Here is a 143,514-nt window from a genome sequence, read left to right on the forward strand (position 1 = left end):
GCCCAACATAGTCATTAAGCCTGGTACGGGCATTTAGAATCACCATTCAGTTCCCATCTTGTTCTCCTTTCTTGGTCATTAAGAGGCAGCATAGATGGATAGGGCTTTGGCATCTAACTAGGCTCGAGTTTGAATCCCAGTTCTGCCAACTTGTTAGCTTTGTGACCTTCAGCAAATTACTTAACTTTTCAGAGCCTGGTTCCCCATTTTCCTTCCTGTAAGCTGGATCTAATTGGCCCTGTCACACAGAAGACTATGGTGAAATGAGATAATATATGAAAAGCCCTTGATGCCACCCTGAACACAGGGTGGACCAGCTGCTTTTTGAGAAGAGCCTTCAGACAGATGCTGTGCACGCATTGCTTCTACCTTCATTCTTTCTATAAGACTGTGCGTTCATCAAGGGCAGAGACATTAACCTTTGTCCATAATGTTGGGCACACAATTGGGCTCAGCAAAGGTTCAGTGAATTTCAAGCCAACAGGTGGGCGGTACAGACTGAAGACAGCTGTCCCTGGGCCCTTTCATGATAAACACTGCTGGAGCAGAACAGCTGGGGCCCAGGGGGTAAGAAGAGGTAGTCATTCCTCAGTCTAGTGCTTCTCCCATTGGCTTTGGAGGGCACAGGGGAGTCATCTCAGCATGACCTGAGAGCACTGTGACCCAGTTGGCCCAGTGAGGATGGGCAACTCCCCACCAACACCTTACTTCTACCTGGAACAGGGCCAGCTCAACTACAGCTGTACTGCTGACCCACTGTGGGACCCTGGGCAAGTCCCTGCCTTGTCTGGCCTCATTTGGCCCTGATGACCCCTAATGGCCCTTCCGGCACTTAAGTCCAGTGACCTCATTCTCCTGGGCCTTTACAAGAGGTTGGTGGAGAGCATTAGGGAACACAGTTTCCACTGCCCTAAGCCCCCTGTGATGCAGTCCCTTCTCTTTCAGATGCATTTCATCTTCTCAGATGAGGTAGTGCTTCTCTTTGATTTCTGGAGTGTCCACAGTCCTGCAGGTAAGAATTGGGAAGCCTTGTACCTCCAGGCAGTGGGAACCTGGGTTCTCGTTATTGTTATTCTCGGTGGACATTTTAGCAATCCTGCCTCCTCTTGCATAGACATTGAGCGGGAACTTTGCACTTATAATTCCATTTGGAACCAGTGCCCTTCAGATTGCAAAGGGCTCTGTTATCTCACTGATGCTCACAAAGGCCCAGAGAAAGGCTAGGAGGTGCAGCTTTCCCCTCTATTACAGGGGAGGGGACTGAAGCCCAGAGAGGGGAAAAGTCTCGTCCAGGGTCACACAGAGTAAGTAAGCATCAGAGCCAGAACTAGATCAAAGCCTCTTGTTACCTCTTAGCACCTCCCTTATACAGAGTTCACTGTCCAACATCAGATCAGAAGCCCAGAGCAGCTGCTGCAGCCGTTGACCTCAGATGAGAAGAGTATTCCTTTAACTTGAAAAGGCAGAGTCGGGCACTAATTCATGATGGAGTTATATTTCCACTTAAGTACTTGCATTTAAAAAATAGACTGGTGAGATGAGAGCTTTCACTCCCATGATCCAGTTATCTCTTGTTAGGAGCCCACATCTCCCATTTGCCCATTCTCTCCAATCCTTCTAGCTCTTTCTACTTTCTCCTCCTATATACCTTTAGACCCGATTCATATTTGTGTTCTTCCACGTGTCGCCATTTTTACTTTCTGGTTTTATAATCTCTGCTGGCAACCTATGGATGGAAATTGCATTGATCACAATATTCAATACACATCAGCCACCTACCAGGATCTCTAAAACCTGGGAATGGACTATGAAAGGCATTGTAACATTAGTAGAAGGAACACAGGCATTAGAAATGGAGTAGGATATGTTATTTCCTAGCTGAGTAGCTTTATTCAGTTACTTAGTGCATTGAAGTCTGTTATTACATCTGTTAATAGAAATAATACATGTTTCTCAAAAGTTATTTTGAAATAGTACATGTGATTTTGTTAATTATAGCTTGCTAGGCAGATTGTAAAATACAAGTGACTACAAGAGATTGTAAAGTACAAGGACTACAAGAGGATTGTTCTTACATCAGTGATGATAGTGGCAAAGGCAAAGATTATGAATTATCCAGTTCTACACAGCCGAGGTCCATTTAAAACAATTTTAAAGACTGCAGTGTTTTGGAAGTGTCAATTCTTAGTTCTTAATTTATTCATTCAAAAAAATAAAATAAATAAAAATAGACTGGAAGCAGCCCAAATGTCCATCATTGCAGGTACTGATCAAATAAACTATGGCCCTCCCTACAATGTGTTACCACTCCAGTAATCTACTGTGGGGTAGACCTAGTGGCTTAAAACAACAGCAGTCATTTTATTCTTTCTCAAGGTTCTGAGTTGACTGGGCTCAGCTAAGCAGGCCTCACTCAAAGTCTCTCATGCAGGTATAATCAGACAGTGGCTGGAACTGGAGTCATCTTGAAAACTTACTCTCATGTCTACTGATTGGTGCTGGTTGTAAGCTGGGACTCTCAGCAGGTGTTGTTAGCTGAGGTCCTTGTGGCAGGGCGGCTAGGTTCCAAGAGTGAAGGAGTGTCCCAAGAGAAAAAGGTAGGGGGGAAAAAAAGAAAGAGAACAAGGTTAAAAAAAACAAAAAAACCCCACAAAAACTCATGCCTAGTTTTTAAGACCTAGCCTTGGAAATCAGAGAACATCACTTCCACCTTTACTGCTTGAGGCAGTCACAGAGGTCTTCTCAGGCTAAAGGGGAGGGAACGTGGACCACAGCACTTGATGGCGGGAGTGTTGACATTGTAAGATGAACATGTGGGGTGAGATACAGTGAGGTAGCCATCTTTGGAGAATCTAATCTATCACAGGTGTTACGAAGCCAGAGAATAAGGGAGATCTGTGTGAAATAAGGGGAACTCATGCACGATGTACAGTTGGATGACAATGTCAGGTGCTGAAGAGTATGCACAGATAGGGTGCTGTCATTTAGACAGAGGTTTATATATACATTGAGTATCCCTGGAAAGCTATATACACAGAGGCTGCTTTAGACAGGGGCATTGGAGTTTTGGGAGACTAGGCTGGGAAGAATACTTACTTTTCACTGTATACCCTTTTGTACTGTTTGAATTTGTACCATGTGCATGCAATTACCTGTAATTTTATATTTCAAAAACCTGCATCTTTTGCAGATGATTTCCTCCTGGAGGCCCCCCAGAATACTATAGCTGGACCACTTAGTATCCCTCCACTTGTAAAAGAGAAGTAGCAATTAGCAGTTAATTTTACACAGCAGTTCTAGTAAGCACTTAATGTTTTCTGTAAAATAGCTGGTTTCTTCCCACTATTACAAAAGTAGTACACAGTAGAAACTTAGGGAAATTCGGTGAACAGAAGATAAAAAACTGTATCCTAATTTGCTGAGATAATTATGACTCCTTCATCGTATCTCCTTCCTTCCAGACTTTTCTGTATATGCACACGTAAACAGGAACTTGCTATACATGCTTCTTCCTTAACAAGAAGTCAGCACAGAGACTTGGGCTGCCTGCTGGGGCGCAGCTGGAGCAGTGGGGGCACAGATGGCTTCTCCCTCCACCAAGCCCCTCACCATGCTCCCGCCGATCCGCGCCCCCCCGCCCACCGGCACCGGCTTTGCCGGGCAGCTTCCCTTCGTGATCTCAAAGCCACACTCCAGTAGGCCACCCCCATCAAGAAAGGGCTGGAAGGGGAAAGCGACAGGAAGTTCTGAGCCCAGCAAGGGTGGGGAAGAAGATGAGAGAGGGAGGGAGAAGGAAGGGATTCACAGTGGCTGGGGGAGGTACCCTTTTGCCTCCTGTGCCAGTTCCCCGGGGAAGCTGCCAGAAGAGGAGCAGTGCTTGCCTGGCTGGGCCTCTGTAACCCAGCCTCCTTTGACAGGCGTGGCCCTTTCGGTGTTGGTCGTCTTGCTCCTGGCTGTGTTGTATGAAGGCATCAAGGTTGGCAAAGCCAGGCTGCTCCACCAGGCCCTGACAAGCCTGTCCATCTCCACCAGCCAGCAGCTCATTGAAGACACAGACCAGAATTCTTCAAGCTCAGACTCCCCACAAGTCAGCAGAACCCGCCTCAGGTAACAGGCTCGGGACGGCGGGGGTTGGGAGGGGGGAAGGCAGAGTCCTCACATTCACCCTGAGAGCTATCCTGGGCCCACAGGACACTTAGCCCCACTTCCCAGAAAGGAAATTGAGGCCCAGGGAAGGACCAGGACTTGCTGAAGTGCTTACGGTTAGTAAGTAGTGATGTGAGCTAGAGCCCAGGTCTCCTAATGCCCAGGCTGGAGCTCTCTGAACAGCCACGTGGGAGGCTCCAATCTTCAGGACTCTGGTGCAGGCCTCAGTCTAGCAACAGGGGTGTCCACCCAGCCCTCCCCCAAATCTCAGCAGGCTTCCGTAGGTCACTAAGGCTTCCAAACCCAAGATGGGACCTGTGGCTGTCCCCACACAAATAAGAATTGCTGTCAGCAACGTATCCAGCTTGGTGGTGGAGGTGGGGGTGGCCTCTCTCTCCTTTCTTCCCTTCCTGTTCTGATAGGACAGCCACTTAGGATCCCCCTTCTGCTCTCTGCAGCTCCAGCTGTGCTTAACGGGCCTGTTTCTTACATGAGTGCCTCAAATAGTCATAACCCTGCTGCAAGGGACGTATTTTCTTACCTGTTTTACTGATGAGGAAATTTAAGTTCATATAGGTTAAGACATTTGTGCTAAGCCACAGTTAGTAAGTGGCAGAGCTAGGAATTAATCTGTCAACAAAGTCCATGCTCTTTCCATTGTAATACTGCGTCTCACAGTAGATTCAGGAAAAAAAAAAATCTGCCTTACTGATGATTTTGTATTATCCCTTGTCAGATGTGACAGATTACATATCTCATTTTTCCTTTTTGCCCTGGATACCAGGAAGCTCAGAGCTAAATGTGGTGGAGAAGTGATTATCCTAAACTCCTTAAACAGGTCCCTCTTCCCCTCTCAATCACTGTTTTCTGATATGTCTCTTTAAAAAGAAATCTCTCCTGGGTTGAGCATACAAATTATAAATAAGCTAGTCCTGTAACTCAGTTGCTCTTTCTACTCCCTGACACCAACTCCTAGCTTCCAGCTCATTACCAACATTAACTTGGCTCTCCTTTTTATCCAGGTGGTTCTTGTGTCACTTCGGCCAGTCTCTACTTCATGTTGCTCAGGTGGTCATCGGCTACTTCATGATGCTGGCTGTTATGTCCTACAACACCTGGATTTTCTTCGGCGTGGTCCTGGGCTCAGGTGTGGGCTACTACCTAGCCTATCCACTTCTCAGCATGACTTAGCTGGTGACAGCTGTGCAGGCTCTGGGGGCTGGAGAGAGCTGGGGCCCCTCCTTTCAGACATTGAACTTCCAGCCCCACGTCTCCTTTTTCTTCTGTTGGCTGTTCTCACGGCATCCCCAGCTCCTGGAAACTTTCACCTGAAGCCAGCACTTGCTCCCTGGAGTTGAGGCCACTGTAGCTCCTCAGCCAGGCTGCAGAGGGCCCAAGCATAGTGTTTCTGTGCCTTAAGAAGGGTGCTGTGACCAGAGGGTGGACAGAGAGACCAGAACCCGGGGGGCAGATTTCATGATGATGGCAGCATCTGCAGGACCTGTTTCCCTTTCTTGGGGCGGGGGGAGTGACAGCAGACTAAAGGCAGAAAAGCAGGACTGTCAGCAAGGCTTTGACCTATCCTCCAAATAGAGTGAGCTCCTCCCATCAGACAGCACTGCCTGCAGGAAGATGATACTTTAATGGCTTTAGGTGTCAGGGAGCTCTTCATGGCCTTAATTCTCCCCTCTTATCCTGATCCTCCTTCTATGCAAAACCAAGAACTGCACTGAATAATATTCAGTACAAATGTTCTTTATTTATTACTTCCTGCTCACCCATAATGATCTGGTAGGGAAACATGACTCATCCATTTAAAATACTGAGTAAGCCACAGGGGGTACTGACTGAAGATGCAATAAGCAGTCAAACCAAAGCATTGCACTAGTAGATTTAGGTGGGGCTCTTCAGATATGTGAACCTTTTCACTTTCAAGAAAAGGAAAGAACAGACCCAGGGAGAGAAAATAACTGCTGTATACTGTAATGTCTACATTCAAGTACCTCGTGGGCTAGATGAAAGATGGTCTGAAGCTTTGAGAATTTAAAAAGAAATATATTTTAATAAATATATATTTTTAAATAGTCTGTGACTGTTTTTCTGTTTCTCCTCATTCACACAGCAAGCTCATGTAACCCTGATAACAACTGCAGGAGCTGAAGGGGGCCAGTGGGCTGGCAGTGCTGGCTGGCAGTAGGGCTGTCCAAAGACTGAGTCTGTCTGTCTGCTAAGAGGACAACTCTGTGCTCAGCGAAACCCAGCCCTGAAACACCATTCCCTCAGGCAGACACCCCCAATGCCAGCCTAGTCAACAAACCATTCTTTTGTGCATGTAACAGACATTGATGGTGAACCTGCTATGAGAAAAATGTCACATGGACTATAAACGCCTGTGTCAGCACAATTATTAGCACCTTCTCTCCCTGAGGGCAGAAGCGAAAATATATCAAAACCACTTTTAAAAATTTACAGTAAGAAATAGCTGTAACGAAGTATAGCATGTGACGCCTTCAGTATATCATCAGTGCATTCTCCCCACATAAGCAGAGTTAGAAAGCTGCTCAGCGTCACAAGTATAAGATTTCTTGTCTTGCTGATGGAGGCTCCAGCATCCACTTATGTGTCCTGACCAGCTAAGGCTCCACCCCTGCCCTCGGGCACTGCTGAGATAAGACTCTCCATAGGTGAGTGACCAGCAACCTCTTCAGTTCGAGTCTTTTTTTTTTTTTTAAATAAAATTATTTATTTTTGGCTGCGTTGGGTCTTTGTTGCTGTGTGCTGGCTTTCTCTAGTTGCGGCGGCTTCTCGTTGCAGAGCACAGGATCTAGGCATGCGGGCTTCAGTAGTTGCACGCGCACTTAGTTGCTCCGCGACGTGGGATCTTCCTGGACCAGGGCTCAAACCCACGTTCCCTGCGTTGGCAGGCAGAGTCTTAACAACTGCGCCACCAGGGAAGTCCCTGATAGTCTCTTTAAATGTGGTAATGCATCTGAGGCTTTCACAGCATGAAGGGCTTTTTGAAAAAAAATCTATGCTCTAGAGAAATGGACTATATGGCCAAGTTAAGCAGGCACAGTCAACGTTCTTCAGAGCCAAATCACAAAAGGTGGTATTTTCTCTACTTGGTTTTTTTTTAATTTAACAAACACCTATATAGTGCGTATTATGTGCCAGGCAGTGTTCTAAGCACTTTACAATATTAACTCATTTAATCCCCACAATAAGGTAGAAACTATTTCTGTCCTTGTCTCACAGATGAGGAAGCTTAGGCACACAGAAGTTAAATAAAGTCACCCAGCTAATAAGTGGCAGAGCTAGGATGCAGAGCCAGGCAGCCTGGCCTGGAGTCTGTTCATCAGCTCAGATGAGGGTTGAGGCTGAGCGTGTATTTCTGACAAACATCACTGCCCTCCTCCCTCAACCCAAGATGAATGCTGCTGGGGTGGCCAAGAGCCCTGGCTCCGGAATCCAATGACCAGGATTTGAATTCTTGTTCTGCTGCTTACGAGCTATGTAACTTTGGACAGGTTACTTTACCTCTCTAAGCCTCAGTCTCTCCTCTATAAAACAAGGACAACAGTGTCTCCTGCAAGGGTTGCTGGGGGTGAGACAGTCTGGGTAAAGTACTCCACAACAATGCCTATTTGTTGAACAACAAAGTTCAGTAAATGGTAGTTTTTACTGCCTCCCAGGCCCACAAATGGGAGACACACTCAAAGCTGTCATCAAAAAGGATGATGTCAGGTCAGATGGAGTGGAATTCAGGTTCCTATCTTATAAACATTTTAAATCAGGGAACATTTTTATTAAAATTATTCTACTTTTTGGGCTTCCCTGGTGGCGCAGTGGTTGAGAGTCCGCCTGCCGATGCAGGGGACACGGGTTCGTGCCCCGGTCCGGGAAGATCCCACGTGCCGCGGAGCGGCTGGGCCTGTGAACCATGACCGCTGAGCCTGCGCGTCCGGAGCCTGTGCTCCGCAACGGGAGAGGCCATAGCGGTGAGAGGCCCGCGTACTGCAAAAAAAAAAACAAAAACAAAAACAAACAAAAATTATTCTACTTTTTGAAGACTGGCTGCATGGTTTTTAGAAAATCCTGGAATAAGTAAAATGACCACAGATATTTTCTCAGTATTCCCTACATTAGTCCTGGGCCTAAACTCAGAGGGAATGGAAGGTGCTCTTAAAGTGAAGACTCAATCTCTCAGGTGCCATCATGGATGACAAGAGAACACAGGGACCTTCTCTGCATGGCTTCCTAGGGTATAGGACTACACCTGCAGGAGCCAGTGGATGACAGGACTGGTCCTCAGACAACCCTGCTGCCCTGAGCCTTAAAGTAGCTGGGATGAGCTGGGATAGCAGAGTGGTGACCTTCTTTGAAAGCCTAAGAGTTCCAGGGTTAAGTACAAAAGGGAACATGTCACAATGCTTTCATGCATGTTAACCAACCCAGATCTGTTACAGCTCCTACCCTTAGATTCCCAGAGAGCACAGACTGCCCTCAGAACCAAATTCGATTTCACCCTGAGTCAAGTTTCATTGCAAACATTTATTTTAGTTTTGTTAATTTCAAATATTCATTGACCTCTTATATCAGCTTTAAGGCAGACAAAAGATATATGTCCCAGGACTGCAGGCAAGGCTGTTAACTGAACCGGGTTTAGATGGTATACTCCACCCTCGGTTCTACCAGGGAGACCTAACCCCAGGTGACAGTCTTGTTGCTGGGACACAGTTGAGTACTGAGAGGCAGATCAGTCTGAGAGTTCAGAGAATAAAAAGCTTGGGAGCGGGCAGGACTCTTGTAGGGACTGGCTGAAGGGGAGCCCCCCAGCCCTTCTTCCATGGGGGACTCTGAGACAGGACCGTGGCGGGCTGCTGACCACCCCAGCGTTCTGAAGACAGGTTCACACTGGGCTTCACCTGGCCAGGCGGGGGCTCAGAAATTGGCTAACTCAGATACCTGAACTACTGTCCTGTGGATGCTCACCTTCACCTCACCCTGTGGCTCGCCTAGACCCGGGGCTGGATGTGCAAAATCATGCTTAGGGAAAGGTTGGTAGAGAAACCTTTGCACCAGTTTCCTGGGTCTTCATCCCAGCCAGTCAATGTCCTCGTCATCGTCATCATCTCCAAAAAGGGGTGTTGGGGGCGGGCGTCCCTTCATGCTCTGACAAAACAGGAAAGAGCAGTCAGTCCTCAATCGTCCCTGCACCACCAGATGGACTTCCCGCCTGGGCAAGGTGAAGTGATCAGCATCTGTTCCCGGCTCCAGGTTGGAAAGGAGGTTGCTGGTTAGGGTTTTACTGAAAGGACTAACCCTGAGGCCAGCAAACCCTAGGCTTCCAGAAAAGCTGAGACAAGCAGTCAGAGAAGGGAGGCAATCTTTCAACACGGAGACAAGAAGACCAACTTTGTTTGGCTAATTTTGTCATTTATTTGAGAAACGTGTACTGATTGGACAGGTTTCCTCTCATGTGGTAACTTACACATTTCGTGTCAGAAAGGAAGGGTCGAAGGGCAAAGTGGGAGTAGGATGAAGGAACAGAGAAGCAGAGCAGCCCTCAGGGAAGAGGATGCAGGAGGATGAAGGGAAGCAGGGAAGAATACAATCACATTTGAAAAAATGACGCTGTGGCCTGAGGCGGTCTGTCTGGCTCTGGACGTGGCCCCACCATCTGAGAGAGAGTCGAGTTCAGAGGCTTGGCCACATGACCAAGTGGAGAATCCCGAGATGAAGAAACCCCAGGAACCCAGGGCCACAGCCTCCCAGCCCTAGTCTCCCTCCCTCCCTCACACCCCCCAATCAGGTAGGAGGATAAGGGGGATTAACAGGCCTCCGAGGAAACTCTCCTCTCTTCTCATGACTTGAGCCCCTGGCCTTCTTCTTCCGGATTGGCAGGGAACAGGTCCCATAGGGCAGCGGGGATTGATGCTGGAGAAGGCACACTGAGTGTCCTCTACTAAGGTACCTTCTGCTCTGGTGGCCTTCCCTTTGGATGGTCCCGTGAAGACTGATCACGGGCCAGAGTAGTTCCCGAGAAGTGAGGCTACGCTATCAGGGCTTAACCCGTTTTCTGCCCAGGGATGTTGTGACAAAACAAGGCAGCTGACTGGAAAGCAGGCTGATGAAGCAGAAAATGCTTACAAACAGGTGGTCTTAGTAGGAGCCTGGGGTTGTAGTCCTAGCTCTGCCATTAACTCACTCTTGGCTTCAGGTAAATCATCCCGAGCCTCAGTCTGCTGATGAAGGAGGATGCCAGACAAGAAGATCATCAAAGTCCTTTCCAGTTGTAAAATAGAATCCCTTAGCAGAGCTGAGGAAACCTGAGGCTTTAGCACTCTAGTACAGGACGAAGCAGCCCGACTTTCTTTACTTAAAGTAGAAACCACTGCTGCGTGAATGGAGACTGTGGACCTTTGTCAAGAATAAAGTGGTATCTGACCGTCCCCACCATGCTTACAGAGCTGCCCCCTCCCAACCCCAAGCCTGCTCCCACAGGGCCCTGAGCACAGAGCCCAGGGAGAGGGCCACCAACAGACTCCATTCCTCTTCTCACAGCCAGCAGGGAAGGGCCCCCAGGGAGCAGTGTGAGGACTTGGCAGCACCTGGGACTTCCTTACCACCTCGTCTTCATCCTCCTCCTCAGCCTGTGCGTTGGGCCTGGGAACTTTCAGAGTTGTCCCTTTAAACAGTTCATCCTCTTCATCCTCAGAGAGACTGAAAGAAAAATCAGGAAAATCAAGTCATAGGAAAATGTTTCTGCTCCAGGCCACAATGCCCACAGGCTCTGGGTTAAGAATCCAACAGAACCCTGGGGTAATCACCCAGGAATTCCTCCCTCTCCACACTGGCCTCCCAGCACTCTTGACTCCCTCCATAACCTACAGAGCGATTTTTTAAAAAATAATTTTTAAAATAGATTTATTTATTTATATTTATTATTTATTTTTGGCTGCAGTAGGTTTTCGCTGCTGCATGCAGGCTTCTCATTGGTGTGGCTTCTCTTGCTGCAGAGCACAGGCTTTAGGCGTGTGGGCTTCAGTAGTTGTGGCATGCGGGCTCAGTGGTTGTGGCTCTCGGGCTTAGTTGCTCCGTGGCATGTGGGATCTTCCTGGACCAGGGCTCGAAACTGTCCCCTGCACTGGCAGGTGGATTCTTAACCACTGCACCACCAGGGAAGTCTCCAGAGCGATCTTTTAAAGCCGGTAAGTCAGACCATGGCACCCTTCTGCTTAAATCCCTTTAATAGCTTTTCACTGCACTTAAAGTCCAAACTTCTAACAGTGACAACAAAATCTCACATGACTTGGCTCCTATTGAGTTTTCCAACCTCAGCATAACACCACTCTCCTCCCACTCACTGTGCCTTCTTCCTTGATTGTGTCATGTCCCTCCTACCGCAGGGCCTCGCACGTGCTGTTCTTGCTTTCTGCAAATGCTTCTTCCCACTCTTGGCAGGAAAGGCTTCTATCCATCCTTCAGGTCTCAGCTTAAATGTTACCTTCTCAGAATCCTTCCCTAATCACTCTACCTAAAGTAGAATAATTCCTTCTAATCACTCTATCTGAAGTAGAATAAGCCCCTCTTATCACTCTGTCTAATGCAGAATAACTCTCCCTTTATTCTCTATTAGACACCCTGTTTTTTTTTACGAAGCATTTGTCACGCATTTATAACATACAGTTGACCCTTGAAGAATACAGGTTTGAACTGCACAGGCCCACTTATATGTAGACTTTTTTCAATGAATATGTACTAAAGTACACGACCCACAGTTGGCTGAATCTGGGGATGAGACAACTGTAAAGTTACACACAGAGGGTCAGCACCCTAATGCCTGCGCTGTTCGAGCTGAACTGTGTAAGAGTCTGTCTGTCTTTCCACCAGACTGTAAGCTCCCCAGCTCAGGAACTCTGCCTTGCCTCTCACACTACCACAGTGCCTGCCACGGAGCCTGTTACGAATACATGCATGAATGAATGAATGAATGAATGAATGAATGAATGAGTAAGCGAATCGGCCAGCCAGGCTCTGAGGATGAGTCACCAGCCCTGGAAAAACCAGAGACAACCTCCACACGCAGCCGCCTTGTTCCTGAAACTCTGCCCAGGGGACACACCTGGGATGCTGAGAACGGTGTTCGGATCCAGGCACTGCTCCTAAGGCCGCAGACGCTGCCTCTGTGCCGTGCGGCTCCTGGGAGGCAGCAGCGGAGCTAGTGCCATCCTCGTCTTTCTGGAGCTCTGGAGCCTGAGGCTCTCCTCCTGGACTTTCAGGCCCCACAGCCAGTGGGTCCACCTTCTCGGGGTCTGAAGTCAGGGGCAGTCTCGTGGAGCTTTCTTGCTCCCCGACACAGGCATCTCCCAACGGGCTGGCTGCCAGCGCCTCCTCACCTGCAGAGTCCACAGTCACAGGGCCTGGAGGCGCAGGGGGAATTGAAGTTGGGGGCCCCAGAGCTCTTCGGGAGGGGAGGCAAGCCGGTTCGTTTATCTCTGAGCGCGCCTCTACTTCCGAGGGCTCCCCTTGCCTTCTCTGTGCATTATCCTGGGGAGTGGGGAGGGCCTGAGGAGGCGGCGGGGCAGCTTCCTGGACCACCTGCTCTGACGGCACCATGGGGGGCTCCCGCCTCTCCCTGTTCAAGGGTGCCTGAGACTGTCCGGAAGCACTCTGAGGTCGCTCCTCTTCTTCTTCCTCTTCCTCTTCTTCATTGCTGCTCTCTCCCTTCTCTCGCTCGTGTTGGTTTAACAGCCGAAGAGTCACCATCTGTTCAAAAGCCAAGAAAGAGGAGAGGATCACTGACTGGAAACAGAGGCACTCCTAGGTACTCCTAGCTCTCCTATTAACACAACTGGTCATGTAGTTCAAGTGACTTTGTTTTTCAGTTAGTTTTTTTTCAGTTCAAATGACTTTGTTTCCTCCTCTCAAAGGAGGCTGTCCGTATCTGTGCAGGTAAGTCATTCCAGGCATCCTAGTTACTGATGAACAGCCTTGAATCATTTTTTTACGCAGGATCCCTTAGACGGTTCTTGGGCAACAAGATACCCATCCCAACGAAACAATCGAGAGCCAGCCGTACCTTGATAGTGTTCATGATGGTCCCCAGAATGCTCCTGCCATTGTAAGACTCCTCCAGCTCAAACTCTTCCCGCAAGGACTGAAACACCTGGTTCATGATCTTCTTGACCTGAGTGACGACATGAGGAGAGAAAAACAGTATCAAAATGTACACTGCCAAAATCAAGCGACTAAGGGATGCATGTAACTTCCAGAGAGAGGTTTGGAAGGCTAAAATGAAGCCCTCTTAGAACTCTACGGTGGGACACAGCTGGTCAATGACTGAGACACCTGAGGCTGTCACTGTGGAGGGGACGATGTTAAATAATGAGCAGCACTTGAGAGGAGGGCTATGAAGGATGGGTAAGCTGTGGCCTGTGTGCCCAAGACTGCTCAAAGACCACTCAATGATGCTTTCCTCCCACCGTGGCCACCACTAGAGCTGTCATGGGCTACGAGGATTAGTGGCTAGAAGATGCTGGGCACACTTCTCACTCCTCTCCTGTGATTTAGAAACATTTCCCTTATCTGTCAAAACCTCAGGATAAGGCCCGTTGGGGGTTGCCACCAAAGAGACAGATTCCAATGGGTTAACTGTGACTTAAGTCAGGTGAGTGGGAGATCAATAAAGTTAGGAAAAAAGCTAACAACACAACAAAATAACAAAAGTTCTTTCTGAACGCCTGATGTGTACATTCAATCCCCTGACATGACACGGCTCACTTCTCCGAAATCAGCAGCTCACCTTGTCTGAGGGGTCAGCAGCAGCAGCAGCAGCTTCAACCCCAGACATCTGGGACTTGCTCTCCAGGTCCTTGATGTGCTGTGCATTTTGCTCTGTCAGGGCTGTGACTTGGGCCTGGAGGGCTAAACACTGCAAAACAGACTGTGGCTGTGGCCTTGGAACCTGGACTTCCAGGTGAAGGTCAGGAAACCCAGGAGAAGAAGAACCATCCTAAGCTTCAAGCGTCAATCTCACTTCGTTCGGTCTGCTGACATCCACACCCTCCGCCCCCACCCAGGCCTGCTGACTCAGGGCACTCCATTTCCTCATCACTCAATCTCAACTCTCACAACTTCATCTCCTCTTTACCAACAAGGTCACTTGCCTTGTTCCTCATCAGGTCAAGAATAAAATAAAAAGGCGGGGCGGGGGTGGGGCAGGGTTTGATAACCCTACTCACACAGACATATGAACAGTGGACGTTAGAAGCAACCTATTCACCTACAAGATTGCCTTCCTCTTTTCAACTGAGTACTTTAAGAAACTGACCTCCAGATATGAGGACTTTGGCGCTAAGCCATCCCTCTCTCTCTCTCTCTCATTTTTATGCCAGATGATCCCACCACACCTGTGCTCCAGCCCACCTCAGGGCCTCTGCCCAGAGCCTCTGCCGCCTCCCCCAGCCTTCCCCACCTCACCGAAGCTCCTTGTCCTTCTTGGCCGTGCTCCCCTAGGCACTTCCTCTTCTGGGTCTCACAGCATTTAATGCTTATCTCTGTTCCTCGGTCTCCCTTCCTTGACTGTGAGATTCTTGAAGAGAGTTCCTTTCCCTAACACAGTGTCTGGAACCCAACTGGCACTCAATAAATATTTGCTTAATAAATGAAGGATCAGATTATAATGGAAAACATGGTCCAGATCATGAATGCTGCTTTTTCTAGGTCACTGACCTGTCATCCCAAATGAGTATGTGAAAGATTACTGATAAACTGGAGAGCTGAGAAAGTATATTCTGTTTTCAAGCTATTAACATCTTCCAGGTACAAAAGGATCTGTAAGACTTGAACAACCTGTTTGCCTCAAATTAACCAGGCTGTGTAAGTCCAGGGAAAACACCCACCTTCTCCTCCAGACGGAGCAGCTTCTGCTGCCCGGCATCTCTCTGTGCACACGCCTCCTGGTACTGCTGCAGGTGTTCATTCTTGGCAGAGGCCAACAGCTGTTCACACTTGGCTTCCCACTGGGTCTGCAGCTCAGTCTGTACTAGAGACAGCTGCCAAGAGAAAGTAATACCTGTATGCTGGGGGGGTCTAGTCACATCTAAGGAAGCCCATCTTCAACAAGGAAAAAAGAGTAAGCTAAGAGCCCAGATTTAGCAAGGAAACAACTGTTTGGAAGACCTTGGCTGCTAGGACTCTAAAAGGTACTCCAACCAGGTAAAGGTGTGACTGTCTAGACAGGTCCCAGGAAGGCAGGGCCCTAGTATGATCATACTTTTCAGGATCCAGGCCCTTAAACTTTATGGGTTCAGAAGAAACTTATTTTTGTCCAAATTCCCATAGGTGATCAAACTGAGGGCACCAAATCACTCTAATTAAAGAACATACAAACATGAATTTAGGAACTTACAAAAAGAAAGCCTGCTGTCAAATGGACTAGAGATCCAGCTGTGTACTGCCACTATCCCTGGTTTCCCTGCCTAATTACCTAAATAAGTCCCTTCTTTTCAAGGACGATAGTGTGCCTGAAGGATGGTGTCTGGTGGGTGAGGACTTTGGCCTTATGTTTGGAATGTTTTTATAAAGAATTTCTTCCTTCATGTTTTACTTATAGTAAAATTCTCACTAAGCTTTAAAAAAGGAAGAAGATTCTCCATTCGATTCCTGGCTCTTCTTCCACCTTTGTCCAAAGTTAGCCCATCAACTATGAGAAATCTCATCCTAAAGGATAAAGAAGAAACTAGAAACTTTTCTGAGTCCTTCATGCCTTCCTTTTATTTCCAAAGTGCTTCAGCTTCCCATTACCTGCTCTGCAGCTGCTTGGTCCGTGGACACCCGAGCCTTTTTCAAGAGCTGTCGAAGTTTGTCCAATTCCTCCTGGTGTGATTTACGAATTTCATCTATCTCCTCCTCAGCCTGACAGCGCTCTTGAGCTGACTTCTTTTTCCTTTCTGAGAGGTTCTTAGGAACAAGAGAACCATCATCAGCTCTAGTTGTCTGATAGAGGATAAATGGAGATGGTGATGGTTGGTGGTGGTAGTTATTAACATCACTGGGTCCTTACTTCGTTTCTGGAAACAATTCATTTTTTCAATTTAATTTCCCCTATTTATTTAACATTCTTGGCTACTGGCAGAAAAAAATTGTGACAAGAAGAAGGAAAACAAGAAGAGCTTTATCTACCATTCTATGAAGAGATGGGGAATATCTTAACAGTGGTGAGGGTAGAGGGAAGTAGATACTTTCACAATCTACTGGTAGGAAAATCAGAATCCTGTGAAAGGACATTCAAAATACGCACACACACCCAGAATTTACACAAATTATAATTTAAGGAAGCAGTAGATCATGTTCACAAAGATGATGTGCTACGAGGACGGTCACTGCAGTAGTGACTGATCTAGAACAGTGAAAAACTGAAACAGTCCCCAAGATCAGAAAGAACTGGTTTTTAAAAAACCTGAGAAAATCATAGAAGCAACTGAAAATACAGACCAACATTTATCCCCTAAAAAGGCACTAGGCCAAAAGGACTTTACTAGAGTTTTATTAAAACCTCAGAAAGAGGTTGCTGTTTTCATATTTAAACTGTTTCAGAGCACAGAAAAAGACAGAACTGTTCCCAATCCATTCAGTGGGGCTAGTACTACCCTGATATTAAATTTATAAAACATCAAAAGATACTATTAAAGTTAAAAAACAGTAAACTAGAAAAATATTTGTAACATCTATGACTGACAAAGGATTAGCACCTTTAATAGTGTTTCTAAATCAAACTAATATTACAATAGATAAAATAGCAAAGGACATTAAGAAGAATTCACAGAAGAAATATAAATAGGCATTAAATATATAAAAGCTTTAATACTAACAAAAACATATATTAAGACAAGATAGTATATTTCACCTATCAGACTATAAAGATTAGAAAAATTGATACGTGCAGAGTTGGAAAAACTATGGAGAAATGGGCTTGTTCACACAGTGCTGGAAATGTAAGCTAACAAACTCTTCAAGCATAATCTGGCAATATTTATTTCAAAAATTTAGATGTTAAGCACTCTTCTGTGATGCAGCAGTTCTTTTTTCTTTAACATCTTTATTGGAGTATAACTGCTTTACAATGGTGTGTTAGTTTCTGCTGTATAACAAAGTGAATCAGCTATACATATACATATGTTCCCATATCTCTTCCCTCTTGCGTCTCCCTCCTAATGCAGCAATTCTAATTCGAGTGATCCATTTTATGGAAATGCTGAAACGAATTTGCAAAAATAGTTATATAGTACAAAGATGTCCACAACAGCAGTGCTTGAAATAGTGAAAAAAGAGAAACACAAATATCCATCAACAGGTGAATAGTTAAATAAACTATGGTACAGCCTCACAGTAGACTATTATGTAGTAGTTATAAAGAATGAAAATCAAAGACCTAAATGTAAGACCGGACACTATAAAACTCTTAGAGGGGCTTCCCTGGTGGCGCAGTGGTTGAGAGTCCACCTGCCAATGCAGGGGACACGGGTTCGTGCCCCGGTCCGGGAAGATCCCACATGCCGCGGAACGGCTGGGCCCGTGAGCCATGGCCGCTGAGCCTGCGTATCTGGAGCCTGTGCTCCGCAACGGGAGAGGCCACAACAGTGAGAGGCCCGCGTACTGCAAAAACAAAACAAAACAAAACAAACAAACCAAAAAAACAACTCTTAGAGGTAAACATAAGAACACTCTTTGACATAAATCACAGATCTTTTTTGACCCAACTCCTAGAGTAACGGAAATTAAAATAAAAATAAACAAATGGGACCTGATTAAACTTAAAAAAGCTTTCGCACAGCAAAGAGAACCATAAACAAGATGAAAAGACAACACTCAGAATGGGAGAAAATATTTGCAAACGAAGCAATTGACAAGGGATTAATCTCCAAAATATACAAACAGCTCATGCAGCTCAATATCAAAAAAACAAACAAGCCAATCCAAAAATGGGCAGAAGACCTAAACAGACATTTCTCCAAAGAAGACATACAGATGGCCAAGAGGCACATGAAAAGATACTTAACATCACTAATAATTAGAGAAATGCAGATCAAAACTACAATGAGGTATCATCTCACACTGGTCATAATGGCCATCATCAAAAAATCTACAAACAGTAAATGTTGGAGAGGGTGTTCAGAAAAGGAACCTTCTTGCACTGTTGGTGGGAATGTAAATTGATATAGCCACTATGGAAAACAGTATGGAGGTTCTTTAGAAAACTAAAAATAGAACTACCATACGACCCAGCAATCTCACTACTGGGCATATACCCTGAGAAAATGATAACTCAAAAAAGACACATGCACCCCAATGTTCACAGCAGCACTATTTACAATTGCCAGGAGGTGGAAGCAACCTAAACGTCCATTGACAGATGAATGGATAAAGAAGATGTGGTACATATATACAATGGAATATTACTCAGCCATAAAAAGGAATGAAATTGGGTCATTTGCAGATACGTGGATGGACCTAGAGAATGTCATACAGAGTGATGTAAGTCAGAAAGAGAAAAACAAATACCGTATATTAACGCATATATGTGGAATCTAGAAAAATGGTACAGATGAACCTATTTTCAGGGAGGAATAGAGATGCAGATGTAGAGAATGGCCGTGTGGACACAGGGGGGAGGGGGGGCGGGAGATTGGGACTGACATATATACACTACCATGTGTAAAGTGGATAGCTAGTGGGAACCTGCTGTATAGCACAGGGAGCTCAGCTTGGTGCTCTGTGGTGAACTAGATGGGTGGGATGGGGGTGGGTAGTGGGAGGTCCAGGAGGGAGGGCGTATATGTACACATACAGCTGATTCACTTCCTGTACAGCAGAAACTAACACACCACTGTAAAGCAACTATACCCCAATTTAAATAAATAAATAAATAAAAATAATCAACACTGCAAAAAAAAAAAAAAAGAATGAGGAAGTTCTCATTAGTATAATGGCCACAATACAATTTTTTTTTTTTTAAGTATTAAATATGATCCCAGGGGCTTCCCTGGTGGTACAGTGGTTAAGAATCCGCCTGCCAGTGCAGGGGACAGAGGTCCAAGCTCTGGGAAGATCCCACATGCCACGGAGCAACTAAGTCCATGCACCACAACTACTGAGCCTGTGCTCTACAGCCCGTGTGCCACAACCACTGAGCCCACATGTCTAGAGCCCGTGCTCCGCAGCAAGAGAAGCCACCGCAATGAGAAGCCCGCGCACCACAATGAGGAGTAGCCCCCACTCGCCATAACTAAAGAAAGCCCACGCACAGCAACAAAGACCCAACGCAGCCAAAAATAAAAAATTAATTAATAAAAATAAATACGATCTCATTATTGTTAAAAATGTTATCAGCATACATATATGTATGTACATTTATTTTATACATACATGTATATACGTATGTGTATGTATATATTATATACACAGAAAACAATCTGGAAGAATAATCATACATCTTTTATAGTTGTTGCCTCTAGTGTATGAGAGGGGGAAAAGATAAATTTTATTTTTTATTTTATACTTTTCTGTATTATTTGTATTTGTTACAATGAGCACATGCAACTGTAATTTTTAAAAGGAAAATAAAAATGTTTATTAAACAGCTAACCCTGGCCACTTGGGCCCAACAGAGAAACTTCAGATGTAGAACTTACCTTTTCCAGAGACTCCTTCTCAGCTCGAAGGTCAGTCAGCTCCTCCTCCAGGGACGTCACCCTGAGTTCCAGTTGTCTCCGGCTTTGCTTTTCACTCTTGAATTTGGACTGTGCTTGCTCAGAGGTTTCTTGGAGCTCTGGGATATGACAGCACAGAGACTTGGCTGCAGAACCAGAGCTGCAGTGGGCTGTATGGCATCCCAGCACCACCTTCAAAGCTGCATTCCATCATCTCCCAACCCTACCACACGAGCCTCTTCCACTCACTTCTTCCAGCATCACCTCACTGACCAACAGCAGGTTTATCAAGCCATAAACTGACTCCCCCATCCATCCATACTTATCTCTGCACCTACATGTCACCTTCGACACATACAAAATGGAAGAGAAATGTTCCAAGCGGTCAGAGACCACCTTCGGAATATTACCACTCCCACAATTCCATTTCAGTCATCATCTCAACACACTGGACCCAACACATTGAGATCTTTGTTTAGTAGCGGTCCAGGCCCTTTCTCACTGCCTGGGTAAGATATTCTCAACTCTCTTGGTAGCTGGGACATTCTACCAAGAGTCTGCTTTCAAAACATTCCTTCTCAAATAAAGCTATTTGGAATATTTCTTAAAAATGTAATAAATCAAACAACAAGGTCCTACTGTATAATACGGAGAACTACGTTCAATATCCTATGATGAACCATAATGGAAAAGAATATTTAAAAAAAAGAACGTATATATATGTATAACTGAATCACTTTGCTGTACAGCAGTAATTAACACAACATTGTAATCAACTATACATCAATAAAAAATAAAAATAAAAAAAATAAAAATGTAATGCATCAAAATTAATTTTGTTGGAAGACTTTTGAGATCCTTATGGTGCCCTTAAGGTAACTGTCACAGAGCACCACGAAAACAGAAAAGAGGCTATCTGTACGACATTCAAATCTAAGATTTTCCCTCAAGTGCACCCAAGTGATGCTCTAAAAAGGAAGGGATTTATCTTCAAGGTATCACTTCACCAACTGACAGCAGTGTTTTTTAGCTTTCTTTTTGGGCAAGTTAATTTTGCTTTTTCCTAACTCTGCTGCTATTCCAGCCACACCCCACCCACTGGTCCCATCTGTGCCTTCCACATGTCTTTCTTTATACAAAGTGGTGGATGAATCAACACGCCAGTCTTCACAAATCTGCTTTTCAAGTCACCATGTCTTGAGCAGCACCATTGTGCCAGGCACTAAACTAATACTAAGGGAAGGACTTTACAAAGATGAGCAAGACACCATCCTTGTCCTTCAGAGGCTTGCATTCTAGAAGGGAAAACACATATAAGTAGTGCTGATCAAAGGCTATCTCTGATAATGGGCATAATAATGCACTCGGAGATGAAGGATTTTAAAGGAGATCAAATATTCTAGAAGAAAAAAAGGGAAAGTTTCTGAAAGAGGCAGTTTTTGGAGAGAACTGGAGTCAAAGCTTGGCGATGGTGGGCACACCAAGTCCAGAGAACAGCATGGATAAAAAGCAAGGCAAGAAATACAGGATGTGTTGAAGCAGCAGGCTGGCTAGTATGTCCAGAGCTACGTTGAATTGGGCAACATACAGGAAATAAGCCAAGGTGGAGGGGCCTTGAGTGCCAGGCTGAAGGACTGCAATCCATGCTCTAGGAAAGCGGCAACTGCAGCAGGAAGCACCTGCTTCTTAAGCTTCTACTGAGTCACAAGTTAAAGGAACCCTTCAGTTAGATTAGTTAGTCACAAGTTAGTTTAACCTCAAGGCCTATGAGGCCAATCCTAAGTACAAGGATACTCAACACTCGCCCAAACAAAGCAGAACTGTGGCCACTGATCCACTCTAAATGGAGAGTCAGTTCTTTTGTTGTCCTTTTTATGCCAAACAATCATGTAATAGGTTTATATTGGTTCACCTTAACCTTTGGCTCTGTCCTTCACAAACTTCATTAGCATTATGCCAAATGGACTGGGAGGAAGGAAACAGTGTAATTCTTTAAGTTTACATTGCCAAAATCCCAGCCCCCTCCAGCAAGGGCATACCTGAGAGCTCTGCCTGCAGTTTGGCGACTTGGCCCCTGAGGAGGTCCGTCTCCTTCATGCTTTCTGTCAGCTGTACCTGCAGCTCCGTTTCTTTCTTTTGGTGGGCGGTCATTTTCAGGTGTAGATGAGAGACCTGTGCAGTGGCTGCTGCTAGCTCTTCTGTCACCTTGGCCTGAACAGTAACAAAGTACGATGTCACTTTAAGGATGGTGATGGCCCAACCTCACATACTCTGTGCTGGCTGAACTGGTAGGAAGATAGCTAAGGCCACCTTCAACCTGAGTTAAGCCCAAGCCCTCGAATGTGCAAGGTCTCTGACTCAGGAATGCCCTTGCAAAACTTTGTCCTTAGGAAATACTATGCAAGAATACAAAAATTTTGCTACAAGGATGACTGATACAGCATTGTTTATAGTTGCCAAACAATGGAAACACAAAATAATTTTTAAAATGAGCTTAAGCAAATTGATATATCTATCCTGTATGCAACTATTAAGAATAGTGTTATGAAAAAATACTCAGTGGCTTGGTACACAGTCACCACCTATTGTTAAATCTCACCAATCTGATACATGAGAAATGGTATTCCTGCCATTTTCTAAGTTTCCTATAATGAACAAGCATTTTTTTTTTAACAAGAAAAGGGTACTTTAAATTTTAAATTGAATGCCTTTGATGGCAATCCACTTCTCAGGCTACAACTCCTCTCCAGCACTACTGTACTAATATTGGGTTGGCCAAAGGGTTCACCTGGAAACGAACTCTTTGGCCAACCCACAGTAGTACTATAAAGATCGGTCACGTGAGAGTAACTGCTTTGGGGGTTCTTTGAAGAACAGTGGTAATAAAAGAAGGGAACACTCCAACTTCTTTGACTGCTCAATGCATTTTATTTTATTTTTTTTCAATGCATTTTAAATGGTGCTCTGTACTGGCCAAACAGGAGCTAAGTATTCTCAAGCAACATCCGATGAAGTCAAAATGACTACCCTGGAAAAGTGTCTACAGATATTGTTTATGAAGGGCGATGATGAAAATGATAATTAAAAGGATGGTCAATGAAAAGGAATGGTAAACAAATGACAAATACTACATTCATTTCACCTGAATTGATGTGCTCCTGTAAAAAATAGGAGAAATCAGATGACAGGAAAGGCAGTGAGTGACTGCTCCGCTGGTTTTGATTTTTGGGCAGCAGTGTATTTACGGGGTTGGACCATCTCTCCTATACTATTACACTGCTACTACCATTACTCCTCCTATACCACTATACTTTACATGCATTCTTACTGCTGTCTACTTTCTTATTATCACTTGTCCCTTCTTAGGGTATTCACTGCGCCTACCTCAGTTTTAAACATTTATTCCAAAGCCTTAATCGGTTTTCTAGCTTACATTTAAGATCTGATATTTTGGCTCTCTTAAAGGTGGGGGGAATAAAACAAATTGTATACAAAATAAAAAGAAATAAGCTATGAATGAGTATCTGAGTGTACACTGTCAAAGTCTCTCTCCTTGACCACACTTCAAGTTAGGCTCCTCTAAGCCCATGACCTTGTTCTCCCCTCCTGTCTTTGGCCGGACCAGCCCAGTTTTAGCAAGAATCCCTGCTAAGTCAGTTTAGAGTGAATCTCTACCCTTGGTATCTGATCAAAGTTCTCCATCCCAACCTTTGCTGTCTAAGTCCTTGGTCTGTCGTTAGCAAGAATCCCCCTACCCAGGATGTCTCCTCTTAGTAATTTTCCATCCACTGACCGCCCCCTCACTCTGCTCCTTGGCTGTAAATTCCCCACTTGCCCTCTTGCCCTTAACTGTATTTGGAGTTGAGCTCAACATTTCTTCCCTATCGCAATAGTCTTTTCATTTTATTTATTTTTTTGGCCACACCGTGTGGCTTGCGGGATCTCAGTTCCCCAACCAGGGATTGAACCCGGGCCACAGCAGTGAAAGTCCAGAATCCTAACCACTAAGCCACCAGGGAACTCCCATCTATTGCAATAGTCTTGAATAAAATCTTCCTTACCGTTTTAATAAGTGTCAGAATAAATTTTTTAGTAACATGCGACCTTTAGAGTGAGCTCTAAGATACTTATTTTTGCTGTTCAGCAGCCTTAGGTTTTCATCTGTTAAACTCAGAGGACAATGACAGTTTGGACTTCCGGGCAGAAGAGGAAGTTTCACCTGCCGCAAGTACAATCAAAGTTTTACTCACTGTCCTGCCTCAACTGGCCTAACAGAAACTGAACTAACACAACGCTCAGAGGGCTTTGCGTCTATCGTGGCTCCAGAGTTCACTGATATCAGAGGGAAGACCACTTGCATAGGGCCTTGCAGCAGGTAAGACCACTGGAGGCGATGAATTGCAGAGGAGAGGCAGTGGGGTGGATGGTCACTCTCACCAAAGAACAAGCAGAGTGGAAAATCACTTAAAAGCTCTTATCTCAAGTTATAAAGTGCATTCCACTCAATTTTCATGTTTTCAAAAAAATTCAAATACAAAATATAAAACACTTCTTAAATCTGAGAAAATAGCAGATGAAAGGGTTGCGATGTCCCAGCTGATGAGGGGGAGCCTAAACAAGAAGGAACTCATTTCAGAAAAACAGTGTCACTGGAGCAAAGACAGGAGGAGTGGGGCTTCCAAAGCAGTCATCTCAACCCAAGACCCACAACAGTCTTCCTTCCTTATAGCTACTTCAAAAACAGGTCAAAATACCTGTTCTGAACTGACTGAAGTCAAACAGCAAAACTTTAAAATGCTTTGGCAGACACAGATGAAGGAGCAAACTAAACAGTCTCAAACTTCACAATAAATGTTTGTTATGTGGTATAACAGAAATCGTCTGTTGATTTTTTCAGCAGAATAGGATTAGTTTCTAATAAACTGTATAATCCTCACCTTAACCAGATTACTAACATCAGTGATTGTTTTTGAGTCAACTTATTGTAACGCATTTATACAACAGAAATCTGGATGTTGGATATATTAAAAATCTGTTGGAAGATTTCTAGTTCTCTTCTCAATGATGGCAAGAATTCTGCTAGAAAGCGAACTGGTAAGGACATACAGAGGACACTCCTTGGCTCTACACATCCTGACTTGGGCTTTTCTCTCCCCAGTTACTTTACCTTCTCTTGCTCAGCATGCAAAACTCTTGCCTGTGTGTTTTCTGTGGCAGTTTGAAGTGAGTTGTTCCTCTTCTCCATCATCAGGTTACTCTGCTCAACATACCTGTGAAATAAACAGGGAAAAAGAAAACATTTATCAAGCACTCAATGCATAGCAGGTATAACCCAATGTATCAATACATTCGGTCATCAGAGCATTGCTCTATACCTTCATCAGGAACAATCTGAAAGCATTTTATTTTCCGAAGATCTGCAGTAATCAAATTTGGAGGCAGGAACCTGGACCGGGGTGAATTTGAATTTGCACAATGAAGAGGAGAGGAATTTGAACATGTGTGGTGAGGGGAAATAAGAGAGGAAAGAGACAGGAGTATGAAGGCTACAAGGAGGGAAGAAAAGAAAGCCACTCCCCTTCCCCCTTCCATGTGGGAGACAAGAGACACTGGAGAAGAGAAATATGGGAGGATATTTTAAAGTGAAATGCTGCTGTAACATGTTCCCCTGACCCCTCCCCACAAAAAAAATTTTCAGAAGGATCTAGAAAAATTATACAATGCTTGGGTTTTATGTGGAAATCAGTGAAGTTCTGGTTGATAAAATAAAAGTCAGCCTACACAGAAGAGAAAAGAGGACATCAGGAGTTTTCTAGGCATTAACACTGCTCTTACAGATGAGGAAACTAGAGCCAGTGGGAATAAATAAAACGCCCAAAGCCACACAACAAATGAGGGGCAGAGCCAGGATTCAAACGCAGGTGTGCATTACATCACAGCCTCCCGAGCCCTTTCTCCTGAAATCCGTTCAGTCAACAAGCAGTAATTTACATGACAGGCAGGAAACAGAAAAGAGCAGAAATACACATAAACTTCTGTAAACAAACATGCTTATTTAACTTGGGCATTTACAAACTAAACCCTTTTTTGTCCATCCTAGCCAGTGCCCCGTACCTGTCATTACCTCTGATTTCGTTCAATTAGTTCACTAATCTTGTCATTCTGTTCTTCTATCCGACTGCTCTTTTCAAGGATCTCTTGCTTCAATCTTTCATTTTCCTAATTCGAAATATATGACGTTTAACTTAAGTTGTTAAGAGAGAAGCACCAGATAAAAGGGAATCAACTTGAACTGACAGATGATACTATTACATATCTGAGAGAAAAATCTAGAACTTATGTCCACATAAATATAATACTTAAAACAATGTATCAAATTCTACCTGATGGATACAAATCACTACATCCAATAGACTCAATGTATAAATGGCTATAAAATGAAGCGGGAACTTTGGAATATGGTCAAAAAAGAAATGTTTCCTTCTGATAATAGAGTGATAAGTCACTTGAATTAAGTCATAATGGATTTTCCAGAATTTCCCAACTCCGTGTGGCATTTATCACGTGCTCTTATTCCTGGAGTAGAGGTTTCAAACAGTAGTACATGTCCAGAGAGAGCAGCAGCAAGATCTCCAGGTTGAGTGCTCTGTTCTTTTTTTTTTTAATGATATACTTTTTTTTATTAGTTACCTATTTTATACATATTAGAGTGCTCTGTTCTTGATCACTCTCACCTGAATAATTCGCTGGATGTTGCTCATAATCATGCTTGTTTCCATTGTCACCGACATGCTAGGAATGAGCAGGGAATTGCTAGTGGTACGTTTCTGTAACTCTTCAACCTACAAAAGGAGTGTCAGAAAGACTTTTCATGACATTTTTAAAAGGAGAAATACAATTTACCCAAGGTCTGACTACTTTTTTGAGGGGGTTAATAAGTTTCTGAGACAATCTCCAATGTAAGCAGGAGTTTTCTTCTGCTAACTGGATCCCCAAATAAAATGACCCTTCTAGGGAAATAACTACTAACTACTATGAATACAGGAAACCAGGAAGAGTTTACCTATAGCCCTGGTTGCTCCCTGTTTGTATCCCCTCTTTATACCCCCACTTTCAACACAGCCCCTTAGTCATGAGATGACTCAGTCACCTTAGTCATGAGATGATCCATTTTATCAGCCACTTTGCTGACTGCCATTCGAATTTCAGTGTTATGTTGCCGGGCTTCAGTCATGAGAAATGAAGCCATGTCACCTGATCCTGAACGGAAATTAGCCAAAAAGAAACTTATGAAACTGTAGCAGAGGATACTGTATGAAGAAAAGCCAACAGCTCTATCAGCAGAGGAAAGAAAGAAATGAACATTTCCAAATACTGGAAAATGCTGTAGGTGATTTACACTGTCAGGAGAAGACGGAGAGGGGTTAAAGGCAAAATGGCTCCAAAGCTAACAATAACCAGCTATCCTCCTGCAAAATGCATCAAGTGATACAGTCTGGTTCAAGGGCACAAGTAGTACACTAGCAACTCAGATTGCTTCTCCATTCACCCAACTGCATGCCAGGTATTGGACCAGGTACCAAGGATACAGCAAGGAATGAAACACGGTTCCTGCCCTTGGCAAGGTCAGTCTGGTGAGGAGACTCACGTGTAAACAGATCATTATAACAGAGTGTTGTAAGTGCAAAGAATGAACCATGTACGAGGTTACAAGGTACAAAAGAAGCACAGAGAAAAGCAAGATTAACTCTTTGGTGACACACGTATACAGTTATGTCTCTGGAAGGAGGGGAGAGAGGGATGGTAACAGGAAGCCTTCACAGAGGAGATGACAGATTCAGTGGTTTCCCAGATGGAGAAGGGCAGGGCTTCCAGACAAAGGATGCACCCAGGAAACCCTTACCACTCCAGGACCATAAATTTCATTGTGGGATATACTTGCTTCTTCCTACCACTGTCCTAATACCCAAAGTGATTACTGTACAAAAGACAAGCTGCAGAACAAGAAGGCAGGATACCATCCCAGCTGTGTGCATTTTATTTTGCTTTGTTTTTACACTAGGCAACCACACTTGTACATGTATACAAGATCTCTGAAAAGGGACCGTTTCCTAAGGTCAGGGGGGTTTAATGATGGAAAAAAGTAACTGCTCTTCACACCTTTTTGTGTTGTTTGACCTTTTTATAAAAGTATATTCTTCTCACAACTTTAAAATTTTAACAAAACAGCTTTCAGAGATACTGAACAGCCACCATGTTTTCTCCCAATTTCCTCGAATGTTTTTACTCTTTTACTATTAGCTATGAATTCTACAGAGCAACTCTGAGAGAGGAATTAAAAAGGGCTGGCAGGAGAAAATGCAAGAAACAAAACACAGAAAGCGGCCATGAGGGTTTTTGTGGGGATGATGTAAATGTTCTAAAGCTGGCTTATGGTAATAGCTGCTCAACTCTGTAAACATCCTAAGAAAACCCATTGAATTGTACACTTAAAGCGAGTGAATTGCACAGTATGGAAGTCATACCTCAACTAACTTGTTTAAAAAAAAAGAAAAGAAAAACAGGGCAGAGATCTACTGGAGTCAAAATGAAAAAGGGAGGGGAGGGAGGAAAGCACAGCAAGAACAGAAGAGGAGAAACTCCTACCTTGAAAATGAGGAGACTGAGAGAGCGGTGCGGGGTACAAGGGCCGAACGGGCTGCAGCTGGGAAGCAACAGCTGGTGCCTGAGGATAAGCATAGGCTTGCATACCTGTATAGGGCTGAGAAAATGCCAAGTTACAGACGGCTTATAAAACAGTCATATCTCTCTTTTCTGCTTAATTTGTCTTGGATGGAATAAAGTAGATAAACTGGAAGTAGACTCAAACTTATTGAAGCTGGAGATGTATGAGACCAGAGTTTGGTACTGGGTAATAATTGCAGCAGGAGAGTCACGTATGTAATCCAGTGATGCCTGGTCACTAAAGTCATACCTAGAGAGTGAGGGAAGCATGTCTCAGGTCACTCCCCAGTCCTCCTGTGATGATTTAATTAAGTAGGAATTCATCCCCCGGCCATTGGGCCTATTGATGGTCTAAAAAAAATTTAAAACTAAGCAAGTAACGCTTGGTTTCATTAAGGTAAAAGAAGAGGTGTTCACTGCGATTCCAAACTAAAGCCATCAGTTTCCAAAGGATGCCTCTCCCCTTCTAGATTGTGATGCTTATCTGTATGACCAAGAGCTCTCATTCTCCTCTGAGCCTCAGCCACCTCAACTATAAAATGAAAATAATAATACCATTTCTTAGGATTGTTGTGTGGATTAAATGAAGCAATATATAGGTAAAGTTCCTAACAGCTCATAAGTGCCTGGAAGACAATAAATGCTCAATAAATAGCAGCTATCATTTTAGTGATGATGGTTATTCTTCCTTGAATTAAGGAAATCCAGCTCATTTCCAGGGATTGGTATAACCACCCATCCATTACTAAAAAAGAATCTTAGTCTATAGGATATAACTCTCTATTAGGTCCATTAGGAGAGGGCCAGGTAGGACTTTTCTCAATTCTGATACACCCCTTCCTCATAATGGGGCATAGCTTGGCCACCATCACTCTGATCCCTCCATCAAGAATCACCAAGGAAGTGAGGGTCTGCTACCATGGGGAGTTAAGTCTTAACCATCAAATGTGTCAGGGCAAAAGAAAGAGTCCACTGTCCGGGCAAACAGTCAGCAGAGGCAGACAGGCTGTTGCCACTGCCTTCTGTGAAAACAGAAAAAAACCTACTTTTAAGAGCTCACTTTTGGAGGTTAACTAGACAAAGAGTTCAGCTGTATTTTCATACAGCCTCCATCCATTGACCCTCCACCACAACCGTTCTGCTGAGTGGAGTGCAGAATCTTGGCCTATCAGCTGTTTGACAGAAGAGAACACAGAAGACTTGAATCTATAGCCCTCAATTAGACATGTGTGAAAAGGAAAACAAACAAACATTGCTTGGGCTTTTACTATGTGCCAGGCCTTGTGCCAGGTGCTTTGCTTGTTCTTGCACGAAATCTTTACAACCACCTATAAGGTAGGTAATCCCTTGCTTGTTTAGACATGAGAAAGTAGGAGTTGAGGAAGGAGAAAAATCATAAACTCTGTGAGGAACTGGTACAGTACAAATCGTGCAAGAAGAAGAAAAGAGACTGCCTAGAACTATAATCAATTATAGCTTATAACTGATATGGTTTAAAAATGTTGTTACCTGAAAGGACTGGGCGTTTCCAGATACAGCTGAGTGGGAATCATGAGATGCAACTTGCATCAAGGCAGCAGACGGTGTTTGGAGCCCAGAAACAGATGGCTGAGGTGCTAAGATAAAGCAAGAAGGTTTCACTGTTATCCATCCCTTGCTTCTTGGTACAAGTCTGGATTATCACCTTTCAAATCACCACCCTTCAGACTTGACCACTTCTCTCACCTAGTCTCCTAAAATCAGCTCTACTGGAGTCTCAACAATGGGCTAGTGGAAGGAAATTGGGCATGCTCAGGTGCACGTTGACTCAGACCTTCGACACCATCAGCTGACAGAAAGTGCAGAGTTACACACAGGGAGATGGCTCATTAGCTGAGTGCCGATTTCCAAAACTGACAATGCAACACAGCAGAAGACACAGCAAGCAGACCAAATACATCTCCAGGTCTGAAAATGCGCTACCCAGGGACAAACTGACAAGTTTTATACTCTAGTTCAGTTCTCAATACTAAAACAATGCAGCCTAACATTTTAAGGAACAATGATGATAACTTTGGTACCGACCCAATTCAAGGCCACAGAGCCTCAGAGAGGTTCCTTACCTTGTGAGGTCATCTGTGGTAGCACTGGATGGGCTGGCTGAAGAGAGGGCTGGATGGACGGAGTCACAATAGGCTGCCCAGCTCCTCGAAGAGCATTCACGTCCTGCAACAGCATGAGCATTTTGGTTACTGTGTCTATGGGTCCTTAATTGAAGACTGAGGGTGACTGTCCACCCTAAAGCTGCTTACAACTAGTGCTTTTAGGCAAAGAAGAGGAAGGAAAGGCAAGCAGAAAGGCAAGAGTTGAAGGTGTGGGCTATGGGAAGAAAGCACTCTATTATATACTGGAGTAGGATCCCTTCTCCCTGTAAATTATATCAAATAATCATAGTTAATTTCCAGTATAAGTTGTTGATGTTATTTTGTCTGAAGCAGCTAGAGTGACTGCTCCCCATAATGTATCATTTTGCAAACCAGCAGCTAGCTACCTTCAGACCGACCTAGTCTGTTTCCACAGAATTAGGGCCTCTTACAAGGAAACCCAGGGAATAATGCAGCCTTTCTCTTCTGCCAAATAATATACACAGACCTCAAGGTACTCACAGAAAATCAGAAAAAGCAGGATTCACTGTGCCTCACTACGATGCTGTTTTTGACAATATCGTTTTAGAGTGTTTCCCCCTCATTCTTTCTCTTCATAAAAGCAAAGCAATGTTGGTCCCTACTATAATTCTAAACATAGTTAACATACAAACATCTTCCTGATTCATTCAAGGAAAAGAAAAACTTGAGGCACAATATACAGTGACTGTGATCTGCTATGCTACAGTTCAAGGGCTGAAATCTCTTTGACATTCTTTTACTTCAGAACTTCCTCTTGTTTCCCAATATTCTCAAAAATGTATTATGCATTTCTGGAAAAGCATCCCAGTTTTACATCATTACATAAATCAACCTAAATGTCTAACAACAGAGTAAAAGGAATCATGATAAATCAATGTAACAGAGCACTGGGTTATCTTTAAAGGTGATAAAGCTTTGTTTTATTTATTTACTTTTTTTATATTACTGATATTAACATAAATGTTCATGACATAACATTAAGTTAAAAAATCAGATTATGGAACAACATATAAAGAATGTCCTTTTTGTTAAATGTTTCTTCTTTTTAATTTACATTACTCTACAATGAATAATTAGCACCTAAACATTTTAATAAGAATATTATCTTATACAAATTTCATTTCCAGAAACCAGATAAAAATCAATCCTATAACAGGTCCCAGAAATCCTATCTTCCTTTAAAATGTTAAATCTACACAGAGCTTTTCCGTGAAGAAATAAAACAAAATTGTGGGGAAAAAAAGCCTATTTTAAAAATTGTTTTCCTCAAAAGCATCACACTTGCTTTGTTTTAAATCAATATCAAAGAATCCTAAATTTAATCACTGTTAAGTGTTTTAATTCAGTTGAGAAAGAATTATTTTATTCAATAAGGAACTAACCAATGGGAAAAGAACTTAGTTGGAATTAAGTTACTTCTCACCATTCACCAAATTCCAGATGGATTAAATATGAAATAATAGATCTAAACATATAATAATAAATATTTTTAAAAGACATGTGATGTTTATAGTATCTGAGTATCTGAAAGTGGGAAGGCTTTCTAAGCATAACGTCAAAAGCAAAAAACATAGGGAAAAATTGATAGAGCTGATTGCAACAAAATTTTTGAACTTCAAAAAAATCATGCCGGGCTTCCCTGGTGGTACAGTGGTTGAGAGTCCGCCTGCCGATGCAGGGGACACAGATTCGTGCCCTGGTCTGGGAAGATCCCACATGCCGCGGAGCGGCTAGGCCCGTGAGCCATGGCCACTGAGCCTGCGCATCCGGAGCCTGTGCTCCGCAACAGGAGAGGCCACAACAGTGAGAGGCCCGCGTACCGCAAAAAAAAAAAAAAAAAAAAAAAAAATCATGCCACAGGGGACTTCCCTGGTTGTCCAGTGGTTAAGAACCCGCCTTCCAATACAGGGGACATGGGTTTGATCCCTGGTCGGGGAACTAAGATCCCACATGCCACGGGGCAACTGAGCCCATGCGCCCCAACTGCTGAGCCTATGCACTTTGGAACCCGCACCACAACTAGAGAGAAGACTGTGTGCTGCAATGAGAGATCCTGCACGCCGCAACTAAGACCCAATGCAGTCAAAAAAAAATTAATTAAAAAAAAACCATGCCACATAGAAAGCCAAAAGATACAACAGTGGTTTTTTTAGCTGCACCTCATGGCTTGTGGGATCTTAGTTCCCCAACCAGGGATTGAACCCGTGCCCTTGGCAGCGACAGTGCTGAGTTCTAACCACTGGACTGCCAGGGAATTCCTACAACAGTGTGATCTTCATATTAAATTACATCAGTGGAAAAATCAACATTTCCCAAGAGAATCTAAACATTCAATCAACAAATATGAATTCATTCTTTTATGGGTCAGGCATCATGCTGCCTAAAGGCTGATGTTTGCTGACAACAGAGATTTTAGTAGAAAGCTAAATTAACTACTTAAAACTGCCCAGTTCTTGTGGCAGATATACAGAATTGCTTCCATTTCTCAGGGGAAGTGATAATTATAGCAGAAACACATGTACCAATACCAACCTGTATCATTCTGAATATAAGCTCTCTAAATAATGATTCTGGGTTAGAGGCAGAAAAAGCAATAATTTCAGTTAAAAGAACAGAAGACAGCAACATCTGCACTATTCATTCTAAGACAGCCAGTGGGACATACTTCAATTTCTGAATCGTTGGAATCCAGCTGTGGTGGAAGAATGGGCAGCATGGGCTGGCCCATTTTAGCCATCCGAGAGATCAACTTGGCCTTGACTGTATCCGGATTCTAAAAAGAGAGGAAAGTCACAAAAATCACTATAATCAAGGTTCACTACCTTCAGTCAACTCTACGTCTTTTGGCTCTTATATTAAATCTTTCAACAAGTCCCCCCTGCCTTATCTATTTGAAACTATCTTCTAGAAAATGAGAATTAAAGATTTCTTGCCTAGACGCATACATGGGTCACAATTAATAACGGTAGGAAAAATAATTCCCTATACGTTGGAATGGACAAAGTGATTTCATCTGTATTCCTTCACTGCAATCAAGTCTCCCTACCAGGCATAAGTATTCTCATTTTACAGATAAAAAAACTAAAGTATAGATTAAGGGAGGGAGGCATTTTAGATAATAGTAACCTCTCAAAGGCCCAAGAGCAACCCAGCAGATAAATATTCAGAAGAGATTTAGGGCAAAAAGAAAACAGGAGCTCTGTGTTCTAAATTCAGGTTCATTTAACACTGACTTGGCACTGATGACATACTAGTCCCTGAGCTAGACGCCTCTGTATGCATTAACTGGTTTAAAGTGCAGCCTTCAGAGCAGAATGTATACTCCTAAGGGTAAACGAGATGATCTAATGAGTGTAAAAAGAAATGACCATGACCTCTATTTTAAAATTATTTTTAAGCTACAGTAAACATCAGACATTAAACTTGTTTACAGGGATGGAGAGTACTTTATGTATATAATTTGTAAACAAACATATACTGAGAGGGTGTATCATTTTTTCTTAACTAATGGAGACACATAATCAAAAAAAGTTGGGTCTATCAAAAGAGGACTAGTTATATAAACCAATATTCACACAATGGAATCTTGTGATCTAAAGATTAAAAAAAATGAGGATGCTTTCTATATACAAACATGGAAAGATACTGTTATTATAAAAAGCAAGGCAGATAACATATTTAATATGCTATTTTTTGTGAAGGGGGAAAATAAAATATACATTCCTATTTGCTTGCATCTGCATAAAGAAACATTGAATACATAAGAAACTAATAAAAGCAGTTACCCAAGGTTGGGGATGAGATAAAATAAGGTACATGGGGGCAGGGGTAGGAATGAGTCTTCTCAATGTATATCTTGTTATACTGTTTTGCTAACTGTGCCATATGAATGTAATTACCTATTCAAAACAAAAAATAAAAAATGTAAAAAGAACCAAAAGATGGTTAATTTTATATTATGTGAACTTTGCCTCAATTAAAAAACCAAAACTGTAAAATAAGAAAGAAAAAAAAGGTTGGAGAGCACTAGTCTATGAAAAGTTACTGAAGCTTAGAAATAGGTGACAAAAGTAGCTGTGTCTCGAGACTACAAAAGAACTAATACCGAACAATCGTTGTGGCTATTCAAAGATCTGAGATTATAAACTGTTTTTCAATTTTCTTGATTCTCTGGCTTAACCTTCTGGGTTTAGATCACTTTTTACACATATCAGATCAATTATTTGCTTAATTAATTTCTGCTTTGGACTGAATATAAGCAAATAAACTAGTGTTGGAGAGAAATTAATCATCAATTTCACTTCATACAATTATCCTGTTTCCCAATGTGGCAGGTGAAAGCCACAGAGCTTTAGAAGTTGAAGCACTTCAGCTATCATCTCATCCACATGTAGCAAACTCAGATGCCTTCACGGACCAGGCAGAGCAGCAGCAAACACAGTGTACATCTTCTAAAGGTCTTCAAATCCAAATTTTACTACAACAGTATGCTAGTCTTCTCATGTTACAGTTGGGGAAACACAGAGGCCCAGAAACCTGATAGAAGTCAACTAATTGGTGAATTAGTGTAGAATTCCTCTGAGAGAATGAAAGTATGAAGATATGTAGCATTAGCAGTAATTACGATAACAGAGCTAATGTTAATTGAGCTCTTACAATATGCCAGACACAATACTAAAAACTCCATAGGCATCATTTCATTTAAGCCTCATAAAAATCTCAAGATTACTGAAGACAAGCTCTATGTAGGCTTTGAGCTTAGTGCTTTATAAACATATCACGGGAACACTTAGAGGGGCTGTGAGAATTATTTCCATTTTTTTTGTTTTTTACTTATTTTTTAATAGATCTTTATTAGAGTATAATTGCTTCACAATACTGTGTTACTTTCTGTTGTACACCAAAGTGAATCAGCCATATGCATACATATGTCCCCATATCCCCTCCCTAGAGCCTCCCTCCTATCCTCCCTATCCCACCCCTCTAGGTCAGGGCAAAGCACCGAGCTGATCTCGCCGTGCTATGCTTCTGCTTCTCGCTAGCTAATTATTTTACATCTGGTACTGTATATATGTCGATGCTACTCTCACTTTGCCCCAGCTTTCCCATCCCACCCCGTGTCCTCAAGTCCATTCTCTATGTCTACATCTTTATTCCTGCCCTGCAACTAGGTTCATCAGTACCATTTTTTTTTTTTTTTTAAGATTCTATGTACATGCATTAGCATACGGTATCTGTTTTTCTCTTTCTGACTTACTTCACTCTGCACAACAGACTCTAGGTCCATCCACCTCACTACAAATAATTCAGTGTCCTTTCTTTTATGGCTGAGTAATATTCCATTGTATACATGTGCCACATCTTCTTTATCCATTCATCTGTCGATGGACACTTAGGTTGCTTCCATGTCCTGGCTATTGTAAATAGAGCTGCAATGAACACTGTGGTACATGACTATTTTTGAATTATGGTTTTCTCAGGGTATATGCCCAGTAGTGGGATTGCTCCGTCATATGGTAGTTCTATCTTTAGTTTTCTGAGGAACCTCCATAGTGTTATCCATAGCGGTTGTGTCAATTTAGATTCCCACCAACAGTGCAGGAGGGTTCCCTTTTCACCACACCCTTTCCAGCATTTATTGCTTCTAGATTTTTTGATAATGGCCATTCTGACCTGCGTGATGTGATACCTCACTGTAGTTTTGATTTGCATTTCTCTAATAATTAGTGATGTTGAGCATCTTTTAATGTGCCTCTTGGCCATCTGTATGTATTCCTTGGTAAAATGACTATTTAGGTCTTCCGTCCATTTTTTAATTGTATTGTATATGGTGTTATGTAGTGTTCTAATTTCATTCTTTTGCATGTAGCTGTCCAGTTTTCCCAGCACCACTTACTGAAGAGGCTGTCTTTTCTCCATTGTATGTTCTTGCCTCCTTTGTTGTAAATTAGGTGACCATATGTGCGTGGGTTTATCTCTGGGCATTCTATCCTGTACCACAGATCTATATTTCTGTTTTTGTGCCAGTACCATACTGTCTTGATTACTGTAGTTTTGTGGTATAGTTTGAAGTTAGGGAACCTGATTCCTCCAACTCCATTTTTCTTTCTCAAGATTGCTTTGGCTATTCGGGGTCTTTTGTGTTTCCATACGAATTGTAAAATTTTTTGTTCTAATTCTGTGAAGAATGCCATTGGTAGTTTGACAGGGATTGCACTGAATCTATATATTGCTTTGGGTAGTATAGTCATTTTCACAATATTGATTCTTCCAATCCAAGAACGTGGTATATTTCTCCATCTGTTTATGTCATCTTTGATTTCTTTCATCAGTGTTTTATAGTTTTCTGAGTACAAGTCTTTTGCCTCCTTAGGCAGGTTTATTCCTAGGTATTTTATTCTTTTTGTTGCAATGGTAAATGGGAGTGTTTCCTTAATTTCTCTTTCTGATTTTTTGTTGTTGGTGTATAAGAATGCCAGAGATTTCTGTGCATTAATTCTGTATCCTGCAACCTTACCAAATTCATTGATTAGCTCTAGTAGTTTTCTGGTGGCATCTTTAGGATTTTCTATGTATAGTATCATGTCATCTGCAAACAGTGACAGTCTTACTTCTTCTTTTCCAGTTTGTATTCCTTTTATTTCTTTATCTTCTCTGATTGCCGTGGCTAGGACTTCCAAATCTATGTTGAATAAGAGCGGCGAGAGTGGACATATGAAGAAGCTGAAGACCAGAGAAGTCAGATAATTTCCTCTAAGCCACATGCTTATAAGAATAAAGATTTGAATCCAAGTCTGTCGATGCAGAAGCCCAAGCTAATTTATACTGACTCTCAAGTAAGGGAAAATGAATAAAGTAAGCACTGATTTCTAGCCTAAATCAACATTTTTTTTCTCTAACCTACTATACCCTAGGCACATGAAACCCTTCTAGCTAACTGGGGATGAGGAGATAGACTTATATACTCACTGTATTTACTGTAAGCTGTTCACTGAGGGAGTTAGATTTGGAACGAAGAACTGACTCCCTGAAAGCAAATAAGACATATCCTGAGATAAAAACAAAATCCATAATCACGAGTCTAGATTATACTGTATAAACAAATTGTTTTTTAAAATGTTTGCCAATTTAATCTCTGTAAAACAGAGTTTTAACTCTTCTTTAGTTTGTATAATTTCTGAAAGCTAGTGAAGATGGACAATTTTCCATTCAAATGCTTATTATTTACATTTCTTTCCTTGGATATATATTTTGTGTTTATACCTTCTGCCCAATTTTCTTCCAGAGTTTGGCAGGTATTCTTTTATATCTAAGTTAGTGCTTTTATAGAGTATGAATATTAATCCTTTGTCAGAAAATCTGATGCAATTACTTTCCCCATTTCCCTCATCCCATTTTTTCCCAATTATTTAAAATTATTTTTGTTTTCAACTATATCCCTATTTCTGAACCCCTCTAAGAATCATTTACATGGACAATAAAAGAGCTTTATATACAACTCCAGTATCTTACCCTGATTTGAAAGGAACAGATGTGGACGGTGACACAACAGGATCAGCAGAGAGGCTGTCAGCACCAGGTATGGGTGAAGGGGCTGCAGAATCCCGGGAACTAACACTGTGCCCATCAGAGCCGGAATCTCTAGCAAATTTGACCTAGGGAAAGATCAACCACAGATGGAACAGGCTAATAGACCACAAAAAAAGGCACGCTTCCCCCTCCATTCTCCTTTCATTTTACTTATTCTTCATTATACAAGTCATTACCTAGTCACTGTAGGCAAATCAGAAAATGTAGATAAGCCAAAAGAGAAAGAAAAGGTAACAATCACCTGCAATTCAACCACTAAGCAATAACGTTGTTAGAATTTTGGATGTAATATTTTGCACTTATATTATCTGTGTGTGTGTGCGTATGTGTGTGTGTAAGTGTGTGTTTTACAACAATGGGGCCATACCATTTTGTACCCTGCTTTGCTCACTCACTGATATATTAACATATTTCCATGTTAACTAAATTATTATTTAGTTAACTAAATTATTAATCGACAACATCCTTTTTAACTACTGAAGAGTAGGTCTAAGGGTCATGCCCCTAACTGCTATCATCTACAGGAAAAAGTCTCCAAAGGATTTTGGGAACACAAGTCATAAATATCTATGTTATCATAAAATATATTTCACCAATTCCTAGTTGTTGGATATTCAATTTACTTCTAATTTTTTCTATAAAAACAATACTTCTAAGAATAGCTTTATCTCTCTTCGCACATAATAATTTCCAAAATACAAATTCCCAGAAGTGAAATTGTTAGATAAAAGGTATGCTTATTTTTAAAACTTTTGATATATACCATTAAATTTCACACCGTAAAGGGTAAACTACTTTATACTCTGTAAGTAGTATATAAATCTTTCTTAACACTCCTGTCACATTGGGTATTATCGTTCTGTATCAGCCTTGTCAGTTTTTTTTTTTTTTTTGGCCACGTCTCACGGCTTGCGGGATCTCAGTTCCCCGACCAGGGACTGAATGTGAGCCACGGCAGTGAACGCCAGAATCCTAACCACTAGGCCACCAGGGAACTCCCCCAGCCTTGTCAGTTTAATAATCAATTTGTAATTCTTTGATTATTGGTAAAATAGGGTATTTTTTTCTTATGCTTACAAAATGTCAGTCTTAATGGATTCAAAATGGTTATCTATTACCACCCCTGACTTCCTGAAACTCAAAGGAAAATTGTGAAAGAATACAAAAGCTGTGAAAAAGGCAGCTGGAAGCACATCAGTCAAAGAGGGCTGGAATGCCCACCAGAGATAAGGGTGTCCAATTAGGAAAGAGTCATTAATAAAAAATGCATATCCTGGGCTTCCCTGGTGGCGCAGTGGTTGAGAGTCCGCCTGCCAATGCAGGGGACACGGGTTCGTGCCCTGGTCCAGGAAGATCCCACGTGCCGTGGAGCGGCTAGGTCTGTGAGCCATGGCTGCTGAGCCTGCGCGTCCGGAGCCTGTGCTCCGCAATGGGAGAGGCCACAACAGTGAGAGGCCCGCGTACCGCAAAAAAAAAAAAAGCATATCGTTTGTTGCAGCAGGAATAAAGGAATAATCACCACAATGAGGATGGTCATAATATTTATTTGCATTGTACTTTATAGTTTATAGTCACAAACATTATCACATTCAGACTTAATAATCACAGTATAAAGCAGAGTCTTTTTTTTTTGGTGGTGGGGGAGGGGAACATTAATTAACCGCGATTTGTTACAAACTTTATTATAGAAATTATTCTTGATAAAATTTTTAAATGGTACAAAGGGTAGAATGTAAAAAAGTAGAAGTTTCTGAACTCCATTTCCATTCTCCAGAGAAAATCATTCCATTTCTTTTAATGCCTCCAGAAATTTTATATGAATATATGGGCATATACATATATTCATTTGTAGACACACAGACACACAAACACAAGATCATACTACCATACTGTTTTTTGTTTGTTTGTTTGTTTTAATTTATTTTTGGCTACATCGGGTCTTAGTTGCAGCATGCAGGATCTTCATTGAGGCATGCGGGATCTTTCGCTGCGAGGCGCAGGCTCTTTGTTGTGATGCACAGTCTTCTCCCTAGTCGTGGTGTGTGGGTTTTCTCTAGTTGTGGAGTGCGGGTTCCAGGGTGCATGGGCTCTGTAGTTTGCGGCACGCGGGCTCTCTCGTGGTGCGGGAGCTCAGTAGTTGTGGCACACGGGCTTAGTTGCCCCGTGGCATGTGGGATCTTAGTTCCCTGACCAGGGATCGAACCCGCATCCCCTGCATCATTAAGGCGGATTCTTTACCACTGGACCACCAGGGAAGTCCCCCCATACTGTTTAGCAACTTGCTTCTTTCACTTAAAAATAGATTTTGGATATTCTTTAAGAACTACATAGACGTCCACTCTATGAAGAACCATAATTTAACCAGTCTCATAATAATAGACACTTAAGCTGTTTCCAGTTTTTTACTATCACAAACAATGTGGCAGAGGGAGGAAACTATGTATCTATCTCTATTTATCTATCTATATATAGGCATCTTTGCACTCTTAAGTAAACATATTGATAGCATACACTTGTAGCCATAGAATTACTAAATCAAAAGGTGTGAACATTGGGCAGGAATCGCTATTTTACAGATAAAATAAAAAGAAGGTTAGTGTAGAGAAGTGACTATGAATACAGAGCCAAGAAGGACATAAACCTTGGCCTTTAGATTCCAAAGTTGTTGTTCTCTCCAACTATACCATTTCTACTTAAAAAAAAAAAGATATCTTCAGAATCTTTTTCGACACATTGATTTATTCATTTTAACTTAACTAGCAAAGAGGACTCATCAAACACAACATTTCACTCACCCGCCTAATCTCCACCTCGAACACCAGGATCGAGTCTGTTGATGGAGTCCATCCTATTACCCCTTCAGAGCCAGCAGCGCAGGCTGGCGGGATGATAAGCAACCGCTTCCCTCCTTTTCTCATGCCCACCATTCCATCCTCCCAGCTCTTTAGGAATCAGAGAAGAGGAAAAGCTCATCAGATACAAACCTTTTCATAAGACAAAACAAAGTACAGGATCATCGGGTTTATACTCCCCCCTCCTCACTGGTTATAAGAACATCTAGAATACTGCTTCTCAATTCACTTGTAAAAGACAGCATATCCAGGGCTGTATGAAATATACTTACCTTAGATGATGAGAGAAATTGGAACATAAGAACGGCATTAAAATAGAAATAAAAGCTATCACTTATTAAACACATTTTCTAAGTACTTTGCTAAGTGCTTTACTTCCACTATGTTGTTTAATCCCTAAAATAACTTCATAAGGTTAATAGCAATATCTCCATTTTACAGAAGAGAAAATTGAGGCTTAAAGAGGTTAAGTAACTAGCCCAAGATCAGTTAGTAAATTGTTAAGCCAAGATTTCAACACTAGATGAGTCTAACTTTAAGGGTCATGCCCCAACTGCTATGATCTACAGGAAAAAGTTTCTAAGGGATTCTGGGAAAAGGAGTCATAAACAAAGCTATGGAGAAAACCATTCTGCCACATGGATAAATGAGTACTTTACAACGCATCAGTATGTCCTGACACAATGACACCCCACATGTGTAAAATACTTTTTTTTTTAAATATTTATTTATTTGGCTGCTCCAGGTCTTAGCTGCAGCACACAGGATCTTTCTTGCCACGTGCTGGATCTTTAGTTGTGGCATGCAGGCTCTTAGTTACAGCTTGAGAGATCTAGTTCCCTGACCAGGGATTGAACCCAGGGCCCCTGCATTGGGAGTGTGGAGTCTTGACCACTGGACCACCAGCGAAGTCCCTAAAATACTCTTTACTTTATAAAATACTTCCACAGTTGCTAACGAAGAAATTCACAACATGAACCCAGGTCCTGAGACTCCAATCCCAGTGTTCCTCCTGCTGTGTTGTACTTGCTTCCCACCATGATTTAAAGCATCCCAGACAGATCAGAATCACCCATTATGATACACTTCTAGAAGAAACAGTTTCACCTCTTTCTCAATTAGGCAATAGGAAGAATTTAATAGTACCCTCAGAACCAAAGGATGAAAAATAAAATGTAGGGACTAGAGAAAAGAAATGTACCCTTCTTCAATATATTGTCTCACAGGTAAAAATTTCCCAAATGTAGGTAACATAGCACATTTTTCTCTTCCTATTTTTTTAACCAAGCCTTTCCAGATTCTCCAAAAATATACCCAGGTTAGAAATTTTACAAAGTAAGCCCACTGCAACTGATAAACCCAAATATAGTAAGAACACAGTTAAGTCTTTACCTTGATGACTTTTCCTGACCCTAATTTCAGGCGAAGCAGCTTATCTTTGTTAGCAGTAGAGTCAAAAACCTGAAAGTTGATCAAAATAAACACGATTAGCCAATTTCAAAAATAATAATAATCATTATGATATTCAACTTAATACACACCAGCACAGTACTTCTGAAATAGGTAATGTCAAATAAACTTGAAAAATACTTCTTAAAAGACCTGAAAAGAAGAGAGCACATCATGGCTAAAGGTGTTATCACACTGAATATCTCTGAGGCAAGGATTTTCCAGGTTTAGAAAAAAATAAAACTTCTCCTACCAAGTGTTTAAAAATATTTTCATCTATAAAGAATTTTCAAATAAATTATCTCATTTGATGCCAACAGCCATCCTGCCAAGAAAGCCGGGTGAGCACCACTAAGCTCCATTCACAGGAAAAAAAAATTAAGAGCTTAAATGACTTGACAAAGTCAAGTTAGGATAAAATTGGGACCTGAATCCACATTTTTTGGACTCATAGTCGAAAGCTCTTTCTATCATACCACACTACTTTTGAGGGCTAAATAATAAAAAAACAAAACAAGCCCAATCTATTCACAGTATCTAGTATAAGAAAAACGGAAAAGGGCTTCCCTGGTGGCACAGTGGTTGAGAGTCCACCTGCTGATGCAGGGGACACGGGTTCGTGCCCCGGTCCAGGAGGATCCCACGTGCTGCGGAGCGGCTGGGCCCGTGAGCCGTGGCCGCTGAGCCTGCACGTCCGGAGCCTGTGCTCCACAGCGGGAGAGGCCACAACAGTGAGAGGCCTGCATACCGCAAAAAAAAAAAAAAAAAAAAAAAAAACAGAAGAAAAGAAAAACGGAGAAACAACTGTGAGGAAAGTCTAAAAGGTTTTAAGACCTAATCCCATAAGGATATATTCAAGTTTAAAACTGGTATAGGAAGAGACATACATGTGAACAATTACCAAAAATGATACTTGCAAAACTGGCTTCCTTTCTCTAAGTAGAAGAGACATAGTGGCACTGAGCAGATTTTCTACATTAGCATTTCATGGCTATGCCCCAAAAGCAGTTGTAGAGACTAAAGCAGGGCTCCTCAAAGATTTCTATTTGCCAAAAGCAGCAATTCATAGTAATAACACCTTACATTTGAATAGCTCTCATGCTATTTAAATTACAAAAGAACTTGCAGGATACATTTTCTTACCTGGCCCAGTCCGTGATTCTGAAAGAGCCAGCTGGTATAGGCCACTTCCAAAGAATCTCCAACTTCTACAGCAGGGCCTTCTACTACAATAAGGTCCTGTGACAGCACTGAATCCAGGGAAGAGATGCTGTTGCACTTGGCGATGCATACCTGTGCGATGAAATCAAAGCAGCATAAACTTAGTTTAAGCTCAGTACTCATTCAGTTATTGCTAATGTTTTTTTCCAAACAGTGGCACCCACTAGCAAAACAGATTACATGTTCAGAAGTAAACCATTCCAAAGTCAGTAATCTCGCCAGGAATCAAAGTGCCTTAGAAGTATGGTTTTGGAGTCATACTGTCTGGGTACAGATCTGGGCACTGTCACTTATTAACTTGTGACCTCAGCCAAATAACTTAACTGCTGTGAACCTTATTTCAGAGGTTTTTTTTGTAAGATGGAGATAAAAGCTTTGCATATTTCCTAGGGTAGTTATGAAGACTGAGCTAATACAAGTAGAGTACTTGGCACAGTGCCCGGCAAATAACAGTAAGTACACAATAAACATTAGCTATCATTACTATACTGATTTACTGCTTCAGTGTTTGGGAACCTGTGAAAGCTAGGGGAGCCTCTAAAAAATTTCAAAATGCATTTCTAAAGACAATAAAATAAAGGCCCTTTACAAAACCATGCTGTATTCCCAGAATTCATATCTCTACCACCTACAGATTTACCCATATTACCTTAGCACAGATTCTAGGCAAGGACGTCAGATACATCTTTATGAAGAATTTTTCTATAGTCAATGTTTAAACATAGTATACCTTAGAAACTTGCTACTCATTTTCTTTCAAAAAGTTTCATTATCGCAATCACATAAATGCTAACTAAAACAAAGAGAAGTCATTTTTTATCAAGCAAATAAGACTAAGAAGGAAAAAAGATAGTAATTCTAAATGCTGGCAAAGGCATAGTGAGAGAATGACAGGGATGTAAAATTGTACAATCTCTCTGAAAAGCAGTGTGCCAAAGTGTATACAGAACCTAAAAATATATGAACCCTTTGACTCAATCTTTCACTTCTTCTAGCCTAAAAAATAATCAGAGGGAAAAAAAAAGACAGATTTGTATACAAATCTGTAGAGCAAAGATGCTCACTACAGTATCATTTATCTCAGAGACTGAAAATAATCTAACTGCCTAAAGTAAGGGAATGATTAAATAAATTAAGGAACATTCATGTTATGCAGCCTTCAAAAATGTTTCTAAATAATTTTTCATGAGGTGGGGAAAGATGCATTTTACTTCATTAAATAAAATAAGCAAGAGCTCTTAAAGGACTATAACTACTTATGTAACTCATGAATAGAAAAAAATGAAACATATTAACAGTGATTACTTTGGGTAGTAAGATTATGAATGATTTTTTTTTAAATGCTTTTCTAAATTTTCTATAATGACCATGAAATAACTTTAAAAAATTCTCTTGAAACAGTATTTTAAAAAGATAGTTGTGGGCTTCCCTGGTGGCGCAGTGGTTGAGAGTCCGCCTGCCGACGCAGGGGACACGGGTTCGTGCCCCGGTCCGGGAAGATTGCACGTGCCGCGGAGCGGCTGGGCCCGTGAGCCATGGCCGCTGGGCCTGAGCGTCCAGAGCCTGTGCTCCGCAATGGGAGAGGCCACAACGGTGAGAGGCCCGCATACCGCAAAAAAAAAAAAAAAAAAAAAAAGAGTTGTGCTTATTCCTTAAGATAATTTATGAAGTGGAAAGTGTTTTAAAGATGTAAGTTTACATTTAGCCTTTTTTTTCTCCTTAAAGTCTCATTTTCAAGCAATTTCAATAAGTATTATTTCCCTAAAATACAGTAAGCTCAACTGATGAATTTAGTGGATTTTTTAATGCTTGTCACTAAAAAATATATAGATATTACCTGTTTATTGAACTCCACAGCAGCCTTTTCAGACTCAAACATGATGGACCAGTTTTGTCTCTGATCATCATAAAAGGTGCTGTAGTTATTGGGCCGAACCTGGGGAAAGGAGAAATGTTGGGATAACTCAACTGCAGGCAGCGTATAAATCTGGTTGCCTAAGCTCATGTAGAAGGGCCTTGACTCAGGTCGACCCAAAGAAAGCTATCAGGGAACTTTCTTCTTCCCTCCCACCTTCCACCAATCACCCCTTAGTCCACATTCCCAGAAGGCAGCCAAGAGACCTTTCCAAGAGGCTCTGTTAAGATATCCACTCTGGGGAATTCAGTGGTTAGGACTTGGTGCTCTCACTGCTGGGGCCCCGGGGTTAATCCCTGGTCGGGGAACTAAGATCCCCGCAAGCCACAAAGCACAGCCAAAAGAAGGAAAAAAAAAAAAACTATCCACTCTGCTCTCCAGAGCAGAAGTAGTGGATCTAGTTCCCACCAGGTATGCACAGATCAATCTCTCCTATAAACCAATCCCAAAGGATTGATGATTCCAATACAGGAAGCCTTACCATTAGCTCAAAGTTCAGATGAATCCTGGCAACAGTAACTGGCTGTTGCTGACTGATATAAAGAAGAATCCTATACTGTACTCAAGCAAAGATGGGCAGGAAAAAAAGAGAGAACAGAAATTAAAAGGCAATACAAAATTAGCAGTAAGATGTCAGGAGTCAGGCTTCATATAGGCATAAAACTCAAAACTCAGTTCATCCCTTAAAGCTTAGAGTTTAACTTACATCTTCTCACCATCCACTTTAATCTCTTCTCATTTTGACCCTACTCTTTAACTATAGTTAGCTATGCCTTTATTTTGTTGGTGTTTTTATTTGTATGAGGGGTGACTACGAGATATACAAACGGCCAACAGGTACATGAAAAGATGTTCAACATCATTAGGCATTAGGATAATGCAAATTAAAACCACTATAAGGTACCACTTCACACTTATTAGAATGGCTATTAAAAAAAAAGGAAAAATAATAAAGTGTTGGCAGGGTAGTAGAGAAACTGGAACCCTCATATACTGCTTGTGGGAATGTAAAACAGTATGGATGCTGTAGAAACAGTCTGGCAGTTCCTCAAAAAGCTAAACAAGGAATTACTATATGACACAGAAATTTCACTCCTAGTATACATGCCAAAGAACTGAAAACAGGGACTCAAACATACACTTATATGTCAATGTTCACTGCCTGTTATTCACAATAGTCAAAAGGTGGAAACAACCAAGTGTCCAAATGATGAATGGATAAATAAAATGTGTTATATACATACAATAGAATATTATACAGCCATAAAAAATAATGAAGTTCTGATACATGCTACAACATGGATGAATCTTGAGAAAACATTCTGCTAAGTGAAATAAGCCAGATAAACACTGTATGATTCCACTTATATGAAATACCTGGGGTAGGCAAATTCATAGAGATAGAAAGTAGATTAGAGGTTACCAGGGAATAAGGGAAGGGGGATGGGGAGTTACTGCTTCGTGATTACAGATTTTCTGTTTGGGGTGACAAAAAAATGGAAATAGTGGTGACGGTTGCTCAATACTGTGAATGTAATTTATGCAACTGAACTGTACACTTAAAAATGGTTAAAATGGCAAATTTTATGTCTCCTATATATTTACTACACACACACACACACACACAAACAGAGAAATTAAAATTCAACCCCAGAAGGGAGGGAGGGACTGACTATGGGGGCTCATATACAATCTTGTACCAGAAAGGACTTTCTTTACCCTATGTGAAGCAGATAGAGTGAGGAGCTAATCTTATAGACTGAGCTGGTCAGGAAAGGATCACAGATTTACTAAGAGCTGGTCCATTTCTGGTTGTCCCTACTCTTGAGCACTATCTTCGTCAGCTTTTGATTAAGAGTCTGGAAGGTCTCTGACTCCTCAGTCTTGACTTTTCTGCCCATCAGAGATTCTGAGCTAAGATTCTTTAGCCTCCTCCCCATGAAGTTCAAAATCTAGCAAATGTATTGAGAAGAAGGTTGTTGCTTTCCCACCCTACAGTAGGATTTTATCTCCTATGCCCCACAAGATTGCAGAAGTTTCCCTCTGCCTTTCTGGCACAGCCCTTGGACTTCCACACCACCCCCAAACTCATTAAATGTCCCATGGGGGGGCTTCCCTGGTGGCACAGTGGTTGAGAGTCCGCCTGCCGATGCAGGGGGCATGGGTTCATGCCCCGGTCCGGGAAGATCCCACATGCCGCGGAGTGGCTGGGCCTGTGAGCCATGGCCGCTGAGCCTGCGCGTCCGGAGCCTGTGCTCCACAACGGGAGAGGCCGCAACAGTGAGAGGCCCGCGTACCGCAAAAAAAAAAAAAAAAAAAAAAAAAAGGTCCCATGGGGAAAAACTAATCTTGTGTTTGGAGCTCCTCTAGTTTTTACCAATGTCTCTTTCCCCCAGTAGTCTCTCTCTGTTTGGGACATACCTGATATTTAGTCTACTCGTAAGCATCAGCAAAGGTCCCAAGGGAAGAGGAAACACTCAGCTCATTGGCTCTTTCCTCTCAAAATTTTAGTTCATCTAGTCCTCATAATCTCCATAGCTCTCTAATGAATTTTAAAACATAATTTTTGCAATTTATCTGTCTTTTTATAATGGTCACAGTGGGACTGTTGCCTGCCACAACATGTTACATCCTATCTGGAGGTGAAGGGTGATGAAGTACCAATACCAGATTTTTGAAATCCAAATGGCAACCCCTAATGAATTAATAGATCTAGATAATAATCAACAATGGCTGCTAACATAACAAAATGAGAGACAATCAGACATTATTTACCTCCCAAAGGGAGAATGAAAGAGATTTCAGGAACACAGTAACCAACTACAATGCATGGACCTTATTAGATTAAAACAAACTTTAAAAAAAAAAGAGAGAGAGAGATAATCAGGGAAATTTGAATGCTAACTGGTAGTGAATGAGATCAAAGAATTATTGTAGGTTTTGTTTAGGTGTGATAATGGCATAATGGTTGTGTTTTTTAAAATCCTTATCTTGTAGAGATACATACTAAAATATTTATAGCTAAAACTGTATGCTGGAGATTTACTCAAAATAATCTGAGCAGGGGAAGAAGGAAAACAGGCTGCAGTTGAGATGAAACAAGATTAATAACTGCTAGAGACCGGTAATGGGTATCTGGGTGTTTGTTATTCTTGACCCACTATTTTTATAGGTGTTTCCAAATTTCCAAAATTAAGCTTTTTGTTTGTTTATAATACAAATGAGTGTTGTTCATTATGTTAGTTACCCTGAACAGGTCATCTTCTCTCTCAGTATCTCAGAGTCTCTGAGGTGCATGGACTCCATGTTACCTGGACCTCTGAAATTCTATTATTTCTTTTTTTTTTAATAGATTTATTTAATTTATTTGTTTGTTTATTTACTTTTTGGCTGTGTTGGGTCTTCATTGCTATACACGGGCTTTCTCTAGTTGCGGCGAGCGGGGGGCTACTCTCCGTTGCAGTGCAAGGGCTTCTCATTGCAGTGGCTTCTCTTGTTGCGGAGCACAGGCTCTAGGCGCGCGGGCTTCAGTAGTTGTGGTGCGCGGGCTAAGTAGTTGCGGCACATGGGCTTAGCTGTTCCACGGCATGTGGGATCTTCCCGGACCAGGGCTTGAACCCATGTCCCCTGCATTGGCAGGCGGATTCTTAACCACTGAGCCACCAGGGAAGCCCTCTATTATTTCTTATGCATATTTCAACAATGTTCAAAACCTTCTGGAGCAGAATTTGAAGCTAGATACAACCCACAAAAGGAAATCAGTCTCCACACTTCTATCCACATCTTTTTGACTCAAACCAATATTTTGCTGTGTGGTCGACTACCCAACTCATCAAACTTTCAAAGGATAAACAGTGGTCATGCTCTAAGTGGTACACTAAATGTTGTTCACTACCTAAAAAAAGGATGTCCTCAGTAAACGGTTTACTCTGAAACTCTCCAAATTCTTAAGCTAGATCCATTTCACAAAGGTCAAACTTACTGACTTTGAGCAGTTGAATTTGTTTCAATACACAACAGTAAGCAAAATGTGACTATAAATATTATTATATATCTAACATTAAAAATTCACATTCAGTACAAACAATCTAATCCTCTGATATGTAAGACATCAGACAAGTCCCAATAAAAACCGGCTCACTGATAATTTGGGACATGTGAATATACATGAGACGAGGAGGCAATCTTACCTCTCTGGCTGTGTGATTTCCCAGGACTGCAGCACCAAATTTGCCCTGCTTTACATATTGACCATTTGTGCTATAGAAGCAAGAAAAACAGGTATTAATACTTCCTTCAACTAAGTAGAACCAGCTTTCTTTTCTGCCATATAAAGTGGGGAATCTAGTCATTCAGCCTCTAGAAAGGGACAGAGGTGAGTAGTTTATAATTTAAAGCTCATATACAACTTCTTTACTCTTTAAACATCTACCATTCATGATATCTCAGTGGAGTGGCTTTCTTTCAGCGCTTAAAAAGGCAGTTGTTGAGGGTATAAGCAGTTCCCAGAGAGAGTACACAAGATAATGGCTCTTCAAAGTTTTGTGTGCAAAATTCTCCAAATGAAACATTAAAAAGCATTACTGATACTTTGTCTATGGCAGGACTGAGTAGCCATTTTGCAATGAACAGAAAGGCTTATTGCAAAACGCAGGAGCTTAACCCACACCCCCACCAACTTTATAAAGTGTTCCTTCTCAGCTACTTACTAGCGATATGCATGGACTGCTGTTGCAACCAATACTGTGGAAGTGCCTGTTGTGGTGGGTGCTGTTTTTGGTGTCGCCTGATATCCTGAAGACGAAGAGATGAAGCAGAAAACAAAGTTGTTATTCATTTCTTGCTTGAAACTGATTTTTAACCCTTAAAGCAGCTTCAAAATTCTTCTTTAACCTTGTAGTTAGTGTTACAATGCTTTCATGACCATTGTCCTCATTTGATCCACAAAATGGCCCTATGGCTGTGTCTGGGGATGAGGAAACTGAGGCTCTAAGCCCCCAAGTGCCTTACACGATGACAGTAGCAAGCCTAGGACTAGAACTCAGGATTCTGGCTCCACTCCAAACAAGTCTTTGGGCTGGATGAGAAGCACTGTCTAGAAAACAAGGTCACATTCCATCTTCCTTTTCTCCTTCCAATATTTCGACAGCTTTAATAAATAAAAATGAAACTGTTTCCCCTTCCCTTACTTCTGGGGTAGAAAACTTATGATATTCAGATTATATCCATTACTTTACTTTTACAGTGGTATAAAGTAACACTAACATTTAAAAATAGTGTATTTAGAGTAAATAACATATTCACACTCACCACATGAATCTGTTGAGAACACAGGCATGGCCACAGCAACCAAGAACTTATTTTCAAAAGTATCCTTGTTTGATTCTTTTTGTTGTTATTAAAAACAAGACAACAGGCCCAAAATGCAGTCACTTAGGCTAAGACCCACCCCACCAGAGATTCAACATAATTACAGTTTTGGCTCCCCCAGAAATGGAATCTTAAACCAGAATGATCTGATCAGCACTAGTTAGGTAATCTGTCTGATAGACCTCTGCTATCCCCTAAAGGAAAGTAACCTTGTAATAAGCAACCCACTTTTTTGCCTAGTGTTACACTAGACTCCCCCTTCTGCCTGGTTCCTGCTCCCTTCTGCTTATAAAGGACTTTCACTTTGTCAGAGCCCCTATCTACTAGATTGGATGCTTCTCAATTCATGAATCACTGAATACAGCCAATAAGATCTTTAAAATTTACTCAGTTGAATTTTGTTAACAGTACTGAAATATCTTTTTCTCGTTATAGAGTACAACTGTAGAAAACTTAGCAAATACAGAAACACATAAAAAAATGACCTATAATCTCACCACCCAAAAATAAACATTAATAATATGATGTATTTATTCCTAGTCCTTTTTCTATACACATAAACTTTCCAGCTTTTTCATCTTTTTTTAAAGAAAATTAATGATTTGACAATCTCCTTTTTTCACTTAGTGTAGGCATTTCCTTATACTTTTCAAAACAGTCTCCAAAACACAAAATAGTCCTAAAAACACTTTTTGATGGTTAAATACTATGTTGACTCTACTAGAATTCATCCAACTTCCTATTGTTTGACATTTCTTTGGGCTGTTTCCAGTTTTTCTCTATGATAAATAACACTATGATAAGCATCCTTAAAATGCACATTTTTGCATGTACCTCTAATTACTTTCTTAGAATTAATTCCCAGAAATGGAATTATGGCATGCAAGAGTGTGAAAATTTTTAAGGTTTTGTTACAACCTGCCCAAATGCCCTTGAGAAATGCCATTACCAGTTTACACTCCCACCAGCAGTATGAGTAGGCCAGCTTTGCATCCCTGACAGCAAGAGGAGATAATCTTTCTAAATCTTTACCAATGGGATACGGGTGGCATTAGGGAAAGGGGAATGCCACCTCACTGTTGTTTTCATTTGCATTTATTGATTACAGGGAAGGAGAAATTTAACATTTTCTATAGATTTGTATTGGCCATTTACTTTGTTTTATTTTGATGAATTGCCCATTTTATGTTGTTGGCTTATTTTCCTAGTCTGGGTTGTTCTTGTTTTCCTTATTCTTTTGTAAAAACCTACAACATAGTTTTAAATTCAATCAGTACTTTCCAGTTGTATGTAATGCTACAATAAAACTTTTCTCCTGAGAAGCAGTGAATACCAAAAAACGGAGGAACTAAGGCCTCAGTTATCAGGCCAACTCTGAAACACAGAAAAATTACTGTCTCCCCAAGGTCAGCCTAGCATCCTCCTTCAGGTTAGTTTCAACTTTTCCCAGTACACTCTCATCTCCCTACTTAACACCCTTGTTCATGGATTTGCTAGAGGGGTAAGTGAGTCAGATGCCACAATCATGTGATCTTCTCATTGGTTAAACACGTCTTCCTCTCGGAAATCAGTATTGTACAGATTCTTGAATTCCCCGTTCATGAAGACTGCTTTTAATATGTATTTTCAAATCTTTTTTTTTTTTCCCAAGGAAAGTTTTCTTGAATTGTAGTTTTAGGTGCCTGTTTTCCCCCCCTATTTTTTTTTTTTAATTCTTCAGGGAATACACATATGTATATTCCACATGTTGGAAGTTGTTTGCTATCTTCAATATTGGTCACTTTCCTTTCAAAACTTTTTCTCTCTTAAATTTTTTAATTCTTATTTTAAAAACGTCCTCCTGTTAACCTTCTATTTCTCTTAAGGCATAATCTGTTGTGTTTATTCATTCTTGTGTTCCTTCTAGTTTACTCTTCATTTCTGAAATAATTTTTCTGACATCTCTAATTCTTGCCTAAGTCCTGTCACTTACTTCTGAGATTTTAAAATTTCCACTTATGTTCTCATTTCATGTCTTATGTTATTTTCTTAATGGTAATAGGTGGTTGTAGTTTTGATCTATTCAGTAAGAAACATTCTCACAGAGTAGAGCTCTCACTGTAGGGATACTATTCTGTTCCTTGCTCTTATAACTTTGCATGGAGTTTGACTCTGATACTTTTCTATTGTTCATTTTTATGTGAAATTTGCTTTTCTGAACTTCTAGAGAGAGGCATGGCTCAGGGTGGCTTTCCTAACTTGGTGGAACTCACTGTTCTGTTGAACACAGAGTTCAAAAAAGCGGGAAGAATGGGCTTCCTCCTGAGACTTCCTGATTCTATTCTAGGGCTACTTTTTTTTGGCGGTACACGGGCCTCTCACTGTTGTGGTCTCTCCCATTGCGGAGCACAGGCTCCGAACGCACAGGCTCAGCAGCCATCGTTCACGGGCCCAGCCACTCCACGGCATGTGGGATCCTCCCAGACCGGGGCACGAACCCGTGTCTCCTGCATCGTCAGGCAGACTCTCAACCACTGCGCCACCAGGGAAGTCCTCTAGAGCTACTTTTATCTGGATCTTTTCTTCTTCACTTTTAATATCCCTATCCTCCTTCATTTTAATTCCACTCTCAGCAGGTCCTACTCAGGGTGGGGACCTCTCCTGGAAGGTCACCATAGTGGATGAGTTTCAACACTTCATAGGAGCAAGACTGCTCCTGTTCTAGTCACCATCATCAACCCCTTGTACTTACCCATAACTAAAATGGGCAAAATGCTTTGCAGTTCCAGCTTGGCCTGCCACATTTCCCATGAACACCTGTTGGCCACTTTGGGTTCGCCCATTCTCAGATTTAAATATTCTCCCATTGCTTCCTTGTTTTCTCCCATGCAAATGTTGACACCATGGAAGACTTGTGTCCATACCTGCTTGTATTGGGGGGGTTCATGAGGATACCTTTTCAATTGGTTTTATTGTAGATATTATCCAAGGTTTGTCCAGTTGCTGTTTTTCTAGAGATCTGAAGAGATTCAAGAACTATGCTGCAGCCACCTCCTTTTCCAAAAAGACTTGTTATATAAATACTCCTTGAACAGAGAGCGTCTCCTGTATTGCAAGTTTTTATTTTATTTGTAAATGCCTACATAAGACAGTAGTTTTAAGTTGAAATGCCTCTATAATTCCCCTTTAAAAGTATAATTAGTTCATAGTTGTTGTTTTCTAATTTTAAAAAGCAAGTTACTTCATTGGGTGGGGACTGAGATTTTTTGTTTTTATCCACATTCATTAATTCAACCACTTTAAACTGAGTTAGAAGTACACTGCTGAGAAGAGATGTGCCACAGGAAATGTAAAAGCATAGCCTACTAGAAATCTGGCCAGGTTATGGCTTGGAGAACAGGGCCAGCAATCCACAGCAAAGCTGCCAAAAGTGACAGGTAAGACTTAGAGCAGGGGTCAGCAAACATTGTATGTAAAGGCCAAACAGTAAATATTTTAGACTATGGGCCGTACAGAATCTGTTGCAACTGTTCGACTCTAAATATCGTAACAACATCCTCAGTGTTGGCATTGCGCCTAGCATATAAAAGACATTCAATACTTTCTTCTTCATTCAACAAATATTTAATTTAATGTCCCTTACCACCTGTTCTGTTCTGGGCTATTTCTATCAGTCCCTCACTCCTCTTCAGATTCTTACACAAAGACAGCAAAGTGTAGAGGATGGCAGACAAGCTTTGGAGTGAGTCAGATCAGGGTTCAAATTTCAACTCTGTCACTTACTGCTGTATGACCTTAACCATGTGCCTAAACCTCTCTGAGCCTCTAAAATGGTGGTAGTCTCACCTATTTCACAGAATTGTTGTGAGAATTAAATAAGACAATCTAGGTGAAGCACCTGAGACCAAACACATAGGTTTTTTAGAAATATTAGTCCCCCCTTCTCTCCTTTCGTTCAACAAATTTTCATTCAATATGTCTTGTGTTCATCCTGATGAAATGTTCAGGGGATACAGCATTGAGCATCATTCTCTAGTTGGGAAAAATTCACTGTCAGCATACATCTAACCCACCCAGGTGAAAGATGGGAAAAGCAGCTCTTCCTTCTTGCCAAAATATTGGACGGCGCCTACGTAGAACACCCTGGGCAAAGTTTTGGAGAGTGGTGTCCACATGGGGCAGAAGAGCTTGCCTGTGACCTTCCTCCATCAGTTGCCAAAAAAAAAGCATACTACCTAGCCGCCGGAATTCAGGATCTCAGAGCTCAGAACAGCATGCACCTCGTTGGTGGTGAGCTTGGCCAGACTGATCAAGGAGGGATGACCTGGCATGTCACTTTTAGAAGGTTGTTTATCATTCCAACTAACCTGTCCAGGGCTAATCCTAACCTCTTAACTTACCTGTTGGTGCTGTTCCCTGGCCTTTCTTAGGCTGCTTTGGGGCTGTGTAGTGGAAGAATTCATTTCCATGGCCAGCAGCTGCCTGATCCAGTCCGAAAAGAGAGGCCAATCTGGTACTGTTAGTAGAAAATGAAAATGACATTTCATTTGACATATCTCAAACCTGGAATCAGTATAAAAGCTGCTCATGCTCCTACCTCGAACAAATACCTCCTTGACTATATATCCCACCACTTAGTAACAGAAGCGGCAACTAAGTTTCTTCGAAATCAAGATTGTATCTCTGATATGAACAGCATCAAATGACCTTGCCCATCCACAGGACTTTGGTCAAGGCATCTCTTCTTTCTGGACCTCAGTTTCTGCATCTGTAAATTAAGGTGATTAGTCCAGGTGCTCCCTATGGTCTCTTCAAACTGTACATTCTTGCCTTTAGCAGGTCATAGTTTCCTATTTTTCACTAGTTTATTACATTGAAGTAAAACTGTATTACAGGGAATTCCCTGGTGGTCCAGTGGTTAGGACTCCACACTTTCAAAAAATAAAAAAGAAAGAAAGAAAGAAAATCACCACCTTTAAAAAAAAAAAAACGTATTACAAACTTACTGCATCAAACATAGTCCCATATATGATTTCATCTTTTATGTTTCACAGCAGAACCATTCTTTTATCATCCCTTGTGATGAATCTTATGCTCCAACTATTCCACTGAAACTGCTGTTACTAAAATCACCAACAACCTATTTGTTAATAAACAGTTTATCGGTCCTTATCTTATTTGGCTTTCATGCTGCCTTTTTACACTGTCAACTAACTTGTTCTTCTTTAAACAAACTCTTCTTCTGATTTCTGTGGGGATACCTGCAGGGGTGCGAGGAGGGACCAGCCCAAATAAGACATCAATAAATGTTAATGGGATCCCTCTCTTATTGTCTTTCCATCTCTCTGGCTCCTCATTTAACTCCTTGGACTCTTCTACTATTGCCCAACCTTTAAATATCCATGTCCCCAAGATTTCATACTCACTCTCCCTTGGCAATCTAATTTATTTACCTTGATATCAGTGCTATCCAAATTCTGATGGTGCTCAAATCTGTATTCCTAGCCCAGAATTTGTTCCTGAGTGCAGACAACACAGATATCCCACAGAGAACATAAATGCAACATGTCCAAACCAGAACTCATATCTTCCAATGCCCACTGCCCAGAAAACCTGTTCTTACTCTTGTGCTCCCTCTCTTGATGAATGACATTTTGTGTCAGGATCCTCAAGACTGCCCCCAGGCTCAGTGATTTGCTAGAAGGACTCACTGGACTTACCATACAGTTATAGCATAATGTATTTTATATATATATATATATATATATATATATATATATATATATATATACACACACACACACACACACACTCAGGGCTAAGGTCTATTACAAGGAAATGATACACACCAAAATCAGCAAAGGGAAAAGGCACACTGGAGCAAAGTCCAGAGGAAACCAGGAACAAAATTCCAAGAGTCCTCTTCCAGTGGAGTAACACAGGACCTGTTATATTCCTCCAGCAATAAGTTGTAACAACATGTGAGAGTGGTCTGCCAGGAAAGCTCATTAGACACTCAGTTCCCAAGGTTTTTTATTGTGGGCTAGTCACATAGAAACCTTCTAACATGTACCAAAATTCTAGACTCCCAGAAGGAAGATAAGGTTCAGTAATAAACCATATTGTCTGTACAAACAGTTTAGGCACAGTGAGCCGCTCTTATCATTTGTGGAAAGCTTTAGTGTGAGGAACCGTTTACCAATCGAGTTTCCAGCTGCCAGCCAACCCTGTAAGCAAAACTCTCTAAGGATAACGGTCTCAGGTCTACTATGTTAACCCTTTTCTGCAAACATCCACAACCCAAACTGAAATCTGGGCATCGACCTTGACTTTTCTTTCCCCTGGTGTTCATGACCAATCCTCAAGTCCATTTGATCTTACTTGCTATTTCTTGAACTCGTTCACTTCTCCCCAGCCTCACTGACACTTCCCTACCTCAGACCATCATCATCACATCTACAGAGCTTGAATTCCTGCAGCCACCTCCTGTCTCATCTCCCTACCCTGGTCGTGTCTGCTTCTTATCCATCCTTCCCACTGCACCCACAGTGACCTTTCTCAAAACCAAATTTGACCAAGTCTCTTTCCTCCTTAAAACTCTCAATGACACCTCAATATTACCAAGATAAAAGTCCAAACTCCATAAGACAGTTTTACAAGCCCCTTCAAGACTGCACCTCTCCTTACCTCCCCAGCTTCCTATCTGACCATTTCTCATCTCCAACTGCATGCTACAGTCACACTGTGGAACTTTGAATTTCTCATATAAGGCAAGATCTTTCTAATCTCCAGCCTCTGGATATGCTGTTCTCTCTGCCTGAAACATTCTTCCCCTGGAACCTGACCCTTAATCTCAAAGTCTAGGTTAGGTGATCTTCCTTGGGACTCCCACAGAACTCTATACTTCATTCATTCAAGAAATATGCATCAGACACTGTGTTAAGTGCTGGGTATACATTGGTGAGCAAAACTCAGTTCTATTTTCAAGTAGCTTATATACTCTAACAAGGGAATTAGGTATATACTATATAATTGCAAACTATAACATGAGATATATAACAAGCAGCTGTTATATGGAGTTACACTCCATAGAGATTAATAAAACTTATTCAGTCTTTACATCTAACATGGTAATTGGTTACTGTTAAATACTGAAACATACCAACAACTTTTTTTGGTCTTTTTTCCCTGATAATTTTAATGTATAATACATACTAGCATTTTGCAAAATAAATTTAATATGATTTGAAACTATTACCTTGTTTTCTCAAGGTAGTGTTGAGTTTCCTGTAAATGGGGCCAACAATGCCTACTTTAAAGGACTAAGAGGCTTAAATGATATTGCAATTATAGAGAGCAGTGCGGGCCTACATTAAGACATAAACAAATGCTAATGAAATTTAGAAAAGACCAAGAGTTCTCCTTTTCCCCAGGGCAATCTGAGCAGATTCCCTAAAAGAATAAGATTCTAGGAAGTTGAGCAATGCCTTTAACCTCGTGAAAAATTTGCAAAGCTTAGAACCTAGTTAAGATTAACAGATTATGCACAAATCATTGATAAGAAAGAATGTCCTTGGTAGCTTCAGTAAACTATGGGTATTGGATTTGCTTTTTTAATTTTGCAGGTGCGTTTTATTTTTTTTTAATGGAAAGACAAAAGTGCTGTAGGTAAACTAAGTTTCCACAGATGCCCTAAAGGCCAGCCAATTGATGATTGCAAAATCAATCCAAAAGCCAGGTCAACCTGATTATCTTTCAGATTAATTCTATTTTCTATTATTTTTTTTAAATGAACTCTACACAGACTTAGGGGCATAGGTTTTTTGTAAATTATTACACTTTCCACTTCTGAAGTGTTTTCAAATGTACACATCTCCCTAACTATGTTAGCAAGAATGAGCTTGCTAACTCTGGACTTTAGTCTCTAAGTTTATAATTCATAGGAAAAGTCATTCCAGCATTAATCACATTTAAAAAATAAACGTTGGACTTTCCTGGTGGCTCAGTGGTTGGGAGTCTGCCTGCCAATGCAGGGGACACGGGTTTGATCCCTGGTCCAGGAAGATCCCACATGCCGTGAAGCAACTGAGCCCGTGTGCCACAACTACTGAGCCTGCGCTCTAGAGGCCGCAAGCCACAACTACTGAAGCCCCCGTGCCGTAGAGCCTGCACCCTGCAACTACTGAGCCCATGCACTGCAACTACTGAAGATCTCACACTCTAGGGCCTGTATGCCGTAACTACTGAGCCTGCAACTACTGAAGCACACACGCCTAAAGCCTGTGTTCTGTAACAAGAGAAGGCACCACAATGAGAAGCCCGTGCACTGCAACAAAGACTAGTCCCCGCTCGCCGCAACTAGAGAAAGCCTGTGCACAGCAACAATGACCCAACACAGCCAAAAAATAAAAAAGATTTGTTTAATTTAAAAAATGTTAGCCTGTGCATTTAGTTATCAAAGTCTTATCTAACCTTAATTTTATACTCCTTTTCTTTTCTCATTAAAAACAGTAATACAGAACTTCCCTGGTGGTGCAGTGGTTAAGAATCCGTCTGCCAATGCAGTGGACACGGGTTCGAGCCCTGGTCCGGGAAGATCCCACATGCTGCAGAGCAACTAAGCCCGTGCACCACAACTACTGAACCTGTGCTCTAGAGCCCGTGAGCCACAACTATGGATCCTGCATGCCACAACTACTGAAACCCGTGAGCCTAGAGCCCATGCTCTGCAACAAAAGAAGCCACCACAATGAGAAGCCCGCGCACCGCAACAAGAGTAGCCCCTGCTTACCACAAATAGAGAAAGCCCACGCGCAGCAATGAAGACCCACGCAGCCAAAAATAAAAAACAAAACAACAAAACAGTAATACACACATTTATGATTTATCAATGTATTTTAATAAACGGGGACTCTTTCAGTTGTTCAAGTACTTCTTTTCCAAACTGTGGTATCAAACATTTACTTCTATAATAATAATAAGGCATACAGGCAGTCTGGTGGAAATCTGCTTGCCTGATTTCAAATGTAGGTTCTTTTACTTTTTAGCCATTTGACCTTGAGCAACTTTCCTCTCTCTGCCTTAATTTCCCCTTTGCAAAATGAGTATAATATTAGTAAAAACTGCCTCAGAGAGTAGCAGAAAGAAATTAATACAATACTGTATATATAGTACTTAGTACAGTACCTTGCACAGAGTAAGTACACAATATGTTTTATACACGTGTCCACATCCTATTACCTTAAAATGTCGATTCAACTCAGATACCCCTCGAAGGAAGAAACCATGCTTGACCAGTGCACAAACTGACCTGCAACTATAAGCTGATATTAGCATAAAATACAAACTACAGGATTGGGAAAAGCCTCAAAGATCACCTAGAGCAACCCCATTATTTAATAGACTGGGGAATGGAGAGGCAAGGATGGTAAGTGACTTGTCCATAAAGTCACACTCCTAACTGGGGACAGAATCAACATCAGAATCCAGGCTTTTCGGTATCTTTTACAGATACCGAAAATGCTTTCTGATGATCAGTTCCAGATTTCTTTTTTCTACCTCTACACTGGTGATTTATCATCGTTATGCTAATCAGATTTGCCTACATATAACTTTTTTTTTCTTTTGCAGCGTGGCATGTGGGATCTTAGTTCCCCAACCAGGGATCGAACCCACGCCCCCTACATTGGAAGCACGGAGTCTTAACCACTGGACCACCAGGGAAGTTCCTGCCTAGATATAACTTTTATATAATCTACAACACCAGTCTACACATTACTGGCCCCTTAAGAATGCTTTTTGATTATCATTATTGGATTGTTTTATTCTACTACTAAACTGGAAGTTTCTTAGGGGCAGGAACTGTTCCTTATTCCTATCTATATTAGCTGAAGCCACGTACCATATACTTAGTAGGCATTCACATATTTCTTCATTTCAAAGTCTCAATGGAAAGAAAGGGCTAAGACCAAAAAAAAAACCAAAAACACAAACCTCCTGATTACCACTTTACTATTGCTAGGTTAACCATGGACCAAGAGGCCTGGAAATTTGGAACACAGATTATCAATCATCTAGACAGCCATCCTAGGCACTAATACTCTCACTTCTGTTAGGCTTGACTATCTTAAGTGGAATCAAGTAAGTCACACATTTAAGTCAAGATACTTAAAAAATAATAATCGGGCTTCCCTGGTGGCGCAGTGGTTGAGAGTCCGCCTGCCGATGCAGGGGACACGGGTTCGTGCCCCGGTCTGGGAAGATCCCACATGCCGCGGAGCGGCTGGGCCCGTGAGCCATGGCCGCTGAGCCTGCGCGTCCGGAGCCTGTCCTCCGCAACGGGAGAGGCCACAACAGTGAGAGGCCCGCGTAACGCATAATAAAAAAAAAAAAAAAAAAAATAATAATCAAGTAATATTTACAGTAAATTACAGTTGTACAAGAGGAACTGAAAAGCAGCCGCATATGTTTTACTGTCATATGTTTTACTTCCTTAGAGAAAACTGACAAAGGAATAGCTGAATCAGGGAATGTTGGTGAAACTTTCTGTATTCTCAAACTTGATTTTGTTTTTCTGGTTATTAAGGGGAACAAAAATAAGTCACCTGTATAACTTCATTTACTAAGCCTTTTATCATTCAATTGGCTGTTGTCTGTGTTTAGGAGTACAGTCTCCTGCCTAGAACTAGTTTCTCAGGTCCTTGAGGAGCCTGCACAGGAAATCAGCATAGCTGAGCCACCAAGAACTTATCTCAGGCCAGGAACGTGGAAAAGAGCACATGACTGACGTTATCTACCCAGGAATTTTCAGTCAGCAGTGTACTGCTTGTTGCATCAAAGCTGGAAGCCCTAAACTCTACTCAATATTCTTTAATAACCTATATGGAAAAAGAATCTGAAAAAGAATGGATATATATATGTATAACTGAAATACTTTGCTGTACACCTGAAACTAACACAACATTGTAAATCAACTATACTCCAGTATAAAATAAAAATTAAATTAAAAATAAAGTTGGGAGCTGTAACATTCATTTACAGACTTCCCTCAAAGACTTTCACCTAGTGAAGAATGTGAATTTAAAGTATATATTGTGGGCTTCCCTGATGGTGCAGTGGTTAAGAATCCGCCTCCCAACACAAGGGACAGGGGTTCGAGCCCTGATCCGGGAAGATCTTACATGCCACGTAGCAACTAAGCCTGTGTGCCACAACTACTGAGCCTGTGCTCTAGAGCCCGCAAGCCACAACTACCGAGCAAGGCCGCGCTCCGCAACAAGAGGAGCCCCCGCTCGCGCAACTACAGAAAGCCCGCGCGCAGCAACGAAGACCCAACACAGCCAAAAATAAGTAAATTTATTAAAAATAAATAAAGTATATCTTGTAAACTTTCAAAAGGCACAGCCATTTACAAAACAAGTGTCTGAAAAAACAATTCAAGTGGCTGACTACATAGTCAACAGCAACAGGCTGGATGTGTGGAAACAGTGAATGTTTTGGGTGGAGTAGGGAAAAAAGGAACCAAAGCACTGCTTAACTCTAAAATAATTGAGCAACTGAAAGAACTCAAGGGGGAACTAAGTGGATGTAGGACATCCAAAGCGAGGGTAGGGGTGGAACAGGGCAGTGAGAGTGAAAAGAGGACTCAGGATGGCTAATGTAGAGCTGATCACAGTGTAAGTCAAAAGATCCTATTTAAGACCAAAAGAGAGCCAGTGTCATTTTAGGTCAATCATGTACTGGACTCTCCATCAGGACTAGGAGCAACCTGAGAGCAGAGAGAACAGCTTAATCATTTTTGTAACCTCTAAATATTTCGTAGAATGAGAAGTATATATTGGTGTATTCATCATTCTTCGGTACATTTTTTTTTTTTGCGGTACGCGGGCCTCTCACTGCTGTGGCCTCTCCCGTTGCAGAGCACAGGCTCCGGACGCGCAGGCTCAGCGGCCATGGCTCACGGGCCCAGCCGCTCCGCGGCACGTGGGATCTTCCCGGACCGGGGCACGAACCCGTGTCCCCTGCATCGGCCGGCGGACTCTCAACCACTGCGCCACCAGGGAAGCCCTTCGGTACATTCTTAAATTGGTTAAACAGATGTTCAAAGAAAAACTCTGCAAGGATCAGAACTTGGCAGCTCACAAGTTTGAAGGGAGTCAAGCTGTCTACCGACACAACATAAGGGAAAAGGCTAAATTGATAAGTGGAAGAGAGAAAACCCTGCCTCTTGAAGACCTGTACCCCAGGCTAGTTTACATAGTGACTGGGGACACGGGACAGCAACTGCAGTTTCTTACATGGGTTTTAGGCTTTACAGTGCAATTTCACAGTCATTATTCACTCAATAGGCACCTCCTGAGCACTCACTATGTGCCAGGAACCGTGCCGAGCGCAGAACAGTATGAACAACGTAAACAGTTCTCGTCCTGTCAGGGCTCAAAATCTAGTAGGTTCTGTGTACAAAGATAAAGGTAAGCACACCTAGTTGTGGGAATAAGTAAGAGAAAGCAATTTATTCTCCCTGGGGCCGTGGGAGAAAGGAAAGCACCAAAAAGTGACATCCGAGCTAGGCCTTGAAGGATGCTGAAGCTGACCCACCAGCGCCAATTCTGAAGTGTCACCGCCTTGTCCACGGAAAAGAGAAAGTCTCATATAGGCACCAGCTGACTCATAAAAACTCTGAGACAGGTATTTTCATCACTAATCACCCCCATTTCACAGAAGGAGAAACTGTGACCCAGAAAGCAAAAGTCGAACCCCAGGGTCCTACCGCGCGTCAGGGGAGATGCCAGGTCCAGAATCCAGGCGGACAGACGCAGCACAACTTCGAGCTCTGCCTGGATTCTGAGACCTGTGGAGCACCGGAATGTGGCAAGGGTCTGGACCCGGAAGTTAGGAAGAGGTCTGATAAGAAAGCGGTCCCTCCAACCGTATGGCCAGGCTCTCTCAGCCACGCCCTCTGCTCCACGCGTGTATCACTCACCCGCCACTAGGCGAGAGGAAGTCTGTGTCGTCTTCGTCGCCCGCACCGAACATCGCGCAGCCTTTCGCCCCGCTTCGGGGAAGAAGTCGGAGGGTTTCCAGAGCCTTTCACCGCCGACGTCGTAAAACGCCGCCGTGCCGTGCTGTTTTCCGGCAGGACGAACTCTCGCACTGTGACTCGGCCAGGAGGAGTCTAGGCTCTGGAGAAGGTGGAGCGAAGGCAAATGAGAGGACCTGGAGGGGGAGGCACGCCGCGTGACGAAAGGCTTCTCCGGCCCTTAGAGGCGGTGAGACGCACAGGCGCTCCGAAACCCTGCGCGGCGATTGGCCAGAGAGGCAGGGGGCGGGGTAGGGGCGGGAATCGGCGCTTCGGTGGCGGTCTTGGACACGTCGAGAGGGTCACAAGTGGAGGGGGCACCTGAAGAGTCCTGGGGGTGTGACAGAATAAGGTTCTGAGAGGGAGGCGCCGGTGGCTGGACTCGATCTGGGAAGGTAAGGCCTCTCCCGCCCCTCTCGCAACCCCGGCACGAGCACAGTTCTTTCCCCTCCGAGACGAGGACCTCCACGCCATTCTTCTCAGCTCGGCGAAAGGAAAAAGGGCCCGGAACTGGAGGTCTGGAGACCTGAGCTTTCGGCCCGGCCCCCATAGTGACATAACCGGAGTAACCTTGGGGCAAGGTATTCCGTGCCTCAGTTTCCCCGTCTGTAAAACCAGCCTGATCCCTCTGCCGCTTGTCCCCTGTGGCCGCCCTCGCTATTTATTCAACGGGCTGTTTGTCCAGTGCTTCCGTGTGCCGACTGGTCACGAAGCTTTAAGACCTCAGAGGTCATCGAATTCAATCCCAGTCTCCTCATAATCCCAGACTTTACAGGTAGGGAAAGAGAGGAACTAAGCACTTGGATGACTAGTCCGAGGTCACACAGAGTAAAGGGCAGACTGGGGCTGGATCCCTAGTCTCTTGATTCGGGAATTAGCGGGCTGCCGGGTCAACAAGAACCTTACCAGTCCTTAAGTACTGTATTCTCTCACAGAGTGGTTATTGCTCCACTGTGGTGTACATCTGGAGAGAAGTCCCCTCCCTAGAGTCCACCTATGCAGGTGATGAGCAGGAGAGCTGGAATGTTCTGGGGGTGGGTGATGGAAAAGAGGAAACTTCAGAAGCTGAAAACCCCCAGCACCAACCTTGGCCTGGGTTTTGCTTAGTCTTCTTGCCACAGACCTAAGACAACACCAATTGCTGTCGACTTCTCCGCCTATCTTATATAAGAATTTCTTTGGTTAACGTAGGGTCATTCTTGGAACAATCTCGGGGTAGGCCTGGCTTAGCGGAAGTGTGGATAAGCAAATCATGTCCCACTGTAGCTTCTGTTTCCATAGATCTCAGGAGAACTTTCACTCTGGGCTTCTCCTCACAATCAGATTAGTACAACAGGTGTCCCTTACCTGAATGTTTTAATCTGTTAGCATGAAATCAAAGTGAAGTGGTTGGTAGCTCCTTCCCAGAGATTTTGTACCTCTTGGCACTTGCCTTGTTCTGCTTCTTATTATAGTTTGTGTGTTTCTACTAAATTGTAAGCTCCTCAAGGACGATAACAGTTTTATTCATCTTGGTGTCTCCTGTGTCACAGAGCACTATGCCTTCTTGCCCGTAATGGGTCCTCATTAATTCTTTGTTAGACAAAGTAGTGGAATTCATCCTTGTTTCCTTATTTCTTAATTTATTCTCTTAGGATATTTTTTTCCGTGTGACCCAGAGAGCCCAGCAATGGCTCTTGCCTTTTATAGGTAGCTTCCAGAAAGATAAAAATGCTGTACTAGCTGTGAGCTGTCTGGGTTGCTTAGTCTCTTGTGTCAATTGAAGATGATTTTCCTATTGTTTAAAGCTCTAGGGGAGGGGAAAGAGAAATAGGATAGCTAAAAATATTATATGTAGGTCTAATTTTTGTTAGTAAAGTATTCCTCTGTTAAACTGAAGGATAGGGCTGTTGTCTGCTTCCTGTGTTTATTTTACAGATTAAGATGGTTAAAGCAGTGAAGGCTGACAATGTTAAAGCAATGATGCAACTGGAATCCAAGCACTGGAACTGGAACCCTTTGTGGTAGCTCTCTGTTAAATGTGAGCTTGGCTACTGTCAGGAAAAAAAAAAGAATAAGCTGCATAAGTAACAGCTCTTTCTTACCCCTCTCCCCAGTACTGGTCATTGTCATTCCAGCACCACAACATCTGAATAGTGCTTTTTAAAAATGCTGAAGGGGGGGAAAAATGCTAAATGGGATCATTGAGCCCTTATTTTGCGTTCTTGAGTTGGGGGTGTTTTTATCCAGGGTGTTTAAGTCACCTTTCTAGATAGGCTGGAATCCTAAAATCTGGATCAGCCTTTTTGGTGATGGAAACACCACAAATATGGGTGCCCGGATTGCCACTGTGGGGTACAGCTGCTGGTTCTGATTGGCAGTATGAGGAAGGGGAAGATAGTGGTGAGGCTTCCTCAGTCTTCTGGGCTTTGAACTGCAGGATTGAGTGTACCTAAAAAGCCACTGTCTTCCTGAAGTATATATTGGACTAGGAATCAGGAAACCTGAATGCCTGTCCCAGCCCTTCTAACTCACTCAGAGCTTGGGCCAGGCTCCCTAGACACTCCCAGATATCTATCAAATAGTATTGCTGGGAGGTAAATAGGCACAACCCTGTCTCATGTTTGAATAAAGCATTTTTGTTTTGCTTAAGTAAACAGCTTTTAGATGTGTTTTAAAATGTATTGACCCCCTGAAGATTAACCAGAAAGCATCAATTTTAACAGTTCCTTTAGAATTATCAGCAATTTTGCTACAATTTAGATGACAATTTTTATATACAGGTACACCTATATTAATCTGTTCTGGTGGATGCATTTTAAAATTAATAGTTTAAAATTATAACCAAGTTAGATCTCAGGTGTGGTGTTAGGGATATGAATTGAACGTAGGTTTGGGGGGGGGTATAGTGTTCTTTCTGTTCAGTCGCTGAAACAGAAGAATGTCAGAACACAATTCAAGAAACATCACCTGAAACCTGCTATGTATACACGCTGTGCTGGGTGTTGCCTGGGATGAGAAAATGAGTAAGTCATTGTTCCTGTCCTCAAAGTGCTTATACTTGAATAATGGCGATAATTGAAGTATGCAAATAGCCATAATAGAAGATATAGCAAAGTAAGTCTCATAAGTAGAAATGAATGATTGTAGGATAGCAAAGGAAGAAGAGATCAAATCTACATAGTTTGGAGGAAGGTGTGGGTTAGAAAATGGGCTTTGAAGGTGAGTGGGATTCCAAGTGGAAGTAAGGCTTTCCAGGTTGAAGGGAAAAGTTAACTGAAAAAAAGTAAGTCAGGGCTTCCCTGGTGGCGCAGTGGTTGCGAGTCCGCCTGCCGATGCAGGGGACACGGGTTCGTGCCCCGGTCCGGGAGCATCCCACGTGCCGCGGAGCGGCTGCGCCCGTGAGCCATGGCCGCTGAGCCTGCGTGTCCGGAGCCTGTGCTCCGCAACGGGAGAGGCCACAGCAGTGGGAGGCCCGCGTACCGCAAAAAAAAAAAAAAAAAAAAAAAAAAAAGTCAAAGCAGGGAATCATACAGATATTAGTTACCTGTAGATCTTAAACATTTTATTTTAACTTAAAACTTAAAACATCTTTTTGCCATTCTTTTGACATAAGCCTTTTCTTGGAGTGTGGGTCTCAGGGATCTCCAAACTACAGTGTGAGGGCTAAATCTTGTCCTAGCCTGCTGCCTGTTTCTGTAAATAAAGTTTTATTGGAACACAGCCTTGCTCACTTGTTTATGTATTATCTGTGGCTACTTTCACATACAAAGTAGAGTGGAGCATAGTTATGTGTATCTTTATCTAGTCTTTCCTAAGCTTTCAACTTGTATAGCATAGTAGTTAAAGCTCTGGAGCCAAATTGTTTTGCCATTTTTGAGTTGTATAGGCCTTGGGCATGTTGTTCAGTCTCCTCCTTTGTGAAATAGGGACAATAATAGTATCTAGTTCCCAAGGTTCTTATGAAGATTATATGAGTCAATTCACATAAAACACTTAGAACAGTGCCTGGCAGGTAGGAAGTACTCAGTTAATATTAGCTGCTGCTGTTGTTTTCCTCTTCTCACTTATACTTCATTGCTTTATGTAATACTTTATTAAATTATATATTTAGAATAATAAACACAATTGGCATAAATTGTTTTGTGAATAAACACAACTGATACCCTCAATAAGCACATAATTTCACTGAGAGGGAGAGCAGAAATGTTGCTCCCATGATACTGGAGAATAGCCTGGCTAATGTGTGATCAGTTAAATTGGTTAAGAGAGTTCTGTGCAATAGTTTGCTAATAGTTTACTGTTATCTTAAACAGTATACATAGGGAAATAGTGGATTAAAGTTGAAAAGGAGACCAGGGCCATATTTGTCAAATACCTTAAAGGCCAAGCTAACAAGTTTGTACTTAGCCCAGTAGGAAATAGAATTTTTTATTTTAAGTGACCTCAGTCCAGTTTTCCTTTTGATTATAATCTCAATTTTGAATTGAGAAAAATAAATGTTCTAGACTGAATGTGAATAAAATTAAATGACTTCTCTAAAGGTAACAATTTATACCAAACTCTTAAGAGTCTCTGATTCTTAAGTCCGTTCCTCTCCTTGTTCCAGTTTGCCTCTGCTGTTGATTCTTCTTTTTGCCTTCCTCACCAGACATGCTGCAAAAGAGAAAAAAGATGACATAGTTATCACTGAAAAAGTAAGTGTTTACAGAGACAGAATGACTTCAACTAGTGGAAGATGTCAGATAAGTCAATAACCAGGCAGCACCCAGATAACTCTGCCATTTAAAGTTGGCAAGCCAGGCATGGTTGGGGAAAAGGGAGGGAAGAGAGAGGGCATGTTGCTGATTGATGCCTGCACTCCCACATGCAGCTTTTAGCATAAAAAAGCTATTAAAAAAATCAAAAGTTTTCTGTAGTTTGTGACTAAGTATGAGAAGTCAGCAAGGGTCTGATACTTAATCCATTAAAGTGAGCAGTTTATGCCAAAAGAAATCTTAGAGTATGCACTGGGAAGGAAATGCTTTTGAAGTTCCATTGCTTTGAGTAATATCATTTCATGATTTAGGTAACATCCCCAAGCGGGGGGGGGGGGCCCATCCTTAGGAATACAAAGCCCTGCAGAGAAGGAAAGGGTTGAGAAGGGTCCACCCTACCTCTTTTCCTTTGCACAAAGGCCCCAGGCTTTTGTATACAACCTGCTTTTGTAGGCTGAGGACATTGTGCAATACAGCATAATGACACAGAAACCTGCATTACAGAAGTAAACAAGAGAAATGATTTGGGGGGAACACATAAAGAGCAAAACTCTAGCAACCAGTAAAACGTTAGCGGGACCTTTTCTTAGCCAGTTTGAGTCTTTCCCTAAATAGGTGGTAGAGTTATTATAGAACTATACAGAGTGTTTGTATAATTTTGAAGCAATTTAGAGCATCTAGAATATATCCATTCAGTTTATAAAATGAAAGAAGAGGAATGCTGCTAACTGTACCCGCAGGCACCCATTCCTGTCTCCTACCTTTTCTAATGGCTTTTTATCAGTTCCCACACAACCCTGTGCATAACCTATATCTTAGTTCATCTCATACTGTATTTTAATTATTTGTATGTATCCCTTCTCCATCAGACTGTGCTTCTTGAGGAGAGGGTTTCATCATAGTACCTTCACTCAGTAGGTACACAATAAATTTGAATGAATGAATGAACAAATGAATGAATGAATGAATGAATGAAGAGACCTAGTTCCTCGAGTCACACAGATAATAAACCCCTAGAGCCAGATATAGAACCCAGGTCTCCTGATTCCTAGCCCAGTACTTTTCTACCATGCCATGCAGCCTCTATCTGAGGTTTTGAACAACTTTTCTCTCAGAGGGAGGGAGGAGTAAAACAGAAAAAGGTAAAATGTTTTCTAGTTTCTGCCTCACACCAAATTAATTCCCAGCATTCTCCACAGGCAAACCAACAACACTGTGATATAGACGATTGAAATCCCATATAATATAACTAAATGGAAGGTTTAGCAAGGGGGACCTTTGTCTGCCTTTGATTATAACAAAGAGGCATTTAAAACAATGCTTTGCCAACCTATACATATCTAACTAGCTAGTGTTCTTTAAATCAGGCTATAAGAGTCTGTGTGTTTTAAGTGACATGAAAGTGAGCCCTATGTGTGACTTGGACGTCTCATTTCAGAGGTTAATTTTGTCCTCTAATGAGAAAGCAAGCTACCATTAATAATATCTCATATTTACTGTACCTTAGAATTAAGAAGTATTTTGACATATTTTATTTGATCCTCACAACCTGTGAGATTGGCAGGGTGGGTATTTTTATATCCATTTTGTAATAAATGAACTAGTACATGTTGAGTTCAGGTGATTTGCTTAATGTCACATAGCTAATGTATGGCAAACTTATGTCTATAGTTCAGAGTCTCTGATGCCTAGTCCAGGGCTGTCTCTACTCTTATCACGCTTTTTATAAAACACTCGGATCTTTACATAAATCATACTTAAGCATTCATGATTAGCATGGTGGAAATGTGTCAAGACTACAAAAGGATCCAGTAAGAGGGGTATAAAAGGGTGCATCTCAGGATTGCTTTATTCCAGGATGTGGCTTAGCCAACAACAAAAGGTATCAGAGAAGTAGAGTATAGTAACTGGGAGATCCACTCCCCACTGGACTTAGGCCCTTCTATCATTGCATAACTAAAAGACCTTTTCAGTTTGTTTGTTTGACATATCAAATTTGAGTTGTCCTATTGGGACCAGGCAAATAAAAGCTTTTCCAAAGGCCTTTGTGAAGAATGTAGTTGTACACTTGATCTTCTTTGTACAGAAAGGTGAGAGTGGCCAAGAGAAACAGGAGCTTCTATATTATTTGCCACTAAAACAGGATATATAAAGCTCAGAAACCCCTCCTACTTAGCTGCTTCCCGACAAACTATCTGGAGAAATGGGAGGGTTGGGGAAAGTAGCTAGCCTAGTGTTACAGAAGCAACGTACAAGAAGCAGATGTTACAGGTTCAGTTGACTAAAGAGTATATTAGCATCATTATTCAATGACCTAGGCCTCAGTTTCCCCATCTGTAAAATAAAGGAGTTGGACTTGATAACTTAATTTTTTAGTAGGAAATATATTCACATGGTTCACAATTCAAAAGGTACACAGGATGTATAATGAAAAATGTTGCGTCTAATCCAACCTACATCTGACCAGTTGCCTTCCTAGGGATCACAGTGTTACTACCTTCTTATTCCCCCATGCCCAGAGGTAGTATAGGTCTTTACAAATAATATGTATATACTTTTTTCCCTTTCAAAACTTTTTACAAAGGATAGCATGTAGTGCCTCTTCTTTTTTCATCTCATAAGATACCTTGGAGATCATTATCAGTGTACAAAGAGCTTCCTCATTCTTGTTTATGGCTGCAAAGTAGTCCACGGCACATCTTATAATGTATGTATTTTCATTGCAAGATGGCGCTTTGAGCATATCTCATTTCCTTCTCAAAATCCTAATGAAATGACTTTAGAAATATAAAAATAAGAAAAAGTATGATATTGTGATTTATAATGAATATGTATTTGGTCTTCATCCCATTTCTGGCTCAGAGCTAACACCCTTGGAATTTCCTAAGTGACTAGAGCTATAAAGATGTCTTTCGTTAATAAGGTGACTTCTCTGAGGATGGGGGCTAGTTGCCTGTGAAGCCAACCAAAGTGACTAGAGGGTTGGAACTTTCAGCCCCTGACTTCCTGGGAGAAGGGAGGGGCTGAAGATTGAGTTTAATCAACAGTGGCCAAATTGAATCAATCATGCCCATGTAATGAAGCCTCCATAAAAACCCAAAAGGACAGGGTTCCGAGAGCTTTGGGTTTGGGGAACCAGAATGCTTCCAAGTGCCACCATGCTGGCCCCAACCTACAAGGACAGAAGCTCCTTTGTTCAGGACTTCACTATATATATCTCTTCATCTGGCTGTTGATTTATCTCCTTTAATATACTTTGTAATAAATCCGTAATCTAGTGGGTAAATGGATTTCCTTAGTTCTGTGAGCCACTCTAGCAAATTTGTTAGAACTCAAGGAGAGGGCATTGTGGGAGCCTCTGATTTATAGCCAGCTGATCACAAGCACAGGCTTGCAATTGGCATCTGAAGTGAAGAGCAGCCTTGTAGGACTGGGTCCTAAATCTGTGTAATCTGATGCTATCTCTGAGAAGATAGTGTCAGAATTGAGTTGAATTGTAGGACACCCAGCTGGTGTTGGAGAATTGTTTGGCAGTGGGGAAACCACCCGTAAAAAAAGTATCCTTGGGGCTTCCATGGTGGCGCAGTGGTTGGGAGTCCGCCTGCCTATGCAGGGGATGTGGGTTTGTGCCCCGGTCTGGGAGGATCCCACATGCCGCAGAGCGGCTGGGCGCGTGAGCCATGGCCGCTGAGCCTGCGCATCCAGAGCCTGTGCTCCGCAACAGGAGAGGCCACAGCAGTGAGAGCCCTGCGTACCGCAAAAAAAAAAAAAAAAAAAAGTATCCTTTATCATTAGAAAACAGAGAGAAAGAAGCCTGAAACTTCGAGACATTTCAAAGAATATAAATGCAGATTGGAATCAAATTGAAACAAATTACTGACCACCTGATTCTTTATAGGTGAAGAACATCCTTCCCTGTGAAGTGAAGTGGATAGAGTTCACTAGCACACTCTGAAAACTCCTAAAATGAGAACAGCAAAGGTTAGAAAGAAAGGTTAGCTATGGAGCAATGGGCGAAGGACAAATCAAAGGATTTGGGGGATTATACCTATGCCAAGTTTAGAAAGAACAGTAGATTAAGAAGTAACGGTAATGACTACGTATCGAGGGCTTACTGTGTTTAGGCACTGTGCTAAGCTGGTGTTTAAATGCACACTGTCACGAGGTAGATGCTACTGTCATCCCTGTATTAGAGGAAACTAACTTACCCTCTTAACCACTATGCTGTTGCCTCAGTGAATTCGTAACAATCCTGTGAGGGAGGCTACTTTTTTTTTTTTTGCGGTACGCGGGCCTCTCACTGCTGTGGCCTCTCCCGTTGCGGAGCACAGGCTCCGGACGCGCAGGCTCAGCAGCCATGGCTCACAGGCCCGGCCGCTCCGCGGCATGTGGGATCCTCCCAGACTGGGGCACGAACCCGTGTCCCCTGCATCGTCAGGCGGACTCTCAACCACAGCGCCACCAGGAAAGCCCGAGGGAGGCTACTTTTATTACCTGATTTTAGAGCTGAGGCCCAGAGATATTAAGTAATTTGCCCAAGGGCCCACAACCAGAAAGTGCAGTTTTACCAGTTAGAGAATAACTTCCTTGCATACTTGGAAAGACGCCATAAAAAAGAAAGAGAAAATATCTCTTCTGCCCACAGCTTCCTCCTCATGTTTTTTTGTTTGTTTGTTTTTAGTGACCTATTCAGGATCTCTAACTGAACTCCCATTCTCAGAAATGCAGGAGTTGATGGTTAGGGACAGGCCCTGGAGTGCTCAGCTGGGAACAAATCTTAACTTCATTAATCATGTTGGGAACTATATACAGCATTTTCTTCACACAGAAGGTTTTTTGTTGTCTTATTAGTCAGCAATAAAGTCTGTTTTTCTGATAGTTCAATTCCTGTATTTCACAACTAATCTAGAAAAATAGAACTGTAGAAGATATATAACTTCCCCTTCATCTGGAACTCAGATTTTATTCACACAGGGGTGAAAGAAACCTCTCTCAAATCCCAAAGATGAGCCATTTGGTATTAAATTTAGCGTTAGCCCAGGAAGTTCTTTGATTAGTAGGTGGTGGTGTGTGTAAATTCTAAGTGAGACTGGGCAAGCTTTGTGCCCTTTTGGAATATCAGAATAAACAAATGTTTTATTTTAGTTCCTGGTTGAATCTTGACTCTTTCTTTTCTTTTTTTTTTTTTTTTTAGCTCCCTCTTCTTAAACATACAGTCGTTAGAGCCTGTATACTATATCTATGTTGTACATCTCAGTAATTCAGAACTTTGGTTCTCAAATTTTAGAGCACATAAGAATTGCCTATATATCTGGATATATACCTAGAGTCTGAGACCCCATTCCCTGAGAGGAGATTCAGTAGTCTGGAGTGGGGTCCGTAATTTTCATTTTTAGCCAAACATCTCAAATAATTCTGATTCAGGCGGTCCTCGGACCATACTTTGAGAAACCCTTGAATTAGGAGGGAAGCAATTAACATTTATTATTTACTGTGTATGTTATTAATGTGCCAGTCGTTTTCATATGTATTTTTACATTTGATGTTCAAAAAAATTGTGACATTTTATTAACCCAGGCTTATGTGTATGTATTATCCCCACAAAGTTTTAGTAACTTGTTCTGAACTCCAAAGATGGCATTGCATTATGATAGTCAGCAGTCTGACTCCAAGAACCAGGAGGGCTGTTGCTCTTAGTATTTCTGCTTTAGGTATTTCTCAGAAGAGATGATTGTATAAGATTGGTGAATTGGAATATATTAGAAAGTGATATGAACAGTCTGTTAAGTTAAAGCCACTGAAATGTTGGAATGTCTAAAGCATATCATCTAATATTCAGAATGTTCCTAGAAAAGACAAGTATGCATTCGTTCTTCTTTGAAACGATATTATACACACCTAAACTTTTCTAATTGAAATAGGCCCTAAAGATGAGTTATTCTATTTCTTCACTAAGGAAATTGTGACCATAAAGATTAAATTGTAATGGAAACACCCGGGCTAGAACCCGGGTCTTACTTTCTTTCAAGTTGTAATAATTATAAAGGTTAAGGTAGGCTACAACCCATACGTTGCCTGAGAATTACTCAGAAGACTATTGAATCGATGGTTGAGAGTGATGACTCTTTGTGACACTCACCATTTGAAAGTTCACACAGAGGCATAATAATTAAATGTGTTCTGGTATTTTAAAGGAGTAGAATAAATGGTGACTTTTTTTAACGGTGACATTTTTATGAGTTATTCTTTAAAAGTTCTGTTTCTGACGCTGAAAATATATAGTAGAATGGCATTTGGGGCTTTTGTGAATTTTAATGGAATGCTGAAATGTGGCCTGAAGCTCAGGCTATGTGGAAGTCCATTCTCACTTAGAGCTACAGAGGCAGAGCAGCCAAGAATACTGCAGGTCATAGTTTTAACACAAATTGTAGGCCATAGCATGGTGTAAAGTGTTGCAAGACACAACTACTCTGGAGGTAGATAACAACTAGATTTAGCTCCTCCTGGACAACTTAATGGGGTTTATAGACTTGACAGTGCCCTTGGATAACTTGATCTTTGTTTACCCCAAATGTAGGGAATATTCACTTGTGCCTCCCATAGAAATAGGTCTACATTTCTTTCTAAGTTCCCTAAAAACTATAACTCTGTTTCCTTATCTCAATTTTTCAGAATTGCCCCCATAAAGTAAAATAGCTACCTTTGTGTTAAGAGACAGGGACGCAAATAGTAGGGTAGAAGTACAATGATACAAGTAATAGGTCACCGGACTTGAGGTCAGAATCTGGATTCTAATTGCAGACTGCCTCGAGACTGACTGACACGTGACCTTGGCTAGTCAGTTAACCTCATGTACCTCAGTTTTCCAGCTGTAAAATAAGTAGCCATTCTTGTTTAATCCAGGCCTGTCCTTCATGTGGAGTTAGGTCTAGAAACATACTACATTGTGATAGCTCAGCAGAAAAACCTGAGAACATGCCAGAAGAGAAAATGAAGTTACTATTGGGCCCAGACTTAAAATCATTCAATCAACAAATATTTATTGAATACAAACGTAAAAGGTGTATTAGATTACACATAGCCTAACGTAGGCCTTAGAATGCATTCCATAAACAAGATGTGAGTAGTTTTCTTCAGCCTTGTTTTTGAGCACTCATAGAACATAATAATAACAGTAACTCACAGAGTAATAATAATGCTTTTATGTATGTTATATGGTCTTTTTTTCTCTCTCAGTATTTCTTCCCATTCATTATCTTATTTGAATTATACAATAACCCTAAAGGAGAACAAGACAGATGTTATCTCATTCCCCTGAGTTTCGGATGAGAGGCTAAAACTCAGAGATCAATAGTGGCTCTCAAAGAAGTAGGGTGATTCTGCCCCCCCAGGGGATGTTTGGCAAAGTCTAGAGACATTTTGGATTGTCACACATGGGACAGTGCTACTGTCATTCAGTGAGTAAAGGCTAGGGATACTTACTGTTAAACATCCTGCAGTGCACAGGACAGCTCATACAGCAAAGAGTTATTCAGCCCCAAATGGCAATAAGGCTAAAATTGAGAAACTGACATTGGTGTTTTATCCAAAAGAATACAAAGTGACAGAGTTGGATGAACCAGAATCCAGATCTTGGACTCAGTCTAGTATATTCTCCACTGCCCTTAGCATTAAAAACTGCAGTCACATAAATTCTGGACTTATTGCCAATGTTTCGTGGAGGTGTGAGTGAAAAGTAGAGTTTGTCATATATCACTGTTAAAGGTTTCCATGTATAGTACAGATTGTATAATCCAATAAAAATCTACTAAACACTTGCTGTGTGTCTTACAGTCAGCTGTCCATGTCCCACAGGGAGCGTAGTCTACCTTCATCATATTTTTTAACTTATTGAGCAACTACCAAATTTGAGTAATTTACCCAAATGGTATTGAAATCTGGATATGGCCCCTTTAGCAGCCTCTATGCATAGTACCTACTGCCAACCTAAAGACTCATGGGACTTTTATAGGAAATGTCACCAAGATACTCAGAAATTAGCAGAGCCAGGATTTGGATCTTATCTGACTCCAAACTCATGCTCTTAACAATATTCAGTAAGCTTAACTCTCTCCTACAAAAGGTGATGTGTGACTTTAGAAGCTTTTACAACCCAGGACAGTCCTTGTAGAATATCCTTCAGTTTTGCCCCTCAAACCATTAAATAACCCAGAAATTAGAAGGTTCTTCTAATCCTAAAGTTTTAACAGATGTCTTTCTGGATTCTGGCAAATTGAAGGATTATGGCCCATGGCTCTGTAAGGGATTTTTTTTTTTTCCATCTGTGAATGCCTCACAGAAAACTTGAGCAGGAAATATTATTAGGGAAGAACAAATAAAGGCCAGTTATTCTACACATCAAAGTATTCTGTTAAAATACAAATCTGGCCACATCACTCCCCTGCTTATTACGCCTAAATAGCTTCCACTTGCCCTTGGAATAAAATTTAGTCTCCTTTAAATGACCTATAAGGCCTTCTTCAATATACCCCTTCTGCCTCTTTCTTCAACCTCCTTGGCCTCTCTTCTCACTCAGTGTGTTCTATTCATACTGACCTTGAATGGCTTTGATTCTTTTCTTGCCTCAGGGGTGCTATTCTCTGCCCTTCTACCCAACTCCAGTAATTTATCAGTCTGTTTAAATGTTACCTCCTTAGAAAGAGCTTCTCTCTTCTCTCTCCACCTAACCGCCTCCATCTAAATTAGTTCTTTTACTGTTATTCTCCTATCACAGTACCATGTTTACTTCCTTCATATTACTTATCACAATTTATAATTACATATACGTATACATATTTATTTGTTTCCATATTTAATGAGGATGCCTCCTCTAGAGTAGGTTCCGCAAAGGCAAGAATCTTGTCTTTTGCAGCTGGCTCCTTGTAAGTAGATATGAAACCTACATGGGTTTTGTAAGAATTAAATACATTTTGAGTGAGTGAATATTTGTCCAGTATTCTTCCAGGTGCAGTAAGGAGGTATAAATTAGTTACTTGCCCTCTAAGAACTTGCTGTGTATATATGGTATTTTTTATCTCGTACTTTAAGAACTGTAAGTCAAATTTGCCATAAGAGAAGATTGCTAGAAAAATTCAGAAAAGAGAGAGAGATTTCTTCTGTCAGGAATTCAAGGAAAACCTCATAGGAGAGGTGGCATTTTAACTCAGACTTAAAGAATGAACTAGATTGTAAACTCAAAAGAGCAGGGGCCGTATTTTAACTTTATCCTACTTCTGACACATTTTAAGTGCACTGTAAATGTTGAATAAGTAATGATAGGATTCAGAAAATCGGGGGAGGGGGGGGGCGGGACTACAGAGAATGACATGGCCAAAAAGGCATACAAGTGTCAAAGTACTAAATTTATTCAGGAAAATTGAGTAAATCAATTTCGGTGGAATATCTGAATGTGAAGAGGATGAGATTGGGATAAGGCTGGAAAGTAAATCTGTAACAGAGACATAAATGCCACGTAGTGAACATAAAATAAGTGTATCAATATGAGAAGTTGGAGGTGAGGATACTTATGTGCCTCTTTGCAGAGAGATTAGTTTCTGGGAGTACAACCTAAAATGCAAATTACAGCTTGAGAAATACATGCAAATGGTATCTGGACACTAGTTTAGGTGGGAGTACTGGTTCTATTATCAACACCATCACCAAAAAATAGCAAAATGCAGGCTCCTATGAACCATCTCCTGTACTTGGCTTGGCTGGAAAGAGAGTGTTTGTTTCCTTATATTTCTGGAAGGGAAACATCCCAAGGGATGTGTTTGTGTTTTTTACGGGTTTTTTTCCCTGTAATTGATTTTTAATCTCGTAGCGTTGTGGTCAGAAAACATGCTTGATATGATTTCAATTTTCTTAAATTTACTGAGGCTTGATTTGTGACCCAAGATGTGATCTATCCTGGAGAATGTTCCATGCGCACTTGAGAAGGAAGTGTAATCTGCTGTTTTTGGATGGAATGTCCTATAAATATCAATTAAATCTATCTGGTCTATAGTGTCATTTAAAGCTTGTGTTTCCTTATTAATTTTCTGTTTGGATGATCTGTCCATTGGTGTAAGTGAGGTGTTAAAGTCCCCCACTATTATTGTGTTACTGTCGATTTCCTCTTTTATAGCTGTTAGCAGTTGCCTTATGTATTGAGGTGCTCCTATGTTGGGTGCATTTATAATTGTTATATCTTCTTCTTGGATTGATCCCTTGATCATTATGTAGTGTCCCTCCTTGTCTCTTGTAACATTCTTTATTTTAAAGTCTATTTTATCTGATATGAGTATTGCTGCTCCAGCTTTCTTTTGATGTCCCCTGGGTCCCGATGCGCACACTACTTTGTGTGTGCCCTCCAAGAGTGGAGTCTCTGTTTCCCCTAGTCCTGTCGAAGTCCTGCAGTCAAATCCCGCTAGCCTTCAAAGTCTGATTCTCTAGGAATTCCTCCTTCCGTTGCCAGACCCCCAGGTTGGCAAGCCTGACGTGGGGCTCAGAACCTTCACTCCAGTGGGTGGGCTTCTGTGGTTTAAGTGTTCTCCAGTTTGTGAGTCACCCACCCAGCAGTTATGAGATTTGATTTTACTGTGATTGTGCCCCTCCTACCGTCTCACTGTGGCTTCTCCTTTGTCTTTGGATGTGAGGTATCTTTTTTGGTGCGTTCCAGTGTCTTCCAGTCGATGATTGTGTTCAGCAGTTAGTTGTGATTCCGGTGCTCTCACAAGAGGGAGTGACGTCTTTCTACTCCGCCATCTTGAAGCAATCCTCCCGTTTCTTATATTGTAGTAGCTTGGTCCATTCATGTTTGCCTGGAAGGCGTAGATGATTTAGAGATTGGAAAGTGGGTATTTAAAAAATTGAGTTTGTCCTTAGCATGCTTTCTCTTAAAAACGATAGCCCTCCATTATTATACATATAATTCTCCATGTAGTCAGTTCCTCCAAGACAAACAGGCTTCTCATCTCCTTTGCTCAGCCTGAGCAGCTTAATAAGGTGGAGTGGACATAGGGAAAGATAAAATTTACGGTAGAAGGGGGTGACCTTGAACCAGTATCCGGAAGCAAAGCCTTTCTTCGTCTTATTCTGATTAGAATCGAATCACAGGTTTGCTTTCTGTCTTTTCTGTGGATAGTTAGAAAGAGATTCTCAGGGCAGCTCCTGAGTTATCGTCTTTTTTTACTAAAATAGGTATTCTTAGCCAAGAACTTCTATGTAAAAGAGCTACTCTCACTAATTTATAGCTGCTCTTTTATTCTTCTAAAAACTTGTCAGTCCATGGAGCATTTCTTGTTTGCCTAGATCATTGGCCATTCATAAATGAAGGCCCTTTAAGTTTTAAGTGTAACTGTTTGAAGTAGTTTTCCCCTTTATGTCTCTGGCAGTTGGTTGCTTTTGATGCATCCCATTAGTCTGATGTATGAGTAATACAGCCACATAGACTCTGCTTACTACTTGAATATGTAGACTGTGCATAGGTTGGTTTCTTTCCACAAAAAGTGCTTTCAAGGAATCCTGCAACTGGTTTATTATCTTTGCTATTGTTACTGCTCTTGCCTGATAAACAGTCATTTGTTCCTATGTTCCCTTAAGGTCATTATTACTGAGACCTTTTCAAGGGCAAGCATGGTAGCCAGGCTTAGATGACAAGATGGCTTTGGCCTAAAATGGCTTCTCTTATATCAAAAAGCTATATCTGGCTCTTTTCTCTGGGGACTCCCTACACTATCTGCTTACAGTAGAGCTCGCTTTGGTATATGGTGAAGAAAGAGAAAATAATATTGAAATCTGCAAGTAATCACTAAATTAATTCTCTGCCAGGTCTATCAACATCTTTCTCATCTCAACCCAACCACTGACACAAAGAAAAGCAAGTGAGAATTTGTTGTTGTTGTAGATGATCCCTTGGAATTATTTTTATTATCAACAAAGGCACAAAGTTAGAAGAGAAAATGGTAGCCTTAGTTTTATTGAAGGATTTTTAAAAGGATAAAATCTAAGTTTTCTTTCTTTCTTTTTTACTTTTTTTGATGGTAGTGGTAGTGATGGTGGTGGGGTTTTGGTAGTTATTCTCCAGAGTTCTGTCTTTATAAGCTTGCAATTGTAGCAAGTGCCCTTATCAACTCCTATCACCTGCCACGTTTAGTCTGGGGAGAACTCTGTGTGTGTGATTTTTAAGGTATTTTCCATTTCCTTTTTCCTTATTGGCCTGACTTATCTTCTCACTACCTCTACTGCCTCATTTTACTGAACTGTTTTTAGTTCACTGATACGGCAGAACTTTGGGAGTCAAAAGTTTTTGCCAGTTCTGGCTAGAACCTGTGTAAACCTATGATTTACTCAGCCTCATACCTTTTGGAAATGAAACTGGTGTAAGTATCCTTATGATTACTGCACCTCAAGAAGAACACAAGCCAAGGAAAGGCAGCTGAAATATCCAAAGCATGGTGTGGCTATATTCGAACAATTATGACCACTTTTCTGCCAGTCAATTTGGAGTAAGAATATGAAGCCAGGGCCTAGAGGATGAGTGGAACAACATCATAGCCATCAACAGGAAGGGTCTTCCCCATATATATTCATCAAATTGTATTTCCCTTCCCTGGGAACTACTACATTTTTTTCTAAACAACTCCAGTGTATTGGCCTGGAATGCCAAGTTATGGAGAGGCACCTAAGCCCTATTTGTTATTGCATTATATCAAAGTCTCCCCTTTATTCCTGCATCTCCTTTACCACCTCCCTCCCCCAAAGAACAACATAAGTGCAGAATTCATAAAGCCATGGGAGAATTTCAAATTTCACCTATAGAGGCACTTGAAACAAAGCCAGAGCCATATCTCAGAATATCTGCTGGCCCCATACAGGTCATAAAAAGGCAGGATTAGTCCAGTGAGACTTGATCACATGAACATAGCCCATAAGCATGAGTCCCTGTTTATGGTAGTATATTATCTTTGACCTTGAATTTCCCCTATCTGTGCTTGCCAAAAGCTTGTGTCATCAATCATAAATAATGACTACAGAAAGCAGAAGAGTGACTAGATAGATTTCCCTTTGTTTAATGTTTTTACAAATCAAAAAAGGATCATGACCCTAATCATTTTTTTAAAATATTTATTTATTTATTTGGTTCTTCCGGGTCCTAGTTGCGTCAGGCAGGCTCCTTAGTTGCAGCATGTGGGCTCCTTAGTTGTGGCTCGCCTGCTCCTTAGCTGCGGCATGCGAACTCTTAGTTGTGGCATGCATGTGGGATCCAGTTCCCTGACCAGGGATCGAACCCGGGCCCCCTGCATCGGGAGCACGGAGTCTTATCCACTGTGTCACCAGGGAAGTCCCGACCCTAATCATTTTAAGAATAAAAACTTTCTTCCTTATCATTGAAGTCAGGAAAGACTGGAGGCAGTCTCCAAAAGAATTATCTGAGACTCCAGATTACATCTGTCTGAGCTGGAGGAGAGGGCCCATGTGGCAGATGTATGACCACTTCTGTGTAGTCTTTTTGTGGGGTCTAATCTCCATAGTCCCTATGGATTATTGTTTCTTATTCATCATTGTGCAATACCAGGAAAATAAAAGAGAATTTGAAGTTTAGACTAAACCTGTTAGAAGTAAGGTCAGTGCTAAGACTCAGAATGGGTATCAGAATTTAGCCTTCTTGCTAATTCCCTAACTTCTGTCTATAAATTGATATTCATTTTTCTAGAGATGCTAGATTTTGCAAAGAATCTGGCCCTCTAGATTTTGCAAAGAATCTGGCCCTCTAGTTAAGCTTTACAATGCGTGTGTTGGGGGAGAGTGTTGGCAGGAACAGAGGAAACTTCTTTTTCATGATCCTCAGAAGTAGACTGAGAAGGAATTAGACCCTTGAATACAAGGAAGTTTTGAAACCTATTTTTATAAATACTGCACCATACTTACTAAATGGAGGAAAGGGGAAGGCAGAAAGAAGTGCAAAGCTATATGGCATTCAATGTAGAATGTGCCATTTCATTTTCCATATCTAATAGTATTCAGGGCAATACAAACAAGTTGGCATATAGCCAACTTCAAGTACCCAGCTGAAGTTAAATATTCCCTAAAAACTGAATAGTGTAAAGCCTTCCTGAGAAATAAACTTCTCACCTATTTCGTATGAACAAATTTCCATAGAAACTCATACTTGATTTTTTTCTATAGCCAATTCCTAGACCATTTCTCTTCTATTTCCTTAAAAATCAAAGAAGTTTTCTATGCTAGAAGGAGCTATTATGAACTATCCACATGTGTCGATAGCCACTTTGTGGTCTCAGGAGACAGGATAGGCAGAAAGGGGCTTGAAAGTGGTCTTGGCTGGCATACTCTGCAGGAGAGAAGCTAACAGAAAACTGACATTTGCCTAGGATTCTGTTATAAGAAATCCATTGTTGGGAATTCTCTGGCGGTCTAATGGTTAGGACTCCTTGCTTCCACTGTAGGGGACCCAGGTTCAATCTCTGGTCAAGGAATAAGATCCCGCAAGCCGCATGTTGCGGCCAAAAAAAAAAAAAAAAAAATTAAGATAAAGGCTTTTTGTTTTTTGTTTTGTTTTTGCCGCAGGGCATGCAGGATCTTAGTTTCCTGACCAGGGATCGAACCAGTGCCCCCTGCAGTGGAAGCATGGAATCTTAACCAGTGGACGCCAAGGAAGTCCCCTGATAAAGGTTTTTTTTTTTTAAAAAAAAAAAAAAAAAAAGAAGAAAGAAATCCATTGTCCATCGGCAATGAAAGGAAATAGATTCTATTCCTGCTCTATTTCCTAGTATATTTCAATGTGAAATGTATCCTACAAGATGACATTTCAAAATAGGTGCATACTTTGAAAGGCATTCTTGAGATTGGGGCATATGAATTACTGGGTCACTGATATGTCTGAAGAGATTTGCTTACGGATCTTCACTGAGAGGTGTCTCTGATTGGTAATGAGGTGCCTGAACAATTAGGAACCTTGGGTCTTCAAAAAAACCTGTTGATGGGAAGACTATAAAAGTTTATCAGGGAAATCAAGGGTACAAATCTTAAGTAGTTTCTGGTGCTGTGTTCTTGCCTTTTTAATTGGCCTTTTGCGTTTCATCTTATGCCCCAAAATGAAGATTATGACTGTTCGGTTTCCCCTTGTAGCTTTTAGCCTTGAAGCTCCATAAGGAAAGAGTCTATGTCTGGTTCATCTCTGTATGTCCCTCAGTCTGTTACACCAAAAGGCACTCCACCAATATTCACTGAATCAAAGGTCAGGATTCATGTTGATAACATGAAATGAAATTATCCTTTATGGTTTTCTTATGATATAATCATTTTCTAGACCCTTATTAGAAGAGAACAAAATTTGTGACTTCTACTCTTTATGAGGATGTGCTATCAATTTTCTTGGCACGCAAACGTATTTTCATTCTTATTTCACTTCATTTGCTTGGTTCAACATCATAATTTATGATCACTCACATACCAGTGATCTCTCCATCCTACTATGTTTCTTTATCTGAAAACTGCTGTCCTCTTACCATTTGTTCCATCATTGAAACTTTGTGTGTGCTCTCGCTTGTTGATTATTTGTGTGTGTGTGTGTGTGTGTGTGTGTGTGTTTGCTGTTCGCTATAAAACCTTTGTGGACAAAGATCTTATTGTGTCTCTCTTTGTACCTCCAATCTAGTCCCTTTATGGCAATGGTATTAATACCAGCTTGTCCAGCTCCCCAATTATGAAGTAATAAAGTGTCTGGCATGAAAGTTATTTAAATTCAGAGTTGAATTTTGATTATCGGTAACTGATGCTTTGCCTTTTCCTTTGCTGGAAATAAGAACCTATTTTTTTAATTAATTTATTTATACGTTGGCTGCGTTGGGTCTTTGTTGCTGCGCACGGGCTTTCTTTTTAGTTGCAGGGAGTGCGGGCTTCTCATTGCGGTGGCTTCTCTCGTTGCTGAGCGCCGGCTCTAGGCACGCGGGCTTCACAACTAGGCACGCCACAACTTCAGTAGTTGTGGCACTCGGGCTCAGTAGTTGTGGCTCGTGGGCTCTAGAGTGCAGGCTCAGTAGTTGTGGCGCATGGGCTTTGTTGCTCTGCAGCATGTGGGATCTTCCCGGACCAGGGCTCGAACCCATGTCCCCTGCCTTGGCAGGCAGATTCTTTAACCACTACACCACCAGGGAAGTCCCAATAAGAACCTATTTTTTAAGCTTGCTGTCATAGTATCATAGGATAGGAGTTGAAGAGGGGAAAATAGATGGCTGAATATTTGTGCTTTTGATTAGGCATCCAAGACTCCCTGAATCTGTGTAAATTTCCTATCTAAAGTATGCTTCTTTTCAACCTCTTAGTGATACTACCATATTACCCTGTTTCTTTCCATCACAGCACTAATCCCTCATGAAAGTGTTCTGTTTACTTTATTGTTTCTCCATCCTGTACCTTGTTTGTCTTATTCACTGTTGAATTACTAGCACTTAGCTCAGAGTTTGGTGCGTGTAAGAGCTTGATAATTAATAATAAGAGGCACACTTAGGCTCATGAACATGAATATCTACTTGGAATTTCTAAAGCACTCTTTCCTCCACAAACTGGAGTTGAGGGACACTTAAGAGAATCCACCAACACCTCCCTCTCCACCTTCCTCAACTTCCCACTCCCCACCCCAGCTATAGGAGTTTTTGCTCCTTGGATTATGTCTCAGATGGACTTTTGCAGTAAAATAGTGAAGTGATAGTAAAGACACAAGAATGAATGTGCAGGTTGTCTAGACTTAATTTAATAGCGAATATCCAATTTATACCTTGTTTTCAGTGTTCTCAGCTCTAATGCCCTGCTGGGATTGATACTGTATCTAAATTCAGGGCACACTGCTTGCCTAGGGCAGCAATAGACCTTTTCTTCTAATTTAAATTAGCTGAAGGCTGGTTGTCCTATATGTGAAAATGTATTCTTAATATCCTGATTGAACACAGGCCATCCAATTAGGTGAATTATCTTGAAATACTTGCTTTTTACCTACTGACATTTATGATTAGAAAAGCAGCTAAATTTCATTAATGGCATGAATTTGTCCACTATTACAAATTGTTTCCTGCAACCCGAAGAAGCTACTTTTCTTCTCCTTATCTCATGTTTAAATTTGAACATACATTGAACATATCTAGTAAAGGAACAATTCTGCAGAATGAGTTAGGTTTCTGATAATATATAACTGATTCACTTTGCTGTACAGCAGAAACTAACACAACATTGTAAAGCAACTATACTCCAATAAAAATTAGTTTTAAAAAAAAGAGTTAGGTTTCTGAAACCCTATGTGCAAATCCCTTTTGCCACAGTCTCCCTATTAGTACAGTTACTTCTCTTTCCATCTGTAGATTATAAAAAATAATTCTGAGTAAAGAGGCTAGGAGAGCATGTATTCACTGGCTGAAATACCACATAGACAATTTATCAAGAATCAAGATTTGGGGACTTCCCTGGTGGTCCAGCGGTTAGGACTCCGTGCTTGCACTGCAGGGGGCACAGGTTCGATCCCTGGTCGGGCAACTAAGATCCTGCATGCCGTGCGGCTTGGCCAAAAAAAAAAAAAAAAAAAAGACAAGATAAAACATCGTGAAGATTTTTTTTTTAAATCAAGATTTTGTATTTTTAATTATTATATGTAATTCTTTTTCTTAAAAGAATCTTCTGCTGACTCAACTTTTCCCGGAAAAATGGGCCATTTCCACCACGTGGGGATGAGCATGGGGATGAGCAGTGGGGACGACAACAGTACCATGGCACCTTCTCACCATCACCCGACCTCTTCAGCCTCCCACTCCCACGGTCACATGATGATGATGATGGTAAGTGCCACAGGAGAGGCAGCCCAGGCCCTTTCCCACCCACGTGGGGAATAGAAACAATTGAACTTTAGGACTGGAAGATGATTATCTTTAAAGATCGATTTACCAATGAGGAAAAAACTAAGGTCGACCTAGAGAAGTCAAGTGATTTGACCAAGATTATATGGCAGGTTAGTTTCAGAGCCACACCAGAACCAAGATTTCTATGGTTCTTTCTTCAGTATTCCTTTCTGTCAAAATTGACCTTTTTCTGGATTAAGTTCTGGTCTTTTACACTTTGTGTAGAAAAGAGAAAAAGACAAAAGTTGATGGTGGGGACAAAGGAGAATAAATGTGGAGAAGTGCCTGTGGTTAATACTATACTATAATGAGGGAGAAAGCCTCCCACTTCAGTGAATGCCTCTTATTACCCAGAACTGCTACTTTTAAATGTTCTAAGCTTCTTGACCTGAAATTCTCATATAGAAGCTTCAGTTGTTTCTAATTGACACGTTTTGGTTTCCTGGCAGCCTATGACCTTCTACTTTGGCTTTAAAAATGTGGAACTATTGTTCTCTGGTTTGGTGATCAATACAGCTGGAGGTGAGTAAGCCATCAGGTTTTGTTTGAAGGTGACACTCACATGAGAGACAGTGACAGAGAATCTGGAAACCCAGCACCTCTTCCTGCCATAATTACTGAGTCATTATGGTTATGATTGTAACCATCTTGCTTCCTATTTCCTACCTGGAAGGTAAGGATACACGGTGCTTATTTTGGTCCTACAGTAAACCTCCCTTAAATAGCATGTGTATGTTTTAGAATTTCTGAAACATAATTTAGATACCAGGTAGGAGTCTTTTGCAGACCATTTCCTTTCATCTTTTTCCAGAGTGTTTCCTTGTTTGATAAATTATTGATCTTGGATATAAGACTATAGTCGAAGTTCAAATGACATAAAAAGCATTATATATATATACATACCACAAAATAACCCTAGCTTAAAAACTATTAATCAAGTACAATCCTTCCAGTTTACAGATAAATTAAACTTCAAATAGTGAAATGATTAGCCCTAAATCCCATAAAGTTAGATGTCAGAGCTAGGACAGGGACCTAGGGCTTCTATTCCTGCCTAATCCAGTTCTCTTTCTAGCTTACCAAACTGGTATACATCATTCCTGACTCTTGGCCCATCTTAGGGGCAGTCCTAGTTTTGGGGTAGCTAATCACCCAGTTTTTGTGTGTCTATAATGTTGAGTTGGTGTGCCTTAAATTCAAATTGCACAAGTTCAGTAGTCAGGTGGACCACTTTAGGTACAAGATAAATCTTTGGACCCACAAAATCAATTTGTTTTGGGAAGAAGGGAAGCATTTAATTCAGGTAGTATGTTAAATCAGTTTTGACTACATTCATATTGGTACCAGTGCTTCACAGTGTGAAACTTAGATTGAAACGCCCATTCAAGAAATTGTCAGCACTTTAAAATAAGTTGTTTTATTCCTCTTTTGCATATTCTACATTGTGTGTTTCAGTGTGACAAGCTAATTTAATGACATCAAGCAGCCAGACCAAAAGGTTATTGTTGTTCATTTTTTTTGTATCTTAATCAGAAAATGAGTATGATCTGCAGTGGAGGCAGTAGTCCTCACTGACACCATCTTAGTTCTTCTCTTCCATCTGTATGATTGAAGAGGTAACAATATAACATACTCTGAAATTAAGAGTAGAGAGTAGCAGTTTTTCAAAATTACCTGGCAGTCCAGTGGTTAGGACTCGGTGCTTTCACTGCCATGGGCCCAGTTTCAATCCCTAGTTGGGGAACTAAGACCCCACAAGCCACGTGGCATAACTCCCCCCCCCCCCAAAAAAAAAAAGTGTAGCAGTTTTTCTGTGTTGTCTTTCTAGCTTGGAGAGCACACCAGCTAATGAATTTGCATGTTTGACATTACCGCCATCTTTTCCCTCCCTACTTAGAAATGGCTGGAGCTTTTGTGGCAGTGTTTTTACTAGCCATGTTCTACGAAGGACTCAAGATAGCCCGAGAGGGCCTCCTGCGCAAGTCACAAGTCAGCATTCGGTACAATTCCATGCCTGTCCCAGGACCGAATGGAACCATCCTTATGGAGACCCACAAAACTGTTGGGTAAGAAGATTGAACAGATCCAGATGGAAGTTCTGGAGAGCTGAATTAGCTAAATAGAAAAGCAGCTATTTTATTAGCAACAACCCTCTTCTTGAGTTAATGATTCTATATGACCTTGATCAAAACTGTTTTTGGAGGCTTGGGGTTGTGGGTCATTAGCAGGCCAAAAGAGGAATGATAGGAACCCTTCTGCTAATATGAACATTTATTCCAAATTTTAAGTATTGGTCACTTTAGAAGAAGGAAAAGAATCCATATTTTAACATATTAGCCAAAATAATAATAAACAAGTTAAGAAATTTCAGGTCAGGGTATAGAAGAATGGCAGAATCCAATTCATTCCTTTCTATAAAAAGTTGAACCTGCCCAGCTCTAGTCTCATTTTGTTACAATGTAAGACTGTACTAATGTCTGTATTCCACCTAAGCAAGTATATGGATGACTATTGGTTTTTCCCACAGATTGGCAAATGCTTAAGATTTAGTTATAATAGAAATGTAGGTCTTAAAGCTAAACTGGAACACAAGGAATCCTATAGACCAATGTCCTGCTCTCAAGTAAGCACAATATTATTTATTCCAATTGTACCAGTGATTGGGCTTATTGAGGGCCAAACATTGTGACTTAACTAAGGTGAGAGAACGAGTAAGTGACAAAGGGGATAAACAGCCAGGTCTCCTGATCCCTAATTAAAAACTTTCTACTGTACCACCCAACCCTCAATTCTATTTCCAATTTTTTTTTTTGGCTGCGTTGGGTCTTCGTTGCTCCACGCTGGCTTTCTCCAGTTGCGGCGAGCAGGGGCTACTCTTTGTTGCGGTGCGCGGCCTTCTCATTGCAGTGGCTTCTCTTGTTGTGGAGCACGGGCTCTAGGCGCACGGGTTTCAGTAGCTACAGCACGCGGGCTCAGTAGTTGCGGCGCGCCTGCTCTAGGGTGCTCGGGCTCCAGTAGTTGTGGCATGCAGGCTCAGTAGTTGCGGCGCATGGGATTAGTTGCTCCACGGCATGTGGGATCTTCCTGGACCAGGGCTCGAACCCGTGTCCCCTACACTGGCAGGCGGATTCTTAACTACTGCGCCACCAGGGAAGTCCTCTATTTCCAATTTTTTAGAGTATGAACTCTGCAAAGGTGGAAGGCCTGAGAAAGTTCAGGCAAATAAGTATGGGAGGGTGTGGGTCATCCCTTTCAGTATCCAAGGTGGAGGTAAGTCAGCTTACTCCTCCTTCCTCTCCCCTCCCCTGAAGAGCATTCCTCCTGCTGCCATATAATCATATCTGGCCAATGCTTATTAACCTCACAACCCTATCATGTTTCATTTCCAAGGACAATAAACAACCCGCAGAGACACAAGTACCCATGAGTTGCCAGGGTGGCTGTGACAAGAGTCCAGCTCAAGCTGAGCTCGTGACTACAACTGTTGCCCCTTTCTCCTGATCTGCATGCAGAGCTGCCTGAACACACCTGGGGCCTGACTGTTGTGTCCCTGTTTACTCTCCAGGCAACAGATGCTGAGCTTTCCTCACCTTCTGCAAACAGTGCTGCACATCATCCAGGTGGTCATCAGCTACTTCCTCATGCTCATCTTCATGACCTACAACGGGTACCTCTGCATTGCTGTAGCGGCAGGGGCTGGCATGGGGTACTTTCTCTTCAGCTGGAAGAAGGCAGTGGTAGTGGACATCACAGAACATTGCCATTAACGTCTAACGCTATGGTGTGGCCTTATCGATTGCAGTGGAAAGCAGTTCAAGACTGGAAGACAGGATTCCAATCTTCTCTTCTTACTCCTTATCTCCTTACACGCACGCACGCACGCACGCGCGCACACACACACACACACACGCCTGCTCAACAGAGGTTTAGCTAAAGTGGTAACCTCCCTGCCTTTTTTCCCTAATGAGCTGAGTTTCCCATTTCTCTTGAGGTGAAGCCACCCATGAGATGTCCTCTCTTCCCCCATTATCTTAGATCCAAGTTATATGTTCTTATCTAATCCAGGTAGCTTTCTATTCGATGGCTTGATCACCTGCTTCCTTTTTTAGTCTTCTGTTCTTATTTTTTAACAGTTTGCGAATTTGTTGGGTTTTTCCTGGGTCAGTGATGGAAATGGATTAACTTTAGCCAGGATTGATGGCAGGTGAGGAAAAGTCTTGCCCAGCTAAGCCCAGAACCCAAACTTAACATTTAAAAATACGTTCTAGTCTTTGGACTCAATGAGTGGGAGACAGATTGTGCCTTTCCCTAGGTGTGAAGTGTTGCACTGAAATCTCTGTAGGGGGCAGAGAGGTGGTTTGAGACTGTATAAATACAGGCCCAGACCTTGCAGGAGTGTGCATTCTTGGGGGGCTGACTCATCAACTTGTGTTCCCACTTAACATTTTGATTAGAATGAACTTGTCAATCAAAAAAAAAGATGACAATCAATTTGAGAAAATAGATATTTTAAAATGAAACCGTTGACATTTTACTTTGACTTGGTACCTTCGTATGTCACAACTGAAGTAAGCGTTTAAATAATTTTCTCCCATTATTGTTTTCGTGTGTCTGCCTCTAAACCAGTGGTTTTCAAACTTCAGCATGCATCAGAATCACCTGGAGAGCTTGTTAAAGCCCTGACTGCTGGGCCTCGACCCAGAGCCCCCAAATTGGTATTTTTAACAAGCTCCCAGGTGATGTGCCTACTGATGATCAGGGGACCACACTTTGAGCATCTCTGCTTTAAACTGAGGGAGTAGCACCTGGTGGGTGAGCTACCTGGTACTGGGCACAGGAATTTGACTCGCTCTCAGTTGGTGGTGTTTCTGGGCTTAACTCATGTACTAAATGCTGCTGGTCAATACTTAACCATTCCACAAACATTTATTCAGCCCCAACTGTGTTTTTGTGCCCAGGCACACAAGCGCAAAGGGCTGTAGCCAAAGTAACTTTTTTAGCATGTATGAAATCACTGGTCCTTATTCTTAAAGATCTGTAATTTCTTGGAAATGGCTTGAAGGTTGAGAATCTTTGATCTGCAATGTAAATGAGCCAGTCATGGGCTGGAGGGGCAAAAGCCCAGCCCTCTCTTTGGAGAGGCCTAGGGTGTGGTCGGCTGATGGGCATCCGTGCCCACACCAGACAGATCCTCACTCTCTGCATGACCATCTTTGTTACTCTCGGGGGGACTTAATTAGATCACAAGTGGCCAAAAATACTTTCCTCAGTAAGAATCACATTGGATTTTTATTCTGTTGTTAGTCTACGCCGCAGTCTTGTTCCCAGTCCAACCTACCTCTGTAAAGTGACTCTTCCTGTGCTGGTCTATTAAATCCTGCCCTCCTTGGTGCTAGACTCCAGTTGTGCCTCAGGGCAGGAGAGACAAAACACAGCTATCCTGTTGGCCTCTCGTGGTTTTGAAGTTTGTACTTTCTCTGTTGGTGCCAGTTAAATATTGGAGGGCGAGAAATGTGTACTTACGTGGCTTTGAACCAAGAGAGGGTTATGAGCTTACTGGATCGAGCTTAAAATCTAAGAACCAACATTTAGAGTTTTATGTTTTTCTCTCATTCCAACCCCTTGTAGTGCTGATACTTAGCATAAGTAAAGGGAATGACAGGTACTGATAAAAATCCAACATTAAGGTACAAATAGCCTGTTATTGCCTCAGAAGCCAAGGAATAATAAAACCCTGAGAAATCAATGTTTAGTAGTGATCCGGGTACTCTCTAGAAATCTTGACATGATCTGTTATAAAATACCCTTTCAGGAACAGGACCTTATCAGTAAGGTAAGAAAAATCAAGGCCAGTTTAGACAAAATGCTGTGAACTTCAAACTCTCGGGAGAGAAACATCAGTTTGGGATAAGTCTTCAGGTATTCAAGATAGAGTCTCATGAAAAACCTGAATTGTAGTGATCTTGAGCTAGGTTGCCAAAGGAAGAAACCAGCAAGGAAAAAAAAAAGTAAAGCTTAAATTCTGTCTTTCTTGAGCTCTTGGATCGTGATAATATAATGATCTTGTTGACTTTCATTTCTGTAACCCTGTTCATTTAGAATTTAGTGCCTGACTTCTTTGTTCCTTTTGAATCCAAATTTCTCTTCCTCCTGTTCACAACTATTAGAAACTGTATCCCCATATCTTTGGCCCCTTATTCTGCTCTCCTTTTCCCTTTCTGTCTTTCAGTTTTTTATCCCATGTGTCTGGTTTATTAAATCTCCCTCACCCTCCTGATGCAGTGGATAATGCTGTGCAGTAGATGTGGATATAGATACCAACCAGAAGTTGTAAAACTTGATAGAGACCCTAAGCACACTTTGAGGAGCAATTGTCCCACTGGAATTTCTATAAGGCTGAGTAAGGGGCTACCTGGTACCATCCACAAAGTTACAGCATCTTAGGTGCCGTCTCCAACCTATGCTGGAAGAACACTCAGCCCCACACTGCCCACAAGCAGAGTCCTCTCTGTCCACCAGGGAATTAAGAGATGAAGGTTTCTTCACTACTTCTATGGTAAGGTTGTCTGGAATTCCCTTTTAGGCTGTGGGGTACTGGTTTGGGGTTCTAGCCACAAGGGTTCCTTGTAGAAGCTGGAAAGGGAGTTAGCAGGGAGTACACTTTCATGTCATTTAATGTTGATCCTGCCCTCTCCAGCTGCTTCCTTCAGAAGATACACCTAAAGATACAGAGTCCGCATTTGATATATGCCTTAATCACTGGGTCTACAATTAATGTTGACTGTTTTAGATTGTAAGCTCCTGGAGGGCAGTATTGCTGTAGTAGGAATGTTTTAACAGTGTCATGTGCAAAAGAACAAATAAATATTTTGATTTTGTGATTCTACGCATGTCTTCTCCCCAGAGTGATATCAGAATAAGTGGTCTCATCACTGTTCACATGGAGTCTGGTCATTATCATCGGTTTTTCAGATGTCCATCTTTTAGTTGGCGTGATCCCTTTATGTTTTCATCTCACTCTCCTCCTACTCTCCTACTCTACATGACAAGCCTTGAACATGCCAGAAGATCTACATGACCTTTTGCACAGGAGACAGGGTCTTCATGAAGCTGCAGTATCTCAGTATACCAAGGATTCCTGAATTTAAAAGCGAACTTTTCATATAATCGCTTCCCTGTGTTTATGCTGTCAGGTGAGAGGCTAGGAGTTGGCCCTGCCTGTCCGCTTTCTGCCAGAATGGTGGTGTTTTGTGCCTTTCCTGTTTGGCCCCCAGATGGGCATCTTGCCATTCAGCACCACTCCTAGACTGTAGTGTGATGAACATGGGCTTTGGAGTCAGGTACACCTGGCTTTGACTCGTAGCTCCACCACTTCCTAGAAGTGTGACCTTAGGCAAGTTATTTTAATAATCCCTAAGCCTTAATTTTCTCATTTATAAAAAGGCAATAATAGTACCTATTTGAATTAATCTCCTGATTATTGTCACTCCAGCTTTCAGGAAAATGAAAGGTACGTGCTTCTGGCTGCAGTTGGTATCTCTTCACAAGCACTTGACCATCTTCTTGGGTTTGGGCGACCCAGAAATGAACACTAGGACCTAAGAAATAAAGAATCGATACATGTGATTTCAGTGGTGTCAAAAAAGATTTACAGGGAATTCCCTGGTGGTCCAGTAGTTAGTACTCTGCACTTCCACTGCAGGGGGCACGGGTTCGATCCCTGGTTGGGGAACTAAGATCCCACGTGCCGCGTGGCACGGCCAAAAAAATAAAAAGACTTATAGCTGCTCAGATTTATTACTAATCTGGTAATTGCCTCATTCTTTATAAATAAAATAGCATGGATATTTCCTGAGAACTGAAACAGCAACCTCTCACTCTACCCCGAGGGAGTGAGACCTACTAGTGGGAGACCAGGAAAGCAGTGTAGCAAGGAGGTTTAGAAGCGCAGGTTCAAAAATCATTCTGCCCAGGTTCAAATCTTAGCTCTATCCCTTAACAGCTGAGAATTAGTTTTGCCTTTATAAAATTAGGTTAAAGTACTCATCTTGTAAGAGTTAAAGATTAAATGAGATAATCTAAAAGAAAATAAAAAATAAATGAGACAATCTGCATAAAGCACTTGGTACAGTGTCTTCCACCCAGATTCCTCTTGAGTATTGGTATCAGGAGGCACCATGTTTTCATGCTTCTGTGCCTGTTCATGCTGGGAAGTCATAGTGACATGTTGAAGCAGTCTTGTTTGATCCTTTTCTTTTTTTCTTTTGCCCTTCCAGACTGAATTTTGTAGGATTCAAAATAATCAAACTCAATTTCCTTATCTGGAACCCATGCTTGCTGTGTTTTCGAGATTAAGATAAATGAATGGAAGATCCCAGATAAAACTGGAAGAACAGAGGTTTTGTAAGAATGGTTGGAGGAAGAAGGGAAACTATACATCCTCCTCTATTCCTGCCTCTCTCCCACATTCTTACTTCCCAGACTTAAGCTGCCCCAGAAAGGCTGGGTAAAATCCTGCTAACAGGTCTCTTTGGAACTGATGATTCCAGAGGTTCTTGCTACCACAGTTAGCAGTTCCCAGCAGTTGAATTAAACAGTGAAAACAATAAAACATGATTCTAAATTAGCCTCTGAGCTGCCTGGCAGATTGGCTCGTCAGAAAAACTTAGGCGATTTGGGAAAGGAAGGAAAACTGGAATGACGGTAATACTGATACTCCACTGCCTGTCCTCCCAAAATTACACCCAAACTGGTTACAAAGCCATTCTGTAAAGATACTGGAAATCCACAACTTGATCGAGTTTATACAAAATCATGAGAATCTAATCTCCACAAGGGCAGGGATCTTTGATTTGTTCACTGATGTTACCAAGTGCCTAGAATGATACCTGGCACTCTCAATAAATACTTGTTGAATAAACGAGTTAAACAAAAATCAGTGACAGGGATCAACTGGAAGTGTTCTGTTTAGGGTCTTTTAATAAAGATGGGAAAAATGATGTAGCAATTTAATGGTGCTATTATACTTCATTAAGGATGTCGCACACTTTTCCAAAAATATATTTATTTTTAAAAACAAAAATCAGACAAGTTTTATCGAGTCAGATTTTCCAGAGACAAACCAGAGTTTGAATTTCAGCTTTCAGAGTGAAAGTTAAGCATCAGCAATCTCATGCAGAAGTATCTCTCTCTGCGGGACGTAAAATATTCGGCTTGACTGCAAGCACTCAATTCTCTAAATCTTGTTTGTATTTCTGCCATCGTTTTACTCCATTCCAGGGCTCTGGCACACAAGATAATCCACCTCTAAAATTCAAAACTTCCAAATTGAGATGAACGATTGTTGGGCTTGGGTTGGGGTTTATAACCAATTCGATCATTAATCATTTGTTCCCTGCCCTTGGGGTCACTGCCAAGCCCAATGGCACCTTCTCCATCACTGCCTCCTACGACATCCACATCTTCCTTTTGTTTCTTACGGGTCTGAAAGTATAAAAGTTTTAGTATTAAGGCAATATTCTATTCATTAACAAACATTTATTTAGCATCTACCATGTATTAGGCACAGGGTAAAGGATAGGGTTCGGGTCTACAGAACAATAAACTGAAATCCTAGGTTTAGATGGTTAGGGGCACAAGGGGGATACACGGATATAGCGATAAAAGATGTAACCTCTACCCTCCAGGATGTCACAGTCTAACAGGGAAACAGGTAAATAGACCATTACAACACAGGGTGATCAGGGCTATGACAGAGGGAAGTCCACACAAGAGATGGAAAAATAAAGCGACCAGTAAAACAATAACCACCAGAAATTAACAGCTTAGCTGACACCATAAGATTAAATGTAATGCAGGGAAAGAAGGTTTTGTGCTATCTTATCATGAGGACTGATTTGGGGAATTCATTTTGTTTTCAGATAAAAGGTTTGGTTGGCTCTTAAGCCACAAGTGACTGCAGAATTCACAAAGTCTGTGTCTCTGATCATTTTCAAAGAGAAAAACTAACCCCACAACTACCACTACCTGAGAGTTCCTTACCAGAAGAATGGCTCCACTACACTAATCTCTGGAATCACGGCTATTCTTCACCACTTACTGCTGAACTGTGAGCATTTAAATGCCAGTGTCCAAGTATTATAGTGAATAAGTAAGGTATTACTTTATATATATATATACAAACATAATGACCTTCCTGAGTTACTGTCTAGGCTACATTACCCAATAAATAACATTAGAAAGTTCTCCCCAAACACCTTTGTGAAAACAAGTTCTAAAAGGCACAGGATGATATCGTTTCATCTTATAAGCCATGGGAAAATCGGAATATCCAAGTAGAATAAAATCATTTAAAAGGCTTCCCACTATGAACAACTGCTGACTGTTTCAAAATCCAGAGTCAGGGCTTCCCTGGTGGCTCAGCAGTTAAGAATCCGCCTGCCAATGCAGGGGACACAGGTTCAAGCCCTGGTCCGGGAAGATCCCACAAGCCACGGAGCAACTAAGCCCACGTGCCACAACTACTGAGCCTGCGCTCTAGAGCCCGTGAGCCACAACTACTGAGCCCGCATGCCACAACCACTGAAGCCCACATGCCTAGAGCCCATGCTCTGCAACAAGAGAAGCCACGACAATGAGAAGCCCGTGCACACAAGAAAGAGGAGCCCCCGCTTGCCGCAGCTAGAGAAAGCCCGTGCGCAGCAACGAAGACCAACGCAGCCAAAAAAAACCAGAGTCATCAAAATGTAATCAAACTAATTTCAGTAACAAATAAAATACCAGTTTTCTACTGTTTTTATTTTAGTGCAGGGCAAAAACTATCCTTCTCTCCTAAGTTGCTCTAAAATGGGTGAAACCCATTGGATAACTGCCTTTAGTAGAAAGACTAAAAACAACAAAAATACCTAGGAATAAATTTATACCAAGAAATAAATTTAAGAAGGTGAAAAGACCTGTACACTTAAAACTATGATATTGTTGAAAGAAACTGAAGAAGATACAAAGGAATGAAAAGGTATTCCATGCTCATGGATAGGAAGAATTAACAGTTAAAATGTCTATAACTACCTAAAGCAATCTACAGATTCAATGCAATCTCCATCAAAATCCCAACAACATTTTTCACAGAAATAGAACAAAAATTCCTAAAATTTGTATGGAAGCACAGAAAACCCCGAGTAGCCAAAGCAATCTTGGAAAAAAAAAACACCAAAGCTGGAGGTATCACACTCCCTGATTTCAAATTCTACTACAAAGCCACAGTAATCAAAACAGCATGGTATTAGCAGAAAAAGAGACACACAGATCAATGGAACAGAACTAAGAGCCCAGAAATAAACCCTCACACATATGGATAATAGATTTATGACAAAGTAGCAAAGAACATACAATGGAGAAAGGACAGTCTCTTCAATAAATGCTGTTGAGAAAACTGAACAGCCACATGCAAAACAATGAAGCTAGACCACTACCTTACACCATAAACAAAAATTAACTCAAAATGGATTAAAGACTTGAATGTAATACCTGAAACCATAAAACTCCTAGAAGAAAACATAGGCAGTATGCTATTTGACATTGGTCTTAGCAGTATCTTTCTGAGTATGTCTCCTCAGGCAAGGGAAACAAAAGCAAAAATAAACAAATGGGACTATATCAAACTAAAAAGCTTCTGCTCAGCAAAGGACACCATCAACAAAATGAAAAGACAGCCTACCAAATGGGAAAAGATATTTGCAAACAATTTATCTGATAAGGGTTAATACCCAAAATATATAAAGAACTCATACAACTCAACAGCAAAAAACCAAGACAACCCAAGAATCTGAATAACCATTTTTCCAAAGAAGACATACAGATGGACAACAGGCATATGAAAAGATGTTCAACATCACTATCAGGGAAATGCAAATCAGAACCACAATGAAATATCACCTCATGCCCATTAGAATGGCTATTATCAAAAAGACAAGAAATAATAAGTGTTGGAGAGGATGTGGAGAAAAGGAAATCTTCACACACTGTTGGTGAGAATGTAAACTGGTGCAGCCACTATGGAAAACTGTATGGAGGTTTCTCAAAAAATAAAGAGTAGAACTACCATATGATCCAGCAAGTCCACTCCTGGGTATATATCCAAAGAAAACACTAATTCAAAAGGGTAAGTGCACCACCATGTTTATCGCAGCATTATTTATAATAGCCAACATATGGAAACGTAAGTGTCCCTTGACAGATGAATGGATAAAGAAAATGTGGTGTTTAGGGCTTCCCTGGTGGTGCAGTGGTTGAGAGTCCGCCTGCCGAGGCAGGGGACACGGGTTCGTGCCCCAGTCTGGGAGGATCCCACGTGCTGTGGAGTGGCTGTGCCTGTGAGCCATGGCCGCTGAGGCTGTGCATCCGGAGCCTGTGCTCCACAACGGGAGAGGCCACAACAGTGAGAGGCCCGCGTACCACAAAAAAAAAAAAAAAAGAAAGAAAATGTGGTGTATATATATATACACACACACATACACACAATGGAATACTACTCAGTCATAAAAATCACTTCAATTAAAAAAAAAGTAACTCAATAGTGAGCTGACTCTGCAGAGTCAAAGTTCAGTATAAGACTAACACTTTATGAAACTCATTACAATTGAAGTTTTGAACCATAAAGGGTACTTCAGGAAAAGAGCAGAGTGTGCATAGGCAGTGAGATTAAAGATAGCTCAGCAGTGGAAGATAAAGTGGAGAGATGACCAAGGACCAGATCACAAAGGGCCTTATATGCCATCCTAAGGAATTTGGACTTTATTCTGAAGGCCAAAAAAAGAATTTAAGTCTTATCAATGGACATCTAATACCGTGGCATAAGGCTATACTTAAAAATACATATTGGGGGGCTTCCCTGGTGGCGCAGTGGTTGGGGGTCTGCCTGCCAATGCAGGGGACACAGGTTTGTGCCCCGGTCCGGGAAGATCCCGCATGCCGCGGAGCGGCTGGGCCCGTGAGCCATGGCCGCTGAGCCTGCGCGTCCGGAGCCTGTGCTCTGCAACAGGAGAGGCCACAACGGTGAGGGGCCCGCATAACGCAAAAAAAAATATATATATATATATAGGGGCTTCCCTGGTTGCGCAGTGGTTAAGAATCCACCTGCCAATGCAGGGGACACAGGTTCAAGCCCTGGTCCGGGAGGATCCCACATGCCATGGAGCAACTAGGCCCGTGTGCCACAACTACTGAGCCCTTGCTCTAGAGTCCGCGAGCCACAACTACTGAGCCCGCGTGCCACAACTACTGAAGCCCGCGCACCTGGAGCCTGTGCTCTGCAACAAGAGAGGCCACCTCAGTGAGAAGCCCGTGCACCGCTTCTCACTGTGGTCCCTGCTTGCCGCAACTAGAGAAAGCCTGTGCGCAGCAACAAAGACCCAGTGCAGCCAAAAGTAAATTAGTTAATTAATTAATTAATTAAAAAAAAACATATTGAACTCCTACTATGTATTAGATGTGGGAACTCAACGGTGGAGAAGACAGACATGATTTCTACAATCAGGGTTCCTAATATAAATGATTTTACAATAAACAAACAAATCATTATAAATTAGAATAAGTGGTATGAAATAAAAGAATAAAGTGCTTTGAGAGACCCTAATGAGATGAAGGCAGCATGGGTAGGAATGATACACCTAAGTTGGATAGGGTCAGAAGAGGCCTTTCAGACTGAGGAAGTGACATTCAAACTGAGACACAAAGAAACAGGAAGCACTCCAGGCAGAGGAAAATAATATGTGCAAAGGCCATGAGTTATAAATAGTTTGGTATATTCAAGGAAATAAAAGAAAACCAATGTGCCTAGGGTACAGAGGGCAAGGCAAAGAGTGACAGAAGGTGAAAGAACATTTAAAAGCTTGTAGGCCATGATAAGGAACTGAGGTTTTATTCCAAGTGCAGGAAACCCCTGAGGAGTTTTAAGCATGAGAATGACATGATCTGAAATTTTTTAAAGATCATTCTAGACACCTGATGCAGAATGGATTGAAGACACAAAAATGGAAGTAGAGGGCTTCCCTGGTGGTGCAGTGGTTGAGAGTCCGCCGGCCAATGCAGGGGACACGGGCTTGTGCCCCGGTCCGGGAAGATCCCGCATGCCACGGAGCGGCTGGGCCCATGAGCCATGGCCGCCATGGCCGCTGAGCCTGCGCGTCCGGACCCTGTGCTCCGCAACGGGAGAGGCCACGACAGTGAGAGGCCCGCGTACCGAAAAAAAAAAAAAAAAAAGGAAAAAAAATGGAAGTAGAGAGACAACTTGGGATGCTACTGAAATTGTACAGAGTTAGTTGATGGTTATTTGGACTAGGGTTCTAATGGTGGAGATGAAAAGGTATGGGTAGATTCTAGAAATATTCTGGAGGTAGAGCCGAAGGATTTATGGACAGATTGAATATAAAAGGTGAGGGAAAGGGAGAACTCAAGATTGACTCTTAGGTTTCTGGCTTGAGCAACTACTTAGATACTGACACAGGGAACTCTGAGGTGAAACTCGTTTGAGGAAGAAATCAAGAGTTTTTTGTTTTAACATGTTAAGTATAGTATGCTGAATAATGACCTCCAAAGCTATCAGGTCCTAATCCTTGGATACTGTAATTGTTGCCCTGTATGTGAAAAGGGTCTTTGCAGATGTGATTAAATTAAGGATGCTGTGATGGGGACATTATCCTGGATTATCTGGGTGGGCCCTTAATGCCAACACAGGTATCCTTATAAGAGGGGGCAGAGGGAGACTTCACAGACAGAAGAGGAGAAGGCAGTGTGATCACGGAGGCAGACACTGGAGTGATATGGCCACAAGTCAAGGAATGCCAGCAGCCACCAAATACTGCAACAGTCAAGGAACAGATTCTTCCCTAGAGCCTCTGGATGGAGCATGGTCCTGCTGACATCCTGATTTTGGATCAGTGATACCAATTTCAGATTTCTGGCCTACAGAACTGTGAAAGCATAAATATCTGTTGCTTTAAACCACCAAGTTTGTGGTAATTTGTTACAGCAGCCACAGGAAACTAATACATTATGTTTAAGATGCCTGTAAAGCATCCAAATAGAGATTTCGAATAAGCTGTTGGTATAAGAATCTGGAGTCTAAAAGTTAGAGTTACTGTTTTAAATATTCCTAACGGTTTGAAAGTTGCACTCTTACCTCCAGGTCCTTTCGAATGCTTTCAAACTCCTCAATGTCATCAAGCTTCAGCTCCAGACGGGTTGGTTTTCGTCTCAGCATAATGAAACCAACATTAAGGGACAGACCCAGTGAACTATCAGCTGTTAAAAATGGCAGAGAGGAGGAAAAATTGGAAGGGATAAATCTCAGCTACAAATATGTTCAATTTGTAAGCAGGCACACTAAAACGAATGGCGATACAAAAGACTCATTTGGATTCACACATTGACTTCTAAGTCTTTACGTGTATCATTACATATTTATTACGTGATGGAGATCCACCACTCTGTAATTCTCAAAAGCTCTTTCTTCCAGAACTTAAAATAGCAAGCTGCCTGTAAAAGAGGATTCTAGGCAACAGTCACTTTAATCTCATGCTCCATTCACAAAGAAATATTTTAGCTAAGAGAATGAAGTTAAAATATCACATTTTAATTCGGTACAGTTAGTAGGAGAGTATACAAACCATTAAATTTGATCAGCAGTATGTGGGAATTATGAGAGATTTGTGATCACTCCCGAATGCTAAAATCAGTTTACTAAGTCTTATGAAAACTCCCTCTAACTCACCAATTCACAGGGTTATCCTCAGGGTCTAAATAGGTCCTAAATGGATAGGTCATTCATTAAACAAACAGTTCTTATGCTCCAGCTACAGAGTTAAGAGGCATAGTCACAGTCTGTGGGGAAAACAAACACATAAATGGAAAATTGCAGCACACTGTAATTAGAACTCTGATAAGGGTAATGCAATGGCATCACACAGACACACAACCCAGTGGGGTGAACAGGGATGTGGAAGACTTCCTGGAGGAGATGATGTCTTAGTTGCCTTGTGAAGGGCAGGCAGAGAGAACAAGTATGCACAGAAGCTCAAGAGAACACTCTAGAATCTGAAAACCCAAAGTAATGCTTATGCTTTAAAAAAAAAAAAAAAAGAGCTGGGTTTTTTTAGAAGAAAATAAAACTCCCCAACTGAGTTTAAAGGCTGTTGATGGCATCATCTTTATATTCTCACAGCGTCCAGTAGAGAATGTCTGCAATAACCAGCCATTAAGTGTTCTGTTGAATAAACTGGCTACACTCTTCTTCCGCTGCAGGGGGCACGGGTCTGATCCCTCTCCAGGGAACTAAGATCCCGCATGCCGCAGCAGAGCAGCCAAAAACAAAAGTCAGCCTCCTGGGAAAATTATATATAGGTCACATGGTGAGGATTAAATGAAAATGATGTAAGTGAAGGCTCCTTTAAAATATGTACAGATATAAATTATTATTACATGTATCTAGGATATAGCTAGGGACTGTGAAGTATACGAAGGAAGAAATGTCTCCTCCTTCTACCATGAAGCTTGGGACAGATACAAATGATGTTATCAACACAAAACAATGGCACATTACATTTCAAATTGCTTTGTACTAAATCAGATACTATCTTTTTTCTTTTATTATTTTTTTATTGGAGTATAATTGCTTTACAATGTTGTGTTAGTTTCTGCCGCACAGCGAAGTGACTCAGCCATTCGCACACACATATCCCCTCCCTCTTAAACCTCCCTCCCCCCCATCCACCCAACTAGGCCATCACAGAGCATGGAACTGAGCTCCCTGTGCTATACAGCAGGTCCCCACTAGCTATCTATTTTATACATGGTAGTGTATTTATGTCAAACCTAATCTCCCAATTCATCCCACCCTCCCCTTCCCCGCCATGTCCACACATCCGTTCTCTACGTTTGCCTTTCTATTCTTGCCCTGCAAATAGGTTCATCTGTACCATTTTTCTAGATTCCACATATATGTGTTAATATACGATATTTGTTTTTCTCTTTCTGACTTACTTCACTCTGTATGACAGACTCTAGGTCCATCCACATCTCTACAAATTACCCAATTTCATTTCTTTTTATGGCCGAGTAACATTCCATTATATATATGTACAACATCTTCTTTATCCATTCATCTGTCGATGGACATTTAGGTTGTTTCCATGTCCTGGCTATTGTAAATAATGCTGCACTGTTGGTGGGGAATGTAAATTGATACAGATACTACCTTGATTCCAAAGTAGACAAAAGGTAGAGGAAGCCAAAGTTCCAAGGGGGGAGATTGCTTAAAAGAAAAAACAGGGACTTCCCTCGTGGTGCAGTGGTTAAGAATCTGCCTGCCAATGCAGGGGACACGGGTTCGATCCCTGGTCCGGGAAGATCCCACATGCCGCGGAGCAACTAAACCTGTGCGCCACAACTACTGAGCCCACGTGTCACAACAACTGAAGCCCACGCGCGTAGAGCCTGAGCTCCGCAACAAGAGAAGCCACCTCAATGAGAAGCCCACGCACTACAACGAAAAGTAGGCCCTGCTCGCCGCAACTAGAGAAAGCCCGCCCAGCAACGAAGACCCAACGCAGCCAAAAAATAATTAATTATTTTAAAAAAGGGAAAAGAAAAAACTGTGATACATTTTAACTTTTCTGCAAACTATGAAATGATCGCCACTAGGGAGCAGTATAGAGTAATGGGTAAAAGTGCTTGTTCTGGAGGCGAAAGGGCAGAGGGCACAGATTCTAATCCCATCGCCACTAATCTTGGACCATCAGCTTCACCTTTCACTAGATCATGGTTTCCTCGTCTGTACCTGTACTCTATTGTTGTATGGACTGAATGTCGTATTGCAGCGTAAATTCCTGTAACATAACCTGGCATTTAGTAAACGCTCAATAAACAGGCATTATTATTGTAATTGTCCTCGGGGAGGGTAGGGGGCTCTGTCCAGCTCGGGAAACACCAATATTTTGACCATCTCCACCCCCGACACGGGGACAAAACCTTGTCTTGTCCATCTCTGATGCCCCAGCACACAGCGCACACGGGGCTGTGCAGAGTTGCTGGCGTGCAGTTTGCCTGACACCTCACATTCATCATCTCACTCTGAGTAAGATAGACCGGGCTGAAGACAGCAAAAGCAGGCCTTGGCTCCTCCACCAGGTCTTTATTTTCCTTTGGCGCTAGAGGGCTCTTCGAACTTATTCTCTCGCCACTGCCCAAATCCACCGAAAACCCAGCCAGCTCAGAAGAAACCGCCGAGAGAACTTCCTGACAGCGGAAGAGAATAGCACTCCCGCAGCTCCAAGGCCGCACTCGCTGGTCCAGAGCGAGGGTTTCCATGGCAACACGGTCCTTCGCTCCAGTAGGACTTAAAGCCCCTCGCAGGACCCGGAGCGACAGCAGGCCCCGGAAGCCGTCTATTCACTCCCCGAGTTCCGTCCGTAGCCGCGCGACTCGCCGCACCTACCTCTTTTCAGACCTGTTCAGCCCCTTCCCGGAACCTCGGCGCTCACCCCGAATCTCCGGCTAAGCCAACTGGACTACAATTCCCAGACTGCTCTGAGTCTCTCTCCTCGCAGAACCCTGTCCTTCGCGTGCTTTTCTCGGAGTCTCCACGGAACAAACCACTCGACGCGCCCAGACTCTTTCCTACTACGATTCCCATCATGCTCCACGCCGCCCAGGACGCTGCGTCCGCCCGCGGCCCACTTCCGGTAGGTGTCGTAATTCCGCCTTGCTGGGCGCGCGGTTCATGGTGTGAAACGTAGAGCTCGGCTTTCCGTGGGGCTTCGCGGCTCCGGAGCCCAGCATGGCCTCCTCACGAGCTTCCTCCGCGGTACAGGTCTCAGCTCACTCTGGCAGGGAGCGCGGAGGGTTGGGGGTCCCTGCGGAACAGGGCCGTTAGGGAACAGGCTACGGCGGTGGAGGGCTGAGGAGGAAAGCTGCCAGACTCGGTCTGGTCTTAGAGAGCGGAGCAGCGTTTTCCTGATCCCTGAGTGCTTTCGTATTTTAGCTCATTTTCAGCTCTCGCTACAACCCCGAAATGTAAATACCTTTTCCGTCTGGTTCAGAAACGGAGTTCTGAAAGGGAGTAGTGTCTTGGCCAATATTTATGACAATGTCAGACCTCTTAATTGTAATGAGGCTTCTTAACTTCCTATCTACTAACCCAAGTCTGAAAACGTTTGAAATGTATAGACAGTAACTTTGTAACTTGTCCCCCTTTCCATCGCGTTGGTTATTTCAGTTATCCTTGATATCGCCTGTGATGAGCAGTAACCCTGGAAGTTTCGTAAAACCCAGGAAGAGATTGCACTTGGAACTGAATGAAGTAAACATGTTCCAAAGCACGCCTTTGATAGAAAAATCACCAAGAGAAATTAACTAGTTTTATCTATCTCTTCCTATCTGCAAAACTTAAGTGACCGAGAGACTGGACTCACCCCCCGACCACGTCCAAATCAGGGAAGACACATCTTAACTGGTGTCCAATTTGTGTTTTCTTTAGAGAAGAAATAGGATTGAAGCTCTGGATAAGCGTCATCCTTCTGGGAAGTCTAGTAAATTGCTTAAGATTAAGTTTTAGGTTAATCCAGGTCTTTGATTTAGCAGGCAACCAAAACTAAGGCATCTGATGACTTAGTCGCTCCTGTTGTGAAGAAACCACACATCTATTATGGAAGTTTGGAAGAGAAGGAGAGGGAGCGCCTGGCCAAAGGAGAATCTGGGATTTTGGGAAAAGAAGGACTTAAAGCAGGAATTGAAGCAGGGAACATTAACATAACCTCTGGTAAGATGCAAACTGTGAATCCATCTTTACCTTTGGTGCTCAAATTATCTGTAATGATGACCTTCCTAAACTTAGATATCACTAGTTTAGTGTCAAAAACTTTCAAATATTAAATTTGCATCTATCTTAAGGCCATACTCTGCCCACTCCACTTAGTATCATCTGGAGAACCTTTTTCTTACAACCTTTTATACAGTTTTTCTTCTATGAATTGTTAGTAATTTTACTAGGAATTTATTCATTGTGTATTTGGATTCAAATTGATTCCATTTGTCTTCTGGAGATCTAGCATAGTTGTGGCATTGGTTTGGAGCTACTATGGTTCATAATATTCTCGCTTTTTTAGTTTTCCAATTATTTTTCACCCAAAATGAAATACCTCTTTTAAATTATAAAAGTAGTAGCCATTTTTATTTTGAAAGAAATCAAAATACAAGTTTTTTTCCATAAATGAAACCATGATAAACAAATTGTTTTGTAACATGCGTTTGTCATTCTGTATACTGTTGAGGATATTTTTTCGTGTCAGTAACTGGTGGTCCACTATATTTTTGAAATAAAATTATTTATGTTTATCATGAGAAATTCAGAGAGTACAGAAGGGTATAAAAAGAGTTCTCTGCAGATAGGACTTCTGTCAGTTTCTCATGGATCCTCCCATACATTTTCTTTTCTATACACATGCACTGTAGTGACTTTTTAAACCTTTTATGTTATTTTAAACATAACTGTGTCTCTACTATACTTTTCCTTTTTCATCGAAATGCTTGTATTTGGTGTGAGTTTTAAAACTAGCTGATAGATTATCCAAAAAACCTTACAGTCAAAGAATATCATTTTCATGGTAATTATTTCCAGTTAGTGTCCCTATACTGCGACTATGTCAGAGAGTAGCTTTGGCAATTGTTAAAATAATGTTTCTATTTTATCATGGATAGAAAGCCTACATAACTTATTTGTTAAAGATGCTCCATACTCTTACTGTCTCATGCAAGCTATGTGTTTATGTAAGTTTGCCAAATGAAACAAGATGGCTTCAACTATTTTCCCGCCTTTTAAAACCTCGTTTAGTTTTCTGTGTTTGGCATACTTTATTTATTTTTAATTAATTAATTAGTTATTTTTTGGCTGTTTGGGTCTCCTTTGCTGTGCACAGACTTTCTCTAGTTGCGGGGAGTGGGAGCTACTCTTCGTTGCGGTGTGCGGGCTTCTCATTGTGGTGGCTTCTCGTTGCAGAGCACGGGCTCTAGGTGCATGGGTTCAGTAGTTGTGGCTTGCGGGCTCTAGAGTGCAGGCTCAGTAGTTGTGGCTCATGAGCTTAGTTGCTCCGAGGCATGTGGGATCTTCCCGGACCAGGGATCGAACCCGTGTCCCCTGCATTGGCAGGCAGATTCTTAACCACCGTGCCACCAGGGAGGTCCTGGCATACTTTAATCCACCTGGCAGGTGGATTCTTAACCACTGAGCCACCAGGGAAGCCCTGGCATACTTTAATAAACTGAGAAACTGTAAAGTTTGTAGTAGATTAAACAGTTAACTTTCCCTAGAGGCATACAGACTCCAAATGTAAGAAATTATTTCTGGGCTTCCCTGGTGGTACAGTGGTTAAGAATCCGCCTGCCAATGCAGGGAACACGGGTTCGATCCCTGGTCCGGGAAGATCGCACATGCCTCGGAGCAACTAAGCCCGTGCACCACAACTGCTCAGCCTGTGCTCTAGAGTCCGCGTGCTGCAGCTACTGAGCCTGCCTGATGCAACTACTGAAGCCCACATGCCTACAGCCCGTGCTCCGCGACAAGAGAAGCCACTGTGATGAGAAGCCCGTGCACAGCAACAAAGACCCAACACAGCCCAAAATAAATTAAATTAAAAAGAAAAAAAATGAAATTATTTCTTTCTCCCTACTTGAGGAAGATCTGGTGATTATGCTGATGTTGCCGGTTCTTTTTACAGGAGAAGTGTTTGAAATTGAAGACCACATCAGTGAGCGACAGGCCGAGGTGTTAGCTGAGTTTGAGAGGAGGAAGCGAGCCCGGCAAATCAATGTTTCTACAGATGACTCAGAGGTCAAGGCTTGCCTTAGGGCCTTGGGGGAACCCATCACACTTTTTGGAGAGGGTCCTGCTGAAAGAAGAGAAAGGTGCCCTTTCTAAGTATCTACTCTTCTTTTTTAATCACAGGGTTCCAGTTCCAAATTTCAGTTGGAATTTGTAGCTAACACTTTAATAGAATGTCTCAGATAATGTTGACAGAATATCTTATTAGGTTGCATTAATATGTTTTAGCCTATAACTTAAGTCTAAGGCCAGTTTTTACTCCACTACTAATTTTTCTTTATAAACTATGAAGAAGATGTTAACACATTCCCTCCCTTCCTCTCCTCATTATGGAGTTGTGAGTTGGGTAAACATTTGTCACTGAACTCTGAAAATTTAAACAACAAATGCATTCTTTGTCATTAACATAAGACATAATGTTAAGTGTTTTTTGGGTGTTACTGCAAAAAGGCACTGTCCTCATATAATGCTCCTCTTGTGATTTTGAAGGTACAAAATCTCTTAGTGACAGGCTAGTCCTATGCAGTTATGCAGACCTGGCCTGCCTACCTGCTTCTTTAGGACTTGGGGCTCAGCTATTCCTCACTCATTACATTTACTCTCTTAAGGCCCTTACCGCTCATTTACTCTTCAACCTACTGCAAACTGATCGACCACTACCACATTGAAATTGCTCTTAATTAAGGTCATCAACTCATTGTTATCAAGAATAGCCCTAGTACACTGCCACCTATTCCCTCCTTCAAACACTCCGTTTCCTTGGCTCTCAGAAGACCAAATCATCCTGGTTTTCCTCCTGTTTCTCTAGCTAATTCTTCTAAGCCTCTTTTTTTCCTGTTTTAAAGTGCTGTTTTTTGCCCTTATCCTGCACTAACCCTGAGTGATCAAATCCATTCCCATGGCATGGTTTACTCTGTGTATATATATTCTGATGACTCCCAGGTCTCTGTAACCTAGATATTCTATAGGCACTCAAATTTGACATGTCTAAATTGAACTCATCTATTTTCCAGTTCTCCTTGCAAATAACAGTACCATTCACACACTTTTCAGTTGAAAACCTGCTCACCTTCTGTGTAACCCATCAGCAAAATCTTGTTTCTTCTACTTCTGAAATGTACCTCCAGTGTGTCCTCTTTTCTCTACCTCCATTGCTTTCACATTTAGACTGTTGTAATAGCCCCAGATGTGTTGTGTTAATTGTTTGCTTAAAATCCTACAGTCTTCTTTTTTAATTTATTTTTATTTATTTTATTTTTCGCTGTGTTGGGTCTATCATTGATGTGTGCTGGCTTTCTCTAGTTGCGGCAAGCGGGGACGACTCTTCATCGCACCGCACGGGCCCCTCATCGCAGTGGCCTCCCGCTGCGGAGCACGGGCTCCAGGCTCGCAGGCCTCAGCAGCTGTGGCACAGAGGCTCAGTAGTTGTGGTGCATAGGCCCAGTTGCTCTGCAGCACGTGGTATCCTCCCGGGCTCAAACCCATGTCCCCCACGTTAGCAGGCGGACTCCCAACCACTGCGCCACCAGGGAAGCCCCCTACAGAGTCTTCTTACTAAACTTAGAGTACAAAGCTCCTAATCATGCTCTTCATCCTTGCCTTGTGCCGCTCTTCCCCAGTTTACTAGACTTAGCAGCCATAATGGTCCTCCTGGGATACTCAAGCTCTTTTGCTGTCTATCCACTGAATTTTTCTCTTTTTGTCCCCCTGTCTTGCCTTTTAGAGCTTTTTTATTCTTTTGGTTTCAGCATAAATGCCACCTCCTCAAAAAAGCCTTTCCTAACACCTGACCCCTTGCAAAGTAAGTCCTGCCATTATTAAGAAAGTAACATACTTTCTTAATAGCCTTTCAGAGGGTTTACTTCTACTGTTTATTGTTTGTCTTCTCCACCAGCAAAGTCTGTCTTATTGTGTCCCTTAAATGAATGTCTTGAGTCCCCACTGCCACTGTCTTGATTCAGTCCATAAGACTCAGGGGATACAATAGTATGCCTTTGTTTTTCCCTCTTCAGTCCATTCTCCATACTTTTCCAGGGGTCTTTCTCAAATGTAAACCCTCCTTACCATGGCATTAGGAGCTCTTTGTGACCTGGCCCCTGCTTAGATTTGCAGCCTTATCTCTCACCAACCCTTTCCCAGTACTCTGTGCTCCAGCCATATTAAATTGTTGTGATTCCAAGTTCAACATGCTTTTCTTGCCTCCAGACCTTTACATTTGTTGAACCCTCTGCTTCAACTGTCCTTTCCCATTCTTGACCCATTGACTTGGTTACTTGAGGACTCAGTTCAGGTAACATCTTCTCCATGAAGCCTTCCCTGATTCCCTCCAAGCCTAGGTTGTTTACTCCTTTTATGATTCCCTTAGAACCATGCACTTAGCGCTGTCATAATACTTAATGGAATGTACTCTAGTTCCCCGATATTTTCTGTATGTCCTGTCTACCCCCCACTGCCTCACCCCGACTGTGCTACTTGAAATCAAGGACTGTTTCTTAGTCATTTTGTATACTTAGCACCTGAGCAGTATCCAGCACATTGTGGCATTGAGTGAAGGTTGTCTGTATCCACAGCCCGAGTGGTAGCAGTGTTGGGGCTAGTTGACTCTAAGTTTAACAGGGTAATTGCTTTTAGTTCAATTTAGGGAGTCTTCAGATAAAGACTACTGAGTGAGAGAAGTCACACTGGAAGTTGAGGCATCACAACTTGACCCTTAAAGAAGGTTGCTTGAGATTTGAATGGTGAGAGAGTAGGGCAGGCTTGCTGTCTTCTTAGGTATACTTTTCAGTCTTAACTCTGTTTAAATTCTGATCTTTTTTGTTACAGGTTAAGAAATATCCTTTCAGTGGTCGGTACTGATGCCTTAAAAAAGACCAGAAAAGATGATGAGAAATCAAAGAAGTCCAAAGAAGAGGTAAAATGTGTCTTTGGCTTCATAGTATAGACATGCAGGAAACAAGGGGGTAGTTCTCTCATTTTCTGTTTTCTGTGGGATGGGGATCAGGGGGAGTTGGAGACTCTACTGTTCTGGAATAGTTGTTGGCAATAGTTTGTGGTTCCTTTGTAGGTATAAATGGAGATAAGTGAGTTCCCCATTCAGGAAAGAACCATAGCATTCCTGGTGTCACTTTTAACAAGTAACCAGAAACTATCCAGTAAGAGTTCATAGAAAGAAACACAAGAGAAAGCACATATACCTGATTTCATCCTGTTACTGAACTAATTCATCTTTTTTCTGGGCAGTTAACAATAGGGAATTGACAGCTATGAAAGGGGCAAGAATGCTTCAGACTTGACATTTCTGCTCTTAATTTAACTTTCAGTATCAGCAAACCTGGTACCATGAAGGACCAAACAGCCTGAAGGTTGCTAGACTGTGGATTGCTAATTACTCACTGCCCAGGTAAGGAGAACCTCGAGAAGGAGGAAGAAACATACTTTTTCTTATTTCCTCTCAAGGACTGAGGAGGTGCTTTATAATGACTGTGGTTATTAATTGAAATTGAGTGGTAAAGAGACTTGTATGGACCTTTGTTTCCAACCCATTTGCTCAGGGTTAATAATGTTATCTCTGTGTCACAGGGCAATGAAACGCTTGGAAGAGGCCCGTCTTCATAAAGAGATTCCTGAGACAACGAGAACCTCCCAGATGCAAGAACTGCACAAATCTCTCCGGGTAAGATGCTCTCATCTTATATATATAAGATGCTCTCATATATATAAAATTGTCTAATATCTTAAAGATTCTTAAATATTTAATAGATGCTCTACTTTGGCCCACCTCTAGCAAGTAAAGGCAGCTATACTTATTCGTCCCTGCTTACACTGTTGCTATTTGGGAGGAACCATCAGTTAAGGTGGCAGGGAACCTACTGTGCTTTGTACTAGGCAGAGGCCTATGGGTGTACTCTTTAATTCTCCCTTTTAATATGTCAGACTGTACTTTAGATCTCGCCATGGCCTTCCTGTTTGTATTTAGCTGACATAGAAGCTAGTGTTACTAAGACTGTAGAAGACAGCATGCTGGAGTTCCAGATAAGCCTTGACTTCGTTCATTTGTAAAAGTGTCTTCTAACAGCAACAACAAAAAGGTGGTAGAAGATTCTTGGGGAGGGTTAAAACAGGAATGGTTTTTGGTTTTGTTTTTGTTTTTATGGTGGAAAAGCCAAGAAAGTCTTGGGTTAGCCTGTTAATGATCCCTTGTTTGTCTTTTTTTAAGTCTTTGAATAATTTCTGCAGTCAGATTGGGGATGATCGGCCTATCTCCTACTGTCACTTTAGTCCCAATTCCAAAATGCTGGCCACAGCTTGTTGGTAAGTCCCATTTTACAGTGACATTGTTTTCTAAATGGGGTTCAGGGGAAAAAATCAGTATTGGTCTTAGAAGGCCATTTCAATACCATTTGCCTCTGCTTCTCATGATCACACCAAACTAGAGGTGCTAGTAGTTACCCACTGTAGTTTACAATATAGCCTTCGATTAGCAGTTCTTACTGTTCACAAGGTACCCCAGAGACCCATGACATGTCAGTCATATTCTTGGCATTAGCATCATTTTGGATCAGATAGTGAGCTTATAGACTAGTATACACACCTTGATATAACTTTTCTTTTTTGGTTATGTGACCTAGGCAAGATACTTAATCTCTGTAAGCTTCACTTTTGTCATCTGTAAAGTAAGGTGAGATAATGTTTGTAAACATTTTGCCTTGATAGTGCCTAGTATGTGGTAAGGACTCAGGAAACTTGAATTATTTTTTTTATATTCATTTTGTTTTCTACTCACCACATATGCAGAAAACTCTTAGGATGTGATAACTTTGTTGTTTTGTTCTATTTAGTTACTTAGTTGTTCTTGAGGAACGTTGTCATCTAGTGAAGGGGAAACTCGCTTGTATTGTACGCACAAGAACTACTTGACTAGGCAGAAATTGAGACTGTGGTTCAGGAGAAAGCCAGGGACCTACACAGATCCCTCCACCTCTCCAAGCCTCAGTTACCTCCATTATAAAGTAGAAATGAGTATGTGTATAACTGACTCACTTTGCTGTACAACAGAAACTAACACAACGTTGTAAATTAACTATACTGCAATTAAAAAAATTAATTACAAAAAATAAAATAAAAATAAAATAAGAAAAAAATAATAAAGTAGAAATGATCATTCCTGCCTTATATGTACCTCACAGGTCTGTTATAAGGATCATTTGATGATAGATATGAAAGTAATTTGTTGGAAATTTTCCAAAGTAAAACATTTTTTTAAAAATTTAAGTACTTTGGGGACTTCCCTGGCAGCCCGGTGGTTAAGAGTCCGTGCTTCCACTTCAGGGGGCACGGGTTCGATCCCTGATGGGGGAAGTAAGATCCCGCATGCTTCACAGTGCTGCCAAAAAAAAAAAATTAAAATACTTAGTAAGCAGCAAAATGCAATTCGTATTTAAGAAGATAGCATCATTATTAATATTAATGTTAGATAGTTTAATTTGTCCTACCTTCCCTCAGAAATTGATCCAAAAGTTAAGGAGAAGAGCAACTTGTGCTATAATATTTACAGTCCAGTAGAGGCCTCTGTTTGCATGAGACCTCTATGTAGCTTTCTTCTCTAACCCTTCAAATGATAAGCCTTTTCTGTTTCTTTCTGTGTCTGCCACTGTAACATTTTGTGGTGGGGGTGGGGGGCGGTGAGAGAGATTGTCCTTTAGTAATGTTACCAAGGTACCTTTTCCTTCCCAGACCAACCCTGGCTGAGATGCTTTCCTTTGTGTTTGTTAGGAGTGGGCTTTGCAAGCTCTGGTCTGTTCCTGATTGCAACCTCCTCCATACTCTTCGAGGTGAGTTAAAATCTTGTCTAAATCTCAGTCTTTTTCTCAGTGTGAACTCTGTCAAGCAAAACAACTCTAAAACTCTGCCTGACACTCAGACCCAGTACACACAGATTAATTCTTGATTTGATTTGACTTGGCTTGGTTTTCTCTGACTGCAGGGCTGGATGATAATGACTTCATACGCTTACCATTTTTCTCTCATGTCCAGCCCCACTCTGGCATTTACAATCTCTAAACCAAGAAACATTTTTTTGTGTGTTTAGCTTTTTTTAATGCAATTTATATATTAATTTAAGTTAAAATAGTTCAATTTTTTAGTAGTTGAATAGCTACTTTAATAGTCTCTAGGTCTACATGTCCTCTGATATGTGTATATATAATATTTTTCATGTATGTATTTACACTTAAGTTATAAGGGAGCAGGACCCCTTTAATTTTCATCTCTTACACTCCTTCAGGCCATAACACAAACGTGGGAGCAATTGTATTCCATCCAAAATCCACTGTCTCCTTGGACCAAAAAGATGTCAATCTGGCCTCTTGTGCTGCTGATGGTTCTGTGAAGCTTTGGAGCCTTGACAGGTGAATATTACCCTCTGTCCACACTGCAGTCCAAATTTTTGGAAGCACTTGGTTTGCCTAAAAGACATCTGAATTCAGTTGCTTAGTTTTCTTTCTTTGGGAAAGCAGGTGAGGCTTTTGTCCCAGGATTTTGTGAGGAGCTAATTAGTGTCTCCACTCTTTGCCAGACAAGATACAATAGTTGATTGGTTGGCCCTTGAGACTTAAAAATCTAGCATTTAACCCCAGAGATGCTCTGAGTCAAGGTAACTTATGTGAAAATAGAATGGAGGATTTTTTTCTTAGACCTTTTCTCACCAGAGGAGTTGTGTCAGGTTTCCTTCTTTGTTAACTTTGTACCTTGATTTTTTTTTTTTTTTTTTTTTTTTTTTTGCGTTACGCGGGCCTCTCAATGCTGTGGCCTCTCCCGCCGCGGAGCACAGGCTCCGGACGCGCAGGCCCAGCGGCCATGGCTCACGGGCCCAGCCGCTCCGCGGCATGTGGGATCTTCCCGGACCGGGGCACGAACCCGCGTCCCCTGCATTGGCAGGCGGACTCTCAACCACTGCGCCACCAGGGAAGCCCTGTACCTTGATTTTTGCCTCTAACAGTAGCCACTGTTTCCTGGCTCCAGCTATTCTGGAAGGAACCATTATATCTCACATGCAGTAGATTGACATTGGAGAAATGCACTATTTGGTAGCTTGACTAAAAATAATAGTCTAGACAGCGCATTGGTTCTTAGCAAACAACCACAGGGGAGAGGGAGGAGGTTCTGTCTGTCAGTATTGCCAAGGAAGTGATGTCTACTCCCAATAGCATCGTCCTTTACCTAGACTACATTTTCCAATTGCAACAGTTTTTTTTTTTTAATGTGTTTGTGATTATTGTTTTCCAAGAAATTTTTGGAAGCACTTGGTTTGCCTAAAAGACATCTGAATTCAGTTGCTTAGTTTTCTTTCTTTGGGAAAGCAGGTGAGGCTTTTGTCCCAGGATTTTGTGAGGAGCTAATTAGTGTCTCCACTCTTTGCCAGACAAGATCTTACCTGTGAGCACCGCAAGTTTTAATTGGCTTTGGTAATACATAACAATATTTGCTCCCCTAGGGCTTTCATTAGTTCTGTGTATGCCCATTGACAAAGTTCCCTTTTTAATTGCCCTCTTTAGGGTTCATGTTTATTTCCTCTTGCTGGTGTTCAGACCTTCTTTCTGTCGTTGCTGGTAGTAGAATTTAATGGCCACCAAAAGGAAACTAAGCCTCTGTTTGGGAGTTCCTTTTTTCATGTGGATCCTTGGACAAGCTGAAGTTTGAGATAAATTTATCTGTAATCCACTTGCACCAAAACTTTTTGATATAACCTTGCATCTCTATCGACGTATGTTTTCTTTCTAGAATCTCAACCCTCCTTTGGTGCAGAGAGCTTATTTTGCTTGTCAGGCTGAAATATCTTTAATTTTCTCTAAGCAAATGATATAGCATTAAGAGTTTATTAACATAGTGAATTGAAATAGACAGTGTTTATTGAAGAGCAGTTTTGCCCTGTGGGCACATGAAATAGTCCCAAAGCTTTTATAATAACCTTGGGAAGTGAGTTAAATTATCATTGGCCTTAAAAGTTTAACAAATTACAGGTTTAGTTACAATTTGGCCTGTCACACCATGCAGAATTGGGTGTATATGTGCTCAACAGTTAATAAGTTCAATGAGTATTTATAGGACTGTAAAATAGTTTACTTACATACATTTGATTCCTTTTCAGTGATGAACCAGTGGCAGATATTGAAGGCCATACAGTGCGTGTGGCCCGTGTAATGTGGCATCCATCAGGACGTTTCTTAGGTACCACCTGGTAAGCCATCCTCTTATTCTATCCATACAGGCCTGTGGCATCTTGTTAACCTTTTATGGCTAAACTGCCAAGTAAGTTTTTAGAGCAGAGATCTTCAAGAGATTTTCTTGGACTTCAATAAATCAGAATCAGAAAAGAATATATGACATAGTTAGGGCTAAGCATATTTGGTTTTAAATTGCAGTTAATCTGAAATTTCAGAGTCACTGACTCCCAGAAAACGAGAGTTTTTCCCTCTTTCTTCTCTTTCTTGGCCAATACTAGAGGTGTTTTGGGTTATTTTTTTTTTTTTTTGCTGTACAGTGTAATTTCTCTGCTTACAAATCAGTCTCCTTTTCTGGTTCTACAAATTCAATGAGGCCAGAATCTGTTAAAGAATTTTTTGAGATACAATTTACATGCAATGGAATGGATTTAAGTGTGTAATTCAGTCAGTCTTGACAAATGCATAGACTCATGTGGCTCACATCCCTGTTGTTGGAGGTCCAAGGGAACAGAAGGTGCCCACCAAACTGAGAAGGCATCTTGAGATTGAAAAACACGGCCAGCAGCTCCGTATATCCAATGGATCCGTTTATTATAGGGTCACTTACTCACAGGGTGGGATCTGGCAGGCAGCAATCCAGAAGCATTCACAGCTGCACTCTGCACCCCCAAGAGACCATTGAGGCAATTTTATAGTTAACCTAAGGTATGGGGGTACGTGTTTGGAAACAGGAAGTACATTCCTAAGTGAAGAACGGGTAACTAGTGGGTGCTGGGAATATATCAGCAAAGGTCTTCATCATTGTCGGAGGACTGACAGAGCATAGAGGCCACCTGGTCCTAATGATTATTAAACAATATCTATTAACTACAAAGCCCTTGACTATAGGAAAGCGTCTTACCACACAGTATAGTTCTGGGTAGGGTCAGCAGAAGGACAGGAAGAACGGTACAGGCCCAAGACGGCATCAGTTATGCTCATAGCCATAGACTAGTCAATAGAGAGAACATTTGCATCACCCCAGAAAGTTCCCTTATGCCCTTTCCCAGTCAACTCCCTGTTCCAAAGCAATCACTGGCCTGATTTCTGTCACCATAAATTAATTCTACCTATTCATAGTTTATGAACTCATTTTTGTTCATATGGCTTCTTTTTGTTTGGCTTCTTTTACTCAGCATAACATTTTTAAGATTCATTCATGTCGTTGCATGTATCAGTAATTCCTTTTGATTGCTGAGAAGTATTCAGTTGTATCACAGCTTGTTTATTCATTCTCCTACTGATGGACACTTCGGCTGTTTCCAGCTTTTGGCTAGTCAGAATAAAGCTGCTATAGATACTCTTGTACAATGATTTTAGTGGATGTGTTTTTCTTTCCTTTGTCTTGAATAAATACCTAGGAATGCAATTGCAAGGCTATAGGGTAGATGTATATGTAACTTTTTTTAAACTTCCAAGTGGTTTTCCATAGTGTTGGTGCCATTTTACATTCCCAGAATTCTGGAATTCTGGTTTTTTTCACATCCTTGCCAACATTTGTCATTAATCAATCTTATCATTTTGCTCAGTTTAGCAAATATGTAGTAAAAGCTCATGGTTTCAATTTTTTTTACTCTGAAGACTGTTGGTGTTGAGTAGTTTGTCATATGCTTATTGACTATTTGTATGTTCTCTTTTGTTCAGTGTCCAGGTGCTTTGCCCATTTTTATTACTGAGGGGTTTTTGTTTGTTTGTTTTGTCTTTAATTCCATATGTATTACAGTTCTACCATCATTTATGGAGGAGACTTTCACTATTGAAATTGCTTTGATGGCCTCATTGAAAATCATTTGACCATGTATATGTGGGCCTATTTCTATACTCTCTTTTCTGTTCTATTGATCTATTTGTTTGTGATTGATTTTTATATGCCCAACGTTCAGTTTAGGACCCAATAAATGCTCAATGAATGGAAGGACATAACAGTGAAATAAGGGAAGAAAGAAGGCAACAGAATCTTTGCTGGGCCATTCTAAGGAATTTCGTTTTTAAAACAGCCACTGAAGGGACTTCCCTGGTGGCGCACTGGTTAAGAATCCACCTGCCAACGCAGGGGACACGAGTTTGATCCCTGGTCCGGGAAGATCCCACATGCCGCGGAGCAACTAAGCCCGTGCGCCACAACTACTGACCCTGCGCTCTAGAGCCCACGAGCCACAACTACTGAAGCCCTCGCGCCTAAAGCCTGTGCTCCACAACAAGAGAAGCCACCACAATGAGAAGCCCACGCACCACAACGAAGAGTAGCCCCTGCTCACTGCAGCTAGAGAAAGCCCGCGTGCAACAGTGAAGACCCAGCTCAGCCAATAAATAAATGTTTTTAAATAAACAAATAAATAAATATAAAATAAAATAGCTACTGAAGTAGGTTTATAGGAACCATGGTTTCCCAGTTAGCACCCAAGACAGATATGCTTAATTGTTGAGACATTGTTTGTGCCAGAAAAGAGTTTGTTAATATGGTTGTATGAGTAGTTTCAGAAACATAACTTGAGCTACAGCTGTTTATAGCACTTCATACATTGTAGGAACTGAACATCTGCTGGTTAATCGTTAGTTTGACTTTTTTAGCTATGACCGTTCATGGCGCTTATGGGATTTGGAGGCTCAAGAGGAAATCCTGCATCAGGAAGGCCACAGCATGGGTGTGTATGACATTGCCTTCCATCAAGATGGCTCTTTGGCTGGCACTGGGTAAGTCTTCTTCCACGTAGCGGGGGCAGCTCCGTAGTCTCACCTCTTAAGTATACTTGCTTCCACAGAGAACTGTATTCAAAATGTTCATTCATAAATTATTTTGTCAGGGGACTGGATGCATTTGGTCGAGTTTGGGACCTGCGTACAGGACGTTGCATCATGTTCCTGGAAGGTCACCTGAAGGAAATCTATGGAATAAATTTCTCCCCCAATGGGTAAATAAGCTCACTGAGTGAGGGGTGGAGAGGGTTATTGGTCAGAAAGTACTCTTTGTTTCTAACTTCAGTACTACATCTGATCCACAGCTACCACGTTGCAACTGGCAGTGGTGACAACACCTGCAAAGTGTGGGACCTTCGACAGCGGCGTTGTGTCTATACCATTCCTGCCCACCAGAACTTAGTGACTGGTGTCAAGTTTGAGCGTAAGCTTTCCTCCTGTTGTAGGCATAATTACCAGACAGACAAATTGCACTTCTGAGGAATGCAGTCCGGGTGTTAAGACTTGGAAGTGGAACAGGAGAGAATTTGGACTCTATTGAAGGAGCAAATTATAATCTCCTTCCCTCCACCACACTTTCAGACAGAGCTATGACACAGCCTGCATCTTGTTCCTAGGAAGTAAAGAAGACTTCCATGAATGTTTTGCTTCATTTTTTTTTTTTCCATGGAAGGTCCAAGCACTGAATCCTTAATATTATTCGGAATAGGTTGTCTATCAGGGAAAGAGCCAAAAGACCTTAATAATGTTATTTGTTTCCCTAAGTCTGCCTGTAGTTGTCTTTTTTGTAGAGGTCTAGTAGGAATACAGGTCAGAGTGTTGAGTTTTTCTGAATGTAGATACCTTCTTTTTCAAAATAGTATGTTCTAGCAGATTTGGGGTCTTTTATTTTCTTATGCTCTTCTGAGTACTTGAATTCCTGAAGCAACTCCCCTTTTCTTTTGTAGCTATCCATGGGAATTTCTTGCTTACTGGTGCCTATGATAACACAGCCAAGATCTGGACCCACCCAGGCTGGTCGCCACTGAAGACTCTGGCCGGCCACGAAGGCAAAGTGATGGGCCTAGACATTTCTTCCAGCGGGCAGCTCATAGCCACTTGCTCATATGACAGGACCTTCAAGCTCTGGATGGCTGAATAGGCAGGACCATGGAAGAAGGATTCTAGCCTCACTCTCTCTTTAGAGCCATTTTCAAAGGAAAGGAATTGATGTGTTTTGTCTTTTCATGTATTTTGCTAATTACCATGTATAGATCCTCAAAAGAATTGGATTTCCATGTCAGCTCCCACTTTAAGAAGGCAGCCCAGTCCCTGGGTGTTGGTGAACCCCTTTCATGGTTGAAATTTTAATTTTCATCTTCAAGCCCTGCCATGAACTTTGTAGACATTGTTTCTATTAATCTTTTGTTTGAATGCCCTATTGCTTCCCTCGCAGCACTCCAGATTGTGCCTGACTCCATTTTTAATTCTTGAAACTTGACTTTCCATTCCATGGTACATGCTTCAGGACTACATGTGACCCAGAGAGCAAGGTGGCTGGACTATATTCTGGAAGCCCTCGAGTAGAGAGACACGCCTCACCATGCGCTGGCTAAACTGTGCCTGACAGAGCAAGAACCCTGAGAACAGGAGGTGAAGAGGTAGACCACAGCTATGCTCAGGGCTCTGCAGTAGAGAATATTTTACCTCTTCCTGTTGAGTTCACGTGGAATGCTGACTGCATTGGGAAGCTCAGAGCTGAACATTTTCCTCGTCAGAAGATGTCTTCCATTTTGCTTTCAAGTTTGGCATCCTTTGTGTTACCCAAAAGCTAGGCCATTGTGTCAAGATTCAATGAAATTTTTAGAAAGCAAACATGACGTCTCTATTGTGCAAGTTCTTTTCTATTGGTTATTTAAAGGATGCACCCTTCATGTTGAGGTAACTCTGGAAAAAAATCCCTAATGGGTATTCCTAAACATAAACTTTTTCTTTATTATACACTTGCTAAAGAGTAAAATCCTATTTAAAAAACTGCCCTTTACAGAATTATATAGTTTAGCATTTTCTGAATCCTAGGCATTGGTCCACAGAGGTCCCTTTTTTTTTAGTTTGAGATATAGCAAATGATCTCAAGTATGGCGTACTCCAATTCTGTCTCCTTAGTAAGCATTCTGTTAGTAATTTTTTTTTTTAATGGAGGGCTGTTGCATTGTGGGCGAGACTACCAGTGAACTGTATCTGGACTCTATAATTCTTACTCATTGGCCAAGCAGCAGTTACTTTCAGCTCTTTCCACCCCAGGTATACAACCACTGAACTCTGGAAATACACAATAAATTCACACAAAAAATAGAGGAATTGGCAAGAAGAAAGGATTGTGTATAGAGAATTCAAGAAGGGCTTATATGATGGCTTCCCCTTGAACGTTCAAAACACTTTTCCTTTGCCGTTCCAGGGAGGATGAGAGTGACTTTGTCTGGCTCTATCGTGCATAACTAGGAATATGTGGTATGTAGCTAAATAGTCTGTTCAATCTGATTTCAATTATAACCAAGTAGTTGCATATCCTGTGTACCTGTTTAAGCTTCTGGATGATCAGCTCTACTCTCTGTTGGGCACTTCACTATTGTTTAAGTATTAATGGGCTCTATTTCCTCCATAGTTCGCCATGAAAAGAAATTATTTTTCATTACTACCTTTGTAGTGTGTTTAAACTAATAATGAATGTAAGTGTATTAGCGTGCAACTTTCAAATATAGTGTGTTAAAGGTTTTCAGTTTTTCAAGTTGAAATTTAACCACTTGTTCCATTAAACTTGTCTTTTGTTTTGCGGGGGGTGGGTGGTTCCAAGAGATCTAGAGGGGTAGCAACTGGGTGAAAAGATTCCATCTAAGCCTTTGGCCAGACTAATGTCTTGGCGGGATATACACTTCCTTACTGGGAGTATCATTGTCCAAAAGCCGTTAGCTGAGGAGCATATCCCAAGTGTGTCATTTCATGCTAACGGTGAGACAAACGTCATCGTCATCACTTAACAGGACGCTTAGCGCTGTCTAGACACCACCAGGCACATTCAGACATCTTGTTTAATCCTCACAGTCTTACGAGTTAATTATTACTCCCTCTTTTACAGAAAAACTGAAGTTCAAAGAAGTTAAGTAACTTGTTCCAGGTTACCTAGTTAGTAAATGGTAGAGTCTGGTCCGTCTGTGACCCTATAAGAGATTTCATAGGGCTTTAGTGAGTATGCTGGCAACATGGGCCAGACCAAAAAAAAAAAACAGTCCAGCCAGCATGGCCTGTTCCCTGTACAAAGTCTGAACTTTTTAAGTGCTCCACCTTTTTTTTTTTTTTTAAACTTTGCATTTATTTTTTTTGCAGCATTTATTCCCAGACCGTAAATTTTTTTTTCTTCTGGGATAGCTTTTTCTTCTGTGCAACCTCCTCTTCTGGTTTAGGAGCAGTCTGTTCCTTTTCAGTAAGGATCATCTCAGTGTGGCAGGGAGAGCTCATGTATGGGTTGAACCGACCATGAGCTCTGTAAATCCTGCGCTGTACCTTGGGGGCTTTGTTCACCTGGATGTGCTCAATGACCAGAGAATCTGCATCTAAGTTCAGCATTACTCTCTGCATTTTTGAGCATGTGCAGTAAAAATTCAGCACTCTTTGGGCCACTGACCCTGCATCCATCCCCACTGTTTGGCCTGGGCACACCTACCAACTCCACCATTGTGATGACGGAATGGCACACATTGCTTCTGTAAAGTGACATCCTTCAGATACTTGGTGGCTTTTCGGATGTGCATACCCTTAATGGCCTGGACGGTTTCACGAGTGTTCTTAAAGTGAACATGAAGATTTGAACTTCTTGGTCACCTCAGACCACTTACGGGGAAAGCCCACTCTACCATTTATACTGCCCTTTTGAGGAGTCACTGCATCTCTTACTCTGACTTCATGCCAAAGGGAGTTAATTTTACCACTTCTACCTTGTGAACTTGCAAGGAGCCTATAGTGTTATTCAACAGGAAACTATTTGCACCTTGGGACAGATGGTACTTCGCTGTGTAGAAATGTCTTCAGCATTGCAGCATGTCTTAGCATCCCTGACCTCTGAGGCACTCACAGCCAGAAGCACAACCCACCCCTGCATCGGGTACCAGAGATTCCTAAATGCTCTCTAGAAGGACGGCACTGCCCAACGTTAGAACTGTTGAATGTGAAGACAGAAGATGCCACAATGTTAACTATATCCTTCCTTATCCCAGAAGACTCAAAGCTGTGTCTAGTTTGGTGAATCAGCCACTCCAAGAGTGTTCTATTTTGACTGAAAGGCCTCCACCACATCCTAGCTGGGTGACCTTGAACAAGGTAACTAAACTTGGGGAGCATCAATTTCGTCTGTGACGAAGCCTGCTTAACTCAGGAGCAGTAGTCCCTAGTACAGAGGCAAGTGTTTTTCCCTGAACTTCCCCCGGCTCCTCTCTGTTCCTCATTGGCTCTGAGAACATGGTGAGATCATTGCCTAATTCACCCAGCACAAGAGTTAAGGAGCAAGGATGTGTAAAGAAATGAAGCCCGTGAGGAGACATCCAGTCCCAGCCTTAGTATAATTATCTTCAATGGTGCAAATGGAGAGGTAGATGCTAGTCCCCTGGCAGGATATGTAGGCGGCTTTCCAATTTCATAATGGAGAACTTTTTCTTCACAGTGGAGCTTAAGACTGTTTGGTTTACCTAAACATGAAGTATGTATGTCTTGACTATTTTGGAATATCTTGTACATTAAGACCCCTAAGAGTTTATAGAAGCTGGTTTCATTAAACTTACAAAATGTTATTTAGAGCAAATAAAACCAATTTCTGGCCTCTGAAAGCTTATTCTGCAAATCCCAAAAAACAAAATGTTATCTTTTTGTGATGGTGTTTTAACCGCTTTGAGATTGTTTCAGAGCCCTGAGCCACCAGGCAGTATTAAAAGTGAAGAAGAGGGCTTCCCTGGTGGCACAGTGGTTGAGAGTCCGCCTGCCGATGGAGGGGACACGGGTTCGAGCCCTGGTCTGGGAAGATCCCACATGCCGCGGAGCAACTGGGCCCGTGAGCCACAACTACTGAGCCTGCGCGTCTGGAGCCTGTGCTCCACAACAAGAGAGGCCATGATAGTGAGAGGCCCGCGCACCGCGATGAAGAGGGGCCCCCGCTTGCCGCAACTAGAGAAAGCCCTCGCACAGAAATGAGGACCCAACACAGCCAAAAATAAATAAAGAATTATTTAAAAAAAAAAAAAAAGTGAAGAAGAAATCAGGGTTTTGATACTGCAGAGGTGGCAACCTGTAGTCAAGCAGCATCCAAATTCTATCTAGTTTTCCTTGGTTCCTAGATTCTGTCATGCAAAATGAAAACCAGAATCCCCTGCCTGCATGGCCTGGGACAGGAACTGAGGCTTTTACTGTATCCGGGGTTTCTGCCTTACGTCTTTTTTTTTTTCTTTTTTGGCCATGCGACACGGCATGTGCGATCTTAGTTCTCCGACCAGAGATCAAATCCGTGCCCCCTGCAGTGGAAGCACAGAGTCCTAACCACTGGGCCACCAGGGAGTTCCCTGCCTTACCTCTCAAGGCCAGAATTACAATGGTTGGAGGAGGGGAATCAGAGCTCCACCCCGCACCTACCAGGAGGAATAAAAATCTCTTCCTCCAAATCCCAGATTTCTTTTGATCACTGACTCTGGTTTCTTTCACCTTTAAACTTTTCTGCTCTTAACACTCCATAAACCACGCACTGACAAGAGGTCGTCTTGTACAAGAAGCAGCTGAGTGAACGTGCCCTCCTTGCTGGTAAGGACTCTGCCAGCCCTGGTTCATCCTACCCTTCTCTCCCTCTAGTTCTGACAGAGGACAAGCCAACTGGTTGTTGAATGAGTGAGTGAATGAATTAATGAATGCACGCCATTTTTACTGGGACTGGTGGCAAAACATCCAAAGAGAAAACTGAAAGGGGAAGACAAACACAGTTGCTCACAATTGAAGTTCACTTTCCAAATTTTTTAGCCACAAATAATAGAAAGAGCAACTCGAAAAAATGTGAACTGAGTTCAAAGCAGCTCCAGTAAGAATTGCAGCTTGCTGTCTGAGTGGGTCAGGTTCCTGGATGCCATCGCCCAGCCCTTTGGTACAACATACTGCGTAGCCCTGGCATCACAGGTCTGCTTCTCGGCCCTTCCGTGACCCGTGGTTCACACCCAGAGCTCTCTTCGTATCTTTTCCCATTCGCGTTCAGAGCTTCTCATTATAGTAGGACTGTCTCCGTCCCCAGAAGCAGATGCATAGCCTAGCCGACCCCTGGATTGTAAAAAAGAACAATACTACAAAGGAAGATGACCCCAAATGAGGGTCTGCAGTCCTCATACCCAGCAGCAACCAAGAAAGGCTTGGTTCTTTGTCTGGAACAGATGCTCACCCCACACCCCCAAAAAACTGCTTGGTCCAAAAGATGGAGAAGATGAGCAACAGAGTGACGCTGAGGATGACAGCCAGCAGGTAGGCAAAGATCCGGAACTGCGGGTTGCGGAAACACCCCCTCAGAGAGTCGTGGTTGGGGATGGGGATGGGGCTGGGGATGGTGGTAGGGGCCACGTCCCGGGGGGGCCCAGTCTGGCTCCCAGGCCCGGGGCCGAGTTCCAGCGTGTAGGCCTGGGGCTGGCGCAGGAAGTAGCGGCTCTTGGGCTCATCTTTGAGACAGAGCTGGCGGCCTTCCAAGATGACGTGGTGGGGCTCCAGGCGGAGCAGGGTGAGCACGGCAGTGTCCGTGGGCAGGTCAGTGACAGGCTGTCCGGAGGCCAGCACAGTGGGCTGGCGACAGAGCGGACACAGCAGCCGGCGCCGGGCTGGAGCCACCAGGCTGAGGTGGGCCAGGCATTCCACGCAGAAGGAGTGGCAGCAGTCCAGCACTTTGGGGGTGTGGAACGTGTTGTTGAAGGGGTTCCAGCACACAGGGCACTCCAGCTCCCGGCCCTGCTTCTCCGCCATCCTCAGACCAGACACTGGGAGGTCTGGCAAGAGACGTCCTGGCAGAAAGGGAAAAGGAGCAAAGGAACACCCATTAAGCTCCGTGCCTGTATTGGCCCTAGGCTGTGTCCTGTGGGTTGTTAAAAGGTATTATCGCCCACATTTCACAGATGAAAAAACTTAGGTTCAAAAGGTGAAGTGAACTTATCTACAAAACCGAAATAGAGTTACAAATGTAGAAAACAAACTTATGGTTACCAGGGGTAAGGGGGGCACGGATAAATTGAGAGATTGAGATTGACATATACACACTACTATATATAAAATAGATAATTAATAAGGACCTACTATATAGCACAGGGAACTCAATACTCTGTAATGGCCTATATGGGAAAAGAATCTAAAAAAAGGATGGATATATGTATATGTATAACTGATTCACTTTGCTGTACACCTGAAACTAACAGGTGTAAATCAACTATACCCCAATAAAAATTAAAAAAAAAAAAAGAAGCAATTGTTTCAGATCACCCAGTCTGTAAGCCGTAGAATTAGGTGTGGTGCTCCTGCAGCATCCCCTCTACCGGGCCCAGGCCTCAGGCACCCCACGATCATCGAGCTCCCTCAAGGAGACGGCACCCTGGCTTTGGAAATGGATAAAAATGCTCCTTGTGCTGCACGTGATTGCCCTTGGCCTCTTGGGCTCCAGGGAGAGGGAGAGGAGCCACAGTCAGTGCTTCCTGCTACAGGGCAAATATTCCCTTCCCTGCTGCCTCGGATCCTGACTAGCCCAGAGATGGGCTTTGTGAATTCCCTGGTCTATCCCTCCTCTGGGGACAAATGCCAGGCCCTCTCTCCCTCCTCCCCTTGGGCTGCAGGGCCAATCCTCAGTGCCACTGGCCCAGTCTTTGTGCAGGGCACTGCACTGGCCTGGCAAGGGGGCCTCTGGGAAGGCTTTTCCCCTTGACCTGGAAACATGGAGAGGCTCCCCTGCCCAGATCAGCCCTTCCAGAGCCTCCCCCCAAAATTTGGCCTCCTCTGGCTCCTCCCCCCACCCTGACTTTGTCCTAGAAATTCCCAGAGCACCCACCTGGCCTTCCTTGGCACTACGGCTGTCAGGCAGACTACCCTGAAGGGCCTGAGGCTCCAGCCTCTTCCCCTCCAGAATCTGCAAAGCTTTGGGAAACTGCCTTCTCACCACCAACCCTGGGGCCCGTCTCCATAGCAGCGTCCACGCAGTACCTGGAGCTGCCAGGTAGCCCAGGCGGCAGTCTGCTGAGCGCACCTGCCTGCAGCGAAGGCCAGAGAGCTGCCCAGGTGGCGGGTAGTGAGGTGAGGGACCCGTGTTCCCCTGGGGCGTGGCAAACAACCAACCCTGGAAGCCTAGTTATCTGTGAGATTGTGGGCGGTCTCTTCAAGACCTGGGATCCCTGGCCCGGAAAGGCAGGGGTGGCAATTTCCTTCTTCTAGATTGTGGAGAGGGTGAGCGAGCCTTCTGGGCTTCCTCTCTCCTGGGCCCTCATTTCTTTTCTAAAATGGCTGAAACCTCCTTCTCAAACAAAGGGGCTGCCTGCCTTGCCCTTCAATTGCTATGAAATTCACCTGCTGCACAGCCTAAAGTCTCTGAATACTCTCTGAATATCAGATTCAACAAGTCCTCTCCCATCCCCCTCTGATCCCTTAATGTGCCCAAGGAGCTACACCCAGAACATGCGAGCCCGGCTGCCTTCTTTGTCCTTAGATGACACAGATGGTCAGCCTGGCAGGCACTGACCGCTGAGATCTTGGAGTCCAAGACTCAGCCCTCCCACCACCCTTGGGACTTAAAAGCGGGAGTCAGGGAGGAGGACCGCTCCAGCCCCACATCCCTATTTCAACCAGAAACACTTGACTTATATTGGTCATCTGAACAAGTTGAAGACTTGAGCTTCTGAGGAAAAAAGAAGTTTAAAAACCTCTTCTCCATCCTAACCACTCACTTTGCAGATGGGAGGCAAGAAGTGACTCTCACCCAAGGCCACCCACTAGTTAGTGGTGACACCTGGACTTCCAGGCCACCACCATGCTGCTGTCAGAAAGGTAGAGCCCTCAGCCATTCAGTCCACCTGCTGGATGTGTGTTATTAACTGGATAGTGAGTGTTTGCCTTTCACTAGGAGATTCCGCGTGGCCAGAAGTCTCTCATGGTAGGAATCCAGGAACTGTGCAGGGGGGCCTTGGGGGTAACGAGTCTCCCTTGTGCCCCCGATATGACATCATCTACCCTGACTGAGTTGGCGCCTGAAGCAAAACCTGCTTACATTCTCACCCATGGCTTCCTGGTTTCCTTCTAGACCCTAGACCTCTGTCACTGCTTCGGGACAGGGAAGAGGAAGTGAAGACATGCAGGAGGAGGATGGAACAGCTCTGGCTGAAGCTTGGATACTTTGCCAAAGATCCTCACCAATGAATGCCTCCCTCTGTGGACAATTCGTCCTTTCTACGAGCAGTCATTGAGTTAATGAGAGCTCGCCACATGCCAGGTGCTGTGCTAGGCACTGGGTAAATAATGGGGAACAAAATAGACATGGTCTTTGACCTCATGACATTTAGAGTCTAGTGAGGGAAAGAGACATTTAATGAGTAATGGGCAATAAATACACAATTTTAATTAATACTATAAAGGACAAAAAGGAAAATGGGCTTAGGGGACTTGTTGCTTCAGGTGAGATCACCAGGGAAGCTTTCTCCAGAGAGATGATATGAAAGCCAAGACCAGAGGATGAGAAGAATCCAGCCTTGCAGGGTGGAAGAAGAGCATTCGAGCTCAAGGGAACAGCATGTGCTAAAGCCTTAAGGTGAGAAAAAGCTCTGTCGTTGAGGAAGTGAAAGGAGGCCGGGTGACTGGGGTGTAGGGGGTGGGTCTGGATGGGGAAGTGGCTTTTAGGAAGAAGCCAGAGAGGCTGCCCTGGAGGCTGGGGAATGCATCTGGGTTTTATTCTAGGGCTGAGCGTGTGTGTATGTATGTGCTTGCCGGCAGGGTTCAGGGGTGGGGGGTGGGGTGACCCGATCCTATTTCCATTTTTTTTTTGCGGTACACGGGCCTCTCACTGTTGTGGCCTCTCCCGTTGTGGAGCACAGGCTCCGGACGCGCAGGCTCAGCGGCCATGGCTCACGGGCCCAGCTGCTCCGCAGCACGTGGGATCTTCCCGGACCGGGGCACGAACCCGTGTCCCTTGCATCGGCAGGCGGACTCTCAACCACTGCGCCACCAGGGAAGCCCCTATTTCCATTTTTAAAGCAACATTCCAGCTGCAGAGCAGAAGACAGAGTGAAAGGGATGAGTGGAAATGGAAGACCAGTTAGGGGCTCTAGCCGTGGTCCAAGTTGGGATGGTGGGGCTTGCTGCATGTGAGGCACTGGTGGAGAAGATCAAAGGGAAGGGTGAAAGCTATCTTTGCAGATGCGATCAAATATACTTTCCAAGAAGCAGTGGACAGCATAGATCCTAGAACCAGGTTGTCAAGGCTATTGACCCCCAACACACTGCTTGTTAGGGCTGTGATTCCAAGTGAACTGTTTAACCTCTCTGTTCTTCAGTTTCTTCTGAAGAGGAAGCTAAAAGTGGTGCCTCAGAGGATAAAGCTCTTAGACAGAGCCTGGCACCCGGTAAAGACTATATATGAGGTGGTTGCATTATCCCTGCAAATGGATTTGAGAGAGAGGAAGGCTCAAGGCTGACTTTGAGGCCATGAAATTTTCTGCATTGAGCTTTGAGGAGCCCCTGAATTCCAGAGTGTGTCAGAAGCAGACCTTTAGTATTTATCAAAGGCCTTAAAATATACATAACCTTGATTCAGCAGTTCCCCCACTGGTAATTTATCCCGTGGAAATAATCCAGGACCTGTATCAAGATTTGGGTAAAGCACGGCTCTAATGGTTAAAAATTGAAAACTGCCTAATTATCCAATAGTAGGACACTTATTAAATAAATTCTGCTCCATCCATACAAAGAGACATTCTGCAGCCTTTAAATGATGTGATAAAACATCTATTGATATGGAAATACGTTCATGACATGTCATTAAGTGAAAAGAACCAGTAATAAAACCATATTACAGGGCTTCCCTGGTGGCGCAGCGGTTGAGAGTCTGCCTGCCGATGCAGGGGACACAGGTTCATGTCCCGGTCCGGGAGGATCCCACATGCTGCGGAGCGGCTGGGCCCGTGAGCCATGCCCACTGAGCCTGCGCGTCCGGAGCCTGTGCTCCGCAACGGGAGAGGCCACAGCAGTGAGAGGCCCGCGTACCACAAAAAAACAAACAAAAAAAAACATATTACAGTACAATCTAATTTTTCAATATATGTGTGCAACGGAAAAAAATGTGTGGAAAAACAAACACTGAAATGTCAACAGTGGTTATCTCTGGGGGTAAGATTATAGGTTTGTTAGTTTGTTTGTTTTTCATTCTCTTGCCTGAAAATTCTAACTTTATTCTAACTTTATCGCACTAAGCTTACTACCCTTAAAGATCTTCCCCTCCCCACAAAGCAGGCTTCCATTTCCTGAAGTTCCATGGCCAAAGCTGTAAAGGGATGCTCAAGAAGAGGGATGATCACTGTTGAATCAGCACCTGGGCCCTTATCTGCCATGGTCACCTCAGACCTTGTCTGTGGCTATAGAGTCTGTCTCCGGGAGGAAGTCTGGCCACTTAACCACCAACGACTCACTCTCAAGCCAGGACATCCCAATACCACCCCAAAGATATCGCCTCAGTCTGTGAGCAGGTCAGTCAGCCAAATATCCATTGTCTGTAGCATCACCCCAATACTTTCAACCTCCAGAGGAGAGAGGTGAAGAACTAGCATTTTTATAGGACTTCCCAGTTTACAAAGGGCCTCAGTCCTGGCCGGGGTCTAAGTGTGGTAACTCACATCTTGATGGTATAATTTGCCTTTTGCAATTTTTTTTTCCATTTGCGTAGACCATTTGATTCTGTAAAACCACCCTCTGAAGGAAGCAGGATCAGGAGTCGACAGTGTGCAGCTATGGAACCAGACTTCTTTGCTGTGAGGTCTTAGACAAATGGCTTAACCTCTCTGAGCTTTGTTTTCCTCTGTAATATAGGCTAATGATCTCACCTTATGAGCTTGCTGTGAGGAGGGGATAATGATGTTATGTGCACAGCAAAGCACAGCAGATGCTCAATACATAGGTAGCATGCTATTTTTACACTCATTTTATAGATGGGAACATCAAGGCTCAGAATGGTGAAGTGACTTGCCCAAGGCTTCACAGCTAAAGAATGGCTGAGCTTGAAAGATGATCCCAGGAGCCCTGCCTCCCAGGACAGCATTCACCAGGTCGGTGGACGATGCTGCCTCTCAGGATGCAGGGCCCTGTGAGCCGTCCCTCCATGACCCTCCCTGGTTCCTTACCTGCTCCCTTGGCGCCTCCTCCACCTCCTCCAGCTCCTTTGCCTAGCACGGCCCTGCAGCATGTGCTCTGGGCTCTGACTTCTCCGGGCCTGGTTTCCAGGCAGCTGTGGGCGTGCCTCATTTGCATGGTCTTCAGGAAGCTCTTGGCCAGCGCTCCATCTCAGGATTTTCTCTCCTTCCCTCTGCTGCCTTTGGACTGTCTGAGCCTACCAGGGACAGCCTGGAAGCTTTGGTTTCATCTTCCTCCTGTGAGTCACTCTTGCTTTCTCTCTAAGGGGGTCGAAGTCCACTCATCGTTGCAGGCCTCTGTTCTGCACCCGGTTGGTCTCCTGCATCACCTCTGACTGCACCGCCTTGGCTCACACACAGCCTTATGGGCAGTTGACAGGCAGGCAGGTTGTCTCTGATGCCATTTCTGCCCCTCGGCACAGATCGATCCTTTCCTACTCTGCGCCCTGCAACTAAAATACAAAGGGTACTTGCAAAATATTGAGAAAATTATTTAATCCAAAAGGAAAACCATTAGGGGAGAGTCACTGAAGCATAAGCCTGAAGAGCCTGGGTTCTCGATCAAGTCAGATTTCTGGGTCAGAGTCAAGTCCTCGCTCAGAATCCAGACTCTACTTACTAGTGATGGAGACTTGAGCAAATTAATTTCTCTAAATATTATTTTTCTCAGCTGAAAATGGGCATAATAATTTTACCTATTTGATCCCCAGGTTAAATGAGATAATGCATGCAGAGATCATAACACAGTGCCTGGTACACAGTAACATGCAGTAAATGTTAACTATTATTAAGAGATGATCAGGCAAATCACAGAAAAAGAAATACAAGTGGAATATATATGTAATTGTTCAACCTCATTTATAATTAGAGAAATTCAGATTTTAAATAAGATACTGCTATTTTTCCTGTCAGACTGACAAACATTAACATAATATTAGCTAAAGCCTGCTACTATTATTAAAAGTAATAATAGCAGTTTATGTGCTTTATTAAATGCTTCTGATCTGGGACAATGAATCCTCCCAACACTCCCACAAGGCACAATATGGATCACATAAAATAAATGACTTGTCCTTACTCTTCCACAGATAAGGAATCAGAAGCTCAAAGCAAGTAAGGGGTTTACCCAAGAGCTCATGAGAAGCAAGTTAAAGAGCTGGGACTGCAAGTATGACTCTGAAATCTGTGCCGTTGCCTCACTGTCCCCCAAAAGTGTGTTCATACGATCCATCTTTTGTTCCCTCTCCTATTCTCTGTACATATGGTCCTCTTCTTTTATTCCTTTACTGACCATTTAAATTGGGGTTTGGAGAATAAACAGAAATAAATGTATTTTAGGATGTAATCAAATGCCCTAGTCCTCTTATTTTGTGTTTTAAAGTTTTTATTTTAGAAGAGGTAATACATTTGCATGTTCAGCACAAGAGGTTTCATTTTGCAACAAAAATGTTGTTCTCCCAGCTACCTAACTTCCCTAAAAGTTAAGGAATTATACCATCAGTTTCTTGTGTATCTTTCCAAACACGCTTTATGAATACACAAGCAAAACTCCTATTTCAGAATGTCTGTGTATCCCTATTCCTCCTTTTTACACAAATGTGCATTTGGTATACATGGTTCTACACCTTGCTTTTTTCACTTAACGATGTATCTGAGATATCATTCTGTATTAGTGCATAAAGAGCTTTTTCAGTTTTTTAATGGTTGTATCATATTTCATTGAATGGCTGTACCACAGATTACTTAACCATTCCCTTATTGATCTAATCCCTTCATTTGTTGTTGTTTGTTTTTTTTTTTTTTGGCCGCACCTCAAGGCATGCGGAATCTTAGTTCCCTGAACTGGGATTGAACCCGGGCCCCCTGCAGTGGAAGTGCTGAGTCCTAACCAGTGGACAGCCAGGAAGTTCCCCTAATCTCTTCATTTTAAACATATAAATATTGGCTGGAAAAATAAATGCCAACATGATTGCAGGATTTAGATTAGCCTTGAATTGTCTGAAAAATAGCTGTGTTCTTTGGGAAGTTGTAGATCCCTAACAGAGACCTCTAAGCATTTTTCCTCTTTCTGAGCAGGAGACAGAGGGATGCCTCAAGGCATGACCTGGTGGCCTGGAATTTCCTCTCAGACCTAGAACGCCCTGCTTTCCAGTATCACTTCTGGTTAACTAAGGTTAGTGAGAATTCAAGACACTGATTCAGCCCAAAGGATCTGGTTCGTATTTGAGAGTTTGGAAGCCATGCTTTCTGGTTTGGCAACTCATGCGAACCATGAAGAAGTTTATACACTTTTACATAATAATATAATTCCCTGGGAGGGAGGGAGACGTAAGAGGGAAGACACATGGGAGCATATGTATATGTATAGCTGATTCACTTTGTTATAAAGCAGAAACTAACACACCATTGTAAAGCAATTATACCCCAATAAAGATGTTAAAAAATAAAAAAAAAATAAATAATATAATTCCCTGTAAGTATCCAAAAGGTATGTGTGATATTGTGATTTATAGTAAGAAATATATGTGTATTCGGCCTTCATTCTATTCCTGGCCTGGGATTGAACACACGCTCCCTGTGGTGGAAGCGTGAAGTCTTAACCACTGGACCGCTAGGGAAGTCCCTTATTTAAAATGCTATTGCAGAAGAATTTTTATTGATCTGTGAAAATGGTCACAATATACTATAAATGGAGGGGGGCAAAGCAGTTACAAAATGTTATATGTATGATCCAGATTTTGTAAACCAAAATTTATATATAAAGCCTGAAAGGCCATGAGACAAAATGTGCCAATGGTTATCTCTGCGTGCTAAGTTTACTGGTATTGACATTTTCTTCTTAACTATATTTTCTAAACTTTTATTAATAGATATGTATTACTTTTGCAATAGGAAAATTCACTTGGAAAACAAGGAAGTCTGAGTTTTCTGCAACCCGGGAATCCAGAACTTAAAAAGAAGCAAGGAGGGTGTGTAAGAAATCAGTCAGGGCATTGCAAGCATTGACATAAAAATAAAATAACCCATGGCCCTTTCCCGGGTCACTGCTTGTCTAGTGAGCAAATGCATTATCATTAATATCTCTGGGTGGTCAGGGCTAGGGAGTACTTTGCAAACAGTGGAAAATTTTCCGGGAGATACCCAGGAGAGATAGTGAGCCATCTCAGGAATTTGAGAGTTGAACTAATTTAGTTCATGCTTCGGAGGTGAGGTCAGTCAGCTGGAAAAGCACCTCGTCTAAGCAGTACCTTGGAACCGGGTGAGTGAAGAGTCATGAGACTTGGTGAGGCCCAGCCAAGGTCGGGGATGGAGGCGGAGGGCGGCATGAACCATGCAGGGAGGAAGAGGCAGCAGAAGGCAGTAAATGGGCAGCGGAGGATGGAGAAAAGGCGGTGACGAGGCAGGTTTTGGTCAGGTGATCAGTGTTGAGCGAGCTCCCACCCCCGCCAAGGGCAGGGGGCAGCTCTCCCTGGGGGGCACCACATTGTTATGACTTGGAGCCATGCCTTAGGCTTATCCGGAGGCCAGAACAGTCCCAGCAGCAGAGGCATCACCTGGAGATTGATAGGAATGCAGAAGCTCAGGCCCATTCCAGACCTACTGAATCAGAATTTGCATATTCACTAGATCCCCAGGGGGATTCAGAGACACACTGAAGTATGAAGACTAATTTAGGAAAAAATATCCCCAGTATATGCTCCTTGACTCATCCCGGGTACATTTGTCTTCAGGTTCTTAAAGACTTCTCAGGGATCTGACACCAGGAAGATGTCCCAGACAGGGCTGGGTGAATCTCAGCCTGGGAATGGACACCGTCCCTCCCTCCCCATTTCCTGTGTGCAGCATCTGAGTTTGTTTTACACGTCACAGTCCGCATGCAAAACCCTTGGGCCAGATGTGTTTCAGAATTTTTCATATTTTAGGAAGATAATATGATGCATTTACCATGCACTAGTGAGACCTGAGGCAGGCAGCACCTTGTAATCAAATGCATTAATATTCTGCAGTTTATTATGAAGATTGATACCCGAAAGAATAAGCACCATCGGGTCAATTTTGGCCCCAAATTTAATGAAAAAAACCTTTGTCTCCAGGGCTTCCCTGGTGGCACAGTGGTTGAGAGTCTGCCTGCCGATGCAGGGGACACGGGTTCGTGCCCCGGTCCGGAAAGATCCCACATGCCGCGGAGCGGCTGGGCCCGTGAGCCATGGCCGCTGAGCCTGCGCGTCCGGAGCCTGTGCTCCGCAACGGGAGAGGCCACAGCAGTGAGAGGCCCGCGTACTGCAAAAAAAACCCAACAAAACCTTTGTCTCCAGAACGGGGGGATTTTAAGCATTGTGGATAAGGATTATGAACTGTTTTATTATTTTATTTTATTTTATTTTAAAAATGTGTCAATTGAATAAATTTAGAAACACTGATATAACACTATTTCCCAGCCCTCGTTTACCTCAGACTTAGCAGGAACTACAGGATCTAGATATTCTTTCAAATATAAAGTAGTTCACATAATTCCTTTCATCAAGCAGGTCACATCTGGCATTGTTATTCCCATTTCAATTCAAGGGATTCTGTGAGGAGTGATTGGATTTTGATGAAATTAAGAATTTATCCCAGCTAACGTCAATGCGAAACGTCAGAGCTAAGGCTGGACCCCAGGGCCTCCAGCTCCTAGCCCTGCGCTTTCCTCCTCTCCCTTCATCTGCCTTCCCTCCCCTCTCTGTCCCCAGGCAGAGGGTTCCCGGCTGAGGACACAGGACAGCAGGCCTCCTGCCCATGCCACCTGGTGTGTTTAGAAACACAGAACTGCAATTGGACGGTTCTTCCTCCAGCTGGGCTGTGAATGAAGCATCTTGTCTTCCAGTCCCCCAGACTTGCCGCGACATCAGGGTGGCAGTAACTGCCCCCTGAAGGTCCTTGGAGTGAGTCGGGCCAGGCACAGCCAGGTAAGTCCTGACACTTACTCTGAAGCCTTTCTCCACATGACCCCTGCCAGGAAGACAGCGGCAAAAAGTTGCAAGAGGCCGTTTGTACAAGGAAGGGCCAGGGCAGCTTCCAGGAAGGTCTCAAAGGCCTTCTGCAAATGCCCGGAGAGAAGGCTCCTGGACCAAAGTCCATCTCTGCTCTTGGAATGCTCAGCTTGCAGTACCGACAGAGGGATCCTTTCACGGGGCTTTTAGTCGAAATCAAAAAGCCGGGCCCCTCCCTCCTCGCTGGGTTCCCGGGGCCTCATGGTTTGCACTCTTCTCTATGGCACTTTCTCATTTGTGCTCGTCTCTACATCTGTCTAGTTCCCCTTCTCTCATGGGAGTTTATTCTTTTTTATTGTAGTACATGTCCAATATGGAAAAATTAGGCAACTCAGATGAATATAACACTGACACTTAGGAACAATGCTAGGCACTATTCGAGGGGCTCTACCTGAATCGTATGATATCCCTGTTGAGAACTCTGTGAGTAGATGCTGCCATCATACCATCTCCATTTCACAGATGATGGCACTGAGACACAGATTAAGTCTCTTGCCCAAGGTCGTGAGACTAAGAAGCGGCAGACTGGGATTTGAACCAGGCATGGTGGTGCTGGAGTCCACGCCCTAAAACCAGGCCACACTGTCACCTATAAGGAGGAAATAAACTCACCCAAAATCCTACATGCAGAGATGACCACCGAAAAAATAAAGCTCAGGATCCCAACAATGTGAAGGGTCTAACATAAAGCCCTCTCCACAATAAATAAGACTGTAAAAATAACATCTTCTGGATGAGAGGCAACTCAAAGTGGTTTTTTGTAATTGTATTATTGTATTCTAATTATCACATGGTTCAAACAAATGGGTCATAGAATCTTCAGTATGAAATTTGAATTATGGTTTCACAATAAGAACTTTTCTATGGATGGTAATTAGAAACAAAGAAAAATTCTTTCTGGACAAAGGTATGTTTATCATAGCCTTTCGGTGTATAGCCTTTCAGTCTCTTTATAAGTATTTTAAATGCAAAATTTTTTCATACATTATTATAAAATATGTCATACTCTATGTACTGTTTTGTAGCCTTTCCGCTTATCTTTCCACATCATAAAATAGTCTCTACAACCTTTTCTTCAAAATGAAAATAGTCTTGTTTTTGATCATAAAAGTGACAAAGGAAATAACAAATGTATGTATTTGCTTGTAGTGTATGCGTGAAATGTCTCTGAAAGAGTACAGTAGATGCTGGTAACACTGGTTACCTCTGGAGGGAGCCAGATGGAAGGCAGACGTGGATGAGAGGGAGACTTTAATGTATAAAACTCTTGCACTCTTGATTGTGACTAGGTGAATGAGTTATCTATTTCAAAAACAATTAAGTTTTTAAAATGAAACTGATTCATCCTCATTACAAAAAAAAAGACATAAAGTAGAAGATAAATTCATTTTTAAACTCAATACCCAGAGCTAACACTGTTAACATTTTTGCTCTATTTCTTCCAGACCTTCATCTATGAATGTATAGACATATGTGCAGATATATTTTTACCAAAATGGGATGAGGCTGTATGGGGCTGTTTTGTCACCTGTGTTTTTCACTTAGGGTGAATCATGGACAACATTTCATGCAGCCCCATTTTAAATGTGTACAAGGTTATTAGTCATGTGAAGGTGGCTGTTTTCCAAAAGACTGTTTCTGGATGGACTGCGAGTTCAGCACCTGGACATGCAGTGCTAGTTGACACCAGTGTTATTTTATTGGAAGGCTCAGATGAAACCATGATTGTGAAAGTAGTTTGTATAGCGCATATAAGGTTTTACTGTTAAAATTCTGGCCTCTTAACCGGAGGTGTCAGGAAGAAAGGTACAATCAAAACCAGCTGCTCCAGCTTCTTTCTAATGTTGGCCCGTGGAGCTCACACTTCCCTCGTACAGTCTTCAACATTTACACACTCATCTTTAAAACTGAGGCTTGCAAAGTTTAAGAGCACAAAGTGTTAGCAAGGGTATGGACAACGGAAACTCTGCTGAAGGTCCTCCACAGCTGGTGGGAATGTGAACTGTGACAAACTTTTTGGAAAAGAGGTGGTATCTACTAAAGCTGATCACGCACTCTACCCTATGGCCCAGAATGGCCTCCCCTGGTTATACAGTGAATACGATGCCAGATGACATACTAATGGAATGTTCATAGCAACACTAACTATAAAAGCCCCAAGCTAGAAACACCCGTATGCCCACCAGTAGTTAAGTGGATAAATTATAACATTGTCACACCATAGAATACTATCAAACAATGTCAATCTATCTCACAAACATGCTGAGCCCAAGAGGCCTGACGAAAATTAAGCGCACGTATTGTTTCACCTACCTCTGCTGCTGGATAACAAACTGTCCCAAAACTTAGTCTTAAAACAAGTTATTGTTTTTCATGATGCTGTGGGCCAGCTGCGCAGTTTCTCTTCTGATTTCATCTATGGCTGCGTTCAGCTGGAGGTTTGGCAGGCTTGGAAGGTCCAAGGTGACCTTGTTCACATGTGTGGTGGTACTGGGTTCTTCTCCACAGGGCCTAGGTCACTCCCTGACATGGCAGCCTCGGAGTAGCATTCCAAGAGGGTGAAAGTGAAGCGGCAAGCTCTCTCTAAGGCTGAGCCTCAGACTTGCATAGCATTCGTTCTTCTGCATCCTGTTGGTCAAACCAAGTCAAAGGCCGTCACAGATTCAAGGGCTGGGAAAATAGATCCCATCTATTAATGAGAAGTTACTTTGCAAAGGGTCACACATACAGGGGTGGGAGAAGCTTGTGGCCATATCTTCCATCTACTACAATATGATTCTACTTATGTAAAGTAGAAAAGCAGACAAAACCAATTTATGCTGTTATAAATCCCTTGGCTGATAGTTTTGAAGGGGAGTATGAGGGAGGCCATCTGCATTCCTGGATGTATTATGCTTCTTCATCTAGGTTACTAGAGTGTGTTCAGTTTAAGAAAATTCTGCCAGCTATAAACTTAAGACATATGAAACTCTGTGATGGCTAAACTTGAATTAAAAGTTTGTGTGTGTGTGTGTGTGTGTGTGTGTGTGTGTGTGGCTTAAAAAGAATGAAGTTCTCTTTCAAGTCACAGTACAGCTGGTCAGGCTGTTGGAACAGCTCAGCTCCTGGAGGTTATTTGGGGCCCCAGGTTCCTTCTTTCTTCTTGTTGCATCATCTTGTCCTAATCTGAATAGCTGAAGCTGTTGCTGGCAGTCGGCATCCCACCTAGTGGGAAGGGACTCAGAGGGGAAATTCTGGACAAACATACTCCTTTTGAGCTAATAGGGTGGAAGTTACATCACTTCCACTCACACTCCACTGAAACCAACTTATTCTTATGGCTGTGCCTAGCTGGGAATGCTGTCTTAGCTGGACTGCCCGTGCTAAGAAGTGCCCATTTCAGGAACAACTTCATGTGTTTTAATGATGAAGCTGTTCTTTGATAATTATGCTTTAAAAAGGCCATTCAGAAAAAGCTAAGTTCCTTTATCTCAGTGTTAAAAGATTAAAAAAAACAAGTGGGGGCTTCCCTGGTGGTTCAGTGGTTAAGAATCCGCCTTCCAATGCAGGGGACGTGGGTTCGATCCCTGGTTGGGGAGCTAAGATCCCACATGCTGCGGGGCAACTAAGCCCCCTGTGCCTCAACTACTGAGTCTGCGTGCTCTAGAGCCTGTGCGCCACAACTAGAGAGCCCTAGCGCCACGACTAGAGAGACGCCTGTGCCACAACAAAGAGCCTGCGCCCTGCAACGAAAGATCCCGTGTGCTGCAACTAAGACACGGTTCAGCCAAATAAATAAATAAATATTAAAAAAACAAGTGACCTGAGTTCTATACTTGCCATTACTGTGTCAAAATGAAGGCTGTTACAGACTGAAAACAACACGTCTCTCAATACCAGTGCTGAAAACACACATGTGAAGGTACATTTCTGCTGCTACAGCTAAAAGATCGGACATTATTTCTGTTTCAATGACTGTAAACTCAGAACTCCTGGGGAACCTTCTTTAATAATCACTGTTCAGGAAGATAGTGATAATGGGGACTTGTCTGATACTTGGGGATACCGATGATATTCACTGCATCACAGTACTTGGTGGTAGCTATTTTAAAGAAAATAATCACTCTTTTCCAGGTTATTTTTAACCTCTTAGTAAAAATAAATGTCCTCTTATAAGATAGTGTAAGCCACCAAAAAATAAATTAAAAGGTCATTAATAATCACCATGCATTTTTCCTTAAATATTTTCAACTTATATAAGCAAATATATAATTTTTTAAAATTTAATTGGCCAGATTCCAAGGGTTTATATACTTTCCTAGAAAAAACTTGGACTTCCCTGGTGGTCCAGTGATAAAGACTCCACGCCTCCACTGCAGGGAACGTGGGTTCGATCCCTGGTCGGGGGACTAAGATCCTGCACGCCACGCACCGTGGCCAAAAAAGGGAAAAAAAAAAAGAAAAAGTCAGGTGTCTTTGGAAAATTCCTTTATATGGTTTTAGAGGAATAGCCTCTAAAATGAAGTGTTCAATGCACAAATGAATGCATTTTAGCAGCCTGTATCTTAGGTGCTGAGAGTACCTGATTAGAGCATATAAGACTGAAAAATCCTATAATACATTTGGATTTATTAACCTATTTTCTACTTAAAATGCACAGATAAGGAATTTTTATATCAAGCATGTGTAGAGTGTAGGGAAACGTTTATTTATTTATTTTTATTTACCTTTGGCTGCGTTGGGTCTTTGTTGCTGCACGCAGGCTTTCTCCAGTTGTGGCGAGCGGGGGCTACTCTTCATTGTACTGCATGGGCTTCTCACTGTGGTGGCTTCTCTTGTTGCGGAGCTCGGGCTCTAGGCGTGTGGGCTTCAGTAGTTGTGGCGCATGGCCTTAGTTGCTCCACGGCATGTGGAATCTTCCCGGACCAGGGCTCGAACCCGTGTCCCCTGCGTTGGCAGGCAGATTCTTAACCACTGCGCCACCAGGGAAGCCTGGGAAACAATTTTATTGGTAATAGAACTGGGCTACTTCATCAGAGCCCTTCTATTTTCTCACATATGTTCCCGCTGTTCCCCTTTCCTGGGACCCCTCCCAACCACTCCCTTGGATTTTCTGTCTTCCTTCTAGAAGAAAGGCTAACCTGTAGCACTAATAGTTCAGGATTTGCTAGGACTTTCCCCGAGACACCTGTCTGCTGCTCCCAGGCACCTGGCCAGGAGGATCTCCTTGGAGCCAAAAAGTTAATAACTGGTCCAGAAAATACACAATGTCATGGCCTACAAATTTCTAAAATGAACTTTGTGACATCATGCAGAGGCAAAGGGGTGAGGAGGAAAGTCAGGCAGACCCAGGCCCAGATCTCAGTTCTCCCCTTCTTCCCCACGCGTGTAACCTCGGGCAGAGGACTGGATGTCCCTGGGCCTCAGCTTCCTCATCTGTGACATGAGAGTAACACAACTGCAGTGAGGATACATGTATTCAGCCACCTGTAGGTGCTCAACGATGCAGCTTCCTCTCCCACCACCCACTTTGTCCTTTCAGAGCTCAAAGATCCATTAACTTAGGGAATCACAGGGAAGCTGAACAGTGGCTAAAGGTTTAGAAAATACCATCTAAGGAGAACGGGTGAAGGAGTGGTAAATGTGTTGTGTGAGTGTTTAGTCTGGACAGAGCGGGTGCTAAAGAGTTGTGGCTGCCATTTGTAAGCACCCACTAGCTTGCCTGACATTTAACACAGTTGAATCTTTGGAACAGCCCCGTAAAAAACGTCTGATTATGAAGCTCCATATTATAAGTGAGGAAACAGGTTTTATAACTTTCCCAAGATCAGCCAGCTACATGGGGCGATGGAGAGTCCAATTCAGGTCTGACGCTTTGCACGAGCTTAAGATTCTCCTGCCTCGTGACTGGAGGCAGCGTGGGGGAGGTAGCCCCAAAGAGGAGCAGGAGGGGACAAGGAAGATGGCTGTCAGCCACTGGTATCAGGGACAGGTAGGGGCCAGAGAGGACGAATGCTAAATCTTTCTTTGGGACTCATCAGAAAGGGACTCTCCAGGCCTCAGCTGCCTTAGGTATGGACCTGCCTGACGGCAGGAGTGACTTTCCTGGAGGAAAGTAGGTTTGTGAGCACCAGGCTGGGGACTGAGCTCCTGGGGGCCACACAGACAGAGCCGAGCATCCTGCCCCTCCTCGCCGAGGGGGGCTCAGTGGCTGGCACAGTTGAATCCATCTTTCTGCTTTTTTCTATATGTTCCATTGTTGTTGCAGAGATTCCCTTTGCCTTATTCTGGCCATTCCCCAGAAAGAGTTATATAAAACTAAGTAAAAATGTTAAAATATACAAATGCAATTTTTTTAGGCTTCATCTCTCCATTTTCATATCCACAGAACGGGTTTGATA

General features: G+C 42.3%; 6 protein-coding genes across 7 annotated transcripts; 3 read left to right on the plus strand and 3 right to left on the minus strand.

Moving 5' to 3' along the window:
• The first annotated feature begins 816 nt into the window (after positions 1-816).
• SLC31A2 (solute carrier family 31 member 2) lies at positions 817-5,337 on the plus strand. The gene is made up of 3 exons (XM_065879937.1): positions 817-1,012; positions 3,918-4,107; positions 5,169-5,337. The coding sequence occupies exons 1-3, from the start codon at positions 817-819 to the stop codon at positions 5,335-5,337; spliced, it is 555 nt and encodes a 184-aa protein (XP_065736009.1).
• A 3,342-nt stretch (positions 5,338-8,679) lies between these two features.
• Positions 8,680-64,159, minus strand: FKBP15 (FKBP prolyl isomerase family member 15). Its single transcript, XM_065879305.1, has 28 exons — positions 64,107-64,159; positions 55,525-55,640; positions 50,485-50,569; positions 49,966-50,035; positions 46,257-46,331; positions 45,698-45,796; positions 43,783-43,932; positions 42,583-42,651; positions 41,134-41,280; positions 38,261-38,403; positions 37,718-37,775; positions 33,414-33,521; positions 30,686-30,788; positions 30,093-30,199; positions 28,506-28,620; positions 27,010-27,119; positions 26,594-26,701; positions 25,984-26,078; positions 25,027-25,129; positions 21,899-22,070; positions 19,842-19,978; positions 15,955-16,110; positions 15,051-15,203; positions 13,952-14,080; positions 13,229-13,336; positions 12,272-12,915; positions 10,773-10,869; positions 8,680-9,318 (listed from the first exon to the last, which is right to left on the minus strand). The coding sequence occupies exons 1-28, from the start codon at positions 64,157-64,159 to the stop codon at positions 9,241-9,243; spliced, it is 3,588 nt and encodes a 1,195-aa protein (XP_065735377.1). The 3' UTR covers positions 8,680-9,240.
• Positions 64,160-86,670: 22,511 nt separating this feature from the next.
• Positions 86,671-90,769, plus strand: SLC31A1 (solute carrier family 31 member 1). Its single transcript, XM_065879379.1, has 4 exons — positions 86,671-86,802; positions 87,312-87,384; positions 88,760-88,928; positions 90,428-90,769. Exons 1-4 carry the CDS (start codon positions 86,671-86,673, stop codon positions 90,627-90,629), a joined length of 576 nt encoding a protein of 191 aa, XP_065735451.1. The 3' UTR covers positions 90,630-90,769.
• A 5,144-nt stretch (positions 90,770-95,913) lies between these two features.
• Positions 95,914-105,507, minus strand: CDC26 (cell division cycle 26). The gene is made up of 4 exons (XM_065879634.1): positions 105,353-105,507; positions 102,632-102,741; positions 102,041-102,162; positions 95,914-96,345 (listed from the first exon to the last, which is right to left on the minus strand). The coding sequence occupies exons 3-4, from the start codon at positions 102,119-102,121 to the stop codon at positions 96,169-96,171; spliced, it is 258 nt and encodes an 85-aa protein (XP_065735706.1). The 5' UTR covers positions 102,122-102,162; positions 102,632-102,741; positions 105,353-105,507; the 3' UTR covers positions 95,914-96,168.
• A 100-nt stretch (positions 105,508-105,607) lies between these two features.
• PRPF4 (pre-mRNA splicing tri-snRNP complex factor PRPF4) lies at positions 105,608-121,545 on the plus strand. Of its 2 annotated transcripts, none has more exons than XM_065878643.1 (14): positions 105,608-105,721; positions 106,498-106,675; positions 108,630-108,816; positions 111,557-111,644; positions 112,054-112,133; positions 112,313-112,406; positions 112,950-113,044; positions 114,506-114,564; positions 115,017-115,140; positions 116,880-116,969; positions 119,566-119,688; positions 119,799-119,906; positions 119,997-120,115; positions 120,639-121,545. In XM_065878643.1, the coding sequence occupies exons 1-14, from the start codon at positions 105,695-105,697 to the stop codon at positions 120,830-120,832; spliced, it is 1,566 nt and encodes a 521-aa protein (XP_065734715.1). In that variant the 5' UTR covers positions 105,608-105,694; the 3' UTR covers positions 120,833-121,545. The 2 variants fall into 2 exon arrangements, with proteins under 2 accessions (XP_065734715.1, XP_065734714.1); XM_065878642.1 differs by having other exon boundaries at positions 105,695-105,721; positions 106,495-106,675; positions 120,639-120,832.
• A 4,581-nt stretch (positions 121,546-126,126) lies between these two features.
• On the minus strand, positions 126,127-126,699 carry RNF183 (ring finger protein 183). Its single transcript, XM_065879795.1, has one exon. The coding sequence runs from the start codon at positions 126,697-126,699 to the stop codon at positions 126,127-126,129; it is 573 nt and encodes a 190-aa protein (XP_065735867.1).
• Between the last annotated feature and the right edge of the window lie 16,815 nt (positions 126,700-143,514).

The sequence above is a fragment of the Phocoena phocoena genome, chromosome 6 (genome assembly GCF_963924675.1).
Source record: "Phocoena phocoena chromosome 6, mPhoPho1.1, whole genome shotgun sequence".
NCBI classification, from domain to species: domain Eukaryota; kingdom Metazoa; phylum Chordata; class Mammalia; order Artiodactyla; family Phocoenidae; genus Phocoena; species Phocoena phocoena.

Coding starts and splice junctions, on each gene's coding strand:
- SLC31A2 (XM_065879937.1), top strand. CDS start 817: ATGGCCCTTCCGGCACTTAAGTCCAGTGACCTCATTCTCCTGGGCCTT. Junction 1,013..3,917: donor GAGTGTCCACAGTCCTGCAG/GTAAGAATTGGG, acceptor CTCCTTTGACAG/GCGTGGCCCTTTCGGTGTTG. Junction 4,108..5,168: donor GTCAGCAGAACCCGCCTCAG/GTAACAGGCTCG, acceptor CTTTTTATCCAG/GTGGTTCTTGTGTCACTTCG.
- FKBP15 (XM_065879305.1), bottom strand. CDS start 64,159: ATGTTCGGTGCGGGCGACGAAGACGACACAGACTTCCTCTCGCCTAGT. Junction 43,933..45,697: donor CTGTGGAGTTCAATAAACAG/GTAATATCTATA, acceptor TTCATCGCACAG/GTATGCATCGCCAAGTGCAA. Junction 28,621..30,092: donor GAAACGCCCAGTCCTTTCAG/GTAACAACATTT, acceptor GCATTTTCTCAG/CCCTATACAGGTATGCAAGC.
- SLC31A1 (XM_065879379.1), top strand. CDS start 86,671: ATGGGCCATTTCCACCACGTGGGGATGAGCATGGGGATGAGCAGTGGG. Junction 86,803..87,311: donor GTCACATGATGATGATGATG/GTAAGTGCCACA, acceptor GTTTCCTGGCAG/CCTATGACCTTCTACTTTGG. Junction 87,385..88,759: donor GGTGATCAATACAGCTGGAG/GTGAGTAAGCCA, acceptor CTCCCTACTTAG/AAATGGCTGGAGCTTTTGTG.
- CDC26 (XM_065879634.1), bottom strand. CDS start 102,121: ATGCTGAGACGAAAACCAACCCGTCTGGAGCTGAAGCTTGATGACATT. Junction 96,346..102,040: donor GCATTCGAAAGGACCTGGAG/GTAAGAGTGCAA, acceptor TTATACTTTCAG/ACCCGTAAGAAACAAAAGGA.
- PRPF4 (XM_065878642.1), top strand. CDS start 105,695: ATGGCCTCCTCACGAGCTTCCTCCGCG. Junction 105,722..106,494: donor CCTCACGAGCTTCCTCCGCG/GTACAGGTCTCA, acceptor TCTTTGATTTAG/CAGGCAACCAAAACTAAGGC. Junction 111,645..112,053: donor CAAAGAAGTCCAAAGAAGAG/GTAAAATGTGTC, acceptor TTTAACTTTCAG/TATCAGCAAACCTGGTACCA.
- RNF183 (XM_065879795.1), bottom strand. CDS start 126,699: ATGGCGGAGAAGCAGGGCCGGGAGCTGGAGTGCCCTGTGTGCTGGAAC.